Here is a 117,513-nt window from a genome sequence, read left to right as displayed (position 1 = left end):
AGACTTTCGGGGCTAGCAGTCCTATGCTCTACCATTAGACCACGTCGTATCATATTCTATGTGAGATTTGTGTACAATTTGTTGAATACCACAGTGTCTAAATGGGTAAAAGCCCACACAAATATGATGGATACAAATCGCATCCAATGTATAGACTGACAATGACAATGTCTACATGGACAAAATCCCACTAATGTCTAAATAGGCATAATCAAACCTAAAACCTTCTTCTTCTTCTTCGTTCTTAATTTTTGAATATGGTGGAGGATTCAGACAACAAGTCCAACTAAAAAAAGACAGAATTTTTTAAAATAAAATACAAGGACATTGTGTTAAAATATAGTAGAAGCAAATTGTAATAAAAAAATATTGAACAGATTATCGTGCGTATATTTTTAAGGTTCTTTCTTATATACTTCTATTGGAAGTGGGGTGAGGTTGGGTGGGGGATGGGGTCAGTTTTAAATATTGACTCTCCTAGACGTATACTTTGAGGAATGTATCCTTGTATGCTCGCTATGCTGAATGGATGTTTGTAGTAGGCTACGGCCGGATTGACCTTATTTATTATTTAAAGTTTAGAGGAGATGGGGGAACGTAGGAAAACAGCCAACCACGAGGTTTAGATTGTATCACGTGGTCTAATCCAGCCAATCAACGCAAAGTACATCCTGGCACTATAGCGGCTTTTGGTTTAGACCTTCTGAACGTAGTTTCAAATTTCTGCTACAGCAGATTTGCTAGACTGTCAAAGTTTGATACTACAGATTTGTCAGACTGTCACAGAAAGATACAACATTCTTGTCACACTGTTCACAGTTTGTTAAAAACAAACTTGTCAGAGGTTGGTACAACATATTTGTCAGACTGGTTACAGCGGATACATCAGTTTTGGTCAGTCACAGGTTCAATGGCGTAGCCAGGATGGTCTCAAGGGGGGGGGGGGGGTTCCAATTTTTACCCGGGGACAAACTCTTTCGATTTACACCCCCCTCAAACTTTCGATTTGCACCCCCCCCCTCAAACTTTCAATTTGCACCCCCCCCCTCAAACTTTCGATTTGCACACCCCCCCCCCCCTCAAACCTTCGATTTGCACCCCCCCTCAAACTTTCGATTTGCACCCCCCCCTCATACTTTTTCTATATACCGAGGGGTCTATGGGGGGGGGGTGTATGACCCCCTCCCTAACCCCCCCCCCCCCTGCCTACGCCACTGCACAGGTTAATACCACAGACAGGTTAATATAGTGATACAACAAATCACCTTCTTATACAACAACGTTGATTCCATCCCTACTCAAAAACCTGCGATCACTTCCCAAAAATCTATCCAATGGAAAGAGGCGTAACTGCACTGTTTGAAACGCATATCACTGCAAGAGGACTGTACGTTGTTCTAATTTTATTTTATCTGAAACATCAGTCTTGTTACACATGTCTGTCTGATGGTTGTATCTATAGCGCCACTGCCATTAGCAAAATAGATAAGCTATACAGTTGTATCTGCCGTATCTGGAGACATCTAGCCCAAGGCGTTTTGCCAATTAACCGGCTAGGCCTGAATATACCGAGTAGAAAAAAAAAATAACCAGAGGCGTAGCGACCCCTCCCGGCGCCCGGGGACAAACTTTCAATTTGGCGCCCCCCCCCCCCCCCCCCCACATATATTTTTTTATATTATAATTCAAAATAGCAGCTAAAATGAGCTTATTTTGGCGGCCCTAGGGTCGGTGTCCGCCCCCCCCCCCTCCCCCCGGTCGCTACGCCTCTGAAATTCACTATTGCTACAATTAAAAGGTTAGCCCTGAATATACCAAGAAAAATATTCACTTTCCAGATTAATTCTTTGTAATTGTGTGTCAAATGAACGGCTGCCTTAATTAACCGGTATCCTGATTATGCGAGATAGACTGTATTTGAACATGAGCGATATCATCTCCCCATAATGATGCACGTAGTTATCTGAGGAGAGTTATCTCCCTATTGATGAGCACAGAGTAATCTCCCATCATGATTAGTGCTTATGAGTATAACAAAAATCTTCAGCTTTGTTCCTTAATTTAGACGTATTTCATCCACCGCTGGGTGTAAACACCACCCCACCCCACCCCCCACCTCCCACCCCATTTCACCAAACATTGGAGGTTTGCTACCCCAAGTATCTCCACGATGGGTTGTCTTTCCCCGGAGGGGGTATAGAGGAAAGAGGACTTCGCTCTTAAGAATGATTAGTAATCTAAATCTCGCCCGGCCCGCAATCACCCAGCTCAAATTTACTTTACTCTTGTTCTCTCGGGGGTCCGCGCAGAAATGGTGGGTACATGAAGATAGGCAAACATCTAGGGAAGAAATTGTTTTTTTTGGGGGTGTGGGGGGGGGGGGGGGGGGGTGGGGGGGGGTGGGGGGTGGGGGGTGGGGGGTGGGGGGGGGGGTGGGGGGGTGGGGGTGGGGGTGGAAGGGGCAGGGGGTGTTATCATATAAGAGGCTTTTTGGCGAGTTAATCGAAATGTAACTTTATTTTGTCTGTCTCGGGGTGAACAGACAGACATGTTCAGATGTTGTTGAGACATCGCTTCAGACGATGTTCAGACATCGTGATGTGCTCGTGATGTTGGACGGTTCGCGCGAGGAGAGGTAACTGTTATCTGTGGTCGAGTGTTTAGCGAGGGTCTTTATCTGGTCGTGTTGGTTTCTAGCTGGGCTGGTGGTGGCTGGGGTGTAGAGAGGGAATATAGAGGGGACAGGCGTAGGTTTGTCTGGTCAGTTTCTGTCTTGTGTTGGCTGGATTGTCTTGAGCGAATATAGAGCGGGCAGGTATAGTTGTATCTTGTCAATTTCTATCTGGTCAGTTTCTATCTGGTCAATTTCTATCTGGTCAGTTTCTATCTTGCGGTGGCTGTGTTGTCTAGAGGGAATACAGAGGGAATATAGAGGGAATAGGTGTAGTTCTGTCTACGCTTGTGGTGGATGGATTGTCTAGAGGGAATACAGAGGGAATATAGAGGGGAATAGGTGTAGTTCTGTCTAGGCTTGTGGTGGATGGATTGTCTAGAGGGAATACAGAGGGAATACAGAGGGAATAGGCGTATTCCTGTCTAGACTTTGGCTGGGATGTACAGAGAAGGTAGAGGTGGCAGAGGCGTGATTATAGTAAAGGCAAAGAGTGCATATTTTGTTTTATTTCTATAGTCAGATATACTGGGCATATTCTATTTAGGTTAGTGTAAGTCATATAATTTACCGTATAATGTATAAAGGGCATGCCATGAGGTCTATAATGAGTTGGGGCATTTTATGGGCTCTACAATGATACACAGAGAGCCATAACATGGGCTCTATAATGAAATATAGAGGGAATATCATGAGGTTATAATGAGGTATAGAGGGCATATCATGAGGTTATAATGAAATATAGAGGGCATATCATGAGGTTATAATGAGGTATAGAGGGCATATCATCAGGTTATAATGAGGTATAGAGGGCATATCATGAGATTATAATGAGGTCTCCAACTCTGAAGACTGCATGTACAACATTAGCGTCACCAGAATCAAAACAAAAATCCCACTGACGCCATGCATCGCCAATGACGCCTGACGCAATACCACTAACGACGCCACACAGCACCATTAATGACGCCACTTGAAGCCAACATCCCACTCAACAAAACCTGTGGTCTGTTTCCGACTTTTTACCGGCTGATTATTAACGACATTTCCATCAATCCCGCCTTTATTAACGACATTTCGTCGTCACGTTCGGTGTGAAAAAAATAAATAATCCAAAACTCCGATTCAGTAAAAAGAAACGCAACAAATCGAAAACGGCGCTGAAATATTCGGAGTTGAGCTTAGCAGAAATGCGAAAATAGAAAACGTAAAATTAATTTGCAAGATTTTAGACGAGGGAGAGATAGAGGGGAAAAAACCCGCATCGCGTCATTTCCGCTTTTGATCCGCCATTAGGAACCGAAAGCAAATTTGAATTTTAAAATGCATGTGCCCGCTGATAAATTGTGGAGGGTGGGTCTGGGGGGGGGGGGGGGGAGCTACAAAACCGTTGAGAGAGAAGTCGCAGATGAAAGAAATCCGGACGGAAATATTTACCCGAATGTGGACTTTTAGGAATTTTCATTATTACAGCATTAGTTTTTTTGTGTACTGTGCTAATGGAGTGCATAGTGGTATTACGTTGTGTTCAGGAATTAACAATATTGCAAGTGTTAAAATTAATTAGCGTAATGCGTTATTTTACCACAGAAATCAGGAATAGATGGGGATTTCGCGTAACAAAGGTCAGTTAAACAGCTTGAAGTTAATCGGTTCTTTCTGATTATAGTTGTTCCCCCTCCCCTTCCGCCCTCAATCTTTTCCATACCCGAAGCTAGATTCTATTTTGAAGCTAATTAGTGGTGAGTGTTTTTTTTTTATATGAAAAAGTTTGTTTTTAATTAAAATTTATGCTAGCTTTGTACTTTAGTGAAGGATTTCTGAAAGTGTTGATCGGTGAATAAAGTCAAGTATAGGTGACATGTTTGTCGTTCATGGACAGTAGTTTTTTTTTCCTAGACCGTAGGTTGTCGTTCCTGGACCGTATGTTGTCGTTCGTGGAGAGTAGGTTGTCGTTCGTGGAGAGTAGGTTGTCGTTCGTGGAGAGTAGGTTGTCGTTCCTAGACCGTAGGTTGTCGTTCCTAGACCGTAGGTTGTTGTTCCTGGAACGTAGGTTGTCGTTCATGGAAAGTAGATTGTCGTTTATAGACTGTAGGTTGTCGTTCATGGAAAGTAGATTGTCGTTTATAGACTGTAGGTTGTCGTTCGTGGAATGTAGGCTGTCGTTCATACACTGTAGGTTGTCGTTGTCGTTAGTTAGGTTGTCGGTATTTCATTTGTTTTATCACTTCGTTTTCATCAAGGACTGTCGCCCATGTCTCATTACTAGTTCCCCCAGTTGTCGCCCGTGTTCGACCGTGCCTGGAGTTGTCGGCCTTGTCGCGTTGTTCTGGCTCCTTTGATCATAAACTTTTTTCTACACGTATCCCGGCATACCTTCTGGTCACGTGAGCAAATAGACACAAGCTGGTCCCGAGGGAGGAGGGGGGGAGGGGGGTCAAGTAGGGTCACTGGTCTATTGACCCCCCTAAGAACAGGTCTAGGGTTAGACCAGAAATTTGAGGTTGATAAAAAAACTTCTTTTGTCGATTCCGTCGGGTCTTAGTTGTCACGCTTATAAAAGTATGGTCACGCTAGTCGAAGACAGATCACGTTGGTCGTGACAGCAACAGACATCACATGTTCTCGCCAGTCGTAGACAGATCACGTTGGTCACGCCAGTCGTAGACAGATCACGTTGGTCACGCCAGTTGTAGACAGATCACTTCAGTCACGCCAGTCGTAGACAGATCGCGTTGGTCTACAACACACACAATATGGCGTATATTTTCACATACCCAGAGGCGTAGCGACCCTACCCAGCGCCCGGGGACACACTTTTCGATTTGCACCCCCCTCGAGATTTCGATTTGCATCCCCCCCTCAAACTTTCGATTTTCACCCCCCGTCAACCTTTCAATTTATTTTTCCAACCCATTTTGGCGCCCCCTAAGGTCGGCGCCCGGGGACATATGTCCCCCCCCCCCGCGCCCCCCCCCCCTCGCTACGCAACTGCACATACCTAACCAGAGTATCTGACCCGACGTCACATCCGGGTAAAATAAGAATGTTCAGGCAATCAAACCACAGGCAGAACCGCTGAGCTAAAGCTATTGTAAAATATCGCTGAGCTAAAGCTATTGTAAAATATCGCTGAGCTAAAGCTATTGTAAAATATCGCTGAGCTAAAGCTATTGTAAAATATCGCTGAGCTAAACCTATTGTAAAATATCGCTGAGCTAAATCTATTGTAAAATATCTCTAATTTATTTCTTTACAAATGTATTTTCCCCGTCCTAATGCATGTCTTATTTACCCGTTGGCATCTATTGTACCGTTACGTTTGTCTACCCTTTTTTCCGTGTTGTAATTACCTCCCCTTTGTTGAGCAGGGAAGGACGCTTTTAAATAATTTCTGTTTGTAAAATTTCAAATAATAAATTTAATTACTTTTTATCATTAGCCTATAATATAATTAGAACATATTTACAGTTTGACGTCACAGCCGTTATGCTGCATTCAAACGCGTGCTCTATTTACACGCTTATTGAGTCAAAGTAAATGAGTGACCTTGAGTGTCTCAATATGACCTTGGCGTCGTCAGCAGATCTCGAGAACGTGGATGTTTGCGTTGAGGATTAACATCTACGTTCAATGACACAAGACGATACGCGGTGGCCAGACTTTGGGTGGCCAGTTTAAAAAAAAACCTCGGGGCCACTTCTAAGAAACCACTGGCCATATTTGTTTACTATTGGACTTCGCTTAGCCTTTCCCATACAACTACGGCTTGCGGAGAAGTAGTATATTAGGTCACTTTTGGGTCGCATGGGGGTGGTGGTGGTGGAGGTGGAGGTGGAACAAAGGCTATATAGGAAAATACTCCCCCAGCCTGGTACAATGACATATAGTAAAATACTCCCACCACCAGGCGCAGCCTGCCGCAGCCTGGGACAACGAGATATAGTAAAATACTCCCTGGGGGAGGTGGAGGTACACCGACATATAGTAAAATACTCACCCACCTGGGTGAGGGTGGGTGAGCAGGTGGCGCAGCCTGGGACAATGAGATATAGTAAAATACTCACCCACCTGGGTGAAGGTGGGTGAGGGTGGGTGAGCAGCCTGGGACAATGAGATATAGTAAAATACTCACCCACCCTAGAGTGGGGGATGCGGATGCGGAGTAGGTCAGTAGGTCACCTTTTGGTGACCTTGTGACGTAATCATTGACCTTGTGACGTAATCAGTCACATTGTGACGTCATCACTGACCTAGTTACGTAATTTTAATGCGTTTTTTAAATTAGATTTAATGAGTTTTTAAAGTTTTAATTAATTTTTGCCCTAGTTACGTAATTTTAATGAGTTTTTAATTAGTTTGAATTTAATTTTTAAATTTTAATTAATTTTTTGACCTAGTTACGTAATTTTAATGTGTTTTTTAATTAGTTTTAATGAGTTTTAAAAATTTTAATTAATTTTTTATTAACGAGTTACGTAATATTAATGCGTTTTTTTAATTAGTTTTAATGAGTTTTTTAATTTTTAATTAATTAATTTTTATTATCGAGTTACGTAATTTAATTACTTTGATTGTATTTTTATTTTGTTTAATTTGTTTGTTTACTTGTTGTTTAATTTAATTACTTTGTTTATATTGGGTAATTTTTATTAACGAGTTACGTAATTTGCTTATTTGTTTACTTTTTAATTATTTTTTATTTTGTTTATTTTTTAATTTAATTTTATTTTATAATTAGTTAAATTATTATTAACTAGTTACGTAATTTGATTTTAATTACTTTTGTTTATTTATTTATTTGATATATTTCTTTTCTTTGATGTATGGTATTTAAAATAAAAGACACTGTTTAAATTTTTGACCTAGTTACGTAATTTTAATGTGTTTTTATTACGTAATTGTTTAATTTGTTTACTTTTTAAATTATTTTTATTTTGTTTATATTTCTTTTCTTTGTTGTTTAATTTGTTGGTTTGTTTATTTGGTTGTATGTATGTTTTAAATTCTCCCCTACAACGCGAACGTATACTTTGTATACCAGCCTTTAACCAGCCGTGCAACATGTGGTACATATCGATCCGCAATCCTTTGTTTTTGTCAAACACTGGACAACGGGCGCGTTAATATTGATTCCACCCACGGGCCATCACACCATGATGTCCCGCCTAATTAAATTTTGTTACGCATCGTCGATTTTATGTGTTGTTCACGGAAGCGAACACCGTAGGGTCCGGTGTTTAATGAGGTCCATTAACCGCGTCTCCGCGTTAAGTGTGGTAACAGCTGCACCACTTTAATTGATTTTTCCCCGCTCGGTTACTAGAGTGAGAAGCCTTCACGTAACAGCTGGTGCTGTAATTACGCCGAGTAAGGACATTGGTTGTAACTATTCGCTTATAGCGAGGGTCACCGAAAACAAAATATATATTTAAGGGTTGGAATTTTCTTTCAACCTCCGTTAAATCAGGTTTTGAGACGAAACGAAGTCTCCGTAGGTTCGTGTTTTTTAACGGGCGACAGGGCGACTTGGTGCGTTGATACGCGGGGTAGACATGTTTTTTACAAGTCTGGAAAAGTAATTACGTTTTTGTATGACCGTTCCGATTTTCTTTTGATCTGACCACCATTTGACCACACTGAGCCAGATAAATTTAACAAATGTTCAATACATAGTCGCTTATAGTAACATGGGTGAGGGGTGTAAGCAGGCGGGTGGTGGTAAGGTGGTGGTGGTAAGGTGGTAGTGGTAAGGTGGTGGTAAGGGGGTGGTAAGGTGGTGGTAAGGTGGTGGTAAGGTGGTGGTGGTAAGGTGGTGGTAAGGTGGTGGTAAGGTGGTGGTAAGGTGGTGGTAAGGTGGTGGTAAGGTGGTGGTAAGGGGGTGGTAAGGTGGTGGTGGTAAGGTGGTGGTAAGGTGGTGGTAAGGTGGTGGTAAGGTGGTGGTGGTAAGGTGGTGGTAAGGTGGTGGTAAGGTGGTGGTGGTGGTAAGGTGGTGGTAAGGTGGTGGTAAGGTGGTGGTAAGGTGGTGGTAAGGTGGTGCTAAATTTGTTTGGAGTAAAGGATATATAGTAAAAGATTCCACCACCTAAGTGAGGTGGATTTTAATTTTAATTTTTTAATTTTATTTTTTTCATCATCTGTTAACTTTAAGGTTCTATAACTCTATATATTTATATACGTTTTTTGATTCAAATGAGTTTACTCCCCCTAACGTAAGTACATGTAAAGAGGGATTTCCTATAGATCTGTAATGAATTAGGCCTTTTTGACTATGACTTGTTGCCCAGGTGTTGACATGATACACTTTTTTGAGATACATGTACACACACACACACATACACACGTACACACACACACACACACACACACATACACACACACACACACACGCACGCGCGCGCGCGCGAAATTCATACTAGGTCGGTAAAGGCGGAGAGAACTTATAGGTATACATTATCATGGCGACAACAAAAGCGACCCTTATTTTATTTACATGAAAGCGTGTTTTCCAAAAAGTGTCACCATGCCATTGTCATTTTCGCAGCGGGGTTTATTTTAAGTGCACCCGTGCACGGTTGTTTATATTTTAAACGCTATTCGCCCTTCCCCTTCCCTTTGTCCGCAACCCTTTCCCCTTCTCCCATCCAACCTTGCGTCATCACACTAACCTCAATACCAACCGCTAGATAAACAGACCGTACTACTACCCCTTCTATTCCATTTAAGAGACAAAGGCTGTATGACAATCCTACATTTATCTACACTCAACTAATATCACAACCCCCTAGAAACCACTCCAACAGACAGGGATACATAACTTGTAGACACCACTCCTCGTTGAATATCTCTTGGACCCTTCCTACATCGACAACTTTGTCCGCCGCCCTCACCCCCGTCCCTAAACACCTGCTTGATAAACAGACCGTACCTCTACCCACACTATTACTTGGACAGACAAAGTAACAGACAAACTTGTATCTGTATTCAACTAATGTTTCAAGTGACAGCGTTCCCATCCAAATTTTAAAACTTTCCATATACAAATAAAACCAGCCACACAACGTCATATCATATTTAGTTTTTACGTCATTATTTTGGTGAACTTTAAATGTAGACATTTTAAACGGTGTGTCGTTTGACACGACGTACTATAACGTTGTTGTTTTTTAAAACTTGAATTTTATAATCTTAAGCAAATTTTTACTAAGGTGATCAAAAATTAAGATGACAATGTAAGATATAGAAAAACAAAATACATTGAGTGGTAAAAATAAAAAATTGTCATTAGACGTAATGTATTATGTATAAGTAAACTTTCTTAAAAATTAAAGAAGTTCAAGTCAAAAAGAAGTTTGATGAAAACTGTAATACTAAAGCGAACATGGGAAGGTAATCTGCTGGAAGACTACGATATATATTCGTCTTCCTTCTAGGTTCATTGCCTTTTTTGGTTGAGGTTAAACATCGCCATGTTTTCAAATATCGCGATGTACGTCACGTTCTCTCCCCTCTTACCTAGTAATCGCTTCGTCTACCTATTGTTTACAACACGCTTACAAAGAAAAAATATCCCACCCCTCTACTTGAGACATAAAATACAAAAGTGTATTGTGCCTTGTCGTCACAGGAAACAAAAACGGTGGCGTCTAATGTTGTTAACCCTTGACTTCCTAAATTATTTTTTTAACTTGTTAAAGAAATTGAATGTTTAGTTAAGGATTCTGACGCGAATTTTTTTTCACAAGGGACGATACTCGTGTCTGTAGACAAGGCTGTTCTAATTTTAGAACAGTTGTCTTTCCTCTCGTTTCTCTATTAGGGAAGACCTATGGGGAAGACACGTGATACTTCTTTTAAAATATAAACAACCGTGCACGGGTGCACTTAAAATAAACCCCGCTGCGAAAATGACAATGGCATGGTGACACTTTTTGGAAAACACGCTTTCATGTAAATAAAATAAGGGTCGCTTTTGTTGTCGCCATGATAATGTATACCTATAAGTTCTCTCCGCCTTTACCGACCTAGTATGAATTTCGCGCGCGCGCGCGTGCGTGTGTGTGTGTGTGTGTGTGTATGTGTGTGTGTGTGTGTGTGTGTGTACGTGTGTATGTGTGTGTGTGTGTACATGTATCTCAAAAAAGTGTATCATGTCAACACCTGGGCAACAAGTCATAGTCAAAAAGGCCTAATTCATTACAGATCTATAGGAAATCCCTCTTTACATGTACTTACGTTAGGGGGAGTAAACTCATTTGAATCAAAAAACGTATATAAATATATAGAGTTATAGAACCTTAAAGTTAACAGATGATGAAAAAAATAAAATTAAAAAATTAAAATTAAAATCCACCTCACTTAGGTGGTGGAATCTTTTACTATATATCCTTTACTCCAAACAAATTTAGCACCACCTTACCACCACCTTACCACCACCTTACCACCACCTTACCACCACCACCACCTTACCACCACCTTACCACCACCTTACCACCACCACCTTACCACCACCTTACCACCACCTTACCACCACCTTACCACCACCACCTTACCACCCCCTTACCACCACCTTACCACCACCTTACCACCACCTTACCACCACCTTACCACCACCTTACCACCACCTTACCACCACCACCTTACCACCACCTTACCACCACCTTACCACCCCCTTACCACCACCTTACCACTACCACCTTACCACCACCACCTTACCACCACCCGCCTGCTTACACCCCTCACCCATGTTACTATAAGCGACTATGTATTGAACATTTGTTAAATTTATCTGGCTCAGTGTGGTCAAATGGTGGTCAGATCAAAAGAAAATCGGAACGGTCATACAAAAACGTAATTACTTTTCCAGACTTGTAAAAAACATGTCTACCCCGCGTATCAACGCACCAAGTCGCCCTGTCGCCCGTTAAAAAACACGAACCTACGGAGACTTCGTTTCGTCTCAAAACCTGATTTAACGGAGGTTGAAAGAAAATTCCAACCCTTAAATATATATTTTGTTTTCGGTGACCCTCGCTATAAGCGAATAGTTACAACCAATGTCCTTACTCGGCGTAATTACAGCACCAGCTGTTACGTGAAGGCTTCTCACTCTAGTAACCGAGCGGGGAAAAATCAATTAAAGTGGTGCAGCTGTTACCACACTTAACGCGGAGACGCGGTTAATGGACCTCATTAAACACCGGACCCTACGGTGTTCGCTTCCGTGAACAACACATAAAATCGACGATGCGTAACAAAATTTAATTAGGCGGGACATCATGGTGTGATGGCCCGTGGGTGGAATCAATATTAACGCGCCCGTTGTCCAGTGTTTGACAAAAACAAAGGATTGCGGATCGATATGTACCACATGTTGCACGGCTGGTTAAAGGCTGGTATACAAAGTATACGTTCGCGTTGTAGGGGAGAATTTAAAACATACATACAACCAAATAAACAAACCAACAAATTAAACAACAAAGAAAAGAAATATAAACAAAATAAAAATAATTTAAAAAGTAAACAAATTAAACAATTACGTAATAAAAACACATTAAAATTACGTAACTAGGTCAAAAATTTAAACAGTGTCTTTTATTTTAAATACCATACATCAAAGAAAAGAAATATATCAAATAAATAAATAAACAAAAGTAATTAAAATCAAATTACGTAACTAGTTAATAATAATTTAACTAATTATAAAATAAAATTAAATTAAAAAATAAACAAAATAAAAAATAATTAAAAAGTAAACAAATAAGCAAATTACGTAACTCGTTAATAAAAATTACCAAATATAAACAAAGTAATTAAATTAAACAACAAGTAAACAAACAAATTAAACAAAATAAAAATACAATCAAAGTAATTAAATTACGTAACTCGATAATAAAAATTAATTAATTAAAAATTAAAAAACTCATTAAAACTAATTTAAAAAACGCATTAATATTACGTAACTCGTTAATAAAAAATTAATTAAAATTTTTAAAACTCATTAAAACTAATTAAAAAACACATTAAAATTACGTAACTAGGTCAAAAAATTAATTAAAATTTAAAAATTAAATTCAAACTAATTAAAAACTCATTAAAATTACGTAACTAGGGCAAAAATTAATTAAAACTTTAAAAACTCATTAAATCTAATTTAAAAAACGCATTAAAATTACGTAACTAGGTCAGTGATGACGTCACAATGTGACTGATTACGTCACAAGGTCAATGATTACGTCACAAGGTCACCAAAAGGTGACCTACTGACCTACTCCGCATCCGCATCCCCCACTCTAGGGTGGGTGAGTATTTTACTATATCTCATTGTCCCAGGCTGCGCCACCTGCTCACCCACCCTCACCCAGGTGGGTGAGTATTTTACTATATGTCGGTGTACCTCCACCTCCCCCAGGGAGTATTTTACTATATCTCGTTGTCCCAGGCTGCGGCAGGCTGCGCCTGGTGGTGGGAGTATTTTACTATATGTCATTGTACCAGGCTGGGGGAGTATTTTCCTATATAGCCTTTGTTCCACCTCCACCTCCACCTCCACCACCACCACCCCCATGCGACCCAAAAGTGACCTAATATACTACTCGGAGAACCTTTGTTAAAAAAAAAATAAACTCTCTATTCCTTTTAACTCATTATAGTTTGATTAGTTTTTCTGTGTAAGAATTTGGTTCCGAGATTTTCTCGTCAGTTTTGACAAGCGCTGTCCCCGCGGGCGATTGAGAATTTGTGATGAAACGGCCAAGAGAATACTTGTTTATCTCGCGTCCTCTCGCGCTGTTTCACGTCCCGCGCATTACTTCCCCTTTTGTGACATCACAAGCACAATGGACGGGCGCTGTAATCCAACTGTGATTGAATTTCAATGGCTTGTTGGATCACTTGAGTCTGATGTCCACGGGTCTTGTACTCGTAAGGCTATTAAATTTGTCTAGACGAGTCTCCCAATAGGGACGTCTCGAGGGGGAAATATAGAAAGACTTAATATTAAATTAAATCTTTTGGTCGTTTCTTGGCGTCATTTAAAGAAAAGAAAAAAAAATTACTAGTTGTGTTTCAGAAGTATAGAAGTATTAACACATTTTGACATCAATTTATCACTTTCTGAAAATTATTTTTTTAACGAGATAAACAATATAATGTTAGATGATTGTGAAAGTAGAAGACGTATTCTGCACATATACACGTACATATGCCGAGTATAATTAGAAATACCGGCTGTGCCTAGATGTGCCGGCTGTTGTTATATATGCCGTCTGTGCCTAAATACGACAGCTCTTCCTAGAAATGCCGGTTTTGCCTAGAAATGCCGGTTCTGCCTACATAAGCCGACCCTACTTAAAACACTAGCTCAGCAGTTTTGTGTTTTACATCCCGATGTCTTAAAAAGCCGATAAAAATAAAACGCCAGTCAAGTGCGTTTCTCTGTACCACGTGATCACCTGCAAGTATTCTGTTCCTACCTGCAGTCCTGACTTACCTGCAAATTGATTCTGGCCATGCATTTTAATCTCGTCGCAATCAATTTCATTTGTTTAACGACCCGGCGCTAAAAGCTCTCCAGTCGAGGGAGGCAACCGTGATGGATGCCGGGAGTTTTATCGGCGCGGTTTATCAACACTCAACGGCCCAGGAACATCAGTGTGGTATCAACACTCAAAGTCCTCAGAACATGAATGTGTCATCAACCCTCTATGGCTTCAGAACATCAAACTTTATCAACACACCGATGACCTGTTGAGTGTTGACCTTGATGTCTAGTACGAGACGAATTCAATGACCTATACAGTTTTCAAAGAATGCCTAGTAGATGTCCAGTACAATCCGTTATATACATTAGCTACCCCCACACCCCCCACCCCATGGAGTCAAACTAGAACAAGACCCCAGAAATTCCAAGGTAGTAACTTTATGGACACGCATTTAAGCATTGAGACTTTACTGATTCAGTAATAAAATAACCCCCCCCCCCCCACTTACAAATGCCAAGAAACACAAGTTCGTTTTTAATCCTATATCAGCATGAGCACCAACAACGTTTCAAAATTATTTACCACCATGTTGTGTTGATGATACCATCAACTCAATATCAGAAGCACCAGGGGGAGGTAGTCACGCACACACCGCAGTAAACGACGCGGTTACACACTCCAACTTCCATTGTTTAACATTCCCATTCAATTTAGAGAAAATAAATTCAGCGATGGATCCCCCCCCCCACCCCATGTTCTACCCCACCCTAGTTACGCCGCTGACAAGTCCATCGCTTCTTATCGCGGAAGTGACGTATCTGTACGTCAAGGCTTCCTCCCGCTGGTCACGCCCACCTTGACCGAACCACTAATGGCCGCCATTAAAGTTGATGGACCCTTGTTGACAAAAAAAATTCCCTGAGTATTTGTCCACGTTTTGTTCCCTCGACGTACAATGGAAAACTCCACGGAAAAAAAATTATTTGAAAGCAGGCAAGATGGAAACATAATACGTGTTTTTCTTATCTTTAAAAAAAACCCTCATTGGCTATTGTCAAGGCTGCGGTTTTACAAACTTGATTGAATGCTATACTACCGCAGGGGGGGGGGGGGGAATGGTGGGTACACTGAATTAAAAAAAAAACTAAACCAAGGGCGGTAATTGGATTACTCGAGCGTTAATGAATGGATTAAAGTTTAGTGTCAAGGGGAGGTAACCAGACACTGTCTGGAGAGACAGGACCACGGTGAAACGGTGCGTCGTGTTTTTAGTGTCGTCCCCGTCTGTTTTTGGTGCGCATCTTTTGGCGTGTATATGGGTACCGTTGGTCTGTCCCCGGGGCGATTTTTTTTTTTATTGTCGCGTCGTCAAACCCAAGCTGGGGTGGCTCAAGGTCACAGCGCGTCTGTCGCCCGAGGCGTGTTGTGAGGGCGAATTTACACGGAGACTGTACACAGCCACCAGGGGGAGCGCACTCGCAGTCGTGTTGTGAGTTGTGAATAGGGCTGGTAAGTAGGTCACCAACCAGTTATATGGCTCATGCAGGTTTTATTGAGCCGTAGAACTGGTTGTTGACCTACTTACCAGCCCTATTACACTCTGTCGACACAGCTCTCATGATGAGGGGGGGGGGGGGGCGGAAGCAACTTACATTAGTGATCTGCCCTTGTGTTCTACAGATCAGATAAAACTATTTTTTCTCGTTTTTTCAAAAACAAATTAAATTTAAATAGCATTCTCTCGATTTAATTTATACTTCGCTGAAACAGCAGAACACGGCGCGGAAAATTATCGTTATCTGCTAATTATATTTTTAAAAAGGGGAATGGGGAGGGGGTATACTTAAATGTCAATCATTCCTCTTTTCATAAAGACCTAATTAATTTATTTTGCTGCATATTTTTGCTACCTTTGATCCAGTTCAGACGGTGAACGGAAAAAAAGTCACAGGAAAAAAAACAAACAGAAAAAGTCACAGTTTTTGCTAGGAAAAAAAGTCACAGAAAAAAAGTCACAGTGGACAAATTTTATCGGAAAAAAAGTCACAGAAATATAGTCACAGAAAAAAAGTCACAAAAATCTTTTTAGAAATATTTTTATTATTTTGTTAAGAATTGTAAAATTTTGTATGTTTATTGTTGTGGGTTGTAATTTTTGATAGCATAAATTATTTATAGACGTTAAAAGCATTATGATTTATAACAATTGTAAGTAAAAACACTCTAAGATAATTAACACTACAATCTCAACTTTTGTTATGTATTTAGTTAAATACGCGGTAGAAAAGTTAATTATAAAAGAAATTTAGTCCCTCTGCTCAGTAGGCATTGTCCGAACATATTTTGTGTTGTTGACGTTATGCGTCAATGACAGCCTTTGAACCTTGTCGGCTTTCTGTTTTGATCCTAAGCTTTGTTATGTAATGAGCGTGATAAATGTGGGCAGTAAAGGTGGTTGAACTAAACATAACTATTGTTGCCATGAGTTGAGGGCAGCAAGTCAGATGAACTTACCATTTCACGGTAATTTAATATTGGTATTTAAAAAAAAAACACGATGAAAAACGTGGACTTTGGAGCATTCTATTAAATGCTACTAATCTTAAGTTTAAAATAATTACAATCTACATACTTCATAATAAATATTTTTAGATCAATTATAAAAATTCCAATGCGTATACAGCCTACACACATTACATTACATAATTAATCCTAAGTTAATTTGCACTCTCTAAATATTTAATACATAAAAGTATTAACAAATATCATATATTTGTGACTTTTTTTTCCTGTGACTTTTTTTCCTGTGACTTTTTTTCTGTGTTTTTTTTTCCTGTTTTTTTTTCCTGTGACTTTTTTTCCTACATTCGCACCAACAGCTCCTTACACTTGTGGAAATTTCTGCTTCATACAATACATTTTCCCACCGCTGTAGTTAGACTTTTTGTCCCTAGTCCTATTTTATTCTGGGGTTATCGGGAAATCCCAATTTCACAAACTACAAGCCCGGGATTAGTTTTTAATTAGTTTTAAAATTGAAGTCAGTGTTTTTTTTTTTTAAGGATGATTGTTGTAGCATGAAGATCTGTGATAGATTAAGGTGTAGGGGTGGGGGCGTTAGAGGTTGGTTTGCTGTATGACAGACAGTTGACTGTCTAGCGAAATGATGCATGTTGGACGACATCCTATGTTGTATCGTACAATATGTATATGATGCGCTGCATGTGGATGTATGCCGGTGTAGGCTGTTTGCTGTTTATGTTGAAGGTTGCTGTATTTAAGCTGCTTTAAGCTGGCTGGGTGTGTGCTGTATTCCGCTATAGGCCGGATTTAAGTATGCCGTTGTATGTTACTGTATGCTGTTTGTCGCTGTATGTGGTATACCGTTGTATGCTGTATGTATGTTGTATGCTGACTGAAAGTGTGTAGAAGCTGTACCTGACGACCGACACTTGCCAATTAGTCACGTGACCAGCAAACACGTGACCAGCAAACACGTGACCTATGAACCTATCACAAAAACGAGAGCCACTTTTAATTTTTGATGACCCCGAAATTTGATACAGAAAAAAGGTCGTGCTCTGACGAATTTTGATTAAAAATGTTTCCCATCATGACACCCCCCACATCCCCGCCCTTAAACTATAACCCCGTCAGTAGATGACCCCCGACCCCTACAGATTTAACCCTTCAGTACGCTATGTTCGACAACTCTTGCGTGCATCCCATACGAAACTATGATATTGTCCTCAGCCGGGTTTACATTACAAGAGCTGACTTTGAATTATGTCCCCTCTTTTGTGGAGCCTCTTTTGTCTCCCCTCGGTGGTGTCTTTCCACCTCCTGCCCTCCCCTAAGACGGAGGCAAAAAATTTGTAGCACTTCAGTGCTTCTAGTATTACCTTTTCCCACGATGGTGTATGTTTGGGTGTTAGGGGCTCTCAATTCTTTTAACAAAAATGTGTTAAGAACTCCAGTATCGCTTTATATAGGGTACGTCAAACATAGTTTAAAAACCCCTGTATTGCTATATATAGGGTACGTAAAAAAAATATTTTAAGAACCTATGAATTGCTATTTATGTTGGGTGCGTCAAACAAATTTTAAGAACCATTGTATTTCTATATATAGGATAAGTCTAACACATTATAAGAACCCCTGCATTGCTATATATATATATAGGGTACGTCTAACACATTATAAGAACCCCTGTATTGCTATATATCAACCCTTCAGACCAACGCCCTCGTCCTATCTTCACCTTTCACCGGTCTAAAAAAGACTTCACCTCTCCCCATCCCCCCCCCCCCCCTTTAATGAAGTCGGAACGTCATGATGATACACCGGTTATCAGGTAACCAAATATTCATTCATAAACTTCACTGCACCCGGATGCACCGATGCGCACGACTGAGACTACGCTTGTATTGTATGCTTTTTTTTCCATTGAAGAAACTGCCTGTCGTGTTTTCAATGAACAAGTGTAGCTTACAGCTCCACAATGTGGTATACAAAACCTGTTTTAGTAAAGAGCTAATTCATAAATATTTCTCTCACATTAATATAAAAATCTATGGGAGATTTGTAGATAGAAAAGGATAGAAATGCAAATTGTAGACAGAAAATGGCGAGGGATTTTTGGTCAGACAATTCAGAAAAGATACGATCTACAAAGCTTGGTACAGATAGGCCATGGCGCAGGAGATGATTCTAGAAGGTATGGCTTTGTAACGTGTTGGCTGCTAGGATAGGGGTGGTTAAAGCCGTTGTCGATCTCAAACAGAGGTCATATGATTCTCAAAGGTACGGCGTGGCCGAGGAGGTAGAGCGCTGGACTGCTTATCTGAAACTCTCGAGTTCGAATCCGGAAACAGAATAATTAAAACCAGATGTAGGGCTAGGGCAAGAATTAGGTCTAGGGTCATAGATAACCAGAACCCCAGTTCCCCGTGGGTGGGGGGCTGAACCACTCGGCCTCGCTGGGTGCTCACCGTGAAGCCACACCACCTGTGGACCCCAGTTCCCCGTGGGTGGGGGGGGGGGGGCTGAACCACTCGGCCTCGCTGGGCGCTCACCGTGAAGCCACACCACCTGTGGACCACCGACAACAGCCAGGGACATCAAACGGTATTTAATGAGGGATTTCGCCGGCTAATCTCCGTGTGACGTATTACCACCCCTCCCCCACCCCCTGCCAGGCGAATGCTGGGAATGCACGCATCTGGAAATGAGAGTATGTCACGTGATATCATTACCTGCAGCATCTGTCTGTCGGTTAGATGAGAACAAAACTACACAGGTGGTTACGGTCATCACGTGATACACAGGTCGGCGTGGTTAAAAAATACGTTGCGGTTAACGTTACCAAATTGGGACGGAGTGGTCTAGGGTAGAGAGCTGGACTGCTAACCCGTAAGTCTCGAGTGCGAATCCGGGTTCAAGTCAGTAGACCGACCCTGAGTCCACCCAACTCTGATGGGTACCTAACTCACGTTAGGGAGAGTAAACTATGCTTCACTTGCCCTATAGACAAGGTTTGAAAGAGAAACTTCACTTTTTACTTTTTAACCTTACAAAGAATGATAGTATGGCCTTTTCTAAGGGTTATATCTAGGTATAATTTACGGTTAAAATTAGGATTAGTACTAAGAGTTAAAATTTCAGTGACGTCCATTAATGAAATTAAGCGATTTTTTAAAAGACGACTTTATACCATTATTGTGGACAGCGGTACGACACATACAACTAGCTAACAAGTAAAAACAAAACACCACATGCTTGTGATGTTTTGACGAAGCTGTCAAAAACTTGTTAGTTCAACTGGTTCACGTCAAGATAGGACAATACTTGTCAATTCTCGGTGTCAAAAAACGGCTTCATCAAACACACAGGGCGATATAGCCGCCAATACACAATTAAACAAAGTGCTCAGGTTTTCGTTCAGACTTTTTTGCTCTGGGGTGAGGGTGGGGTGAGGGATTGAAGGAGATTTGAAACTTTCGAAGTACGGGAGTGGGGGCTACGGTAAAAGTACACTTTTCTCTGTTTTAATATAAAATTAAAAATAATTAGTTCAGATAAAGAGGTGCCCTCTTTCCCTGTCTCTGTCTTCTCCCCCCCCCCCCGGAAGGGAAAAGGCAACTCCCGGAGAGTTGCCTGAAAAATAAATGCTAGAATTGACTTGTTGGACATCAGAGTCAAGTATGACTTCAGTCATGTAAGAGTCAAGTATGACTTCAGTCATGTAAGAGTCAAGTATGACTTCAGTCATGTAAGAGTCAAGTATGACTTCAGTCATGTAAGAGTCAAGTATGACTTCAGTCATGTAAGAGTCAAGTATGACTTCAGTCATGTAAGAGTCCAAGTATGACTTCAGTCATGTAAGAGTCAAGTATGACTTCAGTCATGTAAGAGTCAAGTATGACTTCAGTCATGTAAGAGTCAAGTATGACTTCAGTCATGTAAGAGTCAAGTATGACTTCAGTCATGTATCTGATTTTGAAAGCTTCACCCACACAAAACTGCGCATCGTCACTAGACAGAGCGGGTGTGGACCGGAAATGGAAAATCTTGGCCGGAAGTGAAGGTTTAGTTTCAGACTGTATTGAGCACTATTCAGTTCGTGTGGGTGTGTGGGTGTGTGGGTGTGGCTCCAATATCAGTGTCTGAAGCCCTAAATCCCGGTCATCGCATGGACCACACGCACACTGGGCCGTAGGACCGGCTGACCGGTCGGCCGGTCACGGTCTCGGCGTCTGTGGATTAGTGCTGCATGAGATGGACAGGGTTGTCAATTAAAGAGAGACCAGCACCATCTGTAGCTTCAGCTTCACCATCACCGTACCATCAGTCGTACCATCAGATCTACCATCACCGCCTGTGAAGGCCTATCCACTGTCCCTAGATCCGCCTATGTATCCACAGTCCTTATTTCCGCTGTTTCATCAGTCCCTAGATCCGCCTATGTATCAACAGTACCTAGATCCATCTATACACAGACCCCAGATTGACATGTGTAGGCCTATCCACAGTCTCTAGATCCACCTATATATCCAGTCCCTAGATCCACCTATATATCCAGTCCCTAGATCCACCTATATAGGCTTATTCACAGTCCCAAGATCCATCTATGTATCCACAGTCACTAGATCCGCATATGAATCCACAGTCCTTATTTCCGCTATGTTTCATCAGTCCCTAAGATCCGCCAATATCTACGGTCCCTAGATCGACCTATGTATCCACAGTCCCTAGATCCAACTATGTATCCACAGACCCTAGATCCACCTATGTATCAACATTCCTTAGATTCGCCTATGTATCCACAGTCCCTAGATCCGTCTATGCACCCACTGAAAGTTAAACACAAGTGCACCCATGACCATTGCCACATTCGGCCCTCCTGTTCGTGCTGCTACACTCGCCACAACCTTTGCCCTTTGCACGTGCAACCCCGGGGCCATTCGACTTCAGATATCGGGCTACTGTTAAAATTTGCCGGCTACTGTTAATCCCTCCTCACCTTCCGGATTATCGTGCGCCGTCCCGTGCTCTGCCCGGAACACCTCTACCCTGACCTTTGGATCGTGAGCCTCAGCGCGAGATCCCGGCACGCTCCGCTCACCTTTAAAGGTCGCGATGACGTCACGTGAGCGATAATTCAATACTTTCATTCTCAGACCGAAAAACAAAATACCGTTCTCGTGTACTAGTATGTATTATGCTTTAAATAGCGGCAACATTAAGACAATTAGATTGTTTTTCGTGTATCGGAAATAGCGTCACGGCCCTCCGGAAGTAAATACTAACAGCAGTCCTGAAATATTTTGTTTTGCTTGTTTTCTGACTTTGAAGACCAAACTACCCCCCTCCAATATAGGGCTGGTAAGTAGGTCACCAACCAGTAATTTGGCTAATGTAGGTTTTATTGAGCCGTAGAACTGTTTGGTGACCTACTTAACAGCCCTATAGAGGTAACTGAGATTTGATTACCTTTACTTCCCCTGCACTGCTGACAGATTGGTCCGAAAGGGTGAGATACAGACAAGGCACTGATAGAACATTTATTCTGTTTCCGTTGCTTAAATATTTGTCGATTGACTCTACTTCACCTGTCCCGTTGACCGATTGGTCCGAAAGGGTAAAATTCTGACATAAAGACAAGACATTGCTAGAACATTTATTCTCTTTCCGTTACTTACATATTTATCGCATCTCGCTAGTCAATTTCAGCTTGAGTTGCCGCTCTTGTCCCCCCGAGGGGGGAATTCTCTCTCGTGGAAAATTGACTAACGAGATTTCGCCTCCGTGGACCCGAGATTGTTTGGTTGTTTTCTCGTAGGTCCGCACAAGCTATCTCCGAGGAGAATTAGGGTCAGCTCCTCGGGATTCTATGTGCCAGATTTTTTTCGCGTGTGTGGCCAAACTTGTTTTTGATTATGGTCGAGGTTTTATTTTGTATTCCGAGGGTGAGGTGAATTAGAATTGTGGGGTCATGTGAAAACGACGGCAGGGTAATACAGTATGGCATCATTTTCCTTGCCAGTATCGTTGTTGTTATCTGTGGTCGGGAATGGAGTCTCGATAAGGTGGAGGGTTAGGGGTGGATTTTTAAAAATTCAGGTTTAGGTCAGAGATAGAGTAAGGGTTAACTCAGGGTTTGAATACTAAAACACAAGACAAGGTAAAAAAAAAATCGGATATACCCGACAGATAAAAATAGGTTTACGGCGACACTAGAGTCTAGTGACTAGACTAACTCATAATTATTTTGATTATCTGCCCCCAGCGTCATTAGTTATCTCCCTTTTGGTGATTTGTTACATACCCTTTAGCATCGTTGTCTCCCCTTATTCAGCACTTTTTCTAAACCCTCCAGCACACATATTAAAATATGAAGATTCAGCACATATCGGCGCCTTAAGCCGGCTTTAGATTTAAACCTCTCCCACGTTAAAAAATAAATAAACTCAATAAAACACGTTTCCTTTGGTCATGAATTGACTAAAAATGTTAAGAATTTTATGTAAATTTTAGCCCAGGTTACTTATGCTTCCCTTCACCTCACTACTATACCATCTCGTACTACAACTGCTATCCATTCGTATCTTAGTGTAGTTTAGCTAGAGGCCCCCGTCATCCAGCGTCTATCTCACCAGTATCTCACCAGAGCATTATCTCCGCGTTAGCAAGAGGATTAGCCTTTGACCCGGTAGAGATTAGTTAATCCCAGTTTTTAAGAATACGGGTTCAGGTGGATTAAGTTCGTCGCCTTGCATTTTTGTGTGGGTACGTTTGTAAAATTTAGTGTTAAAAAACGCGAGGTTTTTTTGTTTTGTTTTTGTTTTTTGTTTGTTTAGGATTAAGGCTAGAATCATTGTGGATTAGGCTAGTCTTGTTTTCAATACTAGACATAGTTGCTGCTCCGGTACCTGATAACGGAAAAGTACCACTTAAAGTCTAAAATATCGATCTTAACTTCTATCATAAAGTAAAACGTTCCCTTTTCAAACCTGACGGTCTACAGGGCAAGTGAAGTAGAGTTCACTTGTTTCTGTGACCTCGGCATAATAATGAAGAGTAATGTAGTCAGTACTATGCCCAGCCGCCTTTACTTTCCCTAACGTGTTGGGTGGACTCAGGGACGGTCTAAAACTTCTATCATAACGAATTTTTTTTTTTTTTACTGTCGTTGACCTACTTCTGAAGACAGTAAATTAAAACTGCCACGCGCCAAAGTACGTTATAACCACGTGACGTCTTAACCACGTGATCGCCACTCAACCAATCGGCGACAGCGACAGTGTCGGCCACTTAACGCCAAGCGTGTTGGGTCCTTAGCCGCTGCACCACCCTCTTAACCGCATTGCAGTATGAAAAGGTTCTTTCCGGTAGACGGTGGCGTCGCTAGGGTCGTCTGCCCCGGCGAGACTGAGGCGGAAGTTGAGACAGATATCGGCTGTATTACCTCTCTTCAAGTGTTTAGACCCGATGCTCCATAGAACAGTTGAAGTAGAGTTTATCAGTTGTTTTTTTTTTAAAAAACTTCGGCATATGAATATATTATGTTCTCAGTACCTGTCAGTTTTCGAGTTAGCAATCATGCAATCATGCATTCATTCACTAAACCACCTCAACAATCTTGCGCTTTACCACACTTCCACGCTGTGCTACAAAAAGAAAATTCACCGCAGCAATAAAAATAAAAATCAGCCTCATGGAGAAATTTACCTACGACATAACCTCAACAGTTCAATTAGACCATAAAACTAAACTATTTAAATTCTTTGCCAACCACTACCCACAACACCGTTCTGTGGTACCACTATAGCGCAGGCGAAAGTGTCGCTTTAACCACGCGAGTTTTCGGTTACTATTCACTTCATCCCACGACAGGCCGGTGTAGAACAGCCCTTGACGCCATCTTCACGTCGGCCGATGAACGTTTATAGGGGCGGGCTAGTTAACACTCCTATTCTGATAATACTTGATTTTTTTTTGTCACGTGGTATGAATGGAGTAACACTTGACATTTGGGTGAGTTTTGACATCTGATGGATGACATCTTTGTTTACTTTTTGTAGAGGCTTGACGGTAAATGGGAGATTTATAAGATTATTTTTAGAGAGTAGGGTCAAGGTTGTTCGTTTGTGTCAAGATGTCTTTTGAAATATAGTATAGGGCTATTTTTATATCGAGAAGTAGGTCATGGTGTCGCTGGTGAAAATGTAGGTCAGTGTGTAACTGGTTGAGATATTGGTCAGTGTGCGATGTAGGTCAGTGTGTCTCTGGTTGGGATGTAGGTCAGTGTGAGATGTAGGTCAGTGTGTCTCTGGTTGGGATGTAGGTCAGTGTGAGATGTAGGTCAGTGTGTCTCTGGTTGGGATGTAGGTCAGTGTGAGATGTTGGTCAGTGTGCAGTATTAGTGATGTCAATGTCACATTATGAAATGCTTTTTCTTCTCTATATCTACCCTACTCCACCCCCACCCCCAAGTCCCTAATGATTGAGGAATGTGGGGTGCTTGGGTAACATGTGGTGGTATGTGTATTTTATATGGGAAATTTATGTTGACCACTTGTTAACAATAAAATTCCCCAAGGATATTTCAAAAATGTTAAGGGAGATAAATAACGAAAATAAATCGCCAAATAATTCAGAGTTATCTCCCGATATCTGAACACCTGTGTGTACTTGTGTTTGTTTACCGCCCTCTTTCAAGCCCCGCCTACAAACAAACACTTGCTCACACAAATATGAAACAATAAATATGACATTTCATGTGATATGTCAACTGCCTTAAATCACATCGATGACCCTAACACAATACCATTTGGCTGCGAAATAGTATGTATTTATGTCAAACCTATGTAGCATGCATGGTGGGGTGGTAGAGCAATCGACTTCAGACCCAAAAGCCTCTAGTTCAAATCTCTGGACTTGAGTCTGCATTAGGTCCACTGAGTCCACTCAGCTCCGAAGAATGCCTGGCTCACGTTAAGGACAGAAAAGGCAAAGTTAAATGTGTCGAATCATGAAGAAACAAAAGACTAAGTGCTCCGTATCATATTTAAATGGAATAAAAGCGAGTCTCAAAGGGGCTGGGCATAACGCTTACCAACACATTTTTTCATTTGCCGAGGTCAAGAAAAACATGAAACATGAAACCTGAAACACTTCATCTGCCTTATGGATCGTTAAACTGAAAAGGCAACTTTACTATGTGACATCATTCAACTGTAATGGTATACAATTTTGCAACCACATATGTCTGTTAAAGAAATCGATTTGAAATCAAACTCTTTTCAAGATTATATCATGTCGTCACATAACTTTTAAAGCGGGCACTCAAATATGGCCGTAACATTTTCCATGAGAGCAGTTAGGTATATAGTTATATATAAGTACATAAAGTGGGGGGCTATATTTTAAACTATTATCCATGTTTCTTGTAACAAGTAAAGTGGTTAGCGGTATCTACCACTTAGGTGACTGTCCTACATAGTAAAAATAGCGTAGCCTGTGATCCACAGAGAATAGTTGGATTTTCCTGCAGCTAATGTAGATCAAAGTAGGCCTGATTTTCTTGCAGCTAGCTTTTGGCTGCTAGATCAAAATAGACATGATTTTTTGAAGCTAGCTTTTGGCTGCTAGATTAAAATAGACATGATTTTCTTGAAGCTAGCTTTTGGCTGCTAGATCTAAAGGTCTACTATTCAAGCAGTATCTTACCATATCCCCCACCCACCCATACCACCCACCCCCAGCATTACCCCCCCCCCCACCCCAGCATTACCCCCCCCCCCCCACCCCACCCACCCACCCATGTCATTATTGTATTTTGAATTCTCTCCTACCCCACTTCAGCCACTTACCCCTGAGGTCAGCTTGACCTTGCTGTCCAGTGCCACTTCCGCCTGTCAGTGTGGACACTGCTACGATTGGCTGATCTGGTCAGGTGGTCACAACTTCCAGGGCTGATAACTCTTGAAGCGGCCGGGGACAGGGGGGGGGGGGGGGTAATCGCCCTTGCTGTAATCGAATGTTGGACTGTGTATTTTACCCCCCTTGACAGAAAATGATCCAGAAAATGATCCATGAGACTGGTCAAAGTACAGCCGTCTATTACCTACTTTAGCCGTCTATAGCCTTCTATAGCCGTCTATTACCTTATATAACGTCTATTACCTTCCATAGCCGTCTAAGCCTTCTATAGTATTCCATAGCCTTCTAGGCCGTCTATAAAAGCCCTGAATGCCGGGCCACCCTTGTTCCTGATACAAGTTAAGCCAACTGTTTTTGAACAATTGACGGTCCAGAGTATTGAACTTAGTACCGCCCATGTTCTTAATGTCATGGCCGTGTTTTTTTAAAAAACAAACTTGCCGTTATCTGTGGAGAAATTATAACGTAGAGAAGCAATATCCACAATTACACTTTATGTTTGTAATATGTGTAAGCCGACGACAATTACATTTAATTCCTGGAGCCATTTCAAATTTAAATTGTTTTAAAAACAATTTAATTGCTGCACAAGTTGAGAATTGTTCTGTCAAAAACTTTCAACAACTGTAAAGCTGTAGCATTACGCTTGGAGAACACGAAATCGATCGGGGGGGGGGGGGGGGGAAGTTTGGTTGGGGGGGGGGGGTAGTGGAGTTTGGTTAGGGAGGGGTGTGGTGGTTTGGTTGTTAAAAGAAATGCGCCACTACAGATTTAAGAACATTCGGTAATGTTTCTGGAAAACGCATTGTCGATTTTTCTAGTAACAATGTTACAAAAGTGTAGAAATACAGCGTAAAAAATGTCTGTCTGTACACGATTTGACGGTTGTTCAAGTAAGCGTAACGTTGCTCAGGCTAAAATAACTCACCTAAATAAGGAGTTATTTTAGTCCTTGTATTTCACTTCCGGTGTTACGCCTCCTGCCCACCCCCACCCCCGCAGATTACAAATGTCAGTTGAATGATCAGAGAGCGGAGGTCGATGGGTCAGGGGGAGATTACTCCCAATCAGTTAACTCGATTCAAGGAATGGCAACGCTGGCCAGACACTATAATTTTGTAGTTATCTCACCTTGTACTGGCGGTTCTAATACTGTTGTGTGGCGTATTTAAAAATATACAGGAAAATGTGAAAGGCGCGCCCACATACTTCATGGCCTCCAGTTTATTGGCCAGGTTGGGTCTGCTAGTGGCCCAGGTAGGTCCTTTAAGTGGCCTAAGTCGACACTGCTCAAGTGGCCCAGTGTGGCACTGCTTCATGGCCCATAGGGTCTATACACTACCAGCTACACTATATCAAATTTTAATACTGACCAAACGAGGTTATAAAGACACGATTTGATCTACATTATTAGCTTCACAAGTTAAAATAATAATATAGTAGGGGGAGGGGTGACACTAAATTGAAAATACAAAACGGTTGTAGGGGTGGGGTGGCGCCCTTAGTTACCGCATCGGGTGACACACAACCTTGTGACGCCACCGATTAACTTCCTTGATTGATAGCAACGAGTCTCATTATGTATAAGATTTCGCGTTTCCTCCGTACTTCATCTATACACGCCAAAGTAGTTCAGTCACAGTTTTAGAACCATCGCGCTAAAAACAACACAACACGTACATGTTCGATCTTCTTAAACAAAGAGCAGTAGACTGCAATGTACTGTTATCCCTCGTCTCTATTGGCTGACGCCATAAGCACGTGATTTGAACACGTGATCTAAACACCGAACACAACCTTCATGCTGTATTCTTGGTTTAGTCGTACTTACACACAACGACAAAAGGTAAAAATACATTTAGAAAGTTGTACATGTTCATTGTTGTAATGCGAAAATCATAATTTTATGTCCGATTGAAGATTAATATAAACAAAACTAGAAACCTATGACGAAGGATTATAACCTTTGGCAAATGCGAGTGTACGGCTAATCGAAGCGAAAACCCCAACCAGCAATTAGTGAATTCGGTTTTAAATGCGAGAAAACACCTCCCCCACCCACCCCCTCGTCTCCGCTACACCGTTAGCAATCAACAACCAAAAAAAAAACGCACACGGCCTTACTACAGAAATAACATGATTATTTTTGGCACGTGATCGAAATCTATTTTTACTCCTTTTTTTTTCTCTTTCACAATAACTTTTTTATTTTTTAATTATTTACTTCGTGTAATTAAAAGTGCTATTTTTAATGTACAAAATATTTTACGAAAAATTAAAGTACAATTTTTTTTTTTAAAGTTGATTGCTGAACAAATTTTTTAAAATATCCCAGCATCTTGTCTAAAACTAAGCGTTTCTTGGCTTAATTAATTGCAATTAGTGTGACGTCACACCGAGTCCGCCCATCATCTCCAACATCGGTCCACAATGGCCGTCCATTAAAACCAGCACCGTGGCCGTCCATTAGCATCAGTACATCGGCCGTTCGTTAAATGACGCATCTAATCATTAGCGAAGATGGCCATAAGATAACATACTCTTTGTTTTTGTAAACATTCTCTTACTTTTTGTGACGTTGCTTTAAGAAAGACCTTCCCGGGAATTATGTGATCAAGCAGACATGAGGAGAAAATTGCTGGGGAATCTCGATTTATAAGCTTCCAGTAATAAAACGGGCCAGATCAAATTATTGGATTTTGGCCAGACCTAATTTAAGACATTTTTTTTTCCAATCTGAAAAAAAAAATCAGTGTTTCAAAACAAACTGGATAAAAGGTTGGATATCATATTATGTTTCTTAATTTACTTTGCGATGTATACAAAATTTCTGTAACAAAGTAAAAAAAACAACCCTACAATATGTGTTTGTGTGGGAAAAGCATTTCGACACAAAATAGCTTTAGTGTTGGTGTACAATTGCTCACACATGGCTGGTAGCTATGTAAGTACGTTCATCTGTGGTGTCTAATGTCGGACTTGTATTACCCATCGGTCCAAGAGGCCACAAAAAGAAACATACCTGGCCACTGTTGGTCTTAAGATGTAAACAAGGTCACGTGATTACCGTGCTGTCGTGTCTTTATTTTGAAAAAAAAACCGGATATTTTATTACGGCTCAAAAAATATTAGTTTTCGAGTCTTCATTTTGAAAAAAATTTGCTGACCATTTGATGGCCGCTCAGAAAAATATTAGTTTTCGGGGCCTTGTTGTGCAGTTAAGCTCGCTAAAACACAATAAAAAAATATCTGGAATTTTTTTTTTTTTTTTGTAAAACATCACTTGACATAAAAGCATGTTTCGGCATTAAGACTTCGTCAGAACAAACAACACGGTTAAAATAACATGCGGCTTGAACTCTTTGATGAGCTCCAAGGAACGGAGGGGGGGGGGGGGGGTGTAGGGTTGAAGCGATAAAATGTATTTACCTAGTTAGTGGGTGCGGTTAGGCGTGCACCGATTCCGCACCAGAATGTGCACAGAATGCGCACCAAAATGTATTTTCAGCATTTTTTTAAAGCTTGAGGTGCATGTTGCGGTGTAGAGTTAGGTGCAGATAATGTGGATATTTAAGTCTGGAGTTGACTTGATATAATAAATGTGCGGGGTTCTTGGGGACAGATGGGGGTTATAGGAAGTAGGGGAACACATGGGAACATATGGGGCAAGATAAAATTAGCGGAACAAATGGGGCAAAATAAAATGTAGGGGAACAAATGGGAACATGTGGGGTAAGATAACATGTAGGGGAACATATGGAAAAATATGGGGCAAATAAGATGATGGAAATATGGATCATAATGGAACATGTAGGGCAAGGGAACTTATTGAGGGTTATCAAGTGGGGAACATATTGGGTACTAAAAAACGGGAGAATAAAAAGTTTAATTTTAGGCAATATATATATTTTTTAAAGTAGGCCTACGTCATTATTGTGTTTCCGTTGACTAGTGGTAATGTTTATAGAAAAAAATTCTTGAAATTTTTTTTTTTTAAATAACCATTAAATAAAACAGGCGCTAATGGGGCGAGTGATCGCGACATTTGTAATTTTCTTATGGGTGGTTTCCCCTTGCTCCTGGCGTTGAAAAGTGGTTGGCGTTAATGGAGGCCTTGATGGGTGCATGTCCACGTGCGGGTGACACGTCCGCTTCGTGTTGGCTCACACGTCCTCGCACGTGCACATCTACCACGGTGTGGGCTTAATTAAAAAAAATGCGTGCTAACTTCGTCGAAGTTAAAAAAAAACAACCAAAACTCACACATTCCGAGGGTAAGTAATAATAGGAGCCATACGTGTGACGTAATGACAGTATCACGAGTTGTCCTCCCCTTGGCTAATGGCACCGACAATCCCTGAAGCGGAACCACGCGAAAGGAGTTCACGTCTGATTGCCTTTCCGGTTCCATATATGACGTCACGCGACCAGCCGACAAAAGCTGCAGAAAGCGTTATGGGTGACGTCACAGTTTTCTAAAACCATCTTAAACAAGCAGGGAAATAACTGAAGTGGGGATGGAATCTGTGAAGAGCGGTGTTGTTATTCTTGTACGCCCGGAGTTCGATTCTACGGTCAAATGCATCCTTTATCTGAGAGTAGCTGCTGCTGTAAGGTAGCAGGCGGACCTTGAGTTTCGAAAAGGTGACTTTACTCGCGTCCTCGCTAGTGCATATTACACACAGTGCAAGAGAAACAAAACACATTTGAATTACAGTTCTTCCAGGCCGTAGACTCTAGAACAGAGGACCAGATGGCATTTTTTATAAAAATAAGCCGATTGGTGGATATTCTTCTCACCGCGGTCCATGGCAATCCACATTCTGCCATCTCCCTCTTAAAAGATCTCTTTTAGCACATATTTGAAATAATATTTTCAGCTTGATTACATCCCAAGGCTTTTCTATAGAAAACTATAGATGTTATTCCCCCCTCCCCCCGCACACACACACTTCTTGTTAAACAACCCCTCTTAATTGATTATAGCGATTTTTTACTGTCTTGCACCAACTTGACCATTTCTAAAAAGCAATAGATTTTGCAGCTAAAAATAGACTTGTACCCACGTGACAGGAAACTTGGACGTAGAGCTCGTTGTTTTGGAAGATCTGTAAACACGTGAATATTTAAATTGTAATTACGTCAACACGTGCAATTATGGTGCAACAAAGATGTTTGATGGGGGAGGGGGAAATGTAAAAGTACTGTGCAAGTTAAAAAAAAAAGTTTCCCTTTCAAACCTGACGGCCTATGGGGCAAGTGAAGTAGAGTTCACTTGTTTCTGTGACCTCGGCATATGAAGAGATAGTGTGACTGTGGAGGTAGGAGTGAGAATTGGAGAGCAAGGGAATATACGGGAAAGAGACAGGGAGAGACAGATCAAGATTGAAGAGAGATCGAGAGAGAAACGGATAGGGACTAAATAAGAGAAACAGCTACATATGAAGAGAGAAACTGAGCAAGAGGGGGGGGGGACATAGAGAAAGATGGAATGAGAGAGAGAGAGACTGCCGTTGTCATTCCCGCTAATTATTTTCACAAAAAGAAACCGTCCCGTTTTTTAATTAAAATGACGCGTAACGTTTGCGCGGGATGTTGACATAATTCGTCATCGTCGTCTGCCCGCGAGCAATTAGTGGCGTCTGTTGACTCGAGGGTGTAATGGGTTATTGTTCCTGGGGGGGGGGGGGGGGGGGGGGGTAGACAGAGGGCGCTGTTTGACTTCCGCTCAGGGAAAGTAATGGCCCTTGGGGGCAATGTCACGTCTTACATAATGACGTGGGCAAACAACGCGGCGGCTCGTGACCAGAGGGCGCTGTCAGGCTGTGGATATTGAGTCACGTGGTCAACAAGCGTTGAGGAAAGGGGGTGGTGGTGGGGGGAGATGAAATTGATGGAAATGATTGTTAACGCGTTTTAAAAAATATGGCTATTGACTTGAGTTGTTGCGTTAAAAGTAGGGGAGGCCACCCCCCCCCCCCCCCCCCCCGCGCTTTTGCAGAATAATCTGATGACGTCATTGACGAAGATTTATTTTTAAAGAAAAGTTATTCTAGTAAATATATATTACTATTTACTAATTAGTCTGTAGTGACTACTGGTGGGTCAGAGATAGTGTTTCTTCCAGACATCTATCTGCCCCCCCCTCCCCGAAGAAAGTCTACCCCCCTCCCGAACGAAATGGAATTTATATAGAAAACATACTTTAACCAGTGCCCCCCCCCCCCCCCCCCCCAAGAAGAAAAAAGTCTGGAAAAAACACTGGTCAGGACTAGACTCAAAATTATGGTTAAATCTAGCGTTACGGTGAAGGGGTAGGGTAGGATCATGGTAGATAAAGCATGACTACTGGGCAACCCAAGCAGAACATTTTGAGGTGAAACGTTTTTCCAAACAAAGAAAAAGTATAGGAATTTCAAAAATGCAAAGCATATTATAATGTGAATATATGTTCAAATTTTCGATACCACGCTAAAATCTCGATTACACTTATTTCTTTTTATGTTATCCTATAATAAAAACCCGATACCGCACATCTATTTTTGTTAACTTTATCGGTATCGATACTACCCGTGGACTCCTCGCTCGCCCGTATCTTAAATCTGCGATACGACGATAATTGGAGCCAGCGTTAACCCTTTCGCGGCCATCTCTATTCTGATAATCCCGCCGAAAGCGGGGTAACTCTAGCCCGGATGTCGGGGAAGTCAGGTGTTGGGGCGACAGATGTGTTGTCGTTTCTCGCACGGCGGGTCCGGTCGTCTGACACGTCCAGGCGATAGGAAAAAAAAATTCAGCAGTCTAAAATTAAGTCTAGTCATCACCAGCCTCAACAAATACTGACACGACGCATGCGCAGACGTCCAAGCGATAGTAAGAAACAAAAAATAAAAATAAAAAAATTCAGCAGTCTAAAATAAAATCTAGTCATCGCTATCCTCAACGTGGACAAGATGCATGCGCAGGCGTCCAAGCGATAGTAAGAAACAAAAAACAATTCATCAGTCTAAAATAAAATCTTGTCATCGCTATCGGTAATACTGACACGACGCATGCGCAGAGGCTACCGTCTGTGAGATTTGGGAAAAGGTTCATAAGGTTGAGCTTCTGACGTCATGAACCGCGTCATGTGTTGCTCAAAAGCTATTTTTAGCAACGAAAAAAAAACCTACACAGCGAATTTTTATCGATAAGAAAATACATTTTGATTCGCACCCTACTAGATCTATAAGACACGCAGAGACAAGGCAGAATTTAGAGCAGGATACAAAACACGGGTGATTTTCCCACACATTTCAGAGGTAAAAATAGTGCGTCGTATGGTGCGAAATCTACGGTCAGTATGAATAACAAATTCAGTTTTTGAAATGTATGGGACTAGCATATAGTTCAATGTTGACCCTCTCTGAATAAGTAAAGATACCCTTTCGGACTAAGTGGGCAATAGTATAGATAAGCTAGATTTCACCTGTTTCTGTGAACTTTGTGCAATCACATCTATGCCCAGCGGCCTTTACTTTCCCTTATTTGAGTCAGGTACCCATTAAAACTGGGTGGACTCAGGGACGCAGAATTCCGGGTTGGTAGTCTTGCACTCTGTCTACCCCCTCCCCATCACACCGTTCCACACGTATCCCTACTATGCAGTTCAGTTCAGTTATAAGCAGCGATGGATAATTCCAATTCGATTTTTTTTTAAATATGAAGACCGGAACAATATCCTTTAACATACATTAAATTGAAATCTTTTTAATTATAAAATTTAGTTAGTGAATTGCCTTAGAATAGATAACATAGCAATACTTCTGGGTGAACTTTTAAAAAAAGTTTTAATAAAATTGTATCTAATGTAACAGGTGTTAATGTTTAGTTTAAGAAATATCCCCAGGCTATAGTCCTACCATCATTAAAAAAATTTACGTCTTTTAATTATCTGCCATAAGTTTTAGACACACCCGCACGTGAGGTCAACCCGTCCCCTGAGGTAAAGAACCCACTCACCCCCCCCCCCCCCCCCTCCTACCGTCTTGGTTCACGGGTTTACTGCTAATTATATGACCCAAACCCTAACGAGACCAAAGCGCTATGGCGGATTTTTAAGCACACGCCGAAACACGATGGCGGGGAGATTGTATTGCCAGGTTTAATGAAGGCGCCATTTTAATTTATCTAGGTCGGTTGTTGTACTGCTTCTAGGTCGAACGCTCTACTTGTAAAAAATATGAATTGTGTTAAAAGTCACGAACAAATATTTTTTTTTTTTTAGAAGCAAAGCAGACTTGTTGAATTTTGCTTTAAGAGTAATTTCCCTTGTCAGAATGAGTTGCGTTCCTTTGATTTGTTTAGACTACGTGTTTTTAGTGGGTGAAAGCTGACTGTGGGAGCTTAAGCGAGCATGTAGGTGCATCTGTGAGTTAAATTTATGCTCCGAGCTTGATGTTATCTTTTTTTTTTCTTGTTCAACAAATGTATAACACAGCTGTTTAGTTAGGAAACAGATTGCGTTAGCCTGTAGGTTATTACAGGCTGGGCAGATTTCTGTGTGTCTTAATGCCAGACGTGTTTCACTTGTATTCTTTTTGACTTTGTGTGGTTTGTCTGGTTTGTGTTTGGTTGTGTGTGTGTACTTGTGAGTGAGTGTGTGAATTGCTATTTCAAGTTGTAAGACTGAATCTTCTTCTTCTTCGTTCTTAATTTTAAGTTTTGGAAGGGATCGAGCCTTATCTGCCAGAGGGTTTGAACTCGAGACTTTTTTTTTCGAATTTATCAACCATGAGCTTTTACCGACTCGACCATGCTTCCATCACAAGGATTACGTGTCAACTGGTTATGCGTCATTGAGGCCATTGACTCCGATTCCAGCCTGCTTTTCTTTTAGGATTTGCTTCCATAGCCTTTGTCCAACCAAGAACAAACTACAAGGCAGCAGCTGTTTGATTTTAGAGTTGTCTCTCCTAGAAGAGTGACTGTCCCCAGCTATCGAGCCTCATCTGCCCGAATAAGACTGAATGGGACTACACAAAACCAGGTTTTTAAAAAAAGTATAACTTTGAGAACCACTCTATCCTTGTAGCAGTGTTTCTTTCAAACTTTTTTTTCACTTGAAGGGGGTGGAGGTGAGAGGGGACACTTGCTACTATCGTGGGGGGAGGGGGGCGGACACCGGTTAAAGTATATATTTTGATATATAAATTCTATTTTGTTGGGGGGGGGGCGGGGGAGGAGGGCGGCGCCCTCGAAGATTTGTTTGAAAGAAACACGGTAGTACGGTAGGAGCATCCCTCGGTCTATTTGAAGCTCATCTGACTCGGGATAAGAAAAGGCCACCTTATAGTCCTGACCAAACTATCCCTTCTTGTGCCTATGTAATAGGGCTGGTAAGTAGGTCACCAACCAGTTCTGCGGCTCAATAAAACCTGCATGAGCCATAGAACTAGTTGGTGACCTACTTACCAGCCCTATAGAAAAAGTGAACTCTACTTCATCTGCCTCCCCGGACCTTCAGGTTCGGAGGATCTAATCTACAAGAGTTCCAGTTAGAGCACTAAGGAAGAAGCCTAAATTCCCCCTTGTGTGAACTACTCTGGTGGAGCTAGCCTAGATCCTCTGGAGTGGCTTGGAGTATTAGCCAGGTAACCGGATCATCCAGGTAAACAAGTACGGTGAGGGAGTGCTGTACCTTTACCCCCCGGGGATACGTTCTAGTCTTGACCTCTTTTACGCCGGGTAGATCGCGGTTGTGGGCAGTCAACCAGAACGGCCTTGACCTTTTTTTTTACAAGGGTTGACCGAACATAAGTGTTTGATTTGGGTGAAGAGGGGTTTTTTTTGTTTTGGACTACTTTCCGAATTGTTGGTTTCGGTTTGGTTGTGTGTGTGTATGGGGGGGGGGGGATTGGGGACAGGACACAATTACCCTGAGGTAATTTATCATGGAACTATTTCCTTATGTTATTGAGTTTTTTATACGTCATTGTCAGAGCAGTCAGTACTATTTGGTCAAAGACTTGGAGCTTTTAAGCTAAAGACGTTTGGACTAAGTAATAAACGTCAGAGCTTTCAAGTCATGGGAAGGTGTGGCCTATCGGTAGAGCGCTAGACTGCTAACCCCAAAGTCTCGAGTTCGAATTCGGGTTCATATCTATAGGGCTGGTAAGTAGGTCAATAAACAGTTCTATGGCTCGTGCAGGGTTTATTGAGCCGTAGAACTGGTTGGTGACCTACTTACCAGCCCTATAGAGCGCCCGTGCACCGTCAGGTTCGAAAAGGTAACTTTACTTTTTACCATCTGGTATGACGTGGATATAATCTGCTAAAGATGTGCGGCCTAATTAAGGAGTACAGTCTAATGAACCTGTCTAATTAACGGACTCAAGTCTTAAGAAAAAGTGCCTTTCAACATGTGTGTGTGCTAATGACTTAGGCGCACCTTTCTACGTTTTCACTTCCAAGGTGTAAAAATGTATACTAGAAATTCCGAAAATAGACTTTGACTCGACATTGACCTCAGTATGACCTGACATGACCTGACCTTGATAAAACACTACAGACGCATACAATTAACGAAATTTCAGCAAGCTATTTAATTATATTTTATTTAAATTATAAACCACGCTTATTTACATACAACTGTTTTTCTTGACTGGGAACTTAAAATGGTAAACAAAGAACTCTCCTGTGTAGAGGTTAGAAAAACACAGTGAACTCTTTGAGTTGTTTTCAACCAGTCACGTGACGCGGCATAAGGAAGTCGTCCGATGCTCGCAGTGAACTCTGGGTAAATAAATAAACACGTGGACTTAGGATCTGCTCCATTGAGCTTAACGTAACGTTGATCTATACATAATTGATGTGTGCGCTATTGGCCTTGGTCAGTAGCAGAAGGGAGCGTCATGTAGGTCTTTATGTTGCTACACCCTCTTCACATCACATCCTCCTATATGGGAAATTCCAGTCACCCCACTCACATCTATTAAGTTCTTATCTAGCTCCTTAATTTGTGTGAAGTCCCCCCCCCCCCACATTTGTGTGAAGTTCCCCACTACCCCTCACATTTGTGTGAAGCTCCCAACTACCCCTCACATTTGTGTGATGTTCCCCTTTACCCGTCACATTTGTGTGAAAATCCCCACTGCCCCTCACATTTGTGTGAAAATCCCCACTAGCCCCCCACATTTGTGTGAAGTTCCCCACTACCCCCCACATTTGTGTGATTTTCCCCACTATTCCCCACAATCCCCATCATTTATATGATGTTCCCCACTACCCCTCACATTTGTATGAAGTTCCAATCTAACCGTTTAGTATGAAGTTCTCTACCCCTCACATTCGTGTGAAAATTCCTGCTACCCCTCACATTTGTGTGAAAATTCCCGCTACCTCTCACATTTGTGGGAAAATTCCCACTACCCCTCAAATTTGTGTAAAATTTCCCACTGCCCCTCACATTTGTGTGAAAATCCCCACTGCCCCCTCACATTTGTGGGAAAATTCCCACTACCCCTCACATTTGTGTGAAAATTCCCACTACCCCTCACATTTGTGGGAAAATTCCCACTGCCCCTCACATTTCTGGTAATTCCCCCCCCCCCTACCTCATACGATTGTAGCAAATCTCTCTCACCCTCGTTTACCCACAAGCCAACATAAAAATAAACACAATGAACGTCATTGACGTCACACACCATGTTGTGACGTACACAAAAAAAAAACGGATTTTCCCAGTCAACCCGAACAGACGTAATATTCTATTTCATCGGGTGAACCTATCAGCGCCATCTTTGCCAAATTTGATACCCTCCCCGTCAAACTCGATACCCCCCACCCCCACCCCCCCAGTCCTATCTTCATCAGACTACCCCTCCTCCCCTCCCCCTCACCCCTGCTGTTTCAACTTAGAAGAAACATTTTTGGGAATATCATTAACACTTTCCTGTGATTTTTTTTTCTTTAACCGAAGAGACATTTTCAAGTCGTAGTTAGAGAACGCGGTGATTCTCTTTGTTCGGTAGGTGTTAGTGGAGGCTTTGAAGGAATGATAGAAAATACCTTCATACCTGAAAGTTGAACATCGGCAGATGAAGTAAAGTTCGTAATCTATATTTGAATCTTTGGAATGTAAAGGAATAACTTAGCAAGTAAACTTGTTATTTTTGCTAAAAATGTTATTCTAAAATGACCGGTAAAGCCCGTAGTTGCTAAACCGAAAAGTCCCGAGTTCGAACCCCCGGGCAGATGAGCCTCGATGTTTGGAGAGAAAACTCCCAAAAAAAAAAATGTTATAGATATGGAAGGCATTAATAATATATTGAAAGAAATAAGCTGTTATAAATATTGTAAGAAATAAGCTGTTATAAATATTGGAAAGTATTAAGCCGTTATAAATATTGGCAGCGTTAGGCTCATTATGCGGGTCTTGAAGCGCAGTAGACAAAAGTCAGGTTCATAGCTTAATGCCAAGTCTTGGTTAATGCTTTCCACACCCACCCACCCCCTGCTCTTCTGCATCACACCCGTTAATCTTATTAGCTCAACTTTTGCACGTGAGGTGCTGGGATTAGGGGGGGGGGGGGCGGGGGTGGAAATGCATTAATTTCTGTGCATCTGGAAAACTGAAAATGATAAATTTGTTACAGTTTTTTGTTTATCGTTAAACTTAATTTATATATAACCGTTTTTTTATGAAACTTGGTAGCCTATATCTTCATATCTTCAACTAAAATATCGCGTATATGAGTGTAAGTTGTGTGTAATATATTTACACAATGAACGTTATGATGTGAGCGATACACTTACACTTTCTAACTTGTAATTGAAATCTGTGTGTTTATGTTAATACATTGAATGATTCAAAGTTAGCAATCCTTTTACGCTTACATTTCTGACGTTTTGATGTTTATAGTGTGTATAAAATTTAATGTAACATTATCATTATGTTATGGGCACTATAAATATACTTACACGATGAAGTATAGGCCTATAAGTCTATGTGGTAACTAACAGGACGAGTGCTTATTTTACCAAGTAAAGAGCACTTGGAACGCGTTGTTTTACGTTTTTCACATTCAGTACACCTAGCCTAGATTCTGCAACTGGAGGTCATTGATCCCGAAAATATCGGCCACTTCCGGTTACTACCATGAGACCCAATTTCCTCCCAAAAAAGAATTCATATTTTCTTTTCTTTCGTCTCTGTAATCCTCTATTTTAGAATTTCAAAACCAACCCCTTCCACCCCCCCCCCCCCCCCCCCCCACTCTACCTGTCTACATCAGAGCGTCAAAAGTTCACGCGAGTTCGCCCAGATTTGGAGCAGACGATATCAAGGCTAAACTGGCGGTCGTCAGGCCAAATTACCGTCAGTTGCCAGGTATGTCGGGAAGTCCGTGTCGCGTGGGTCCGTGACGGAATGCCGGAGTGGACCTCAAAATGGCGGCGTCAGAATTTATTTAGTTGTCTTTTTTTTTAAAAGTTTAGTTTTGACGTAAAAGTGAAAAGTTTGCTGGTTGTTTGGAGGGCGTCGGTGTTTATTCAAGTACGACATGGGCCGCGGTGTAGAGAGGGGGTGTTTTTGGGGGCGTCAGTGTTTGTTTGAGTACGACACGCGCCAGGGTGGGGAGGGGGGCGCCCAGTTTATTGATGGCAGACGGCTAAATCTTGTCCAAGCACCAAGAAGTTTGTGTTGTTGCGTCTGTTTAAACAACATGAACCAAACAGACTGGGAGGTTGTTTTTTTTTCTTTGTCGCTGTAAGGCTTTCCAACAACTGGAGCTAGGTTTTGATTGAGACCCCCCCCACCCCCACCCTCCACACCCACACCAAACTCCACCATTTTACTGTTGGCTTCCTTTGTCCGTGTTTGCATAGTACAAAGCTACTGGCTTTAGTGCCCCCCACCAGTCACGCACCACAGAAACACGCACGCACACGATATAAAATATATTTTAAAGTTATAGTTGTATTATTTTCCGCGTTGTTCAAGATAATATCCTTCCCCTGTTTGCGGTTTTTTTTTTTCATGTAGATGAACATTGTTATTACTGCAACAGATTATTCCCAATAATCCTTTAGTTTGCTGTACTTGTCATAGCACGCATTTTAGATTAGCTTTCAACATTAAAGTAACAAACTCGTGATTTTCAGGTATATACAAAGGGGATTACTGTCTAAGTAATACGGCCTTTTGAAAAATTATTATTGTTTAAAAAAAAAACATATTAGTAATACTTTTACCACTTTTACGCATTGGTGAAAAATGTATTTGTAGACGTTTGTTTTATTTTTTTTCTAAAGCGTCAAAATTGGTAATTAGTATTACGTTAATTCCGCTAATTACTTCTAATCATTTAGTGATAAACTACAAACATCTGGCGCACGTTGTGTTTGGTGTTGTTATAGAGGGGGGGGGGGGGTCAAGAAACAGGACGGTTAAGTTCTCATCGGAAATCTCCCAAAAGTTGCGCAGCTTAAATTTATCCCCTCCCCCCCCCCCCCCCCCCCCCCCCACTCCGAAAGAAATCGAATGCCGATTGGAACCCTGATACTTCCAGTGCATAACAATTTAAGGCGAGAGAGTAAAGAAAACTGTGGAATGCCTTATGGATTTAGTGGTGAAGTTTGGACGTAAAATCAATGATAAGAGGGGGATGTGAAGTATTTTCTTCTCAGCTTCAAGGGGTCGTGTGTGCATGCCATTCTGAGGTTTTATTCTGGGTTTTTTTTTCGAAGTATTTTTTTTAGTGTCATGTTGTTTGTGTTGGAGGGGGGGGGGGAATTTGGTCATCACAGCAAGACAACTGATGTGACATGTTATTGTGACCGCGAATGTAACAAGTTGATATGACGTGACTTTGACAGGTGTGTGTGTATGTGTGTGTGGGTGAGGCTAATGAATGTGACAACAGGTGGACGTGGCAGGTTAACTTGACTAATATGGACACACTTACCTAGACAGATTCACGTGGACACACTTATCTAAGATCCAATCGTATCCGACAGATTTCCTACCTGTTTGGTGGATCTAAAGCCCCTTTCACTGTATACAAAGCCAGCAATGATAGCGGTTACAAACAATACGAACAATACAACACCCACCTATGTCATCAGCTTTCTTTTTTTAGAATTCTTGTTTACATGTGACGTAACAGATTTCCATGTCAGCAACTTTCTATTTTTAGAATTCTTGTTTACATATGACGTCACACTTATCTATATCTGCAGCTTTCTATTTTTAGAAAACTTGTTTACATATGACGTCACATTTATTTTTTCTTTATCATTATCTACAGTACAGTTTATCCGACAACCTGATTTTTCCTTCCATATAGTTTTTTTTATTATTCCTCCTTGGGTTCTTTCTTCCTACTTTTTTTCGCTCAATCTCTCCCACGCCTCCCCCTATCCGAAATGCACGCCTCTCTCCTCGAACGTACTCTCTAAGCCACCTCACCCCCGCCCTCTGGTAGGTGCCGGAACTTGGAGACGTACGAGAGATTTTGCCGGTTGAGCCCTCCGTACCGAAAGACTTTGCTGGTTAAACCCGTCGTACCTGGACGTAAATCCCGGCTTATCGAACCCGGCTTTTTAACGGATTTTCCCGGCACTCTCGTCTGCGCGCGACCGCTGTGACGTCACTTCCTCGGTGGCCGGAGCTGGTTCAGGACAAGTGGTTGTAGAGAGGATCCACGGGGCATGCGCAGTGGTGGCATAAGTTAACAGCCGGGGTGGGTGGGGGGGGGGGGGTGGGAGGGAGGACAGCCTTATTAGATGCAGGGGGAGGAGGGTTGATTAAAAAGTATAGTTCCCTTTTCAAACCTGACGGTCCTAGGGCAAGTGAAGTAAAGTTCACTTGTTTCTGTGGCCTCGGCATATGAAGAGATAGTGTGGTCAGCCCAGCCGCCTTTACTTTCCCTAACGTGAGTTAGGTACCCATCAGAGTTGGGTGAACTGTCTACGGACTTGAACCCGGATTCGAACTCGTGACTCACGGGTTAGCACTCCAGCTCTCTACCGCTAGACCATTCCGTCCCTGAGGGGGTTGATTACCTATTTTCTAATTTTAGCTGAGTTCTTCTATTCTTCTACCATTATCCAGCTGCCAACACAAAATGGTTGAAGCGGAATTTAAAAACTCAAACTAAACACGAACACGCGGATCTAAGCAACTAATGTACAAGAAACGAAACTATTTTTTTTAAAAAAGGAAACACAACGAAACAAAAAAAAAAAAACCCCACAGGAAACTTAAGTTTTAGTTTTCACAATGCGGGATGGTTGTTTAGCATGTACCTGTAATTTACCTGGAACCGTCCATCGTTACCTGACATTCGCACGTGCAACCTTGGGTGCATGTTTAACTAGGGGAATGTAAGGGTGGGGTGGGGGGAAGGGGGGGGGGGTGAAATAAACGGCATGCATCAACGTTAGAGATTCAACTGTATTGGAGTGTGTTTGTGTGTATGTATGGCTGTATGTATGAGTGTGTATATGTATACGTATGTATTTGTGTTTGTACGTGTGAATTTAAGTATGTATTGGGTGTATGCATATGTGTGTGCATGCGTTTGTGTATGTGTGTATATGTATCGGTGTGTGTAAGTGAGTATGCATGTGTATGCCTATTTGTGCATGTGTGTGTGTATTTGTGCATGTGTGAGTTTATTTGTGCATGTGTGTGCGTGTGTGTAACCGAGACTTGATAAACAGAGGTATTAGTAGTGCAAGGCCATTTTAGCTGCTGCATCTGTTATACACATGTCATATATGACGTCTGTCATACTGGACCGTCATGTCCGCCGTCTGTCATGCTAGACTATCTTTACCGGCGTCTGTCACTTGACCCTGGATTATCACGTGACGTCTATCCACAACGTATGCGAGTTAATCCCGCCATTTGTTTTATATGCCAGTTTACAACAGACCCGTGACGTCACTTGTCAACACACACTGTAAAACATTACGACCCCCCACTCCCCCTCAATCAGTCATGTGATCAAACGACAGATAACCCTGTTTTGATGCGCGATCAACTCTAACCTTCATACATCTGATATAACGATCCTGTGTCATAGGTCGCGATATAAAAAGCCCGGGGGGGGGGGGGGATATATGTTATCTAACCGCGGACAATTTTTGATGTCTTGTTTCGTTGTTCAATTTATCAAAGGGTTCTAAACTGGTTCTTGTTTTTCCTAACTACGCAACCAGCGGTGTTTGAACTATTAGGTCAAAAAATACATTGTCAGTTCTATTAGGTCACAGACCTAGTCAGTACAATTAGGTCAATGGCCTAGTTAGTAATGTTAGGTCACATACAGTACTATTAGATCAATGACCTAGTTAGTACTATTAGGTTAAAAAAACCTAGTCAGTACTATTAGGTCAAAAATACATTGTCAGTTCTATTAGGTCACAGAACTAGGCAGTTATATTAGGTCACCGGCCTAGTCAGTACTATTAGGTCAGGGACCTAATCAGTACTGTTAGGTCACAGACTTAGTCAGTACTATTAGGTCATAGACCCTAGTCGGCTCTCTTAGGTCACAGACCTAGTCAATACTATTAGGTCATATACCTAAAGCCTTTACGCCAATGACGTTTGGACCCAGTACAGTTTAGCCAAAATCAAACCCCGTCGGTGCATTCAAGTCAAAGACAAACCCCTTAGTGCCTCCATACTCTCTTTAGTCTAACTTCACCTCCCCCCCCCCCCCTAGCTCCACCGCTCATTATAAGTGTTTCTTTTAGACATTTTTTTCCTCGGGGGGACACTTGAAACTTCCAGGGGGAGTGGGGGGGGGGACACACTGTTAAAAGTATGTATTTTCTTTAAAATTCTATTTCTTTCGGAGGCGTGGAGTGTGTGTGTGGGGGGGGGGGGGGGGTGCAGTAGACAAAATGGACTAAAAGAAACAGTTCTCATTGCCTCTCCCTTTTCTTCACCAATCCTCTTTCGTCAGGAATTTAAAAGAAAGTTCCTTAAAGTTATTTTTAATTATATTTTTAAAAATATTTTTTTTCGACCTTTAAATGAAACGTAAGCAGCAAGAGAGTGACCAGACCCAAGCTCCTTTAGATAGACAGAGATGAGATCGATCTTTGTGGTATCAGACCATCGCAACCAGAGTTCGATATCTCATCGATTTCATCCTTATCTTCTGGCAACATAAGATGGTCAAGGTCAAAGACATACGCATCGATACATACATACGGACACATAAGACATAGACACATGCGCACATGTCGGATATTTTAAAAAAGACACAGTAGGGCAGACACAGTAAGACAGACACGTGAACACATACGCATTAAGACATAGTTTTTAAGCAGACACACTAAGACACACATTAAGACTTACATATTAAGACAGGCTTTTTAAGACAGTCTTATTAAGATAGTCTTGTTGAGACAAATATATTAAGACAGACGCATTATGACACGCATCAAGACAGGCACATTAAGACAGACACATTAAGACAGACGCATTATGACACGCATCAAGACAGGCACATTAAGACAGACACATTAAGGCAGACACATTAAGACAGACGCATTATGACACGCATCAAGACAGGCACATTAAGACAGACACATTAAGACAGACGCATTATGACACGCATCAAGGCAGGCACATTAAGGCAGACACATTAAGACAGACGCATTAAGACAGACGCATTATGACACGCATCAAGACAGGCACATTAAGACAGACACATTAAGGCAGACACATTAAGACAGACGCATTATGACACGCATCAAGACAGGCACATTAAGACAGACACATTAAGGCAGACACATTAAGACAGACGCATTATGACACGCATCAAGGACAGGCACATTTAGACAGACACATTAAGGCAGACACATTAAGACAGACGCATTATGACACGCATCAAGACAGGCACATTAAGACAGACACATTAAGGCAGACACATTAAGACAGACGCATTATGACACGCATCAAGACAGGCACATTTAGACAGACACATTAAGACAGACGCATAATGACACGCATCAAGGCAGGCACATTAAGACAGACACATTAAACACGGACACATTACGACAGGCCGCATTATGACACGCATCAAGACAGGCACATTATGAAACACATTAAGATAGAATGAATCAAAAATTGACAATTGTCCCTAGCCCAAGTATGTGTAATGCTTTAACCGCGTAATTACACCAGCACAGTTTTACAACCAAATTACACCAGTGACACAATTACCTTACAAGGTCACAAGCAAAAATTGCTGAAGTAGCCAAACCACTGCTGACATAATCTACTGCACCCCCGCGCCCTGCACTCCCCCTTCCACCACTAGACCTTTGAAGTTCACCACCCCACCCAACCTGACCCTGCCCCTTTGCACTTGATAAAGCCTAAAATATCCCGCTAAAACAAAAGACGTTCACCACTTTTTAAAAATCCCAGCCAGTGAAGATCTAAAAATAGAAACAGGCTTTCCCGCAATGAGCTATTTATGGTTGATAATCTCTAACCTTTGTGTTGGTGTGTTAAGTACATTGCAACCACCGAAAAGGCTAATTACCCAGGCACAAAGGCTAGTTTGTTTTCTGCACGTGACTTCAAATAGATCTAGTTGAAGTTATTTTTACGCACCAGTTTTGGACTGTGTGATACATTTGCTACTTGATTCTGAACTTGTACGTGTTGTTGAGTGCACTAGCACTAAATTTACTGTATTTTTTCTTCTTCGTTCTTAATTCTATTATATTGAAAGTGATTTCCAATTATATAATTTAAGTATTACGTGTCAAAATTATATGCGCCTTTGTCCCGTTGATTCTGATTTCAACTTTCTTTTCTTTCTGTATTTTCTCCCATAGTCTTTGACTAACTAAAAACAATCTGAAAGACAGTAGTTGTTTGATTTTGGAGTTGTCTCTCCTAGATAGGTTGCTGTCTCCAACTAACAAACCTCATCTGTCCGAAGGTCCGAACTCGGGACTTGGAGTTAATAATTATACGTTCTCTCTTCCGACCACGCCATTACCCTCCAATATAGTTTTTCTTTCAAACTTTATTCTCCTTCCCCCCCCCCCCCCCTCAAATAGTTACCCGAAAGAAACTCAGCTCCAATAATACAATTAAGAACGAAGAAGAAAACGAAAGTAAGACCGTTCTTGCATAAATTGAGAAGCACTGTTGATGAAATAACTGACTAACCCGAGGGTGCACATCAAACTTGGAACCCCTGTAATATCTCCTTGACCTTTGACCTCGTCTTGTTTCTTTCTCACGGCCTGCTAGCTCTTTGACCGTCGCCCCGTGAGTACCCCCGTGGGTCACGTGCTGTCTCTGTGGGGTCACGTGTCTCGGGTGTGGGGAGGTCACGTGATGGGACTGTGGGGGTCACGTGATGGGACTGTGGGGGTCGCCAGATTGTGTTGTGGGGTCACGTGATGGGGGGTAGATTACACCCGTCAAATGGCGCGGGGTGACACTGAAGAGAATGTCAGTTGTAGCCGCCCTCCACTCCCCCGGGGGTAGGGGTTGTTGGTGCGCCGATGATTAGAAAGATGGCGCGCTCATGGTGTCACGTAGGATCTCACCCACACGCAGATGTTGATGTCGTACTAAGGGGGTTATGCGAGATCTAGGTCTATTAGGACGGTATAGATTTGCTGTTGGAAGTACCGGAGTTCGCTCAGATCTATCTGGTACCTGGCTTAAATCATAGTTTACAGGGGTCTGACCAGCTCTATTTGGTACCTGGCTTAGATCTGTTTTTTCGTTGTACCGGAGCTAGCTCAGCTCTATTTGGTACGTGGTTTGGGTCAGCTCTTTGTTTTACCGGAACTAATTAAGCTAAGGGCTGGTAAGTAGGTCATCAACCAGTTCTCCGGCTCAATAAAACCTGCATGAGCCCGTATAACTGGTTGGTGATCTACTTACCAGCCCTATAGGGTACCTGACTTAAGTCTATTGTTCCTTGTACCAACTGCATTTCCTTAAGATACCTGGCTTAGGTATGTTGTTCGTTGTACCGGGGCTAGCTCAGCTCTATTTGGTACCTGGTTAGATCAGCTGTTTGTTTTACCGGAGCTAATTCAGCTCTTTGGGGTACCTTACTGCCGTCCTTACCTTCCGTTACTACCATGACTGCAATACCTTTTGGGCACTACGCACATGACTGCAATTCTCTGAGTACACAAGACACCTGACTTCAATTTTCTCCTTACCTGACTTAAGTCTATATGACGTATATCCGCTCACCTAACCCTGATGGGTGCCTCTCTCTCGTCTTTCTTGGAGAGAGGAGATTCTTGGACTTTCTACGTGTAGTTCCTTTATACACTGTCGTTACACAACTGACAAAATTTACCATCTCCCCCCCCCTTCCTCCATGGGACGGAATGGTCTAGCGGTAGAGAGCTGGACTGTTAACCCGTAAGTCTCGAGTTCGAATCCGGGTTCAAGTCAGTTGACCGTCCCTGAGTTCACCCAACTCTGATAGGTGCTTAACTCACGTTAGGGAAAGTAAAGGCGGCTGGCATAGTGCTGACCACACTATCTCTTCAAATGCCGATGTCACAGAAAACAAGTGAACTCTACTTCACTTGCCCTATAGACCGTCAGGTTTGAAGAGGGAACTACTTTTACCCCCCCCCCCCCCATTCCCAGACATAGGAATACTGAACCGTCATATTCTTAATTAATATTTCACTCGGCTCTGCTCAGCAGTTTAAAAAAACACGATTATATTCTACGTTTTTAAATCCGCATTGAAGAAACTAACAAAAATGAAAATATTGAGAAAGTGGTCTGACATTTTAAAAATCGGACATTTCAATGCATTATCAGGAAAGTTTGCCATGGCGAAATGACATAGCCTTATAATGTTCTTTTTGTGCTCTAACCTTTGAATAATGCTGAATTCAATAAAATAAAATGACGAGAATAAATGCTGTTTTTTTTAATCGAAAAACAAAAACAGCTGACATTCAATATTCTCCAGGGCTAGTGATGAGTTTTCGCATCATATTTCGTGATTTTGCTACTTTAAAAAGTTGATCATATTTCTGATTTTGCTACTTTAAAAAGTTGATCATATTTCTGATTTTGCTACTTTAAAAAGTTGATCATATTTCTGATTTTGCTACTTTAAAAAGTTGATCATATTCTGATTTTGCTAGTTTAAAAAGTTGATCATATTTCTGATTTAGCTGGCGTAAAAAAGATAATCATATTTCAAATTTAGCTGAAGTAAAGTTGATCATATTTCACATTTAGCTGGTGTAAAGAGTTGATTATATTTCTGATTTAGCTGGGATAAAAAGTTGATATTTATGATTTAGTTGGGATTAAAAAAGGTGATATTTATGATTTAGTTGGGATAAAAAGTTGATTATATTTCTGATTTAGCTGTGGAATAAAGTTGATAATATTCTGATTATATGGGGTAAAAAGTTGATCATATTTCTGATTTTGTGTTAGTGTGCACGTGAGACAGACTTTATGGTGTATCTTTTGAAGCAGTTTTCAAGCAATTATAGGGACCCTTGACTGACAATAATGACAAAACAGTCTCTCTACTAAACTAATATATCAAACTTTTTTTTTTTGTTAAAATCTTTCGATGTATAATGACAACATAACCATGTATTAAATACTACCCCCCTCCCAAAAAAAAATAGATATATCCACACGCCCCACCGAGACACACCCTATGCTGACCGTGACACATTTCACCATCAACCCCAGCCCCACCCATTCCATTCCCCAGTCCAAACACATATGTCGTCTAGACGTCTCACAGACGCCGGCGTTGCTATGTTCAGTCACCGAAGATCTAATCAACAAGCGAGGTATGCCCCAGTTCCCTCCCCCTGATTGGAACGTTCGTAAAGGGGACTTACTATAACAATTCTGTGTGACGGATGAATTGATGTGTGGGGGAATTATGGGAGATCAAAAGGAAAATGAAGCCGAATTTGGGAGATGAAAATGAAAATAAGTCCCGCGTATGAGTACGTGTTGGTGTGTGGCTGTGTCGAGTTTGAAACGTGTTGTTGCGCGCGGTGTGGGATGTGGTGGTGGTGGTGATGTATATGTAAAGGTGGTCAAGAGTAGTGCATGTCTCGACCCTCCACCCCGTGAACATGAACAAAATTTACTTTTATCAGTGTCCGCTATCCCCACCCCCCCCCACCATCCAGAAAATTTTGTCCCCGTCCCCCAATCCAAGAAAACTCTGTCCATCCCCCCCCCCTCAAGAAAAAGAGTCTGAAAGAAACACTGTTTAATCCTCCCAGAGGCGTAGCGACCCTTCCCCGGCGCCCGGGGACAAACTTTTCGATTTGCACACCCCCTCAAGATTTCGATTTGCACCCCCCTCAACCATTCAATGTATTTTTCCAACCCATTTTGGCGCCCCCTAAGGTCGGCGCCCCGGGTACATATGCCCCCCCCCCCCTCGCTACGCTACTGCATCCTCCTCTGACCTCCACAATTTCAACGGTCTGTCGTATGTGCCCAGTTACACTATATCTGAACCTTCTTACCGTTGAGAAATATTATTCTCTCTCCACCCCAACCTTATAGGATATCCAGCGTACCAGTTCATGTGATTCTCGACAGCTTTAAAACTAAGATTCTAATTAATTACGAAACGAAAATATGTAAACCAAAATGTGACACGGGGCTTCAATGCGGAATTTGCGGTAGTGTAATTTTTACTGGACGTGATCGGGAAATCCTGCAAAACGCTGATTCTTTCCTCCCCCCCCCCCCCCCGCCCCACTCATTGATAATCTCTGTCGATCCTTCGTCAATCTCTACGTCATGGCGAGAATGTCACGTGTTGGGGTTGCAGAGGGCGACCACCACTAGTCACATTAAATCTTTTTTTTTTTTTTTTTTGTAATTATATATATATATTTTTCTTTTTACTTTCTCGCATGCGAATGTATAGAGGAAGTATTGTATTCGTCAAAATCTCGTCGTTTTATACCTCCCTGAGTCGGAAAAAAAACAGTTTTGCCAATTTTGTCTGTATGTCTGTGTGTGTGTCTGTGAGTGTATATATGTGTGTGTGTATGTGTGTGTGCCTGTGAATACGATAACTTGAGTACTGTTACAGCTAAGTTGATGAAATTTCATATATAAGTATTATATAAAATTTGTAGTTATGTATCAACTTTTCAGCAATTTCCGGAAAACGGAACTGAAACTTATTCTACTGTTGGTTTTTCAAAGCCTATAACTTGAGTACTGTTTCAAATTGGTGAACGAAATTTTACATATAAGTAAAAGATCTAATTCTTCGGCCTTCTAACGAATTTCGAATAATTTCCGTTGACCAAAAGGTTCAGAAGTTCCATCCGCCCCCCGGAGTAAAAAATTTGAAAGAATCACCGGCTCTTATGTTAACTAGCCGTGTGTTAAATGTTCATGTAAACTTTACGTGTAAACTTGTTTTAAACAATCACCACACGCAAATCTTATGGTTTTATTTTATGTCGCACCGTTTTTGGGGCTGTTTTACCACTATAGCTCTTTATATTTATTTTATTTCATTAATCCTACTGTTAATTATTAATTACTGGAGACTGAATTAAGTGTTTATTTAAACTGGGGGAAATTCATTTTATTGATTCATCTGATCACACTACTTTGATTTACTGTTAAACCTACTTCTATATATTACTGTTAAAACCCATTGTTTGTTTCACTGATTTAAACCTTCTGTGTATTACTGTTAAGCTTACTATTTGTTTGACTATCAAACCTACTACTATATATAACTGTTAAACCTATTATTGTTAAAATTACTGTTATATGTTACTATTAAACCTACTATTTGTTACTGTTAAACCTACTGCTATATATTACTGTTAAACCTACTGCTATATATTACTGTTAAAACCTACTGTTTGTATTACTGTTAAACCTACTGTCATGTATTACTGTTACACCTGAACTACTGTTAACCTAGGAACAACTGTTAAACCCATGAACTACTGTTTGGTTAATGAACTACTGTTTAACCAATGAACTACTGTTTAACCCATGAACTTCTGTTACACCTTTGAACTACTGTTTAACCCATGAACTACTGTTTAACCCATGAACTGTGTTCACCCTCTCAGGTATTGACTGTCAGGTGGGTGAGTGGGAGGACTGGACCCCGTGCGACAACCCCTGCGGCTACGGCACCCGCAAGAGGAAGCGTGACGTCACCCAGTACCCCGACAACGGCGGAAGTCACTGCCCAGTGCTCAAGCAGCGACGCGCATGCGTAGGGTTCGAGGCCGAGGTGTGTCGGGAAAACCTGGTCGACGAGCAGAAAGGAGGAGAAGGCTGGTAAGTCTGGGGGGGGGGGGGAGGTTTGTGAAGGGAGGGGTGTGGTGAGTGGTGGGGTTTGTGAAGGGGGTGTGGAGAGGTTTGTGAGAGGGTTTTGTGTGGAGGCAGGGTGTGAAGGGGTTTGTGAGATTGTGTGTGTGGTGTTTGGGGGGGGGGGTGTCGAGGGGTGAGTTGTTGAGGGTGTGTGGAGGGGTGTTTGCGAGATGGGCTTTTGTGGGGGGGAGGTGTGGAGGGGTTTGTGAGGAGGGTATGGAGAGCTTAGTGAGAGGGAGGGTGTGTGGAGGGGTTTGTAAGGGGGAGGGTGGAAGGGTTTCTTGTGAGGGAGGGTGGCTGTAAATGTTATAGCGGTGGTGGGGGAGGGGGGGGGCTGGAGTTTGACTGGAAGACATCATTGGATATGTTAAAGTACATATGTGAATGAGTATAGGGGGGGGGCGATGGGTTTATGTAAGTTCTGGAGAGGTAGGTGAATGAGGGGGGGGGGGGTGGATTGCGTGAGACGAGGAAAGGTTTTATGGGCCCGGGTCTTCCGGTCTGGGCTAGTTTGAGGTAATGTATCGGTAATTTTTTTTGTAATTAGCTGAGAATGGTTTTATCTCGGTGATATGGTCTAGTCAGATTATGGTCCATTATCTCGGTGATATGGTCTAGTCAGATTATGGTCCAATTATTCTCTGGTAATGGACTCACCGGTGGTCCGCCTGTTCGGTAACTAAACGACCCGCGACGCCATTAAAGGTGGACAATGGACAACATTAGGGTTGGAAAAAAATTAAGTTACAAGATTTCCCACAAACCCACAGACAAACAAACGGACGTTGCGAATTTAATAAAAGCTTGAAAAAATGTTTGTAATAAGGTAAAGGGGAGAGCATCGGGTCCAGGTATTTAAAAACTTGACAGTAACTCATCTTGACGCTTAGAATATTTGACCATTTCAAAACCTTACACGCTATGTATTTTTACAAATTTTTACATTGCAAAAATTGATACCAATAATATTGATATTTACAAAAATCTTGACACCTATGAATCTTGACATTTACAAAATTTACTCATAAAAGAAATCTGATAAAATAAAAAAATAAATAAAAATCTTGATGGCTGACGTTTGAAAATTTTTTTTCCCTGCAAATATTTCTTCAACCGGGCTCAAGATTCTAGAAAAGTTTACAAAGGGGTAATTTCTTAGTCATCTCGCGAATAAACCGGGATTAAAATGGATCCTATAAAACTCGCAGTGGGTCGCGATACCCATGTATGAATGTAACCCGAGACCCCCCTAGACGGTGTGGAGGGAGGGGGGAGGGCGCAATCACCAATTTTATACCTTCATTATGTGGTTCTACGTTTTATAGCCGCATCGAATCACTCTTAGAGAGCAGTGAAGAAATTTGGAGCGGAGATTTTTTTTTTTTAAAGTCGACGGACGTGACCGAAACTTGGCGTCTGCTCTTAGCGTCGGTAGAACGGAAGTTGTCGTCGAATCAATGATTTGATATGAGTGGTAATGTGTTTGTAAGCCTGCCGTTGTATCCCGCGATGGCATTTTTTAATGGCAATGTAAGATCCGGTTCCTAGGTTTAGAAGGAGCATGTCGGTGTTTTCTTTCTTTCATTGATAACTCGGGATTTAGTATGTACTTTTTTTAAAAAGTTAACGAAGCGAGATTTGGTTGAAGTGGTCTAATCAAGCGGTAGTTGTTTTCATTACAAATGGAAGTCAATTAGAAAAAGAGAGCTTGAGTAGAAATAGATAGAACCAGAGTCATAATTTAGAAGGCTGGAGTCATAATTGAAAATATTGGAGTCAGAATTTAGAAGGCTGGAGTCATAATTGAAAATGTTGGAGTCAGAATTTAGAAGGATGGAGTCATAATTAAGAGGATGTGGCATCGTATTTGAAACGGATGGGGTCATGTTTGAAAAATCAAGAAACCGGATACGGGCTTTGACGAAAAAAAAAAAAAAAAACTAAAACAAGACAAGCGCAACTATCTGTTTAGACAGTTGGCCATAAAGACAGGGCCTCACAGAAAGCAGACTCCCCCCCACACACACACACAAATATACACACATACACTAGCACTTAAAGCAGAGCTCCGCCCCGTCCCCCCCCCCCTAACCTACCTAATGGTCGTTAAATCCACATGTGCAAAGTGCTCTAGGATTACCACCACTGGTCAACACACCGCCTGAGATCATACCATAATCCCTACCAGAGTCTACCACCCCACACACCCCCACCCCGCCAACCGTTTAATTAAGCAGCTAATCTTCTGCCCAGACCGAGGCTTACAAGAGTGACAGAGTGGAACTCACGTGGGAGTCTTGTGCAATGCCGAGGTCATCTCCCCGAATCACTTCCGGCCGCCATTTTTAATTATTCAAACACTTGGTTACGTATCTATCACCGTCCTAGACCAAGTGGGCTGGATACGATGCTTATTAAAACGTCGAGAGGGCGTATTCGGATATATGTATTTTAGTATCGCTACCTTGACACCGGCCCTGGCTCCCAGTATCTTCCCATAAGCCGAATTACTAATACCATCTCTAACACTGACCATACATCTAATCTTGATATTAACCCTAAACCCAATCCTACCAGCGATACCGGAAGAGAAATTACTCGATACGATACTGTACTCTAATACCAGCGTTTTTAAATCAGTATCGATACTCTTTTGTTCGGTGTTCTTTTTTTGGGTGATTGTGACTGAACACCTCGCCAATGAGACGGTCACCCTGCTAGCCCCCCACCCCCCCCCCCCTCCACCCCTCCCTTCTGTGGGCGGCCGCCTACAAGAACGGAAGTGGTATCGGGTGAAAGTCTTTGACCCACGTCTTTGTCCGCCGTGAGAGTCGTTATGTCGTGCTGATTAGGCCTCTGCGACCCCCCGGGATTTGGGATTATTAGACAGATGGGGGGGGGGGTGATAGGGGAGTGATTTAATTTGGGGTGCTTCTCTTTTTTTGTGTGTGGTGGAATGGGTATTTGTTTTGGGCGGAATACGAATTGTTATCGGGTGTTTTTTTTTTAGAGTTTAACTAATCATGACAGCTAACCCGAAAGAGTCGAGTTCGGATCCCCGGGTTCTTAGCATAGTCCCTAGTTAACCCAACTCTGATAAGTACCTGGTCATTACATAATGCTGACCACACTATCCATTCATATGAACTCTTCTCCATCTATCCAATGGATATTCCCTAGTTAACCTAACTCTGGTGGGTACCTGGTCATAACATAATGCTGACCACACTATCCATTCATATGAACTCTTCTCCATCTATCCAATGGATATTCCCTAGTTAACCTAACTCTGGTGGGTACCTGGTCATAACATAATGCTGCCCACACTATCCATTCATAAGAACTCTTCTCCATCTATCCAATGGATATTCCCTAGTTAACCTAACTCTGATGGGTACCTGGTCATAACATAATTCTGACCACACTATCCATTCATATGAACTCTTCTCCATCTATCCAATGGATATTCCCTAGTTAACCTAACTCTGGTGGGTACCTGGTCATAACATAATGCTGCCCACACTATCCATTCATAAGAACTCTTCTCCATCTATCCAATGGATATTCCCTAGTTAACCCAACTCTGATGGGTACCTGGTCATAACATAATGCTGACCACACTATTTATTCATCTTCTTCATCTGCCCAATTGATCGCATGTATAGTCAATTTACAAGTTTAAAAAAAAAAACAGCTCCTCCTGAAAAATAAAATTACCAACATCCGCGTTACAAATTGTGAGATGGTGACCGGAGTTACCAGGAGAAAGTACTACCTCCAACACCTCTACTTCCCTCACCCCACCCTCACTCCCCCCTCCCCCTCAACCATACCTCCCCACCTCTACCCACTGACACTCGTGAAGGTGTTATACCACGTTTATCTCTACCGATCACATTTAATTTTAGATAAATAACACTTTTCTTCCTTATCTCCTCTGTCCCCACCCTCTCCACTCAAAATCCGTGGGAGCGAACATCCTCAGACACCCGTTAAAAATATTTCAAGTACACTAAATATTATTAAATTTACAAGCTTATTCTATTCGTACGGTAACCGTTTATTTTAACGATGTAGTTCTAATTTTAACACGGCGTTCATAGAATAGAATCTAGGGCGCTAATTGTCAATATTTTTTTAGAATATTGAAATAGGTCAGGAATGTATTATATATTTTTTCATTCCTGTTTGAAGATTATAAAACACACGGCGGAATTTTATTTTGACATGTTCCGGCACGGAAATAGCTACGTAATCGTAAAACGCGAATCTCTGATTTCACAGCGTTATCCGGCGCCTGGGTAAACTTGCGGTGAAACCGGTTGGGAAATGTGATCGGTTACTTTCGCCTGCACCTCGGGTGTTTATCTTGCGGTGTCGCATCAATATTTGCTGCCCGTGTTGATTTATCCCACCGAAAACCGCTGCCCTCGGCCGGATTTAAAAATACGATCGTATAGGATTTTCTTTTTGATTATGAACAACTTGGATCTTTAAGACGGGTACCGATGAACCAATCGGGAATAGACCATAGCTGTGTGTAAAACTACTTAATCCCCCCCCCCCCTCTCCTTTTCCACAACCCTATGACTTCTCAAGTACCGAAACTCTAAAAAAAAAATTTGCTCATAATGTATAGAGTTGTCTTTTGAAAGTACAGGATAATTAATGTTCAGCTTTGTGTACTGCACGTTGAATCATACATATTTTTTATCGTCAGGAAAATTAATGTCTTTATTTTTTGTATTATTTTTAGTGTTAATTATACAACGAGAAGGAAATGTCGAAACATCGTAGATATTTGTTTTATTTCTCGAAGGTGTCAGCATAGTTCAGTATTTTAAGTTGGTATATTTTTAACATTGGTTGCATTGGGCAAAAATTTACCACACTGTCTCTGCACATGCTGAGGTCACCGCAACATGTGAACTCTACCTCCAAAAGGTTGACATTTTATTTTAATTTAAATTGAAAAAGTAATTATATATATATCTGTTATCATTACATGTATCACAAAATTTGAAGTGAAACTTTTGATATATAATATCGAACGTTTATGTGTCGTACAAACGATTCGACCTGCATGACTTAAAGTCATTGCAACATGATTTAAAGCCACTTCAAGATGACTTCAGTCGTTTTAACATGATTTAAAGTCATTTTAAGATTACTGAAGTAATTCCAACAGGGCTTTAAATCATTCCAACATTACTTACAGTCATTCCAACATGACTTACAGTTATTTCAACATGACTTAAAGTCATCCCAACACTGTGTGGTGGTGGCCGGAAAGAACCGCAACGGAAAAAAGCGCAACGGAAAAAAGCGCAAAACAAAAAGCGCAACGGAAAAAAGCGCACACGGAAAAAAGCGCAAAGAGAAAAAAGCGCACACAGAAAAAAGCGCAAAGAGAAAAAAGCGCAAACAGAAAAAAGCGCAAAGAGAAAAAAGCGCACACAGAAAAAAGCGCAAAGAGAAAAAAGCGCAAACGGAAAAAAGCGCAAAGAGAAAAAAGCGCACACGGAAAAAAGCGCAAAGAGAAAAAAGCGCACACGGAAAAAAGCGCAAAGAGAAAAAAGCGCACACAGAAAAAAGCGCAAAGAGAAAAAAGCGCACACGGAAAAAAGCGCAAACAGAAAAAAGCGCAAACGGAAAAAAGCGCAAAGAGAAAAAAGCGCAAACGGAAAAAAGCGCAAAGAGAAAAAAGCGCACACGGAAAAAAGCGCAAACGGAAAAAAGCGCAAACGGAAAAAAGCGCACACAGAAAAAAGCGCAAACGGAAAAAAGCGCAAACAGAAAAAAAGCTCAAACAGAAAAATTCGCAACAAGAAAAAACAACGAAAAATGTGCAAAAGAGAAATTTAGCACAAAGACCATATGGACTAGATGACACATTTATACATGACTGTTAGGTCTGCTGTGAGAGTGTCGTGTTTGATCACGTGATCTACTACCATTTAAAGCGTACCACTACCAAGTGCATTTCTATCACCATGATACAGGCGATAATCGCTTTACACAATGCCTATTATTTTCTTGGTCAATAATTATTCAACTACTATTCTCGTATAAATAAACATAAAACTATCGACATTACACGAAGTATCTTTCACATTTTAGCTAGTCCGAACTACCTAGCTTGCATACCATAGCAACCCGTTCCTATGGCAAAACTTCACTCTCTTTCATCCGCGTCATCAAACATGCATTCGTCATATCTCTCGTAACAACATTCATTCGCACCACAATAACCATTATGTATTTAATATTTTTTTCACATCATGACGCACCTACCTACCTACCTACTGCCCACCTACCCACCTACACACTTACCTATCTACCCACCCACCTACCTACCTACCTACCTACCTACCTACCTACCTACCTACCTACCTACCCACCTACCACTTACCCACCTACCCACCTACCCACTTACCCACCTACCCACCTACCACTTACCCACCTACCCACCAAAAAAGTATCGGCGAAGATCGTAAGTAACTGTACTAGACATCTTTTTTTTAAAATGAAAATTCAATGACATCATTGACATATGTTACAAATGTGTTACATTTTGCGACAACCTTAATTAGTGCGTTGGGCTTGTATGAAAACTCACTTCGAGCTAACTCAATTACATGCTATTTATTTTAACATTACACGGTAAGCGTCAGCCAACTGTTGTGATGTGAGGTGAGGACAGGTTCGACAATTAACCAACACGAAAGTACGAAATAGACATAGACTGCCTATTAGATAATGGACCCCTTAACTTTCCTAACCCCACCATTTATTATACCTTACCTATCCTCTAAATTTCCTGCGCTAAATGTCACTTCCCTCCCAATCGTTCCTATTCTACAGAATTGTGTGTATTATTTATTTACATTCTTTAATCTCAATATAACTAAAATAGACATTTGTTTGAAGGGTAGTGAAAACATGTAAACAAAAGGGACGCTACTCTAAAGCTATGCGAATACTTATTTGCAGTGGCGTAGGCAGGGGGGGTTAGGGGGGGTCATATATATATATATATATATATATATATATATATATATATATATATATAAAGTGTGAGGGGGGGTGCAAATCGAAAGTTTGAGGGAAGGGATGTGCAAATCGAAAGTTTGAGGGGGGGGGTGGAAAGTCTAGAAGAAACACTGCATTTAGCCAATATAACAGAAGAGCTATGGTTGTTTATATCATTTTGCATTCGTCCGGTAAACATTTCAGTAAAATAAATAAAAAAAACGTCCATAACCTTTTTATAAAGAAACAAAGAGAGATGAAGTTTTATAATAACATCAGGCTTTGACTTACACCTACTCCAATGGCATCTTCATTGTTAAACTGATTAACTATGTAATGTAGGGCTCTACATGAGAGGGTCAACACTAGCCATTCAGTAGTTCATCCCAAAGCACGACGACATCAAGGTATACAAATGATTCGACAGGATGAAATAAATTTGACTATTTATTCCATTACAAAGGACGACTTGAACGAACAATACTAAGACTGGACTACATTACGACATCACTCTAACACAACAAGAACAAGTATACTTTTTAACTTCTTTCCCCGACAACAACGTACCTACACTAAAACGTCTCATTCTTGCGAACCGCGTAACTATTCAATGCGTCATTAACTTTCGCACTAATATTCGTTCACACAAATCCTTGTTTAAACATACATCAAAAGTGTATATATATATATATATATATATATATATATATATATATATATATATATATATATATATATATATATATGTATATATGTATATATATATATATATTAGTTCGGACTAGGGAAAATGTGAAAGATACTTCGTGTAATGTCGATAGTTTTATGTTTATTTATACGAGAATAGTAGTTGAATAATTATTGACCAAGCAAATAATAGGCATTGTGTAAAGCGATTATCGCCTGTATCATGGTGATAGAAATGCACATGGTAGTGGTACGCTTTAAATGGTAGTAGATCACGTGATCAAACACGACACTCTCACAGCAGCCCTAACAGTCATGTATAAATGTGTCATCTAGTCCATATGGTCTTTGTGCTAAATTTCTCTTTTGCACATTTTTCGTTGTGTTTTTTCTGGTTGCGAATTTTTCTGTTTGCGCTTTTTTCTGTTAGCGCTTTTTTCCGTTTGCGCTTTTTTCTGTGTGCGCTTTTTTCCGTTTGCGCTTTTTTCCGTTTGCGCTTTTTTCCGTTTGCGCTTTTTTCCGTGTGCGCTTTTTTCTCTTTGCGCTTTTTTCTGTGTGCGCTTTTTTCTCTTTGCGCTTTTTTCCGTGAACGCTTTTTTCTCTTTGCGCTTTTTTCCGTTTGCGCTTTTTTCTCTTTGCGCTTTTTTCTGTGTGCGCTTTTTTCTCTTTGCGCTTTTTTCCGTGTGCGCTTTTTTCTCTTTGCGCTTTTTTCCGTTTGCGCTTTTTTCTCTTTGCGCTTTTTTCTGTGTGCGCTTTTTTCTCTTTGCGCTTTTTTCTGTTTGCGCTTTTTTTCTCTTTGCGCTTTTTTCTGTGTGCGCTTTTTTCTCTTTGCGCTTTTTTTCCGTGTGCGCTTTTTTCCGTTGCGCTTTTTGTTTTGCGCTTTTTTCCGTTGCGCTTTTTTTCCGTTGCGGTTCTTTCTGGGAACCCTGTGTGGTAATGTTTGTGATTTGCGCTGCGCTATATGTTGGAGCAGGCAGGAGATTGCTGTAAGGAATACACCGGTGCCGGACGAATGCGGGGGTTAACGTGGCAGGGCCCCAAGGCGCCATTCCATAGATAACACGGTACACGGAAACAAAACAAGCGTCTTTACATAAACTTATCAGTAAATACACACACAGAAAGACAGAGGAACATATACCCACTCAAACACGTGTACTCCTCCCCCCCCCCCAACACACGTTAATCAGAAGTTAATTAGCCTTGATGTTCGTTATCCACTGACGATTCTGGAGCCGCTAATGACGATGAGATAGGTGGGCTCGTCACGTGATGTCTAGACGGTGGAGGTGGCTGAGACCTGATCACGTGACGGAGGTGGCTGAGACCAGATCACGTGATGTCTAGACGACGGAGGTGGCTGAGACCTGATCACGTGATGTCTAGACGACGGAGGTGGCTGAGACCTGATCACGTGATGTCTAGACGGTAGAGGTGGCTGAGACCTGATCACGTGATGTCTAGACGGTGAAGGTGGCTGAGACCTGATCACGTGATGTCTAGACGGTGGAGGTGGCTGAGACCTGATCACGTGACGGAGGTGGCTGAGACCAGATCACGTGATGTCTAGACGACGGGGGTGGCTGAGACCTGATCACGTGATGTCTAGACGACGGGGGTGGCTGAGACCTGATCACGTGACTTCTACAGACGACGGAGGTGATTAAGACCTGATCACCTGATGTCTAGACGAAGGAGGTGGCTAAGACCTCATCACGTGACTTCTACAGACGACGGAGGTGGCTGAGACCTGGTCACGTGACGTCTAGACGACGGGGGTGGCTGAGACCTGATCACGTGACTTCTACAGACGAAGGAGGTGGCTGAGACCTGGTCACGTGACGTCTAGACGACGGGGGTGGCTAAGACCTCATCACGTGACTTATACAGACGAAGGAGGTGGTTAAGGCCTGATCACCTGATGTCTAGACGACGGAGGTGGCTGAGACCTGATCACGTGACACATTCATGGGTTTTCCCCTACGGCGGCGTACATGTTTACACCATCTGTAGTTTCTCAAGGGTCCCCAACTTACGTTAGAGAAAGCAAAGGCGGCTGGGCGTAGTGCTGACCACACTATTCCCTCATATGCCGGGGCCTCTGAAACAGATAAACTCTACTTCATCTGTCCTGGGAACGAACGGAAAAAGATGATGATCTGTAGTTTAACCCTACATTTTGATTGGACATCAAGAAACAAATTAACCCTTTAGAGGGCTTGCACGCCAAAAGTACTTTAACCCTTTACATGGCTGTAATGAACACCAAAATCATAATTTATTCCTTTGAAATGGAAATCGACACGAAACAAAACTTTCACCCTTAATCCAGCTGATCAAACATTTATACAAATGCACCCAACGACAGTGTCAACTAGCCATTGTCTTCAATCAATTATTATTCAGCTTTTAAAATTTCTTGGCATATTTTAACACCAGGTCTTTGAAGGCCAACACTTATCTTTGTGTGATGTTTGGATTGGTACGGTTGGCTGCAGAGTTTCTTTCAGGGATCTACTTCCCCCCACCCCCCCCCCCCCCCCGTACGAAATTTGTTGTTGTATTGGGTTCATTTGTATTGTGTTTGGTGCAGTGTTGTTGTGTTTGGTAGTTATACTGTGTTGTGTTAGTCTTGTTCAACAAAAAAAGTATTAGCATTTTTCCTGAACTTTTCATGTCTTGCAGGAATAAACCTAAAAATTCAAATGTTAGTTTTGCTGGTAAAATGAATCTAATATTCAAATGTTAGTTTTGCTGGTAAAATGAATCTAATATTCAAATGTTAGTTTTGCTGGTAAAATGAATCTAATATTCAAATGTTAGTTTTGCTGGTAAAATGAATCTAATATTCAAATGTTAGTTTTGCTGGTAAAATGAAACTAACATTCAAATGTTAGTTTTGCTGGTAAAATGAATCTAACATTCAAATGTTAGTTTTGCTGGTAAAATGAATCTAGCATTCAAATGTTAGTTTTGCTGGTAAAATGAATCTAACATTCAAATGTTAGTTTTGCTGGTAAAATGAATCTAACATTCAAATGTTAGTTTTGCTGGTAAAATGAATCTAACATTCAAATGTTAGTTTTGCTGGTAAAATGAATCTAACATTCAAATGTTAGTTTTGCTGGTAAAATGAATCTAACATTCAAATGTTAGTTTTGCTGGTAAAATGAAACTAACATTCAAATGTTAGTTTTGCTGGTAAAATGAATCTAACATTCAAATGTTAGTTTTGCTGGTAAAATGAATCTAACATTCAAATGTTAGTTTTGCTGGTAAAATGAAACTAACATTCAAATGTTAGTTTTGCTGGTAAAATGAATCTAACATTCAAATGTTAGTATTTCTGGTAAAATGAATCTAACATTCAAATGTTCGTATTTCTGGTAAAATGAATCTAACATTCAAATGTTAGTATTTCTGGTAAAAAAAAAATCTAACAGACTTCCTATACTTACAACATATATCTACTAGGTCATGAAATAGTTTAAATAATTGAAGCAGTTCGAAGCTTGGAGAACGTACTTGTATCAAACCTCTCATCCAATCAAAACAAATGGCTTTTCTTTAATCCATAAATTTTTAATCCGTCCACACAATGAAGCCCACAATAATTCAATGAACGGAGAACAAAAAATTGGAATTCGATTGAAAGAGGAATGTTGTCATTTGTATAGGCCAGTGTCCAACATTTTAATTCATTGATTTCAAATGAAAAATTGTGCGGAATATTTTCGGTAAACTTTGCGCTGGATCTGACGTTTGAATCACAAACACGAATGTACGGAGTTGTTTTCGTAATCGTGTCATAGTTCAGTAGTGGGGTTAAAGGTTAAATCACTTTCTGGTTAGGTTATAATAGGAGAAAAGTAAAAAAAAAAAAAGTTTCCCTTTCAAACCCGACGGTCTTTGGGGCAAGTGAAGTAGAATTCACTTGTTTCTGTGACCTCGGCATAGGAAGAGATACTGTGGTCAGCACTATGCCCAGCCGCCTTTACTTTCCCTACGTGAGTTAGGTACCCATCGGAGTTGGGTGGAGTCAGGGACGGTCTACTGACTTGAACCCGGATTTGAACTCGAGACTTACGGGTTAGCAGTCCAGCTCATAATAGGAGAGCTGTAGGAAAAATCTTCTTTCTAACCGATTCCTTAAGACCCTGGGAGGAAGGGGGGATTTCAGTTCCAATAAGCCTTAAGGAAAATGATTTGAGTTTTACTAAGACATAGATAAGGTGTTTGTTTTTCCACAAAAGCAGCTAAAGATTTGAACCTTGTTGTAGAAATAATGTGGTCTAGTGTTGATTAACACGGGACTGGATCAATCGTCCAACGTGGATTCGAACCCCGTTTGACGAAATGTCAGCTTAGAGCGACATTCAAATTCTGGTGGGAAAAAATTATGTTTCTGATTTCACTAAAGGTGTGCCACACGCTCATAGGGGTGACGTGTTATCAGATGTCATCTCATGTCACAATGTGACATTGACGTGACATAAAGCTCACCTTTTGTAATGGAGTCACGGTCCTCGTTGGTTTGTTAATTAGTTTGTTAATTAGACTTATCCTGGTCTTAATTAAACCCAAGGCGAGGCTTTATCTTCAATCTAATCAACTGAGCTGACCTTGAAGGAAGTCACAAAAGAATTTATCCGAGCTAGCTTTATGTCTCCTTTACGTTAAGAACTACTCATTACAATCTCCTTTACGGTAAGAACTACTAGTTCCATGTCTTTTAAGACTATTAGTTCTTTTTCATATCAAGAACTGTATGTTCAACATTTTTTTTTTCTATCTCAGAACTACATCAAATGATGTCAAAGATAGCTCTTGTTTTATTTACCACTCAATTTTTTTTCTTCAATGTAGATATAAAAATGACATATATATTTGGTGTGATCGTATTTTAAGCCCATCATATACAATTGTATAGATGTCTCACACGATAAATAATGGCATTAAGTGTCACATTACAAAAATATATTATCCGGAGGGCAACTAAAAAAAACAGTTGTGCACATGTGATCCAGCGTCTGTTACTTTAACTGTGACTTGGAGCAGTTTGACTTTTCAATCCTATACAAAAATTCAATTTTTTTTTAAAATTATTGAATAGGGTGCATAGGGTAAACAATAAAAAAAAGAAATCACTACCATAAAATTACATGGGGGAAAAAATGGTGGTTGCTTCCCCTTGTATGGATCGGTTTGAAGGGCAGAGACGACACATTGTTATGAAACATGTCCGGTAACTCTCACAAATTGTTTGTGAATCACGCCATGACAACAGCATTATGTCCCTTTAAGCTCCCGTTGTACAGCGCTACAATACTGGTTTTATTTTAACGGGTGTAGATGCGATGTGAGTGGCATATTTTTTTCGTTAGCTCGGAGAGTCGAGGGAGTCAATAATTTCAATACAGCCCAATGTTATCTCTTTCATCCGACTTGGTCATGCTTGGATGTCATATATATATATATATATATTATATATATATAATATATATATATATATATATATATATATATATATATATATATATACATATACATATATATATGTATATATATATATACATATATACATATATATATGTATATATATATATATATATATATATATATATATATATATATATATATATATTATATATATATATATATATATATATATATATGTGTGTGTGTGTGTGTTTCTTAATTGATGATACTCGTATCTCAAAGTTTGTATGAAGAAGCCAATCTTAGCTCGATCGACAACTTTTATTTAAAAAAAAACAAAAAAAACTCGTATTAGAATAAAAGGTGCGGCTGGGAGGTAGAGCCCACTTTTACTAACCCGATAGTTTGGAGTTCCTGAGTCCACTCAGCTCCATCCAGTACCTGTTTCTAATCACTGATGTCACATGATCGTGTAGTCGCTGATACAACCCAAGGTTTACTAGTCTAAATCAAAGATGGACGTATTGACCTAAACCCGTAAAACTAAGCTTAACCAGACAAGACCAAGATCGAATCGCCTCGCGTCATTTAATCAAAGTTTAATTATAAATGACGTCACAAAAAATACCCTCCCACCCCCTCTCCCAACAAAAGACATCGATCCGCTCTGCTGTGACCAGCCTGAGATAAACCCTTTCTGGATATTACTGTCGTGTCACCATGGTAACACAAGTGTCTGGGCAGGGGGGGGGGGGTTGATGCCGTACAATGTTTATAATCTGATGTGGCCACTGGACTTGATAACCTGACAAGGAAAAGAAAATATGTGACGTACTCTTCAACGGCGGCGCTTGGGCGGGTGTTAAGTTGGTGGACACCCCCCTTGATACCTTGAATTTTTTTTTCATGCATTTCCGCATTTTTGACATAACCCCTCACATTGTATAAATGTTACAGCTTAATAATATACTTTCTATATAAAATATTTATTTATTATTTACTCCCTGAAAGGTAAACGAAGGGGGGGGGGGGAAGGGTGCGAAGATGCAACTATCACATTTGTTACGGTATTTCCTGAATCTTAGAATAACAACACCTCATCACCGAGGAGAGGACTTTAAATTTGATTTCTATCATACATTTATTTTTATATGTTACAGAAGGGCATGCAATTGGGTCAGTTTTACATCTGTTGCCTCTTTCGCCCGTTCTCATTCCCTCTCTTATACCCTCCCTCCTTCTCTCATTCCCTCCCTAATTTCACATTCTCTCGCAATTTCTCCATCCTATTATCATACATCCTTCCTCTCTCATTCCCAATCCCTCTCTCACTTCCTCTCCCATTCTCCTGCTTCCTCCCTGTATTACCCCCCCCCCCCTCCTTCCCTATCTCTCTCACTTATTTCTTCTCTAACTCCTCACTCCACCCTACACCTATATTTTGATCCAGGTCCGTTTCATCTCCTGTCCTTAACGTTCCCACCCCCACCCCCTCCCTTATATCCCTACCTCCTCCCAACCCCCCCTTATATCCCTACCTCCCAACCCCCCCCCTTATATCATTACCTCCTCCCACCCCCCCCCCTTATATCCCTACCTCCTCCCAACCCCCCCTCCCTTATATCCCTACCTCCTCCCACCCCCCCCTTATATCCCTACCTCCTCCCAACCCCCCCCCCCCCCCCTTATATCCCTACCTCCTCCCAACCCCCCCCCCCCCCTTATATCCCTACCTCCTCCCAACCCCCCCTCCCTTATATCCCTACCTCCTCCCACCCCCCCCCCCTTATATCCCTACCTCCTCCCACCCCCCCTCCCTTATATCCCTACCTCCTCACATCACCCCCTCCCCTCCGTTGAATGACACCTCTTGATGTTTTAACACACACCCGACACCCTAGATTTACCCAGGTATGTGAATCGACTGTATTGTCTCGTGGCGTTAAAAGACTACCACCTCCCTCCCCCCCCCCACACACACACACACCCCACACATCTTAGACCGTTGGTTTTTGCACTTCAGTACGTGACCGGTAACATAAGGGGTGGGGGTGAGGGGGGCGGACAGGCTAGAGTAAACACAAGTCATTGACCGGCAGTGGGCGGGGTGTTCAGAAATTGAAATTCTCCCCGGGCATATTTTTATCTGGTTATTAACTCCATGGGGCTTATCGTGAAACGGATCTCACTCAGACCGAGGCAGTGAGTGGTCTTGACAGGCAGGTATGTTGACTTCTACACCTGTGTCAGACAGGTATGTTGTCTACCACACCTGTGACAGGTATCTTGTCTACCACACCTGTGTGTGACAGGTATTTTGTCATCCACACCTGTGACAGGTATGTTAGCTACCACACCTGAGTCAGACAGGTATGTTGTCTACTACACCTGTAACATGCAGGTATGTTGTCTACCACACCTGAGACAGGCAGGTATGTTGTCTACCACACCTGAGACAGGCAGGTATGTTGTTTACCACATCTGTTACAGACAGGTATGTTGTCTACCACACCTGAGACAGGCAGGTATGTTGTTTACCACATCTGTTACAGACAGGTATGTTGTCTACCACACCTGCGACAGGCAGGTATGTTGTCTACCACACCTGCGACAGGTATCTTGTCTTTAACACCTGGCTTGTGACTACGACCTGACAAAACAATTTCAGGGTTATCCTGTCTCCATAGCAACGCGGGGGTACAGAGAGGTAGGGAGGGTTAGACATGGTGATGTGGGACTCTTAACGCTTGTCTTAACCATCGTCTCTGGAAGTTATGGTCAGGCGACGTATTCTGTAAAGTCTTTTCTTCAATGCGGTTCTCAATAACTTTTTGATAGTCCATAGTGACTTAACATGTCGACAATGGCGCTGTTTAATACACTAACATGACATGGGGCTGGTCGGTCCTAGGAGGAAAATCGTTAGTTGTTGACTAGGTAGTTCTGTGACCACTACTTAGATACCTGACACTAAACTGGTTATGTGAATACTACCTAGCCATGTCACCACCAGCTAGTTATGTGAACACTACCTAGCCATGTCACCACTAGCTAGTTATGTGACAACTACCAAAACACCTGACCACAGAGTAGTCCCCCCCATGTTTTTGTCTATCAGCACGCATGCCGTGTTTACCCACCGTCCAAGTAAGTGTCTCCCACACCCCCCCCCCTCCCCCAGAATCAAACAAAGCGCTGCTATCTGGCAGATCTGTGTGTCTTGTAGGGCAAAGATATGCCAGGAATGTTCCAGGTTTTCTCCGTGCCCCCGATACAACTTTGTGACGTCAGTCGAGGAAAATAAACTCCGGCTACTCTACGTCCAGCTGCGTTTGATGTCTTTTGTCTGATGTCTTTTGTCTGATGTCTTTTGTCTGATGTCTATTGTTTATTGTCTGTTTTATTTTGTCTGTAGTCTGTTGTATGTACCCACTGTAAGTTTATGGAGCCAGGTCACGTGACGACCGTATTAGATTAGTGTATAAAGGGTGGGTTGGGGAGGAAAGAAGAATTTTCATTTTCCAGAATGAAATATTGGTTGGGTTCTTGGGTTCGATATAAGAACTTGGTTGTTTTATTGATACCCTTATCTGCATTTTCTTCATTCCTTCTCTCACACTCTCTTCTTCTTACTCCGTCTTCCTCCCAGTTTCTCATTTATCTAACCCTCCCTCCCTCCTCCATTCCCTGTCTCTCTCATATCTTTTTTAGTCTCATTCCCTCTCGTTATTTCACCTCCTCCCTGTCTTATTCCCTCTCTCATGTCCTCACTCCTTATCACACCTCTTCCTCCTTTACCGTTTTCTCATTCTCTCCTCCAACCCTATATCATTGTCCTCATTCCTCTCCCACTCCTCCTTTCCTCTCCCACTCCAAAACTCTCCCCGAATCCTTAACTCTCTCCCTTCCTCTCCCATTCCTTAACTCTCTCCCTTCCTCTCCCACTCCTTGACTCTCCCCGAATCCTTAACTCTCTCCCTTCCTCTCCCACTCCTTAACTTTCTCCCACTACTTAGCTCTCTCCCACTCCCTAACTCTATCCCTCTCCCACTCCTTAACTCTCTCTACCTCTCCCACTCCTTAACTCTCTCTCCCTCTCCCACTCATTAACTCTCTCTCCCTCTCCCACTCCTTAACTCTCTCCCTTCCTCGCACTCTCACACACAACTTCCCGAATTGTCCAATGTTTTATTTTGTTCTGTGATTGCTATCCTATATTTAACACCCCACACAATTCTATTTCTGTATCCGTCAAACCCCAGCCAGATATTAAACTAATCCCTTCCATTCTTCAGATACAGATAAACTATCTTAGTTATGGTATACGGGAAATATGATCTGAATGGCATTTCTTACATAAATCTATCCTCGATCACCAAAATGATTTTTATGCAAATTTCGACTGATCCAATTTGTGATGCGCGCGCATGTCTAGACAGCCATATCCTATGAACAATCCGAACCACGGTATGAATACCGTGAACGTAGAGGACGATATTATATTTCTTTGGACATTTTGGTTAAACTTTTTTAAAAAATTCTGTCTTTAATTGAAAAAAAAAAACATTTTCTAAATAAAGTTTTATATAAATTAAGTTTTATTTCGAAATATTAAAATTTTGTTCAGAAGACATAATTCCATATTTTATTCACTTGTTGGTGTATAGTGTATATCACAATATAATTATGTACTGATATGCACTCGAGTTATATGTGTTCGTATTCTATGTAAGCCATCCTCTCGTTAGTTACGTGATTATGTATTTTGTTGTGACCTTATACACTTGCGGTACTAGCCATTATCGGAGTTGTGTCCCTTTACAAATAGTTCAAGTTGTGTCCCTTTATTCGGTGCTTGGTGGTTATTTCGGGGGTGACTATAAGGGTGGGGTGAAGTGTCAGGGGGGGGGGGGGGGGTGGACGCCAGGGCTCGAAGAGTACTTGAAATTTTTAATGAAGGGCAAAATGTCACGTTATAGAAATGTACTGACCGCTTGAAGACACCCCCCCCCATTCCCCTAAAAGGACTTGGGGCATATTTCGACACTTCTGGTTAGTGAAAATGGAGGGATAACGATGTGTGTGTGTGTGTGGGGGGGGGGGGGGGGAGGGGTTCACATTAATGGTCTTGGATGGTTAAGCGTGTCTGTGTGTGGGATGAGATTAATGATCATGGAGGGATAAGTAAGGGTGTGCGTGGGGTGGGTTCAAATCAATGGACATGGAGGGATGTGGGTGTAGAGGGGGGGGGGAGTCAAATGGCGGGATAAGGGTGTAGAGGGGGGGGGGGAGTCAAATCATTGGACATGGCGGGATAAGGGTGTAGAGGGGGGGGGAGTCAAACCATTGGACATGGCGGGATGTGGGTGTAGAGGGTGGGGGGAGTCAAACCATTGGACATGGCGGGATGTGGGTGTAGAGGGGGTGGGGGGAGTCAAATCATTGGACCTGGCGGGATGTGGGTGTAGAGGGGGTGGGGGGGAGTCAAATCATTGGACCTGGCGGGATGTGGGTGTAGAGGGGGTGGGGGGAGTCAAATCATTGGACCTGGCGGGATGTGGGTGTAGAGGGGGTGGGAGTCAAATCATTGGACATGGCGGGATGTGGGTGTCTGTATGTTGGGTCAGATTAATGGGATAAGTAAGGGCAGAGTTTCTTCCCGGCATCTCTTCGCGGGGGGGGGGGGGGGGGGGGGGCACAACCCCCCTCCGAACGAAATGGAATTTGCATAGAAAATATATACTTTAACAGTGTCCCCCCCCCCCCGAAAATTTCAACTGCATCCACGGAGAAAAAAAAGTCTGGAAGAAACACTGAGTAAGGGTGTGTTGAGAGGGGTTGGGGGTCAAATTATTGGACATAGGGGGGGGGGGGGGATATGGGAGAGGATTAATTCCAGCAACCTTAGTCGGTTGTTAATCAACAGATAATTTGCACGTCTTCAGAAAGGGGAGGGGGGTGTATAGTGTGGGGTGGGGAAGGATAGGGAATGGTAGCCATTTTATTGATTGTTCTTATTGTCACTCACAAGTTACAATTTCTTCAACCAATAAACTAAACTATTAAGAAAATTACAAATTACTTTATGTTCGAACAGTGAAATGCAGACAACACACTCAACTATTTGCAAATAGTTATCTTCTCTTTTCCCCCCTAGAACAAGCCAGAATTCTGCCCCTTGAGTTCGGTAACTCAAGAACCGCCAAGAAATACGATCCATGGAAGGGCATCCTCAAGAACTTGTACAACAAATACTTCAACGAGATCTTCACTAGAGCCACGTAAGTCTTCTGTGGTTGTGGGGGGGGGGGGGGGGGGGGACTGCTCAAATTTGTTAAACCTGTGTATGGGTCAAAGGACATTTGGGTCATTTGACTATGGGTCAGGAGACTGTATGGGTCACACGACTGAAAGCTTTTGCTTCCTCCCCCAGTGCATCAGTCATTGGACGAACTACGGTCTCAAGCCCGAGATCCGAACTCGCGACTTCAGTTTAGTAAGCGCTAGACCACGCCGTCGCTGTGCGGATGATCACATGACTCAAATGACCAACTGGGTCACATGATCGCCTGGGTCAGATGACCATATGGGTCAGATGACCATATGGGTCATAAAATAATATTTAACTAACTGATGTTAGCATGTCTGTAAGATGTCAGTGATATGAAATAACCTCCAACCTTCTTGTGTAATTTGTATACATAAGTAAACAAAGACATTGTGTCTTCACTTCTTAATCCTTATGCTCGACTGTTAGTCCGAAGATTTCGAGTTCGGATTTTGGTTTAGACTCGGGACTTCAGAACGACCGTGAGTCGACCCAGCTCTGATGGGTTCCTGATTCACGATAGGGAAATTAAAGACAGTACTGACCACACCATCCCTTCTTATTACCTATGGATCGTTTGGTCTGAAAATGGGATTTGTGAATTTCATGAAATCCACAAGGATCCTGAGTAGCACATCTGTATGTGTATGTTATTTTCTAAAGGTGATCTATTGCTTCTACAAGTACAGAAGTAACTTCAAGATCTTGACCATCTCACCTGTATAATGTTACTCTTGCCCCTACAGGTACAGAAGTAACTTCAAGATCTTGACCATCTAACCTGTATAATGTTACTCTTGCCCCTACAGGTACAGAAGTAACTTCAAGATCTTGACCATCTAACCTGTATAATGTTACTCTTGCCCCTACAGGTACAGAAGTAACTTCAAGATCTTGACCATCTAACCTGTATAATGTTACTCTTGCCCCTACAGGTACAGAAGTAACTTCAAGATCTTGACCAGCCACCACGGCTGCGAGAACTCTGAATGGGCCAAGGTCCTCAAGGTCAACACGAGCGTGTGCGTGGAGTGCCAACCTGTGGCCATGAACCGTGAGGTCGGCATGAGGTGCCTGGGTCACGGAGTCTTCAAGACGGAGACCGCCTGGAAGGCTGTGGACGTCCCCCACTGTCACGGCACCTGGGAGATGACGGACGGGCACCAACCGGAAGTCTGCAAGTACGATCTGGAGCATGAGAAAAAGACCAGTTTTATCTTCCTCTGAGGAGAGTTCCTTTAGTATTGTGGTGTAACAGGCGGTGAAGCTCTGACATAACTTTGATTGGTTGATATTTTTTTTTTGTTAAATAATTTTTTTTTAAAAATTGAATGTGAAGACTGATGAAATGTGCATAAGTAATGAATGAAAAAAAGGTGTGTATGTTATTTTTTTTTTTTTATTTTACTTTATTTCAATCCATCCACTCAACCTCATTTATCAATAAAACAAAACAAACTGTATACCACCCGCTCCACCATTAAATTTTGTATCACACTGGATTATCTAACAAGCTGGATTTCTCGAAAAAATAAAATCATTTCAAAGCAAATTTTAAAAAAATATTTTTTTGTTGATTCTTATGATCTTTTGATATTTCCAAATAAAAATTTCTATGTTTGAAGTTTTAATTAAAATATCCAATTAACTAATTATTTTGAAAAAAAAAATGGAAATCAATGCAAGATTCTGTGTAAATTTGAGATAATCTTGTAAAATCTCACTGAACTGTTTTAAATGTTTAGTTGGTGTTTCCGAGGTCATCCCTCACTACATAAGACGACCAACACTTCTACAATTAAAAAAATAATATTTAAATTGTTTTGAAATTGTAAAAAAAAAAAACTGTTCTATAACTACAATAATTTAGCTAATGAATCTTATACTCATGACTCATTCTTCATTGGCATTTCTCATTTTAAATTTGACGTCACATCACCACACATTACACACAAAATCCAATGTGTTTCATATGTACTTTATCAAATTTACTAACACGTTAAAAAAATATAGCTAAATTTCAGTGATGAAATCTCTACACTTAGCAACTCCACATACATGAATAAATAAAATAATCTCGACCTTCATAAAGTGTTTTGTCTTAATTAACTGTTTTGTTGATTGTGGTACCCTGCCTATTTTAGAATTTAATTTTATGCAGTTGAAAAACAAAATTATGAAAAAAATGTTTTAATTATTATATTGGATATAATTTTTAATAGAATTTAACAGTTGTGAAATTATTTGAGAAAGCAACATTAACATTGGAAAATATTAAGATTTTATATAAACAACTGAAGAGAATTTTAGTCTATATATGTTTTTAATCAGCAAGTGATTTTTTTTCTCCTTTTACTAATCTTGTTTTTTAGTCTAATTATTTTTTTAAAAACATGCCCAAAATAATAAATGGTTTTGAAAAATGGAACAAAAAAAATGAAAATTTTTGTCGAATATGATAAAAATAAGTGTAAAATAGTGTATAGATTTTATTTTATAAAATGCAGTTATGTAATTGTTGAAATACAATGTCACCCTAATATTATATTAACATTAGTGTTTGTTTACTAATCCCACTTTTATATTATCTCCCATATCAATTTTTGCATGCTACCCTCCCCTCACTGACTATATATTAATGTTCAACTTTTTAATGGACTTTATTTTACTGACTTATATCTGAGGCTGAAATAAAATAAGCTTAAATAAAAAAAAAACTACAACTATTTTTCCTTGTTTATTTAATATTGTAATTGTATTCATGCTAAGCTTATCCTCAACAACAAAAAAAACGCATGCATTATTTTAGTTTTATTTGTATAATCTCTGAATCTTGATACAGTTTTTATTTTTAAAAAAAAGAATAAAAGCGAAGTGTGCGTAAAATAGAATAATAAATTCAATTTTAAAAATTTAATATCTGCACAAAAAACAAAAAATTTTACGACAGAATAAAATTGTAAAATAAATTATGAAAAATATTTTTTTTCGAGTTTTACCTTTGATTTTCAAAAGATTAAATCAAAAAGATTTAATCAAAAAACTTTTCAGGGGCGTTAAGAAAGGGAGAAATAAAAAAAAATACGATTCAGTTTTCTTCGAGTAAAATTAACTTTTTGAAATAAAGATGGCTGCCGTTTCATTTCCTCCGATCTTTCTTTCTGTTTCACACACTGGTCAAGAGTATTAAGACATTTCACTTTTTAGAAAACTTGAACGATTTTCTTTTTAAATTTCTTCTTGGTAAAAGCTTTCTATAATCTGAATGAACAGCTAATGAAGAAAAGTTTTCTTTTAAAATTTTGCCAGAAAATTGGAGTCAGAAGCTGACATTAATTTTTTTCTGATGTAAGATGTCTAGTTAACATTGCATGTTGATTGTGTATAAAATTATACACGTGTGAATTTAGTTTTGGTCAGTGATTGATGGTAGGTACTTGATAGTCAGTATTTGATTGTCAGTATTTGATGACCTGTGCTTGCTTTGTTCTTGTTGGTCATAACTTTATGGTCAGTTTTTGATGGTCATAACTTATTGGTCATAATTTTATGGTCAGTATTTGATGGTCAAGATTTGATGGTCAGTACCTGCTTTGTATATGATGTTCAAAACTGATTGGTCAGTGCTATATAGTCAGTATTTGATGGTCAGTACTAGTTCAGTGCAGTGGCGTAGCGAGGTCGGGTGTCACCCGGTGCGGCACTTAATGGTGTCACCCTCACCCCCCAGAGGCGTAGCGACCCATCCCGGGGACAAATTTTCAAGGACAAATTTTCAAATTTTCTATTTGCACACCCCCCCCCCCCTCAAATTTTTCTATTTGCACCCCCCCCCCCCCCTCAAATTTTCGATTTGCGCCCCCCTCAAGTTTTTCTGTATATCTTTTACTAATTTTTTGCCATGGTGTCACCCCCTTTAAATGGTGTCACCCGGTGCGGTCCGCACCCCCGCCCCTCCCCCCTCCCTCGCTACGCCTCTGGTTCAGTGCCTGCTAAGTACATGAGGGGCAATACATTTTGGTCTGTACTTTTAGACCAGTACTAAATTTGCAGTACTCACCAACACAATAGGTAATTAATTACATCTAATAAGAACCTTCGGCATTTTACAGCAATGAATATTTATGATGTAGGCTACTCAATATTACAGGCAACATATTTATTTTGGGATTTTTAATTTGCTTTTGTGAACATTAATTAGGTTAATAAGCCCTTCGGTAGAAAGAAAAAACGGATTGGTTTCTATTGCAAAGAAAGAAGTCGGTTCTAATTAATATAACTTAATTAATTAGGTTTAATAAAAACCAAAAGAAGCTTGGAGCTGATTGGCTGAGCGACATAGCTTTCTGTAGAATCTAGTAAAGGGTTGAAATTGAGAGCTAAAGGCTTAAAGTTTGGAGCTAAAGGGTTGAAGTTGGGAGCTAAAAGCCTGAGGCTAGGAGGTCAATGTCAAAAGCTTAAGATTACGAGTGAAAGGTTTACAGTTGGGGAGCTAAAGGGTTGAGTTTGGGAGCTAAATGCTTAATCTTAAAAGCTGAAGGATTTACGTTTAGAGTAAATTTTACTGTTGGGAGCTAAAGACTTGAAGTCGGGAGCTTAACTCAATATCACAGAGAATGAACTCCCATTTGAAACACAAGACCCAAACTGTCCCCATATTTTCGCACGTTTTCAAACTGCATTCAAAGAATTTCTTCCACTGTAATCTTTAAAGACAGTCTTCATTGATTAAGCTTAATATCTTATTATCTTTAATTCTGTATACCTCCTAATTGTTCATTATTTGCATTTGTGAAAAAATAATATCCGCGTAAATTACTTTGTTGTATTTTAATTAATGGACATTTTCTTAGCAGTCATATTACTAATTAAACAGCTGTTTCTATTCTTCAACCAGATTTTTTTTTCTTTAGAAATTTTGCAGACCAAATTCCTTTCTTTAAGTTAAATAAAATTTGGCTAACTTTGTTGCCTTTGTTCAACACTTGTGAAAAGTTCTTACAAATTAATAAAGACATTGCGCATGCGTTGTATTACTTCCCTTTACTTACTCCATTACTTTAATTACAAATATACCTTGTTATTGCTAATTATCTCGCACTATAAAAATAAAATAATTGTTATTAAAATGTTTGATCTTAAAATATTTTAAAACAAGATTAACCCGTTAAAGACATGCTTTGGTAAATTGCACTTTAAATTTTTAAAAGCTTTTATGTAATTGTACTATTGAAATAAACATTAGTATTAATTGCTTCTGCTTCATTAGTTGGTCATTAGTCTGATTATCCGTGTGATAATCATTCTTTTAACAATACTGTTGTGTTTTTAAAGATTTTTAACATTGTCTGTATTTAAAAACAAAAAGGGGAGACAAATCATTTAAATACACAAATAAACTAACATTTAGCAAATTGAGCAGAAATAGCTCTTAATTATATAAAGTAGACTGCACAGGAAAAAATATTTAAACAGTTAAACTATTTTTTTTTAAATTTGGTTCCTCGACAATTAATTAATAATTAATTGAACAATTAATTGCATCTTAAATGGTCTGTGTTTACATTGTTTTTTTTTTCTCTACTGGAGAATATAAAGGTACGACTCAAACTGTGGTTGTTCATCAGAAAAAACTTAAATCTTCCAATTCTTATTCTCTCCCATGAAAAGCAGAATACAATAGTAATTTTAAAATCCAATGTTTGACAAAGTGTTCATTAAGCGAAAGGGGTTGATTATAAATGGCGCCAAGGTTTTAAAAGCACATTCTTGCCCCGCCCCTTTTCTAATGCAACGGTCACATTTTCAACATACAACTTACGCTGCCCGTACTCTTATTATAATTAATTATACCACTACATCATTTTAAAATCAATTTTGTTGATTTTTATTTAAATACAAACCTATGCTATTTTTGCTACTTGTTTTTTTAACCCCCCCCCCTCCCCATAAGCGTGCGTCCCTGGATCCCCTTTAAAGTGGGCTAACCTGACAGCACAGAGAAAAACCTAAAAAAAAATTCATTAAAAAACGTATTAATAACAAGCTTTTATGTAATAATGCTCTAAAAAGTCGAAAATAAATTATACACTACTATTTAAATAACTATACAGAAAAGCGTGGGTCACTTTAGTATCTATTGGATACCTTTACTAATGTTAAGGAAGAGACCCACGCTTTTCTTTATAGTTATTTAAATAGTAGTGTATAATTTATTTTCGACTTTTTAGTGCATTATTACATAAAAGCTTGTTATTTAACTTTTTACTTTCTCGTATATACGAAGCATAGAGAAAGTATTGTAATCGTGCAAAAAAAAAAATCGAGATTTTTACAAATCTCGACGTTTTACATCTCACGGATACGGAAAAACATAATTTTGCAATCTTGTCCGTATGTCTGTGTGTCTGTCTGTGTGTCTGTCTGTCTGTGTGTGTGTAAACACGATAACTTGAGTACCGTTACAGCTAGGTTGATGAAATTTCATATATAAGTATTTTATCAAAATCGTAGATCCGTATCAACTTTTGAGCGATTTCAGATAACCGGAAGTGGTACTTTTCCTACTTTGAATTTTTCAAAAGCCTATAACTTGAGTACTATTTCAGATAGATAAACGAAATTTCTCATGTAAGTAAAAGATCTAATTCTCTACCTTCTGTTAAATTTTGAGTCATTTCCGTTTAACGGAAGTAGTAATTTACGCTACTTCCGATTTCTCAAAAAACTAATGTAAATTTTTATGCACTTTTTTATTTAGCGTTCACTTGGTGTGCAATTCTTTTGTCTACGAGATTTTATTCTATTTTTAATACTTTAAGTATTTAAAATGGATTAAAAATCATGTCTATAGCCCGAGTTCCCATCCCCTGTTATTTTATATAAAAATATTCGAGAAAGTTTAGGGGAGATCACTCCCGGTTTATTTTTTTATGAGGTTTTTTTCAGTACTTTAAATTTTAAAAATTTACAATAATTGCAGGTCTAAAAACCATTGCGCACCTAATGAACGTGATGACGCGTGTATAATAGTGCGGTATTGTTGGATGAGACAGCCTACTAATTTAAACAAAATATTAATTACTTCATAAAAAATAATTGGGCTACCAATTAAGTCAAACTTAATGTCATGTTGCATTGTCTTCATGTCTTGACCCACGTGCCAATGTTGAAACAAATCTGTCAGTTAGAAATGTCAGAAATTTCACTCGGGCGTTTCGATCTAGACTGACGATAGACTGACGACAGAACGACAGAGACAGTGAGTTAAATAAAAGCTTGTAAAACAAATTTCCACACAACTCACAGAGGCTTCGGTCTACGAACCCTCGGTTGTCATATGAGGTTCGTAACCTGAAGCACGCTTCCCCATTTGATCTCATCCCATTCATTTATCACGGTGGTAAATCAACTGAGGCGGCTGGACATAGTGCTGACCACCCTATCCCTTCATACGCCGAGGTCACAAAAACAGGTGAACTCTACTTCACTTGATCCAATGGTCTGTCATGTTACAAACGAAATTTCTACTCCTTTACTCAATCATCTGACAAAAATATGAGCAGAGTTTCTTTCAGGCATCTCTTCAGCCATTTGTTGATTTTTGTATTGATGTAAATTTGTAATCTTTGAGTTAGGGATGTTCTACTTGAACCCGGAATTTCAGCCATTTGTTGTTGTTGTTTTTTAATTGATGTAAATTTGTAATATTTGACTGACTTGAAACCGGAATTCGAACTTGAGACCTTCAGGCTAGCAGTCTAGCTCTCTACCGCTAGGCCACATCGTCCCATATGGCTTAGCAAGACCGTGGTTATGGTTAGAGAAAATAAATTTCCCACGATCTGAAAACAATTAAAATATAACTAAAATGACGTCATAAAAAAAACGACGTTTCACATTTTTTGTGCTTAATTTAAACCCCACCATTGCATAAGTTCCCGTGGTTCCTCGTGCCCTTATCACATAATTGTTACGATAATTAACATTTTCATTGTTTAAAACTTTGACATCAACGTGAGGAGTCGTGTTCGTCTAACCCTTCCTTCATTACGTAACTAATCCACATACCTCCAACCTTTCGCCCTCTCTCCCCTTCTAGGTACGTCTACCACCCCCCCCCCCCCTACCCCCTAGCGAAATAGAATTTTTATACAAAATATATTTTTTAAACAGTGTCCACCCCCCCCCCCCCCTTCGACACCCCCCCCCCCCCCCGAGAAAAATGTCTGAAAGAAACACTACCACCAATCCTACCCTCAGTGCATGTGATGTAGTGTATAAAGGACTCCGATGTTTAAAAACATTGTAAAAAAAAAAAAAAAAAAAAACCCACGGTCGCAAGTGCTACCATGACATACATAACCAAGAACCCCTGTAATTAGCAGCAGACGTGCAGATAGCCGTTGTAATCTGGGTGTGTAATGACTGCACTGTGAACTTTGGAACACATTCCTAAATAATAACATCTGTGAGGTGAATGACACCAATTGGGATAAATGTAGGGGAAATGACGGGGTTCGTTCATAAATCCCAGGTTCCCACGTTCATACACACACACACATGCACCTGCAGACACACACACACACACATACACTTACACACACAGAAACACAAATACATACACAGACACACATACAGACACAAATACATACACACACACACACACACACACAAAACTGCATTTTTTCGAGGTTTTTTGGCTTTTCCTGGAAATCCAGGAAGGAATTCCGGGAATTTTTTTGGCCCACAATCATCCTTGGAACTTGCTTAACATATTTGCTTTTGGAACTAGTCCTCGATATTGCTTCGTTGAGGAGGAGATAAGACTTAAAGCTGCGGACACACATCCATCCATCCATCCATCCATCCATCCATCCATCCAGAAATAACGAATTAATAATCGCAATTGTCAGTATGGAAATTGCGCTAAAAAATACGATACAATCTTCTCCATTTCCACTATAGATATTAAAACAGCTCAGGTAATTCCGGAATCTAACAAAGGCGCCAATCTGATCTACTATCCGTTTCAGTAAGTCTTAGCTAAATGCTGTAGGTACGGAACCACTTCCTCATTAGCAACGCCCTCTCATTAGCATTATAAGACAGGTACACTATTTTAACCTGCGGCTGTGAACTATCTATTCATGTGAAAGTGTAGGGGGGAGTGTTTGGTATGATTCACTCCACGGGTCTCTGTACTAAACGCCAGCTAAATTATGGCTCTAGGGGTTGTTGAGATTAACAAAAGCACTTAATATATGAGGTCTTTTAATGCTTTATTAAGTTGATTACATTTTTTAAATATGTTAATGTTTTTAAATGAATAAATAAGAAAGGAAATATTAGTATAATAAATATATTCAAAGGGAGGTAACAAGAAAATCACTTTCAGCATCCAATGTGTAGGACAGAGTTATCTGGTATGTTGTAATTAAAAAAAACCAATGGTCTAGTTAAGATCGGGCCCACCCTTTTCAATACCATTATTGAATTTTTATTAATGTGTTATTTTACCGGGTGCAAGGTAGGGGGTGGGGGGGGGGGGGGCGTACTGTCACTGGGGCATTGAAAATAATATCAAATTTAACATGAAAACAAAAGCTATTTTTATAAAAATTGTTCAGATATTTTTTAGAGCCAACAGGCTACTGCTGGGGCTCATCTCAAAATACGTGTTATAAACTTAATTTTAAAAACGATCTCGATTAAATTCAATAAGGCTACAGATTGATTTTAAGGGGAGAATACTTGCAATATTGTAATCATTCAGAATAATTTTGTTGTTATGTCCCTTAGTTATTTTTTACTTTAATTTTGGGAAAAATATTTTTAAAAAATTAGCAAATACCTCATAAAAACGAGAATGTTATAAGTAAATAGAATCGATATATTTTTTTCAAAATAAAAACTGTTTATAAAAGCTGTTGGATTATAAGTGCATTATCAAAATTCTATAAAAAATAATTATCCTATGATGAACACACGACGCGTTTATCTCCCCTTCCCGCCCTTTTATCTTCAAGACGATCAACGCCGTGACGTCATGGTGCAACGGTACGAGATAGTCATCGATTACACCATCGATCGTCTGTTTGAGAAGGTGCACCATTGATTAGCAGGTGAGTAACCGACAGACGCGACAAGCAGTTCTTTGTGAGTACAGTCAGATTAGCTCAGGGAATTCTTAGATAATGGCGGCAGACTGCAGGTGTGGGTGTGGAGAGGGGGAGGGGGTGGGAGGTCGAGATGGTTTAAGTCTAAGAAGAGTAGGCGGACATGAATTGTCAGTAGACTGTATATATATATATATATATATATATATATATATATATATATATATATATATATATATATATATATATATATATATATCTATATATATCTATATATATATATATATATATATATATATATATATATATATATATATATATATATATATATATATATATGTATATATATATATATATTCCTGTATGTGTTTGTTTATGTGTCAGAGAAAGAGATAATGTTCAAGTTTGTGCATGTGTGTGTCTATGTGATGTGTATGTGTGTATATGTGTGTACCAGTGTACGATGTGTGATGTGTGTAAGTGCATGTGTGTGTGATGTGCATATGTGTGTATATGTGTGTGCATTTGCGTGTGAGTGCGATGTGTGTATGTGCATGTGTGTGTATGTTAATGTGTGTGTGTTTGCGTGTGTTTATGTGTTTTTTATGTGTGTATGTGTGAGATGTGTTTGTGTGAATGTGTGTTAATGTGTATGTGTGATGTGCATGTATGTGTGTGTGTATGTTAATGTGTGTTTATGTTAATGTATGTGTGTGTATGTGTAATGTGCATGTATGTGTGTGTATGTTAATGTGTGTGTGTATGTTAATGTGTGTGTGTATGTGTGTGTGCATGTATGTGTGTGTTAATGTGTATGTGTGATGTGCATGTATGTGTGTATGTGTGTGTGTGTGTGTGTGTGCGTGTGTGTGTCCCATCAGACAAGTACCTGGGCCCAGTTTACATCCAAGACGATCCCATTTTGTTTGATCAGTTTTTTCTTGTATTAGACCAGACCACCTGTACTAGAGATTTGGTGAGCTTGGATGAAAGACACCTAAATCCCTCTCAACTTTTCATCTAACACCTCATGATGAAACTGCTGTTCTAGTTACTTCTGGTTAATGCCGGCCCTAACTGAGGGGTGGCTATACAACGTCACCACCTTGATGACTTCACAGTACCTACAGTGTACAGATGTGTAGCTCTGTATATATCTGTTGGCCTCCCCACCAGTATATATATATATATATATATATATATATATATATATATATATATATATATATATATATATATATATATATATATATGTATGTTTAAAAGTAAAGTTAGACGAAGTACAGTTCATCTGTTTCTTGATCTCGGCATATGAAGGAATAATGTGCTCAGCACTATGACCAGCCTTCTATACCTTCCCCATCTCATGTCGGGTACTCATCAGAGCTGGATGGGCTCAGGGTCGTCCTACAATCACGAGTCAGAACTGAGATCCAAACTCGAGACATATGGGCTAGCAGTCAAATGCTCTACCGTTCGACCTGGCTACTAATATAAATATGTAAGTGGGTAGATGACGCCCACTAGGCCCTACATTCTGACCCATCCTGAGGGGGCGGGGTTGTTTATGAATGACGTCACACACCTAGCCTATGTCGGGTGTGGGACGGTTGTTACTATGTACAAAATATAGGGTGTTAATAATATGACGTAACATATTTTTGTATTTATAGAGAAGAAAAATTAATAAAATTAATTTTATGGACGTTGATGTTTGATGGAACAGTCATTTTAGATGAGGAAGGGTTTAACGTTGTGTAGTGATGTGAGATGAATTTCGCCTATTTGTTTTTTAACTTCATATCTTGTTCGTTAAAACAATGCGGTGTGAAAAAATCACATGGGGCAAAATCACATCGTGAAAAATCACACGATCTTCTTCTTCGTTTTAAATTTTAGTGTTGGATCCCTCCAAGTATACGTGTCAACTGGTTATGCGCCATTGAGGCCATTGACTCCGATTTCAGTCTGCTTTTTTTTTTTTTTTGGATTTGCTTCCATAGCCTTTGTTCAACCAAGAACAAACTACAAGGCAGCAGTTGTTTGATTTTGGAGTTGTCTCTCCTAGAAGAGTGGCTGTCCCCAGCTAACGAGCCTCATCTGCCCGTGGGTTTGAACTCGAGACTTTTCGGTTTAGCAATAAATCACATGATGATATTAAGGAGCTTTAAAACGCAAATGGTAGACTTAAAGTAGGACTAACACACAAAACACATTGAATTGAAAACGGGACCTTGACCTATCTAGTGAAATATTCCAGAGTCGATTTGGTGAGTTTACGGTCGAGTGAGGCCACCGCTGGACTAGACGCTTGACTGGCTTTGAATTATCCGGGTTGTCCAAACATTGAAACCTGGAGGGGGTTGGTTCATAAGACTTTTACTCACATTTTGTGATAACGGTTTTGTGATAAAAGTTGGTATGACGTTGGGGGTGGGAGGTATTTTTTGTGGAACATGGTAGAACATGCTGGTGGAACTAGATCCTGTCAAAAGGCCTAATATTAAAAAAATGCCAACATATTCAAAAGGCCGACAAGACAAAAGGCCGACAGGAGATAAGGCCCATAAAAAATATCGACTTGACATAAGGTTGGCAGACTATAAAGCCGACAGCCAAAAGGCAGACATCCGAAAGTATTGCTAGAACATTTAGTATGGAATATAATTGAATAAACATATGTGCCGAATATGGAGGTGGAATTGATGGAATATTTTTGTCAAAACATGTTTGTAAAACTGAATGTGGCCCATTTACTACAACAAGCTGATGGGGCGTGACAAGGGTAAGACAAGACAAGATGACTCAGGTCCTTTAAATAGCAGTCTATGTTGGAGTGGTCGCGTCACACACCCCCTGGCTTTAGGTTAACTTGACCGGTAAGTGGTTAGACCAGGTTAGAGTACAGGCTGGTAGGATGGGGGGGGGGGGGGTCACATCACAGGTCAGGTGTGGGATGGGGGGGGGGGTCACAGGTCAGGTGTGGGATGGGGAGGGGTCACAGGTCAGGTGTGGGATGGGGAGGGGTCACAGGTCAGGTGTGGGATGGGGGTCACAGGTCAGGTGTGGGATGGGGAGGGGTCACCGGTCAGGTGCGGGATGGGGGGGTCACATGTGTGGTGTGGGATGGGGGGGTCACAGGTCAGGCGTGGGATGGGGGGGGGTCACCGGTCTGGTATGGGATGGGGGGGGGGTCACAGGTAAGGTGTGGGTGGGGATCAATAGCTCAGGTGTGACATGAACATCAGGTGTCGCGTGTCATGACAGCAGTGGGTGACACCAAACATGGAGTCAGTGGAGCATGACAGGAGTGGTGACACCAGATGTAGAGTCAGTGAACCGGAGAAATAAAAACAGAAAAAATAACGGATGCGACCAGACAGGTAAACAAGCTCCATGTAGGATAATACAGCAGGGCACTTCACTGGTGGCAGCTAGGGCATAAGCAGGGCACTACACTGGTGGCAGCTAGGGCATAAGCAGGGCACTACACTGGTGGCAGCTAGGGCATAAGCAGGGCACTACACTGGTGGCAGCTAGGGCATAAGCAGGGCACTACACTGATGGCAGCTAGGGCTGGGCACTACACTGATGGCAGCTAGGGCAGGAGCAGGGCACTACACTGATGGCAGATAGGGCAGGAGCAGGGCACTACACTGATGGCAGCTAGGGCATAAGCAGGGCACTAGACTCATGGCAGATAGGGCAGGAGCAGGGCACTACACTGGTGGCAGCTAGGGCATAAGCAGGGCACTACACTCATGGCAGCTAGGGCAGGAGCAGGGCACTACACTTATGGCAGCTAGGCCAGAGCACTACACTGATGGCAGCTAGGGCAGGAGCAGGGCACTACACTGGTGGCAGCTAGGGCAGGAGCAGGGCCCTACACTCATGGCAGCTAGGGCAGGGCACTACACTGATGGCAGCTAGGGCAGGGCACTACACTTATGGCAGCTAGGGCAGGGCACTACACTTATGGCAGCTAGGGCAGGAGCAGGGCACTACACTAATGGCAGCTAGGGCATGAGCAGGGCACTACACTGAGGGCAGCTAGGGCATGAGCAGGGCACTACACTCATGGCATCTAGGGCAGGGCACTACACTGATGGCAGCTAGGGCAGGGCACTACACTTATGGCAGCTAGGGCATGAGCAGGGCACTACACTTATGGCAGCTAGGGCTGGAGCAGGGCACTACACTTATGGCAGCTAGGGCAGGAGCAGGGCACTTCACTGATGGCAGCTAGGGCAGGGCACTACACTTATGGCAGCTAGGGCTGGAGCAGGGCACTTCACTGATGGCAGCTAGGGCAGGGCACTACACTTATGGCAGCTAGGGCTGGAGCAGGGCACTACACTTATGGCAGCTAGGGCTGGAGCAGGGCACTACACTTATGGCAGCTAGGGCAGGAGCAGGGCACTACACTAATGGCAGCTAGGGCAGGGCACTACACTGATGGCAGCTAGGGCAGGGCACTACACTTATGGCAGCTATGGCAGGAGCAGGGCACTAAACTGATGGCAGCTAGGGCAGGGCACTACACTGATGGCAGCTAGGGTAGGAGCAGGGCACTACACTGATGGCAGCTAGGGCAGGAGCAGGGCACTACACTCATGGCAGCTAGGGCAGGGCACTACACTTATGGCAGCTAGGGCAGGGCACTACACTTATGGCAGCTAGGGCATGAGCAGGGCACTACACTTATGGCAGCTAGGGCTGGAGCAGGGCACTACACTTATGGCAGCTAGGGCAGGAGCAGGGCACTTCACTGATGGCAGCTAGGGCAGGGCACTACACTTATGGCAGCTAGGGCTGGAGCAGGGCACTTCACTGATGGCAGCTAGGGCAGGGCACTACACTTATGGCAGCTAGGGCTGGAGCAGGGCACTACACTTATGGCAGCTAGGGCTGGAGCAGGGCACTACACTTATGGCAGCTAGGGCAGGAGCAGGGCACTACACTAATGGCAGCTAGGGCAGGGCACTACACTGATGGCAGCTAGGGCAGGGCACTACACTTATGGCAGCTATGGCAGGAGCAGGGCACTAAACTGATGGCAGCTAGGGCAGGGCACTACACTGATGGCAGCTAGGGTAGGAGCAGGGCACTACACTGATGGCAGCTAGGGCAGGAGCAGGGCACTACACTTATGGCAGCTAGGGCTGGAGCAGGGCACTACACTTATGGCAGCTAGGGCAGGAGCAGGGCACTACACTAATGGCAGCTAGGGCAGGGCACTACACTTATGGCAGCTAGGGCTGGAGCAGGGCACTACACTTATGGCAGCTAGGGCAGGAGCAGGGCACTACACTAATGGCAGCTAGGGCAGGGCACTACACTGATGGCAGCTAGGGTAGGAGCAGGGCACTACACTGATGGCAGCTAGGGCAGGAGCAGGGCACTACACTGATGGCAGCTAGGGCAGGAGCAGGGCACTACACTAATGGCAGCTAGGGCAGGATCGATGTTCGATATTGCTGGTATCGCTACTCGAAACATAAAGTTAGCTTTAACCGTACCCCAAGCATGGTTTATTCAGACATTTTTCAATGGTTAAAATATAACCTATTTATTTTATACTTTATTTTTTTTTAAATATTTCGTTTGTCTGAAGGAAACAATGAGCCTTAGTCTTAAGCTTAACCAAAAAGGTAAAAAAAAAAATGACCTACAACGCTGAAGACTTGTCCTAACCATAATGCTGTCCCGAAAAAGAAAAAACAAAATCATAAAAAACGTTTTAATAACAAGCTTTTATGTAATAATGCACTAAAAAGTAGAAAATAAATTATAGACTACTATTTAAATAACTATAAAGAAAAGCGTGGGTCACTTTAGTACTTTAGTACCTATTGGATACCTTTACTAATATTTGAGAAGACACCCACGCTTTTTTTATAGTTATTTAAATAGTAGTCTATAATTTATTTCCTACTTTTTAGTGCATTATTACATAAAAGCTTGTTATTAAAACGTTTTTTATGATTTGGTTTTTCAGTACATTACATGTACAATAGAGTTACATGACTAAAAACCATTGCGCGCCTACTGAACGTGATCGCGCAGCTATTGAACCTGATGGCGCAGCTATTGAACGTGATGACGCGTGTGGTGTGGTTGGATAGACATGCCTACTAATTCGGTCCAAATTTTAATTAATTCATAAAAAAATTAATTAGGCATCCAATTAAGTCAAATTTAATTTCAGATTGCATTGTCTTCATGTCTTGACCCACGTGCCAACTGTGAATCGTATCGGTCAAGTAGAAGTTTCCGAATTTTTACTCCGGCGTTTCGGTCTAGACAGACAGACAGACTGTCGAGGAAGTGAGTTAAATAAAAGCTTGTAAAAAAACCGTCGGTATGACGTTTGCCATTATAGCCAGTAGCGTTATAAGGCTGGGTTGGGTGGGGGGGGGGGGGGGGTTGATGTCTGCACAGAGTTATACCCAGGGCCGGCGCTACCTATAAGGCGAATTAGGCGGCCGCCTAGGGCGCTGTCCGTAGGGGGGCGCCAAAATGGGTTGGAAAAACAATTGAAAGTTTGAGGTGGGGGGTGCAAATCGAAAGTTTGATGGTGGGGTGCTAATCGAAATTTTGTCCCCGGGCACCGGGAAGGGTCGCTACGCCTCTGATAATACGGGGGCACGAAAATAATTGCGGGGGGGGGGGGGGGGGCGCTAAATAACCTGGCGCCGGCACTGGTGACACCATTTAGGATGTGACACCAAATTTAATTTTAAAAAAAAAATGGACAGTCTAAACAATGTTATATCCAGTTAATACAATAAAAGAGTAGGGGTAGGGATGACACCAAACAAGAAATGCAAACTTGTTGGATGGGGCTGGGGTGACACCCTCGGTTACCTGACTGGGTGATATCTGACCCACCTAATGACGCCACTGATTATATCAAAACCTACCAACGTCGAAATATGAAAAATTTGAAGTGAAATTAAAATAGAATACTTTAAAAAAAACTGTTTAAAAAACCACGTTTTTCTTGTGGACTAAAAAGTAGAAAATAAATTTTTCTTCCGACCCTAGGGGATCTACCAATGATTGCTCGTAGATTTTGTGCTTCATCGAGCTGTGCAGGTTCTTGTGATGACTGTTCATACATTTGATGACAAAAAACGTGGGTACGTTCTCCATCAAATTTCCCGACCCATCTGCCCGACCCACGTTGGTAAAAACGTGTTAAAGAAAACAACGTCGGTCTACTTGAATCGAAAACTGAAACTAAAAGTCAGCCCGACCTTACTGCGAAGGGGGAGATAACTAGAAGCGTCACATCTACACAGAATAAGGTGTTGGTGGATGGGGTGGGGTCGGGTGGAAAGGGGTGGGTGAGAGGGGTGGGAAGGGATAGGTAAAAGAAGTGGGTGAGAGGGGTGGTTGACAATGGGGTGGGAAGGGGTGGGGGGGGGGGGTGAAAGGGGAGGTGGGTGAGTGCTTTGTGAGAGGGGTGAGTGAAAGGTGTGGCTGAGAGGGCTAGGTGAGTAAAATTGGGCCTCAAGTCACGTGACGTCATTTTTGGGGCGCTCCCTCAGATAGCACGAACATACCCAGTCCTGCTTTAGATTTATGTGTCCTAATACATGAATGAGTACATCATTCAGTGGCTCACCACCCCCCCCCCCTCCCCTCACATGTTGATCTTGTTGAATCAAGGATGGACCATAGAAGAAAAAGGTTGGGAGGGGAGGGTAAAGAAGGAAAGCGGGTGGAAAACAGGTGGGTGTGAGTAGATTTGAAGGCATCGTGAGTCAATGGTCCTCTTTTCCCCAGGTGTGACGTAATACAGGTAGATTTGTTTCCAGTGAGATGTGGAAGTTCTGGCATTGTTGGAAGTATGGTGGTGCCAGCAGGATATGGTGGACTTGTGAGTACTCTGTTGTATGACAGGCACATGTGTGAGTCGATGTGTTGCATGACATGTGTGAGTTGATGTGTGACTGACGTTGTTAAATGTGACAGCTCATGTGTGACAGACGTTATTAAATGTGACAGTTCATGTGTGACAGACGTTATTAAATGTGACAGTTCATGTGTGACAGACGTTATTAAATGTGACAGTTCATGTGTGACAGACGTTATTAAATGTGACAGTTCATGTGTGACAGTCGTTATTAAATGTGACCGTTCATGTTTTAAATACGTTATTAAATGTGACAGTTCATGTGTGACAGACGTTATTAAATGTGTGAGTTCATGTGTGACAGAGTGACGTCATTACATGCGACATGTTTGACAGACTTTATATGTGGGAAATAAAGTTTGACACACGTAATCAAATTTGTGAGTCATACATTTGTAAGTCTATATGATGCGTAACAGACTTGCTTCAAACAAACGGTGATTATGTGTGGTGTTGTGAGTGATGTTATATATGATATGATGTGATCTATTTATGTGTGATCTAACTATGTGTGATCTAGTTCTGTGTGATCTAGTTCTGTGTAATCTAGTTCTGTGTGATTTAGTTGTGTGTGATCTATTTATGTGTGATCTATTTATGTGTGATCTAGTTCTGTGTGATCTATTTATGTGTAATCTAGTTCTGTGTGATTTAGTTGTGTGTGATCTATTTATGTGTGATCTAGCTATGCGTGATCTAGTTACGTGTGATCTATTTATGTGTGATCTATTTATGTGTGATCTAGTTATGTGTGATGTATTTATGTGTGATCTAGCTATGTGTGATGTAGTTACGTGTGATCTATTTATGTGTGATCTATTTATGTGTGATCTAGTTATGTGTGATGTATTTATGTGTGATCTAGCTATGTGTGATGTAGTTACGTGTGATCTAGTTACGTGTGATTTATTTATGTGTGACCTAATTCTGTGTGATCTAGCTATGTGTTATCTAGTTATGTGTGATCTATTGATGTGTGATCTATTGATGTGTGATCTAGTTATGTGTGATCTATTGATGTGTGATCTAGCTATGTGTAATCTTGTTATGCGTGATCTAGCTATGAATGGTATAAGCACAAAGGCGTGGCTTATATTTTGTGACTGATAGCCTTGATTAATACATGGGCGGGGCCTAGAGTCAATATACTAATTAGTAGATAGGTGGGAGGATAGGTGAGCTGGTGTGCTAATTGCCAACATCTGTCACGATTGTATAAATGTCATGTGATGGCACAGGAAACATAAATCTTACAAGCAATAAAGATATAAAGATATGTTGAAGTGGTGGTGTAGGGTTTACTGATTTCTAGACCACTTTTTTTATTAAGTCTACGATGATGGGCTTGATAACCTTCCAATGTTACATTTATGGGACTCGGTGGTTGGGTGATAGAGCGTTCGGCTCCCAACCCGAAAGTCTTGAGTTCGGATCTCTTGATCACACACTAAGCCTAAGATTACCCTAACTTAAACCCTCCAACACTTAGCCCTGGGTCGCCATGACATGCCAGGATAAATAACGTGCCAAAATAAAAATATGCCAAAAATTCGCCTTCAGAAGCTCAGGTTGAAATGATTGCCTGCTGGTTAAAGTGACAGGGCGTAGGCGTGTCATGTTGGAAATAAAGAGTTAAATAAAAAATATTTGGTAGCTAATTAAATGCACGTTTTGGTAATACATGCGGGGGGGGGGTTGCCTGGGCTGGGATTATCTCCCTTTGGAGCTTTCATTGTTTGGCAGATTAATAGCTGACAATACCTAACAAAACAGTTAGATGTGTTGTTGTTTTCAATATGCTGTTCTAAACAATTTCTTTACAGCGGCTTTATCCGCAACCGACACTGCTATTTTCTTTAGCATAGGCAAAAGTTAAACTTAAGGTGTGTTGAAATACTTTTATTCCTGCTAGGGCGTGGGAGTGGGTGGGGAGTGGGGTGGGCTAAATACCAGGAGTGTGAGAAGATTGTAAAATTACTAAAATCGAAAACAAAATAAAAGGAAGGGGCGCTTGAAACTACCAGCAGGGGAAACAATGGTTAAAGTAAATATTTTCTAAATAACTTTAATATTTTGTTCTATTTCGTTTTGGGAGAGTGGGGAGCGGAAATCATGGCGACATGCCCCACCACCCCCAGAATAGAAGGTGAAAAGAAAAAATTGCTCGCATTTTGCGCGCCCTCTTCCTACAGATATATTTAGACATAAGTCCTAAGCAAATCGTAATCACCCCCCAACCCCCCCCCCCCCCCACCAAACCACTCTGCCCCCCCCCCCCCCCCCCCAACCACTCTGGTAGAAATGCTTTTGTCTTGACAAACTCGAGTGGACAGTTAATGTATTTGATTAAACTCTAGCCCACCGGCTCATCACAGAGAGCGTTAAACACGTGTCAACATTGGTTAATAATTTTGTAGGAAGGCGGTTGTTCCTTACTTCATCTTTCATCTCACACGCGTTTTTTTTTTTAAATACCTGCAGTCTTGATGTTTTGTTTGTTTCTTATTAATGGGTTCTTTGTTTTGTTGCGTTATGTGTTTTTATTCCGCTTATTTGTATTCCATTTACTGTGTGTGTGTATATGTGTCTGTGTGTGTGTGTGTAGTGTATGCGTGTGTGAGAGAGATTAATGTTTTACCTCATCATGTACACCGCACACAACTTGAACATAGAGCCACGGACCAACTTCCTCATTTAGCTATGACAAGTAATTCAGTGCTTTTAGTGTAGGTGGTTCATGTAGGTGTGGGCTTGGGTGTGTTCGGTTTAGGCTGATGGGCTAGTGTGTGTATACGTATGCCTGAGTGAGTGTGTGTGTGAAGCTTATATAGGCGAGTGTGTATATATGCGTTGACTATGTGTTGATGTATGTCTCATACAACCTTTATAGTTATTATACTGCAGTCATCAGCTTCTCATAATCTCGTTTGTTTAGTGTATAAGTATAAGTAAAGTATCAGTAAACTTCCCTTTTCGAACCTGATGGTCCATGGAGCAAGTGAAGTAGAGTTCACCTGTTTCTGTAGCCTTGTTGTGTGGTCAGCCCTATGCACAGCCTTTAATTTAAGTACTCATCAGAGTTGGCTGGACTCAATGAAGATCTACTGACTTGAACCCGGTTTCAAACTCGAGACTTTCGGGGTAGCAGTGTGGTGCTCTACCGCTAGGCCACGCCGTACCCATGTGTGTATGTGCACGTGTGTGTATTTGTGCCTTATGAGTGTCGTGATATTTTTACACGCCAATGTTCACGCACGCCTATCCACCTGCTAGCAGTTAAAATATAAAGTGTCCCCCTCACACTTCAACTTGTAACAAGTGGACTAACACTTAAAAACTTGCATCGGCGTACTCCACTAATAAAATCGAGTTTGATGTTGAACAGTTCATGTTATTTTAGTGTAATTCTAATCCTTTGAACCACGTCGCTAGTGTTAAAAGTGGCACAAAGAGATGTATCTTTTGACCTGAGTTATTCATTTATGGCCCTTGGGGAGCTAACGGCTGCTGCCACGCCTTTCCGCTTTTGGGCAGCTCTCTTTATTTACGCTTACCAAAGCCTGGCAGCCTTTGCCTCATCTTCTACTGCCATTCTCCAGGATGTCCTTGGCCATTCCACTTTCTTCTTACCCTGGGGGTTCCAGTCTAAGGTTTTCCTCGCGATATTGTCTTCTCCCCTTCTCATGATATGAACAATCCATCCCCATTTGATATATCTTTTAGAGGTTTAATTATTTTTAAAACAAGGTAGATATAATGTCAAAGTAGGAGGATGTCCATGTAGGCAGGTAAAGTAGAGTCAGTGGCGTAGTGAGGTCGGGTGTCACCCGGTGCGGCACTTAATGGTGTCACCCCCCAGAGGCGTAGCGACCCTTCCCGGGGACAAAATTTCAAGTTTTCGATTTGCACCCCACCCCCCACCCCCATCAAACTTTCGATTTGCACCCTTCTCAAGTTTTTCTCTATATATTTTGCTATTTTTTGCCTTGGTGTCACCCCCCTAAATGGTGTCACCCGGAGTTCAGATGTTCTAGAGATATAATAATTTGTAGACTATTAATTAAAGCTTGAAATTTCGATAGAAAAAATCTCGTTAGAAGCCCAGGGGAGCAACTCCTGCTATTCTTTAAAAAAAAAAACAACGGGGCGAATGCTCCCCAACGGAGATAAGAGGGGGTCCAAAAGTTGATTATCCGCCACTGACTAAATAAATTTGTAACTGGCTTATCAAAATGGCCCGTACCATGTTTTCTTTTATTAAAGTTTAAACAAAAATTGTTGTTATTTCAAAAGAAAACAATCCTATTTCTTTCTTTTTTTTTCGAAAATAATAAATAAATAAAATAATTTATAAATGTTTTAAAAAAGTAAAAATGCGAAACTATTTTTAACGCGAGCTGTATTTCATTTTTCATTCGCTAAGTTAACATTGCGGAGAGTGGCGCAGTGAAAAAAAAAAGATATACCGTAGGGCTACCTTCTCGCGAGGCTTATATTTAACTAGAACAGAGACGCACTTGTTAAATGAGGAGAGGCTGAGGGTTGTGTACATGCTGAGTTCTGTGTACTCGGTTGTGTGCTAGGAACCCGGCGGTGGTAAGGCGTTTAATTAAATCTTTACTTTAGTTTCTAGATTACATTGATTTTGATAACTGTCTCTATCATAATCATCCAAAATTTAAACAGTAGGCCTAACTGTATTTTTATGGAGGATTGTATCGACAGCATCGTATGTCGTATGGCATGCGCTTACCTTACAATACTTAATATTACTTAATAATACTTATTACTTAAGACTTAGGCTAAATAAAATAAAGTAACTGAAGGCTTTGAAGGTAGTTCGATCAATACTATAAAAAAACTATTCCTTACTCAGCTGACTGTTGTGGCGTTTTAAGTCCATAGTATTATCATATTATTAGTATTAGCCATTAGCCTACTAATACTAGACTACCAGTCCACAGAGCCTATTAGTGTTTCTTCCAGACTTTTTTCTCGGGGAGGGGGGGGGGGGGGGGCAGACACTGTTAAAAGTATATTTTCTATAGGCCTAAATTATATAAATTTCATTTCATCCGGGGGGGGGGGGGGGGGGGCGGTAGAATTTTTTCAGGGGGGCAAAGCCCACTCGAAGAGATGCCTGGAAGAAACTCTGGAGCCTATATCATAGGCTGGCTATATAGCCTAATAAAAGAGTATAGATAGAGTATAGTATAGCCAATAGGCCCTATGACTATGATTTTCAGATTTACTAAATGACTAGATCTAGTCTCGCCCCCCCCCCCCTCCGACATGAAGATATGCCTGAAAGAAACTCTGGGTAGATGAAGTAGAGCCCCTCTGTTTCTCTGACCTCAGCATATAAAATGAGTGGTCAGTGCTTATCCCAACCATCCTCAGTGACTTTTCCTAAATGAGAGTCACAGTCAGGCATGAGGTATAGATCTACTGTAGAGAACCTTACTCCTAGCCCAAAAGGGCTTGGGTTCGGATCTTGTTCTTGTCTCGTGACTGCTAGAGATACAAAGTGTCAACTCAAAATGTGGACTGACTATCCTTGTAGTAAATATTTGTATATTAAATTGCCTGCACTTAGGCCTACATTTTCTAAATTCTAAACTTATAACTTTTAAAAATCATTATCATGTATCATAACATGGATTTTAAAATCATTTAACTTCATTTTGTTTAATTTTCTGCATTATAACAGGTTAGTACATTATAATTGGATTGAGGTTTTCAAAAGGTTAAATTATGGGAAAAGGCATGTATTTGAGTTAATTGAAATTGAAAGGGGGGGGGGGGGTGTGACACCAGCTATGGATAATTATGTGTATCCCATTAATTATACCCTTTAAAATCCACTCTCAAAAAATATTAAATGTTTTGTAATTTTGTTTTATTATGTGAATTTTGTGTACACAATCCTTTTTTCATTAGCCATTCACCATTTAATTAGCCCCTCACTCATTTACTTTTAATTGTGGTCTGTGTCTTGATTGCTCACCGCAAACAATCCAAATCACATCAGCTCTAATGAGCCACTCATTAGTGATAATGATCTGTTTGGACCAATTTCGAGGATTGTTTGGAAAGCTTTTGGTGGTGAAACTGATTTGTTTACAGGATGGTTGTGACATTACAGCATTGTATTTATTTTACTTTGGTTTACACATGGTTGGGGGGGGGGGGGAGTGTATTATAAAAAAAATGTTCAGTTTGTTAAATGTTTGGACTTAATATTTTTTTACAATCAGCCTCTACTGATAACTTTGTTTTGTGTCAGTTTGTCATGACTATTTTTAGATCAGCTTTATTGCATTAGTTGTTTTTGTTTGGCTGATGTCAACAATTGAAGAGTTATCTAACTTTGGTAAGGTCAGTGGATTCTAAAAATAAACTGAGTGATATAAACATAGGGGAAGTTTGAAATTGATGTAATATTTATTCAATATGATTAGGTTTTCTATTGATAGTGGTTTGTATAGTGATTTGTGTTTTGTTATGTGAGATTGTTATGCACCATATATTGAAAATTATATTGTTCTTTATTAAAGCTATTAGAATGTTGAGTGACACTACCAAACAAATTGTTGAAAATAGATTTTTGAAAGACAGCAGCAAAGAGAATGTTGAATGACAGCAACAATTAGATTGTTGAGTTTGAATGACAGCACTGAAAATCGAGAAAATTAATCATGCACACTTTTTTTATACAGCCATTTCCTCTCTCTTTCTTTGTGTGCGGATGGCATATCTGTTAAATGTTTAATACTGATAAAAAATTTGGAAAGATTTATATGAACAGCTGCCTTTCTCTCCCCTTTTTTTCTTATAGACAACACACCCTTATGCCGAACTGTGTGGGTTAGTGATAATCAATATAAGCTGCGGGGATGGGGGGCAATAAAGAATAATCGTATTATTGTATTTTTTGCATAGCTTTGAAGCTGATATATTTGGTGGCGTGCCAGTCTTGTGGGGGTGGGGTGAAGGTAATTGTCTGTGCTACACAATGGGGAGTCACTCTTTCTCTTGTAGGATAATGTAGACTTGCACACTATGGGGGCTGGTGAACAGCCTGTACTCGTGTGATACTTTTGAGATGTATGTGTAGGATTATGTAGACATACACACTCGCTGCATAGATTCATACACATAGGACCATGGATTTGTACACATAGGGTTTTGTATTTTTAGGATTGTGTTGTCGTTTTCACACAGGATTTTGTAAATTTTATGCAGATTTTAGAATTGTGTGCACATGATTGTGTATACTTGTACCTACAATATTTATGTTGACTTTTACAGTCAGTATTTGTGTACACTTACATACACAGGATTCTATACACTTGTACAATTAGAATTGTGGAAGTGTAATAGTGTATACGCATAGGATTCTATAAATTTGTACACTTGGGGATTGTGGAAACAAAAGGATATACACATAAGATTCTGTACGCTTGTACATTTAGGATTCTGTACACTTAGGATTGTGGAAACATACACATAGGATTCTGTACGCTGAAGATTGTGTAGACGTACACTGTGTAGACTGGTGCACCTGAAGTGTTCCTCTCAGGATGGCATAGACTGCCATAGATGTGCTTCACATGTTCACTAACTCCAACTTGTTTGTCTTAGCTCAGTGCTTTCCCCTCATGACCCAGTCAGGACCTGTGTTGCTTGAAGTCTGGGAACTCTTATAGGAAAATGGCTAGGTCTGGTATACTCAGCATGGTGTTGTGGTGTGAGCTTAGCTACACCCTGTTGTGCCAAGTGGGGATTTTAAGTACACACACCCCTCTTAGTTAAGCCACTTGTGTTGTACAGCATGATACCTCTGCACCATTGCAGTTTAGCTTTTACTTGCACAAATACTGCTTAAAAGAAAGTGTAATGAGCTTTTTATGATTAAAATATTGATGTATATGTTGGTATATATTTTATTTTAGCAGTGAAATTATTATTTTTTATCTTAGAATTTATTTTGAGACATTAAACAGTTTTTTTATCCAGATTATATGCAGATTTTAATAATGCCTTAATTAATTCTGAAGATTTATCTAAGCCTAATTTTATTTCAGGGAGATTAATCTAATCAACTAGCCTTTCCCCTTATGTTGTAAAAACACGTAATTTATTCGCAGTGTTATTTTGGCTAAACCTCGTTGTTGGTAAAACAATTTGCTTTCGGATTTTCCCAATTGATAAGAAATTATCTGGCTTATTGTCCTGCCTGAGGAAAATCCTCCAGTTTTTGGGTTTTTTTTTTGTTTTTTTTTTTTTTACTTTTTTTAGAGATGAAACCTTTTGTTATGATATCATTCTTTAAGTGTTCATAAAGCGATAATTGTAGCATGTTTTAAAATGTTTAAGGACAAAACATCGCATGTGAATATATTTACTTTTGCTTTCGTGCCAGTGGTTGGCTTGTTGCCAAGTAGTCCGTACGTTTTTTTTTCCGTAAACACAGAGGCAATGTGTGTGTTTTTTCTACAGATTTTTTTTTGTTTTTATCAGTTGTGGAATCTAGATCTAGTAATTTTTAGTATTCTAAAGACAGAAAATAGTTTAGATTTTTTTTTATCAGCAGTTGAATCTAGATCTCGTAAATTGTAGGAATCTTAAGACATAAAAACTATTTTAGGTTTTCCCCCTCTCTTATGATCTGTGAAAAGAAAATCTTAAAGCGAAACCTTAACGTTCTTTATTCAAACAACTATTGTGTGACGAGCGTGTTGTTGTCCTCCAAGTGTGCTAGACTCTCGTTGTGAGGGAATACAAAAGGGTCGGTCAGTGCGTACCTTGTCACACATTCTTGAATGGACACTGTGTCCGTTTTGGGAAGGAGAGGGGGCGGACGCTGGCTGTCCGCTGGATGGGGCGGGGCTAATGACTGGACTGGGAACGCGGACTTCAGCAAGGCGGCTGTTTTTTCCCCACCAGTATGAAAAAATTATAGCGTGGCATTCCAGTGAAGCGTGGTGATCGTCTTTTTTTTTAACGGTCGCCACTGATGGGATGGATCAATGTGACCGGGTGGGGGGAGTGGTGGGGCGGGATAACTAGCAAGATTCCCAGGGTGCTGTGCGCTACACGGAGCAGACGATATTGTGTTAGTCATACTCCGTGTGTAGGGCCGGCCTTGATAGAATTTGTTTGTCTCGCGTATTGGCCGACGCGGGCAAGCGTGTCGTAGCTGTTTAGTGGTCAAGCGTGTCGTAGCTGTGTAGTGGTCAAACCACGGGGATGTTCAAACTTGTGTAACAGTATAGAATAGACAGCTTTACTTAGAGGCATAACAAACCATCTTCTATCTGGCTGAGCTTGTGTAGGTGAGGTTTGTGTGATTGTGTAGTTATGTCTTGTAATTGCTACAATTAGACCTAGCTTTATGTTGTGGGCTAATTAAATAATTAGTCACAGTAGGCCTAGGTCTTACTATTAGCAGGCCTAATTTTCTGTTCTGGTACTTAATACGTCAGACATTTTATCGCCTCATGCCAATATGTTTTTTCCCATAAGTTAGCTTTTTTTTTTTAAATTTAAATGGGGGGGGGGGGGGTAACAAGTTCTTAATTAATGTGACGATCTGCGTGCTCTCGTTTCGTTGAATCAACAAGCTGAGCACCTCTCTAGGAATGGAGTTTACTTAGTTTAAATTAGGTGTGATGACTGATTATAAAATATATATTAGGGCCTATTAAATATCTTAGATAGGAAAAATTCAAATAATCCTGTTCTTTTTATAAGACCGAGTGAAGTGGAGATCGGACTAAAGATGTCATTTAGTGGGAGGGAACTTGCGAAATTCAAGGGAAAAAATAAAACAAACTAAAGATTTTTGACTGTGCATAATATTGGGGCCTATTTCATCAGTTAATGCCTCTTAGGCCTATGTTTTTTTTAAAGCATTATTTTGTAACATGTAAAGGAGTCTGTGTACCAACCACAATTTTGCATGCTCATTTTTGTTAACTGGATTTTTACTTTAAGCCCAAAGCTACTCTAATATTTTACATGCTTTTATTTGTTTTAGGACTAAACATTTGTTTTGTTTAAATTTAAATAGTTTAAAAATGCTGTACAGAAGGCCTATAGTTTGTAAAATTGCTTTTATAATAGATCAATACTTTTAAATATTCTATTGGTCTAGGCCTAATTGAAGTTAACTTCGATTTCAGAATGTAAAAGTTCTTATAATATATTCTTTAAAGTCATGATAACAAGCTGAAAATGTCCAATTGCATTTCATTTTTCACCTCAATAATGCCTAGGCCTACATGAATTATTTTTTTTAGGGCCTATATAGAATTACTATTTTTGTGAAAGTTAATCTGACAGTGTTAAATATTTTTTCAACCTAAAAAGTCAACAGATGGTATGGTATGTGTATTAGATTTGCCTCTGTTGTTTTTATTTCAGTATGAAAATGGAAAGTTTAGTTAGCAGTTTACCCAACCTTCGCATCCGCGAAAAAATCCGCGACGACGACACCGTCGACCAGCTCCACCACTACGTCACCGTGTACATGTTCGCCTCGTTCGCCATCATCATTGGCCTGAAGGAGTACATGGGGGCGCCACTGGACTGCTGGGTGACCTCCCAGAACTGGAAGCACTTCCAGGACCACGTCAACACCTACTGCTGGACACATAAATTGTACCGATACCCAGATAAAGATAACATGTCTAAGGTATTTGTTTTATCAAATTCCCGTCTCATGTTTTTAAATTTTTTTTGTTTTACCAGGGTATTGATCAAACATGGAGAAAGTGATTTCATCACTGAAGCTCCTGAATTTTCAGTCCAGGATCAGGGACGATGATTTGGTTGATCAGCTTCATCATTTTTACACGGCTTTCTTGTTCGCTGCTTTTGGGATCATTGTGGGCATCAAAGAGAACACGGAGGGCCCACTCGATTGCTGGCTCCCTAATTATACCATGAAGCACTTCCAGGAGCATGCCAATCACTATTGCAGGACCCATAAACTTTACAGCTTCCCCAATGCAGATAACCATTCCGAGGTAGCCACGCATTTTTGTCTGGCCGACATTTAGCTCTCCGTCTTTGGAGATTTCTTTTTACCCCACTCTGTTTTTTTTCAGCTTTAGTGCCAGTCAGAAACATTAACCCTCTTGCTTTCTTACTCACAAGTTGCTTTTTCTAAAAATGAACCTAACCTATGGGCTTTTAACTTATCCCACTTGCGTACCCCATTAAACATATCATGCAGCTGAAATTTCAGTCACATTAATTCCTTAATTACAATCTATTCAAAAACTTTTTAAAATTTGCAAAATAATACGTTTTTTGACTATCGTTTTTTAAAGATTTAATTTATCAACTTAAATATATATATATATTTATAATGTAAAAAAAATATAAACTGCTAGAACTGTTAGGTACAAAATTGTTTACAATTAGCTTCTATCTGGCCAGATTTTTGCTGCATGAGACGTTTCCTTCAATCAGTACCAAATTTATATTTTCTTTCATTAAATATTTTTCTTCCCTCTAAGGTTTGCTGATGTTTTTCATTTGTGATTAAAAACATGGCTACACCTCTCAGATGATGTTCAAATTATTTCAGCTGGAGTAGAATATTCAATTGATGCTAATCATTCAACACTTAAATGTTGGGCACCATTGAAGCATTTTTTGTTGCCTTTTTTTGTTGCCTAAAAGACATTAAAGAAGTGTTGACAAAAATGTCACTTCTCTAAAAACAACAGTGCTTTTTTTATTTATAAACTATATATTTTTCTTATTAAAAATAAGTATAAAGTGCTGTGTAGTTAAAGAAAAAAAGTAAACTAATATTTATAATACTGTTAAATATAAAATTATCTTACATACCTATTATATATTAATATTATGATTTCTACACTTACATCAATAGTTTATACATTGAACAAAAGGAGAAGAAAAACATTTTCATCCTGCCATATCTTAAGAAACTTTTTAACCTTAGATTAAATAAAATTCAATAAATGCACATGAAACAGTATTGTATTGATACTCCGGAGGAGTCTTCTATTTTAAGAGCTCAAATTGATCCAACATTAATGACAGCTTACATCAAAACTTGGTATCTGGTTCATGTTTGAACATTAAATGCTTGAGAAATATTGAGACCAAGCCACAACAATTTTAGACTGCTAGAGAAACATTACAAAGCCACAATTTTAGACTGCTAGAGAAACAACCTTGTTTCCATGTTAAAGGTTGTAGCCTGACATTTAAACATCTGTTCCATATGTTGGATGGGTTTTCATTTTCTTCTCTTTCTTTAAATCTTACATATGCTCACAAAATTTTTTTTTTACAAAATGTTTGAACAGAATATGCTAGTATGAATATCTTGATTATTTTTTTCTACAATAATAAAAAAATTTCATAAAGTAGGCCTATATTGCTTTTTATATAAAAAAAACTATTTTCTCCTATATCTATTTATTATTTTTAACGATACATTGTATTATACATTAAAATTATAATAAATTATTTAAAACTAATTCAAGGATATTTCCTAAATGGAATTAATTTTTTTTATTAATATTTTTTCTTAAGTAACTATATATTATTTCTGATAATATCAATTCTAGCTTTAATTACATTTAGTAATTAGTTTAGCATGTAAAATGACAGGCCTAAAGCTTGGTATTTTATTCTTGCAATACAAATTGTCTGGTAACTTAATAACATAAATTCAAACATATGAAAAATAATCACTTGGTGTACTGTTGACCTAATTAAAGTAAATTAAAAATCTGATGTATTGCTATGCTCTGATTTTTACGACAAAAAAAACAAATTGAAGAATAATTTTTAAAGGTTAATTTTTTTAGACTTCAATTAATATTTATTGATGCAAAACAAAATAAATTAAGCCTTGTTATTAAACAGCTATTCTTCGGAAGTCTTTATGAGACTTAGACACACTATTGTAATGCCAAATTACAATAATATAATTAAAAAATCAGTATTTGAACTGGCTACAATAATAAATTGTTTCAATATTTTTCAATAGATTTTACTCTTTGAATATTTTATCAATAAAACAAGACAATTGTTTGCCAAATTGCAGCTGACTTTAAAATTTGCCTTTCAGCATTTTCTGAAGTAAGGCCAGCCAATTTTGTCTGAATGTTAATTTTCTTATAATTACATTGCTGCCCTCAAAATATAAACCAGATATTTCCTCTAAAACCTAATGCGATGTGTGTTTTGTTTTATCAGGTGCCATATGACCTGGACCCTCTACATGGGGGACCACTGAATGCTACATTGGTGAAAGAGTCTAATGATCTAGGGGAGATAAACTTTTACAGATGGATTACAGTTATCTTCCTTGTCCAGGTAAAATATTCTATTTTACACCGGAAGGGGGGGGGGGGTTGATTTTATTATTTTTAGAAATATTAAACTCTCATAGTGTTAGCTTGACATTAAAATTTTATCAAATATGTTTTCAATTGGGTTGTAGGGAATCTCTTCCAACATTAAATTAAGAACAAAAAAAGAAAAGAAAAGAAAGATGAAAAACATTTTTAAATTCCCGTAACATATTGTTTATTAATCTTTTCACCAGGCATTCATGTTCAAGTTCCCCAACGTGATTTGGAATGAGTGCAACGAGTACTCCGGTACGCAGATAGAAAAAATGGTGACCATGATATCAGACAGCTCCTTTGACACCACGGAGAAGAAGAACACGGTGTTTGCTAGCGTGGCCGAGTTCCTGGAGACATGGCTGAAGATCAACCGCAAGCCGTTCTGGTTCATGAAAAGCAGGGTTGGCAGACAAACTAAAAAGGTGTTTATTAATTTTATTTGTTTTGTTAGTCAGAATTTGAAACTTCTTAGCATTATAGTCACACAAAATGAAACTATCTGCCTTGTGTTTACTTACCTGTAATGCCTTTTACAAATTGTTTTTCTTCTTATTGGAAACTTTGAAATGAAAATTATAAAACTTACTTTTCACCAATTTTCATATTAGAAAATTTTCTAAACCTCAACATAGCATATAATTAAATCTTTCAATTGCCCTTTCTTGCACCTAATTAACCCTAAATGTTTCTAGTGTTGGTGATTTACTGACTAGCTAACGTAAATTTATGCTTAAATAAACTTACCATTGAAATTAGTTTTTGTAAACGAACAATCATTTGTCTTATTGTATTTGTGTAAAGATGACTGTATTATGTAAATGTTTGTCCATTATTAGATACTAAACATCCCAAATAAAATTGAATAAACCATGTAAAAATAAATGTGTATTCTTGTAGGTGCATAAATAATTGTTGTATAAATGATCAAACTTTTTGTGAATCTCAGATTCTCCAGCACTGGATGTTGTGTATGGGGGCCAACACAGGTAACTACCTGTCCACCATGTACCTGGTTGTGAAGGCTCTGTTCTTGTTTAACGTCATCTTCCAGTTTCTCATGCTGACGGCTTTTTTGGACTTCAATTATTGGCACTACGGCATTAGGGCTCTTCAGGTTTGTTAGCTTAGATTTTAATTTCTTGTTTCAGCTCAAATATTTTAGATTTTTAGGCAAGGTTTTAAAAAAAAAAAAAATTGAAGATAATTTAAAACAAATTCTACATGCCCTGACATCCTTTATGACTATTTTAAATTAATTTATCGATGATAAACATGAACCCCTAAAAGTGATGTTGTTGTTTAAACAGATGAACTCTTCTTTATCTACATAATGTATCTTGGGCACAAATGAGAATGGAGATTAATTTATATATATAGTTACTTGGCAATTTTGAACACCATTTATTATGAAGTGTGTATGTAGTTAACTAATTAGTTAGTTTGTTTTTACTTACTGGTCCCTGGGGAGCAAAGTGCTGCAACCACACCTCTCCACTGAACTGCAGCTCTCCTTATCTGTACTCATTTGAGCCCAGCAGCCTTTTCACTCTTCTTCTACTGTTCTCTCCATGATTTCGTAGACCAGGGGTCGGCAACCTGCGGCTCTTTTGATATCAAGATGCGGCTCTCCAGCTCCGTCCACAAATACTAATAATCTTAATAAAAAAATAAAATATTTGAAATAAAAAAAATGTTAATGGCTCTTTAAAACCAGGGAAATTTTGAAAATTGTAACTTTTGGCTCTTCCTCTTCAAAATGTTGCCGACCCCTGTCCTAGACCCATTGTTCACTCTTCAGCATTTAGTTTTTTAATTAAATCATTATTTACTAAACTTACATATTTATAACTACCTGTAATTCTGTGTGCTTTAATTCTCCATGTATAATCAAGTTTCCTTCCCTCACCAGATCTACTACAAGACCCAGGAGAGGAAGGACATCACCCACTTTCCCAGGGTCGCCCTGTGCCACTTCCAGGCTCGTGGTCAAGGGACGTGGATCCAGTGTCTGCTGACCATCAACATGTTGCTGGAGAAACTCTTCGTGGTTGAGTGGTTCTGGTTGTTTGTACTACTGGCACTGACCATCTACAGCTTAATTAGTGAGTGCACATTTATTGTAATTTAATTGGTTGTGAATAGTAGTAAAATAAAGTCACTAGTCAACTCAGTGGTATAAGTCTTGTTCCAACTTAAAATTTAGTATTGGAAATTTGAACTATTACTACTATAAAATAAATTCCCTTTAAATCAATAATCAATGGATTCTTTTAGTCATGGAGTTTCTTTGTTAGTGTGTGCTCTGCACTGTTTTTATAAATACAATATAGGTGACATTTTTCACAATTACTTGCAGCTGTATGTTTGGCCTATACTAACTTATATTTCATGTAAATATTTTTATGACAGAATGGCTGACAAGAATTTTGAGAACAGAGATGTCCATACAGTTTATTATAAAATATCTGTCAGTGTTCAATGATGATGGGACACTACCACAGGTTAGTTTTAATCATAGTTATCTTTCCCTGAATTTTGATCCTATTTAGAATTCACATTTTCTTTTTATTATGTTTTCTTAAAAATCTGTAGCTCTAGATTTTAATAGTCAAGATAGTTAGCTTTGTGTATGTCTTTCTAATTTACGCTAAAACTTCCTTTTTAATAATAACAAATATGTTCTCCTTTAATAAAATTGAAAAGTTGTCACAAAATAATCTTTTGTCTAGGATGGAAAAAGAACCGTTCTGACTTTTGTAAGAGACTACTTGGGCAACGACGGAGTTTTCTTACTGCGTATCCTGGCACTCAACACAAACGACGTGGTCATGTCCGAGCTGATCTGCAATGTCTGGAAGAGGTACATCGACTACCACAACAAGGCCGCATGGCCCGAGCCTGTGGTGGTCAAGGAGCCTGACCCCTCTGAGAACATGGGCGTGGATGCCATGGAGATGGATCCGTTGACCTCCAACACAGATAAGGACCTGGAGAAAGTTCCAGTTCTTCTGAATAATGATGAGCATATTGCATAGTGTATAATAGTATGGGAGTGTTGCATTGTGGGAATGTGGACAGAATGTTGCATTTTGGGTAATGGGGTCAAGTTGTTGCATTTTGGGTAATGGGGTCAAGTTGTTGCATTTTTGGTAATGGGGTCAAGTTGTTGCATTTTGGGGAATGGGGAGATAATTACATTTTGAGGAATTAGGACAGAGTAGCATTATGGTAAAGTTAAACATGTATGCATTATGAAGGTGTATGGCATGGATTAGAGTGATGTTCTTGTATATATGCGAGGGAGAATGCTACTAAACGTTTTTCGATGTTGAACTTGTGAAACAGGGTTTACACATCACGATTTTTTTACAATATACATTGATTGTCATTGTCTAGTCAATTAATTGTACTCTTGATAAGGATTTGTTGTCTACACATTTTAGGTTAGGAATTGTAAAAGGAAGTCACTGTTCATTCTTGATGTAAGAGAAATGACTGTTCATTCTTGATGTAAGGGAAATCACTGTTCATTCTTGATGTAAGGGAAGTCACTGTTCATTTTTTTAAATTACATTATTATCAATGTAAAAAAAATATAATTTTCTCAGTTGTTATCAATGTCAGCACCAATCAAACTGTGTACCTGACATACTGTTATTGTATGCCTTATTAAGTTATGTGCAGATGCTGTTCATGTACAGATTTTTTTCAATTTTTGCAAGACTGGCCTGATTCTTTAATTGGTGTGACCATGCTATGAGGAAAAAATTATGTTTTATATAGTGTAAAAAAAATTGTGTTGACTTAGCAATTGTCTTCATGATCACACGTTTACCTAATTATAAAATGTTTACCTGTGCAAGGTGCACCTAGTTTTACCTGTTCCCACATTGTAATCTTTACACGTGTTGTTTTAGTCTTGGTGGCATGTAGCTTAGCTTGCTTTATATGAAGTGCCAGCAAAAACTTACAAAAATTTTATAATTCTTACAGTAATGTTGTTTGACCAATTTTAGTGGTCAGTATTTTGATGGTCAGTTTGCTACTGTTGCAAGTTGTTTGGTATTTTTTTTTTTTAATTTTTATTTTGAGTTAGAAGTTTACACAGTAAGATATTAGCTTTAAAGACAAATTTTACCTCAGTTTTAAACTAGTAGGCTACACAGTGTGTGGTTCATTTTTTAATTGGAAGTTGACTTGTGAAGTTACACGTGACCAAACCTTAAAACAACAGCTTTACACCTACTTTTACCTCTGTTGTAAACAATACACTTTCCCGGAGAGTTTAGCTTCACACATGTGTGTTTGTGTTTAATGAGTGTGTGTGTGTATATGGGGGCATGTGCTTATGTAAGTGAGGAGTGTGACATAGTCCCAGGTCATGTGACCTCAAGTACTACTGTTCTATTCTGGTCACATTCACACGTCCATTTTAAAATATTTGAACATTGTAAAATGTAGATAAACCACATTTTATTGTAAAATGTATATAAATCACATTTTAAAAAACTTGCTTTTAAACTTTTAAAACATTTAGAATTTAAAAATTTTATCCTACATAATATATTTTAAAATATTTTGTAACACTAAAATTTAAAGGGCATTGACTCCTAATAATAATGCTTTCACACCACATTAATCATTGAAATTACTGTAAGCCTCATCAAATAAAGGTAACCACATTGGCATTTAAATTATTCACTCATTTCAAAACCACCATTTTAAATTTCTCTCTCAGTTTACCCTCTACCTATAAACATTGTGTAAAAATTGTGCAATAGATTTTGAGAAGGAAAATTTAAAGTTTACTTCTCAAGGAGCTTATGTTTTTGTTACCAAACATTTCTGCATTTTTATATAATTTTTTTTTACATAATCCTTTCTTTTTAAACAAACAATTGTATACATATTTTTTCTAATACTAAGACATTCATGTTAACGGGTACTACTTTATAGGTCCAGTTGAATTTTATTTTTGTGTTCATCACTTCAGTTTAAAAAACAAACAAAATACTTGCATTTAAAATTTAGTTTTGAATCCTGGAAGCTTTTTTGAAAAAGTCTTGTCTTTCTAACTGCTTGTCAATGTAAGAAATGGTATGCATCATTTTATTTTTGTTAAATAAACTTCTATTTTGAAGTTGTTTGATTTTGCTAAATAATCAGGGTGAAAATTAGTTTTATTCTAAATAAATTGATGAAGCTTATAACAATAATGGCCTTGTGTAGGGGTTATCCTAATAGTTTGCACCTACAGGAGATTGGGATTAGACATGATGTAACAAATTTAAATACAATTTTAAAATTATATTTCATTAAGGATGTTTGGAGCTGGGGTTTTTTTAGGGGGAGGTCTGGCTGTTTGATGCTTTAGGTAACAGGTGAAACCTAGACTACATTAAGGGTTAACCCCTTCTTCGGATTATCTGTCAGATTAGTGAGTGTGATTATAATGACAAGTTGTTTTGATGTGGTCTAGCAAAATCTTGTTACATTCTCCCATATAGAACTAGTTGACCTTAGTGTATGGTACGTTTAAACTTGGATACAAGCTAGTTAGTTTTGAGTATAGTTAAATTTTATTTCTTGGTGTACAAGTTAAAACTTACAAGGTTTAATCTAACAGGGCAGCCGTTTTGTATTGTAACATTTTGGCCAGAATTAAAAAAAAATATTTTGTATTTTTTTAAAATAACATTTTTTTCTGTGCCTTTTCATCATTCCTCATTTTTATGTTTCCTGTTTTTTGGATGTACTGTGTTAAAATGTTAAGACTTGTTTAAAGCAACCATTTATTTAGTGCCTGCATTTTAATGAGATTTGTTTACATTTAAGCATGTTTCATTAGTTCAATCCTTTATTTGGTGCCTAAAGTTTAGGGAGATTTGTTTACATTGAACCATGTTTCGTTACTTTAATTGAGCTTTTCTCTGCGTGACCAGCTGATTGTGCACTAGTGGTCCATGTAATTTACTTTAAAATTTCTCTCAAGCCTACTGTTATGTCCTTTACACTATGTCTGTGAAGTATTCTATGTGTACTTACAACTATTTATTCAACTAAATTAATTTGAGTAAAAAAAAGTAAAATATTTTGTATAGTAAAATTATTTGACATGAGTGTTTATTAAAATTTAAAAAATCTGGAGCATTGTGTTTATAGGCCTACTTGTGTTTGAAAACAGAGCATTTGTTGTGAAGAATACATCTATTATGATGGTTTTGTTTACAAAGTTTATAAAAATGTTTTTTCTATTTGAATATGAAGCTGATGTGTACTTGTACGCAATGTCAGTGAATGAAATGTACTCTTTACAATGGTTTTAAAAAATTTGAAGCTGGTGAATGTCTACATGGAAATAAAAAACTTTTCCTAAATCTGTAGTTTTTTAAATTATTTTTTTCCGTTTTTAAGGAAAATGTATAATTACGACCTATTTCATTTTTATAAGAGAGAAAGAAAAAAACCTCAATTTTATAGATATTACGATATTTTCTTTGAAATGTACACTTTCTTCTTGGAGAGATAATGAAAATGCCTTTGATTTTTTTGTCAAAACTTAGCTATGCTATTCTTTTAAAAAAAACTTTATATGATAAGATTTCAAAAGTACAGTAAATTAAATATATTTTTATATTTTCATAGTACTTAAAAAGTGCACCAAGACAAAAAAGAGAAAAATATATACAGAAAAATGATAATTCCACTTAAATAAGTGGTTAATTAGAGTGTTAAATAGTCTTTTTAAGAGCAAGTTTGACAAAAAAACCCGACAAGGGGGAGGGGGTTTGATACCATGACGTAAACCTGCTAATGACAGAGAAAACATGCTACATCAAGCTGTATTTTTAATCGACTATAGATACAAATCGTTAGTATTATATCTTAGCACAGTTTAAAGCAATAGCCGTGGGGGGGGGGGGGAGTGGGAGTTACATTATCTCAACGAGCCAAATATGCCTGAGGTAAACGGTTTGGTTGAGTATTGTAATTACTTATATGTTAATCCATGTATGTGGGGAGGGGAGGTAATTTTACATAAAATGCTACATGCGGGGGGGGGGGGGGGGGCAATGCCCTCATGAAGAGATGACTGAAAGAAACCTTAAGTCAGCACATCATTGACGGTGTTATTCTTCGAGCCCCTAAAATTAAAAAGCTACTTAAAAAACAATGAACTTATAACAGTCAGAAATTTGAAACCGCTGCCAAACGGCGGTCTGTAGACAGTTCTCATTATTCGCGTGTTTGTGTTTAATTAATTATTTCTATTTATAATGAGCTGGTGTATTTCTATGATAAGATTTGTCCGGCTGTTTGTTTGACTGTAATACAAAAGGCTAGACAGTTTCACTTTATGTATATGGAGGAATCTTTCTACGGGCGTATAAGTGGGCATTCTGACGTCTAGAGGAATTGTTCTACAAGCATATGTGTGGGCACTATGGTGTATGGTGGAATCGTTCTACGGGCATATTTGCTGGCATTCTATTGTATAGAAGGAGTTCTTCTACATGCAAATATGTGGGCATTTAGGTTATAGAGGAATTGTTTTACGGGCCTTTACATGGAAATTGTTCTGTGGGCATATATGTTGGCATTTTGACGTTTAGAGGAATTGTTCTACGGGCACGTATATGGGCATTTAGTTGTATAAAGTTTTTGTTCTTTGGATACAAATGTAAAGTAGAAATAAGTGCACGGGTATGGGTTTTAAATTGTCTAGAAATTAGTAAAAAAAATTGTGTGCGAGAGTTAGGCATACAAGTCTTAGAAAATAATTAATTAGAAATGTAATTCATAATCTGCGGGACTTTGGAAAGTTTTAGATATACCATAAAATACGGTTGTCAGAAATGCGCCTTAGAATTAATGATTAATGAGCCTATTACTCATTTTACTTACTGTTTATATAAGCTTTATATGAGAGACTGCAGTGATATTGTGTAAGTGTTTTGTGATGTATGTTGTGATGTATGTATGTTGTGATGTATGTATGTTGTGATGTGTGAATGGTGTGATGTGTGTATGTTGTGATGTGAGGATGTTGTGATGTGTGGATGTTTAGACATGCATGTTGCGATGTGTGGTTGTTGTGATGTGGGAGGCTGTTGTGATGTGTGTGGATGGTGTGATGTGTGTGGATGTTGATATGTGTGTGGGTGGTGTGATGTATGTATGTTGTGATTTGTGGATGTTGTGATGTGTGTTGATGTTTTTATGTGTTGATGTTGAGATGTGTACTAGGCTCACATATATAGCGTACAACTATATAAAAAATGGTTGTATCCTCTAGACCAGATGCTTTAGAATTATAATACTCAAAGCTGCTAGCTATAATATTGTAACATATCACGTTGACATTTATACTGTGCATTAAATACTACAATGACATCTTTTTAAAAGCCACATCTCTATAACCGTGACATCACTATGATGATGACATCTATATGCTGGTGACATCTAGATGCCAAAGTCTTTATCAAGAGATCTCTAGGATAGCAACAAGATGGCGTCGAGTGCCGAGTGCCTTGAGAAGCTAATGACGTCACTGAGCAGTCGCAGAACCTTCCAGCTGACCACTCACCTGATGGTGGCTTACCTGTACGGCATGGTGGCCTTCAACTACATGATCATGGCGTTCCACGGGGCGCCGGTACCCCACACTTGTATAGCTACAGGTAAGACTTAGGGCGTTGCACGGGGCGTCAGTAACCCACACATGTATGGCCACAGGTAAGGCTTAGGGCGTTTTACGGGGCGCCGGTACCCCACACTTGTATGGCCACAGGTAAGGCTTAGGGCGTTTTATGGGGCGCCAGTACCCCACACTTGTATGGCCACAGGTAAGGCTTAGGGCTTTGCACGTGGCGCTAGTACCACACACCTGTATAGCTACAGTTAAGATGGCGTTCTACGGGTAGTCAGCACCCCACACCTGTATGGCTACAGGTAGCACTTAGGGCGTTCCACTGGACGTCAGCACCCCACACTTATATAGCTACATGTCACCAATACCCTAAACCTAAATGGCTACGGGGCGCCAGTGCTCCACGCCAAAAAATAAACCGGTAGTGATCTCCCCTAAACTTTCTCGAATATTCTTATATAAAACAACAGGGGATGGTAACTGGGGATATAGTTATGATTTTTAATCCATTTTAAATACTTAAACTTTTAAAAATAGAATAGAATCTCAGTAAAAAACAATTGCGCACCAAGCGAACGCCTAATAAAGGTGTGTATAATAGTGCGCAATAGTATTAGTACTTAATAAATTTACATTAGTTTTTTGAGAAATCGAAAGTAGCGTAAATTACTACTTCCGGTCAACGGAAGCTACTCAAAATTTAACATAAGGTAGAGAATTAGATCTTATACTTACTTGTGGAATTTCATTTATCTATCTGAAATAGTACTCAAGTTATAGGCTTTTGAAAAATTCAAAGTAGAAAAAGTACCACTTCCGGTTATTGGAAATCGCTCAAAAGTTGATACGGATCTACGATTTTGATAAAATACTTATATATGAAATTTCATCAACCTAGCTGTAACGGTACTCAAGTTATCGTGTTTACACACGGACACACACACACACAGACACACAGACATACGGACAGAATTGCAAAGCCCAGTTTTTCAGACTGGATTACGCATAAAACCTCTTAGTTTTGATAAATCTGGATTGATAATTTTTGCCCGATTAAAATAAGTCCTCTAAACTTCGGATGTGATGAAGGATTGAGGTGTAATACGGTGAAAGATGTTAAAATTTCAAGTGATTTTTGTGCACGATTACAATACTTTCTCTATACTTCGTATATACGAGAAAGTAAAAAAAGGAAAAAAAAACCCAATATGAACACATGTTGACGTTTTGAGCACTTTCCACTCCCAATGCTCGACTACTTGATACTCAATTTACCAAAATTATAATTCAAAGTGCTAAAATCTTTGAGTTTTGATTTTGCTCCAAAATGTTTTGTTTAAGCACTACTTAAAGACCTTGACCCTTAGCAATAGCCCAGAGTATTGACCCAACACCTAACAAAAAAAAAACCTACAGCGTCATCTTAACGTCATCGACTGCCACATACATGAGATGATGTGGTCGGTAACCCAAAAATTTCGATTTTGGCACCCAGGTCAAATCCGTAGGCTATCTCTGAGTCCACCCAGCTCTAATGAGTACCTGGCTTACGTTAGGTGAAGTAAAAAGTGACTAATCATTGAACTGACCACAATTTCCATGTATAAGTCGAAGTCTCAGAAACAGATATACTCTACTTCATCTGCTATATGGATGGCCAGGTCCAAATAGACAAACTAGACCTTAATAGTCGAAAACGAGGGTAGGGTTATCTATAAAAACCCTTGCTGGTAATAATAAATATAATAAGTGTGTAGGCAAATATATCGGAGAAGGGGTGGGGGTATTGTTAAAAATTAGACTTTAATTTCAATTTGTTTTTCTTTTTTTTTTTTTTTTAAAGTTACGTCAGCAAGCAACAGCACCAATGACGTGACCAACACGTCCCACTCACAATGCGCGACTACTTTTTACTTCTCTGACGGCCGTAACGAGACTGTACTGTGTACGGCGGGACAGTGGATGTACACACCTGTACACAACGAGTGGAACATCGTCAGCCAGGTCACGCCGCCCACGTCACCTGCTAATTAGTGTTTGTTTTAATTATGTTCTCATTAAATTCAAGCATGTATTCACCGCAATTTTTTTGGGTCTTATTTTCATGTAACGCTGGCTAGCCGATACCATTATGACAATAAGGTTTTTAAATAGCCTGCACATTGTAAGGGAGATGACTCGAGTATGAGTTAAAGTTAAAAGGGCGTACATAAAGCTCTATACGCAAATGTCTAAAAACAGAAAATGAAACCTAAGTATGAAAGGCGGTGTAGGCTGAAGTATGAAGTATGATTTCATTTAGGGGCTGACTTTGTGACGATAATTGAGGGGTGGGGGTATCGGCACAATAAGCGTGACGTCATTAAATGTTTAGTAGTTGGATAAAAAAAAGAAAAAACCTAAATTTTGAAGGGGTGTAAACTAAACTATGATGTCATTTAGGAAGGGGGGGGGGGTGAGGGACTCACTTTTTTGTGATGATAATTGAGGGGTGGGGGTATTGGCATAATAAGCGTGACGTCATTAAATGTTTAGTAGTTAAATTAGAAAAATAAATGTAAAAAAAAAAAAAAATTTGGAACGTGTAGGCTGAACTATGTCATTTAGGAGGGGGTGGGGCTGACTTTTAGTGACGATAACTAAATAGTGAGTATTCAGGGGGGTGGGGGGGGGGGGGGGCAGTCAATATCATGCTTGTCTCTGTTTATCATTTATACCCATATGATACACATTTTTTGTTAAACGGGACAAAATCGTATTGAATATCTATATGTTCCTAGCCCATCTAGTACTTTGATAAGTAATTGACTTTTGTTATGGGCAATCACAAGCGGCTGGACATAACGTTAATCACACTATCCTTTACAATACCTCGGTCATAGAATCAGAAGAACTCTACTTCACCTTCCATATGGACCACCGTTTGATACGATACTTTACCTTTTGTTTATTCCAGTTTGACCTCGTCTGCTCCGATGCTTACCTGGCCAATCTGGCGACGACCATTTTTTTTGCCGGCGTCATGTTGGGGGGTCTGGTGTTTGGTGATCTGGCTGACCGGTACGGCCGTCTTCCCGTCATGCTCTTCACCCTCTACACGTCATCGGTCCTGGGGGTCATCATCGCCTTCTCTGTCAACTACACCATGTTTGTGGTGCTGAGGTTCTTGGAAGGTATTTTGATGCAGGTACTGCAAGCACGCACACACACACACACACATGCACACACATTTACATACGTACAGTGTTTCTTCCAGACTTTTTTCCGGGGGGGGGGGGGGGACTTGAAATTATCGTGGGGAGCGTACTTTAATTTCCGGAAGGGGGGGGGGGGCGGAGCCCCACCGAAGAGATGCGTGGAAGAAACACTGCATACACATACACACATTTACCCTCACAGATACACTTTTTCTTTAACATTAATCATAGACATACACACACTAAAACTTGCATATGAACACACTCGGAGGAATACACATAACGTGAAAACACAAACATACACTAATACATAATATATGTATTGTGTATTGTGTGGTGGAGTATCCACCATCACTCAGCACATGTTAGTCGAAATAGGGACAGGTTCAAGGTCAAGGTTAAAGCCACGTTTACGGTTGAGGTAAATACGTAAAAATTTCTTTCTCTAGACATCATAGTAAAACGTAAATTGCTAAAATGTACAGACAGCAGACAAACACACACATGGACTAACGGCACAGATATTCAAACAAATCGACAGACGAACAGAAGGTCGGACGGATTGACGAACAGACGGATGGAAATACAGATTGCTTGAGTAATGACGTTCCGACAGACGGAGGGTTGGACGTATGGACATCTGGACATACGGAAAACGGGACGGACATTCAGACAGACGGATGTACAAAACGAACGTTGTGAACTAAAACCAATCTTGTTATCTAACCTTGCTCCCCCTCCTGCCCCCCCCCCCCCCCCCCAGGGCCTACAGGCCTCCGTGTACACCTATACGATGGAGATCTACGTGGCCAGGCACCGGCCCTTCGCCGTGGTGGTCACCGACGTCTTCTTCGCCAGCGGCGTCATGGCCCTCTCCGGCCTGGCGTACGCGCTGCCAGACTGGCGACACCTGCAGATCCTGTCCGGCGTCTTGAGACTGGTCACCGTTTGCTACACCTGGTACTAGAGTTCTTAGACCTACGGGGCATGGATTGGGTTTTAAAAGGCTGGCTAGAACTAGATTGGGGTGTTTTAGTTTTAGCTGGGCGACTCATTTTCACGAATGTAGTTGGAATACCAAATACATACAACCGGGTCTACGACAAATTCCCGAAAAACACTTGCCCGAATGACGTTTTCCCGAAGGCCGATTTCCCGAATGGACACTTGCCCGAATGCGAACAAATGCCCGAATGGACAGTTGCCTTCGGGCAAGAGGCTTTCGGGCATTTGTCACATTCGGGAAAACGTCCGGCTCCCCATACAATACCCTGCAAGGAATGTAAAACGTAGTTGGGTGGTAGAGTGCTCGAGTGCAATCAGGAAGTCTCGAGTTCGAATCTCGAGCTGAACATGAGAGTTTGCATGGCGCCCTGAGTACATCCAGTTCTGATGGGTACCTGATTTATGTTAGGGAAAGTAAAGGCAGCTGGGCATAGTGCTGACTACACCATTCCTTCATATACCGAGGTGAAAAAGCAAATGAACTCTACACTATGGATCGTTAAGTTTGAAAGGGGCACTGTACTTTATGCAAAAGCAGCAAGCACCATATATATATATATATATATATATATATATATATATATATATATATATATATATATATATATATATATATATATATATATATATATATATATATATATATATATATATATATATATATATATACAAATACATATATATATTCTTGCGCGCGTGCGTGTGTTTCCAGGTATCTCCCAGAATCACTACGCTGGCTGGTAGCCAAAGGAAAAATGGACAAAGCTTGTTGTCATCGCCAGAATCAGCAAGCTCAACAAGGTATGGAGGGTCGAGAATTGTGTTGCAGAACACACATAATTATATTTGTGTAGCTTGGTTTTCCATATGGTATATGTCTAGATTTTCCTGACCGTGTAGGACAACTGTGAAATAAGTGTTGATAAGCGGCTATCTATATATGACAACATCTACCACCTCCCTCCCTTCTCCGAATGAAATAGAATTATATAGATAATATTTACTTTTACCAGTGTCCTTCCCCAACCCGGAAAATTAAGTGCGCCCCACCCCTCCGAAAATGGGACGGAGTGGTCTAGCGGTAGAGAGCTGGACTGCTAACTCGTAAGTCTCGAGTTCGAATCCGGGTTCAAACCAGTTGACCGTCCCTGAGTCCATCCAACTCTGATGGATACCTAACTCACGGTAGGGAAAGTAAAGGCGGCTGGGCATAGTGCTGACCACACTATCTCTTCATATGCCGAAGTTACAGAAACAAGCGAACTCTACTTCAATTGCCCCACAGACCGTCAGGTTTGAAAGGGAACTTTTACTTACCCCTCCGAAAATTTCAAGTGCCTCCCCCGGAGTTGTAAGTCTGAAAAATAAAAACCCACCGCCCTCAAGATATTTTGTAATGTCTACAAATATAAAAGTGGGCTAAAAGATTGTTCGTCACGACTAAAAAAAGCCTCAGATTGAGTTGTTACGTGTGTGTGTCGTACCCTCTCCCCCCCCCCCCGTCTTTTAACCCGCAGCTTCCGGTACCAGCGGAACTCTGGCGACAGCTCAGCGAGTACCACGGCCAACAGGCGTCAACTTCCGGTGGTCCCGGCAAACAGTACCACGTGACCGACATGTTCCGGGAACCGCAGCTACGGAAAACGTCGTTAATTTTTTTCTTTTTGTGGTGAGTGCTTTCAACATGCGTGCGCATACTCACGTACATGTACACACGCAATCAGACATACACACATCATCTTTTCCCTTTCATGTCCAAGACACACGGGGCCGTC

At 40.2% G+C, this 117,513-nt stretch overlaps 2 protein-coding genes and 1 pseudogene across 6 annotated transcripts; all 3 read left to right on the top strand.

Annotated features, from left to right (window-relative positions):
• Positions 1-18,846: 18,846 nt before the first annotated feature.
• On the top strand, positions 18,847-74,161 carry LOC131957803 (somatomedin-B and thrombospondin type-1 domain-containing protein). Its single transcript, XM_059322595.1, has 5 exons — positions 18,847-18,871; positions 51,712-51,725; positions 51,865-51,925; positions 71,274-71,397; positions 72,380-74,161. Exons 1-5 carry the CDS (start codon positions 18,847-18,849, stop codon positions 72,669-72,671), a joined length of 516 nt encoding a protein of 171 aa, XP_059178578.1. The 3' UTR covers positions 72,672-74,161.
• A 15,274-nt stretch (positions 74,162-89,435) lies between these two features.
• LOC131957801 (innexin unc-9) lies at positions 89,436-109,265 on the top strand. 5 transcript variants are annotated; one of them, XR_009389138.1, is made up of 9 exons: positions 89,436-89,447; positions 99,912-100,182; positions 102,732-102,851; positions 103,084-103,308; positions 103,833-104,000; positions 104,796-104,988; positions 105,296-105,387; positions 105,616-108,708; positions 108,770-109,265. XR_009389138.1 is itself a non-coding variant. In XM_059322591.1 (8 exons), exons 1-8 carry the CDS (start codon positions 89,437-89,439, stop codon positions 105,919-105,921), a joined length of 1,386 nt encoding a protein of 461 aa, XP_059178574.1. In that variant the 5' UTR covers position 89,436; the 3' UTR covers positions 105,922-109,265. The 5 variants fall into 5 exon arrangements, 4 of the variants coding, with proteins under 4 accessions (XP_059178574.1, XP_059178576.1, XP_059178575.1 ...); XM_059322591.1 differs by having other exon boundaries at positions 105,616-109,265; XM_059322593.1 differs by lacking the exons at positions 89,436-89,447; positions 99,912-100,182 and adding exons at positions 93,957-94,079; positions 100,239-100,516 and having other exon boundaries at positions 105,616-109,265.
• A 1,068-nt stretch (positions 109,266-110,333) lies between these two features.
• Positions 110,334-116,539, top strand: LOC131957800 (solute carrier family 22 member 3-like; annotated as a pseudogene).
• Positions 116,540-117,513: the final 974 nt, after the last annotated feature.

Source organism: Physella acuta, unplaced genomic scaffold, assembly GCF_028476545.2.
Source record: "Physella acuta isolate Inbredline_101_S28 unplaced genomic scaffold, ASM2847654v3 ptg001267l, whole genome shotgun sequence".
NCBI lineage: Eukaryota > Metazoa > Mollusca > Gastropoda > Physidae > Physella > Physella acuta.
The sequence above is the reverse complement of the archived record's forward strand: the minus strand, read 5'-3'. Positions and strand labels throughout refer to the sequence as shown.

What these genes read in the sequence shown, in the direction of transcription:
- LOC131957803 (XM_059322595.1), top strand. Translation starts at nt 18,847, where the DNA reads ATGGCGCAGGAGATGATTCTAGAAG. An exon ending in CAGAAAGGAGGAGAAGGCTG is followed by an intron (nt 51,926 to 71,273) that starts GTAAGTCTGGGG and finishes TTTCCCCCCTAG; the next exon opens with AACAAGCCAGAATTCTGCCC. An exon ending in GAGATCTTCACTAGAGCCAC is followed by an intron (nt 71,398 to 72,379) that starts GTAAGTCTTCTG and finishes TTGCCCCTACAG; the next exon opens with GTACAGAAGTAACTTCAAGA.
- LOC131957801 (XM_059322591.1), top strand. An exon ending in TTGGCAGACAAACTAAAAAG is followed by an intron (nt 103,309 to 103,832) that starts GTGTTTATTAAT and finishes TGTGAATCTCAG; the next exon opens with ATTCTCCAGCACTGGATGTT. An exon ending in ATGATGGGACACTACCACAG is followed by an intron (nt 105,388 to 105,615) that starts GTTAGTTTTAAT and finishes TCTTTTGTCTAG; the next exon opens with GATGGAAAAAGAACCGTTCT.